The sequence below is a fragment of the Sitophilus oryzae genome, unplaced genomic scaffold (genome assembly GCF_002938485.1).
Source record: "Sitophilus oryzae breed Bouriz unplaced genomic scaffold, Soryzae_2.0 scaffold_1624_pilon_pilon, whole genome shotgun sequence".
NCBI lineage: Eukaryota > Metazoa > Arthropoda > Insecta > Coleoptera > Curculionidae > Sitophilus > Sitophilus oryzae.
The window spans coordinates 310,782-454,960 of NW_022146308.1; the positions used below are offsets into that span (position 1 = coordinate 310,782).

Genomic DNA, 144,179 nt, shown 5'->3' on the forward strand with positions numbered 1-144,179 from the left:
TACCAAGAGACATTTTTTACGTAAAAAATTACGAAAATGTATATTTTTTATTCAACAGTTTTATACAGGTATGGACAAAAAGTTATTACTCTTCAAAACCGTTACAACACATGTATGTGGTGGCGCCCCCTAATAGGAGTCGTATTGACATCAAAATCAAATTTCTCATGTCAAAAAACTTCCGGTACAACAATTTTCATCGAAATATTAACGTTATTTCAGAAATTATTTGGAAAAAATCGAAATAAAAGTAAAATTTCTACACCCTATATCTCCAAAACCCAACCCCGTATTTCCGAAACTGAGCATTTTAGGACATACATTTATACGAACTATTTTACTTATTTTTATCTGCAGAATATATGTTGCCAGAAACTCTCAGAAAAACAGTTCGGACCACCCTGTATAATTTTTACTCAATAGTTTTATGAAGGTACAAACGACGTGTTATTACTCTTCAAACCGCAGTTAAAAAATATGTAGGTAGCGCTCCTTACATAGGAGTCATATTAACATCGAAATCAAATTTCTCATTTAAAAAAAACAGACCCCAATTTTCATCCAAATATCCCAAGCAACACAGATAGTTCCAAATCTTTTCGGTTTAAGACTGGCTACCAAAACATAGTTCCTGGGTGCACCCTGTTACCAAATTTGTCACTATATCCGGTAATACCACTGCAAAGTATTTTTGGATAGTATCTGTTACCACCCTGTTACTAGTCATTTGGAATTTAAACACCCAAAATTAAAGTAGCAAATGGATTGTTGCGACTAGTAACTGGGACTACGCAAATCCTTTCATTGTTACCACTAAGTGGCAAAATCTACATAGTGACAATAAATACGGAACGGCTACCAGCCTGTGCTACTGAAATGGGTGTATGAAGTACTTGTTACTATATAGTCCCATGCTTAGTCGCAGAATAGTCGCAGTATCCTATATTTTATTTTGGGTCTTAAAGTTACGAGGCATTTGGGTACCAAAATATTGTTGGTCCCAAAATAGTAGCTGCGACTATGGTTTATTACTATAAAGTAACGGGTACTATACTCCTATTGGCGTCTTGCTACTATAAAGTTGTGGAAACTAAAAAATATTTCTTTATAGTAGCAGATCGCGTATTTACCCATCCTGTCCGTTACCACAAAAATAAAGATCAGTAAGATTATTTGTTCACTGCGCTGCTAGTGGAACTTCCTAGACAAGTTCACCAGTATAAAGGGTTTATTGGATTAAATTTAGAGAAGTATGACTGGGCTTTGATATGACAATAAATTATTTTAAATCTATTTTTGGAAATTCATATACATATTATTATGTATAATTGTCGTATTTTCTATATATTTGTAAAGTTCTTGTAGCTGCATTTTTCTAGGAATGTCGAGTTGGTGACTACTGATGAATTTAAAGATAAAACAGAGCTCAGAGAAAAAAGTAACATCAGTCAGGAACTAAGGCAATGGGCCTTAAAACACCAAATTAGCCACATTGCTTTAACAGATTTACTTGGTATACCAAAAAATGAAGGCTTAACATCATTGCCAGGAAAGAGCAGGACTTTATTGAGTACACCGAGATATTGTGCCATTGTTAGTAGCACGACGTTTATCCAAAGAGACCAACCTAGCATCGGTGTCTCTAATTTTTAATGTTGACGGCTTGCCTCCATTTAAGAGTTCTCCATTAGAATTTTGGCCAATGCTCCAAAAAATGCATGAATATCCTTGCGATCAACCCATGGTGGCAGCTATTTATTGTGACGAGTCAAAACCTCCATTACAAGATTTTTTACATGATTTTGTAACAGAATTAAATGAAATTTTGGAGACTGGAATTGATGTAAATCAGATTAGGGTGAAAGTAAAAATTCGATTTTCTCATTCATCATTTTTTTTATTCAATTGTTTTTGGTCACTTCATGTTTCACCGGAAAAGACAACTTTTGATTTTAAATGGCACCCTCAATATTTTTTGCTTAATTCAATAGAAAATGACACTCTGAATAGAATGACATATCATAATATGACATTTTCTCATATGGTTTATTTGAAATTGTAACATCGGTTCATAACGGCAATTTGTCTCGAAATACCAAGTGTGTGGTACCAAATTATTCCGAAATTTTTTTTTTCAAATATGCCAATAAGTCATCCTCGTTCCATTTGAAAAAATTGAGATATGATTAAAAATACAATTTAGGCGTCTTTTAACCAGTCAGGACAAGACACATCATAGTGTTCTTAAATTGTTTTGAGATGAGAGGTAGGCGGAACTTTATAGAAACATATGGAACTATATTGTCACAAAATGCCTGATTGTCCGACTTTTTGGGTGTTCAAAGTAACTTTCTAGTCCCAGTAGTTACCATAGTGAACAAAATTTAAATACATTTAAGAATAATAAAGTTCCAAAGTAGTAACCGATACTACAAAGTAATTTTTGCGTAGTAACAACTTAATCACTGGAAGTAGCTTAGATCTTTTAAAGTAAAAAACGGGTAGTCCCTGCTACTTCATAGGGAAGAGCCTAACTTTATCGTAGCGAAGTGTGCGTCAGCCATTTTTTACTGTCAGACATTTTTTAATTAAATTTATTTTTTAATATATTTTCATTTTTTCTTTATTTTCCCAAGTTTTATAGTGCTTTAAGCATTTATTTTTCCAATTAGAACTCGAACATACTTTCGTGCATTACGAAATACTATTTTAATATTTTTTGATATTATTTTTTGTCCTTAAATATCTACAAAATTGAATTAATTCGAAGGCGCGTTAAAATATTTCCATCTAACTCGGTAATCTTTGTCAGTAAAGTGACGTGCGTCAGTGACGTGCGTTATATTAGTCCCTGAAAGTGTCCGAAATACGCGATTAAAAACCATTATTTTCATCATAAACATAATACGCCATTATTAACTTAACTTTAACATGGCCATGCACCGCGGCTGTCATATCATATTATTATTTTATTTCAAAACGTTTTTCAAAAGTAGAGGTCGCTAGAAGAATGTTTTACTACTATATAGTAGCAGTTACCAGGCGGCCACCTAGGGGCGACCAGGCCGCTACGTAGCAGGATAGTGGCCGCTACTACCCTTTCACTTTATAGTTACGAAATATAGTGGCAGCGTTAGTCCCTGGGACCACCCGGTATACTACCCAGTTACCCTAAATTCTTCCCCATTTTAGTAACAGTTACGTGGCGGCTACGTGGCGGCAACGTAGCCGTCGATCTTCGCAGTCGTCGCAGTCTACTTGATGGTCGCTTTTGTAGTCCCAGGAACGTACCTGCTACTATCTGTGTTGCTTGGGATTGTCATTACTTCAGAAATTATTTGGAAAAAATCTAAATAAAAATGACACTGTATCTTCAAAACCAAGCATTTCAGGACATACATTTATACGAATTTTTTTTAATTATTTTAATCGGTAGAGCATGCTGCCATAGCTTCCCGAATACAATTTGGACTACCCTGTATATTACGATTTCGACTAAAACAATTTTGTTCTTTCTGTGTGTGTCAAGTCTTAGTGAACGTAAACAAAACATGTATAAAGAGGTGAAATAATAAACTCTAGTATTATTATAGACCGTGTGTTGCCCAGACAACATAACATAAAGATGTTGTAACAAAAGAGTCTGTATTCTAGTACCTAGTTGTTCCTCCCCACACCGTTATAATACCCATCTTCCCTTGGACCAATCCAAACTTCACATCTTCGGCCACAACCAAATGGTCACAAGCCAAAGCGATTTCACCCCCACCACCCAATGCAGGCCCATGAAGAAGAGCAACGCTGATGAGGGGAAGCTTGGTTAACCTCTCCAAGATATTACCCATTAAGTAACTGAGATAGAAAGCATCTTTTGGTGTATTACAGGTCCTGGCAAAGTCCAGATCACAACCCGAACAGAAATTTGTATGAAGACCTTGTAGTATGACTGCTTTGCCTTTTGGCCAGTGTTCTAGTTCGGATATACAGGAGTGGAAGTCTACCAGCATTTTACCTGAAAAAAAGTTTGAGCTATGAAAAGTATGCACAATGAATAATACCGTATGACAGAAAAAAAAAAACGGTGTCAGCGATTGCTACGAAATGAAGATCGCTGTTATTTTATGTGTAAAATTATAGCCTAAGAGCTGACGACATATTTAGAGAACATATTTCAGGCAAGCTAGAATAACTAAAAATGTATAGTTTATTAACTGGTGAACCCAGAATCCTAAGTCTGGCTGGGGGTTGGGGGTATTTCGCTACTGCGCAACCCATAACATTTGCAAAAAAATAAATCCAAAAAACATTCTTTAGGCAACTTGAAATTTGTTTATTCTGAAATTTTAGCATCTGTGTATCACTTATAGTTTCATAAAAAAGTAGCAGTAATGTGAAAGTCGCATCTTTGTACTTCTGCTCATAAACGAGAAATCATGTAAAACACGCGAAAATGGATCATCCTGTATAAAGTTCCACAAAATTTAATTAAATATATATTAAGTTGTGTTTTTATGTTCTCTGTGCTTTTATTTTTATTTCTTTATTGTTGATTATAATTGAACCCTATGCTGGAACAACGTTCTAACCGACAGTTTATGCTAAAGCACTATTTCCGTGGAACAACGTTGTATGCGCCATAAATAACCTGCTAACGCGATATTTGCGGCGCAGGTAAATTTTTGGCCGCCTTTCTAGCGTCATTTTGATTAGTCGAATTGGTAATTTCGTGGAACAGCGCCGTCATTTCGATTTAATTTCGCGAGCGCTTGCCTTGTTTACACGTGTTAATGCAACATTTGTTGTTTTAAGCAAAAATGGATGTTACTTTGACAGACGCCATTAAGACACAGCTAAATAGAGGCAAAAAACGTAAGATGCATATTGACAAATGGAAGCAGACTGTCAGGAAACGTAGTAGAGATAGTGGGGACCCTTATGTTTCGTCTAGGAATATCCCTAAAAAAGCTTTAAAACGACCAGATGAGGTAAGTTATTACAAAATATACACTATTATAGATTTTGCTACTCAGTTTTATTTATAGAGACGTATATGCAAGTGTTTGCAGTCCCCTAATGGATGCTCTGCCGAATTATTGTTGGGTAAACACCAAACGTTATTTAGAAAGTTCAGAGAACTTAGTTATGATAAACAATCACAATACCTCGCGGCAGCTATTTCCATCGAAGAGCCGAAGAGAAGGAGGGTTGAATAGGCAATATCCCGCCGCCAAACGACTGTAAAATACACCATAAATAACACAAAGGTGTGCAAATCAACACTCTGCTACATATTCTCAGTTACACAGAGACGAATTCAATACCTTGTGGATAAAATAAAATCCGGCATCGATGTAAGAGACAAACGCGGGAAGCATATGAATCGCCTAAAAAAGCTTAAGGCAACTGAAAAGGATAACATATGCCATCATATTGGATCATTTCCACAGCAGGAAAATCATTACAGTAGGAATGCATCCTCAAAGAATTGCCTTTCTCCCGATCTCAGCATCTCAAAAACGCATAGACTATTTTTGGAAAAATACCCACATAGTCAAACCTCATTAAGGACGTATCATGACGTATTTAAAAGTAATTTTAATTTGCGGTTTGGACTCCAGATCAGACACCTGCTCATACTGCGATAAATTGTTTATGAAGCTTTGCTCCACTGAGATTATGTAGTTCTGTGCACCGATTTACAGCAAGTACTTTTTTGTCCAAACTTAACTCATTCGTCCACATTTTATCAGAGGCAATTTTCTACCTATAACTATTGTGTTAATAACGTGGGAAATAATATATCTACAATGATGTTATGGCATGAAGGAATAGCACATCTAGGCTCCACTGATTATGTCACCCAAAATTTCCAACGACTTGGTCTAGGAGAGGAAAGAAAACTTGTTTGGTCGGACAGATGTGTGGGACAAAATAATAATTAGAAAATGGTCACTTTGCTTCGACTATTAGTGAAAGAAAAATACTTTACTACAGTGGAGCAGAAGTTTTTGGTTAGTGGGCACAGCTTCTTGCCGTGTGACAGAAATTTTACTCTCATGGAACGAGTAAAAAAACTTTCTAAAGTTTATGTGCCTTTTCAATGGAAAGAGGTAATCGCCAAAGCAAAAGTACACAATCCCTTCAAAGTTATCTATATGCATCAATCGTTTTTAAAGATTTTACTGAAGCAGAAAATTCATTATGGAAGGACCCTAAATGCAAAATTACACAGGGATTGTGGATATAAATAACATTGGATGACCCAAACAGTGTCCGGATAAGAAAATGCCACAATATAGTTCAACTATGGACAACATATTCGCTAAGATCACCCAGGAATTAGACGATCGATTTAACCCTAGACGACCTAAGGGAGGCGTATACAGAACCTCTTCCAATCAAAAAGTAAAAGCATGAAAACTTGTTACATATGTGTGATTATATTCCACTAATATATATTCATTTCTATCAAAATTTGAGTCACGCTTAAAACTATAATATGTAATGTATTTAATTTTTCGTTCATTTGTTTAATAAAAATACCTTTTTGATATTGACTGATACTGTTTTTAAGAAAGAAAGAAAGAAATTGCTTTATTGTCATAAAAAAAATTTTACAATTTTGTTGACAAAGCTTAAAAAAAAGAATATAAAAAACATACAAAACTTCACTTAACAATAAAAAAACATATAAAACTAACAGCAAACATACAAAACTAAAACAATACTTTATACAATTATAGAAATTGTACATTGTCAAAAATTTATTTAATTAAATATAAATAAAATATAAACATTTAACTTGATAAAGCAAACGAGCATATTTCGTTTTTTTCGATTTCCCACAAAAACACAATTTGGCGTTTACAACGTTGTTCCAGCATAGGGTTCAATTAGTTATTCTGAAAATAAATCGTTTTAAGTGGTTTTATTGTCATCTGTACCTACAGTAAATTGATAATATGATACTTAATAAGAAAATAGCCCAATATACAAGAAAATTAATACCAACATTTGAAAAAGGTACTTAAATTGAATTATTATATTAGTCTTAACTTGAGGGTAATGATATTGATTTAAGTCATTTTACTGATTTAACTTGAAGATCATAAAAACTTAAGTAGAAAATATACACTCAAGTCATAAAAACGACTTAAATAACGTTATATTGATTTGAGTCTTTACAAAAATGACTCGACTTGAAATAAAATGATTTAATTCAAAGACTTAATACTTAAATCATTTGAATTTTATGTTGAATTTGACTTAAGATTTACATCATTTTGATTTTAAAAATGACTTAAGTCTTTTCAAAACTGACTTGTTGCAGCTCTGCTTGTAAGTAGTTATATCGAGAAATTATGGTTACGCTCGTTGAATTATGGTTACGCTCGTTGACACTTTATATCAGTTTAATAATATATTTTCGTACTTTTATGCTTAGGCGTAAAAGTGCTTTACTTTTATGCCTAGGCACTAAAATGAATTTTTGCATTGTCAGTCACGCAGCAAAAATTAATCTTTGAAAGAAAAGTCTATTTGTAAACAGTCTGGGATAAAAATGTTATCGTTTACAACACTTTATTCTGGCAATCAACCGACAAAACATTATAAATATATGAGAGCATATACTGGATGTTCCAATATCTATGTCACACAGTATATATTGATCTCTTTTGAACCCACATACATGGTTCAGTAATCCTAAGTCATTTAAGACTGCTTTGGTCAAACTGACAGGTACTTTAACGTATAGTACTTACCACTTATGGCATTTCGTTTTTCTGGATTACTGATATTTATTACTGCTATTCCTTCCTGCCAAAACTCCTTTGATATGAATATTTCTCCACTTCCATATTGTCCCATATAGGAAAGCATATCGTTCATATCTTCAGAAAGACATAGTAACTCACTGGATGTATTTGAGGTCATTATTATTCATAAATCTTGAAAAGAAGTCATTTATAATTCTAAAAATTCGGTTTCTCAATGTTGAAATAATACCGGGTGTTTTTCAAAAGTTACTTACTTATTTTTCAAATAAAAAAATGAGATTTGGTATGTTTGTATATAATATATACAATTCGTAAATAACTACTTTTTCCAAATATTCGTATTATCCACCTTCATTTCATTTGAAAGAATTGAGTTATGATTAGAAATACCATTTTGTTTATATTTTAACCAGCCAGGACAGGCCCGTTCCTGGGGTATCTGGCGCCTACTTGCAGCATTCTTTGGTGCGCCCCTTTTTTTTAAATCAATTATATATTTTAATCTTAATCTCAAAAATTTAAAGAATTCATATTCTGCGACAAACGAGCAATATGTAATTGGAAATGTAAAAAAACTATTCTAATTAAAGTATAAAAACATTTATTAAATAAAGAAAACAAACAAAACCACACAAATATTTAGTAACAAAAATAGTACCCTAAAGAAAAAAACTGACCCATTTTATATGCAATACATAAAAACAATAAACTAAAAATCAGAAATAATATACATGTACTGATTTCTTTCGAAAATCGACAACTATGAAACTGTGAACCCTTCCCGGACACAAATGGTACATTGTGAGACAGGAAATTGTAGAGAGAAACAAGCCCTATAACATAGGATAGAACATTTTAATGAACAGTGCTTTCCATAAAATCAATAAAATGAAAAATATACGAAATAATATACATGTATTGATTTATTTCGAAAATCGACAACTATGAAACTATAATCCCGTCCCCGACACAAACGGTTCATTGCGAGACAGGAAATTGTAGAGCGAAACAAGCCCTATAACATAGGATAGAACATTTTAATGAACAGTGCTTTCCATAAAATCAATAAAATGAAAAATATACGAAATAATATACATGCACTGATTTCTGTCGTGCTATGAAACTATGATCTCTTCCCCGACACAAACGGTATATTGTGAGACAGGAAATTGTAGAGAGAAACAAGCCCCATAACATAGGATACAACATTTTAATGAACAGTGCTTTCCATAAAATCAACAAAATGAAAAATATACGAAATAATATACATGTACTGATTTCTTTCGAAAATCGAGAACTATGAAACTATGATCCCTTCCCCGACACAAACGGTATATTGTCAGACAGGAAATTGTAGAGCGAAACAAGCCCTATAACATAGCATAAAACATTTCAATGAACAGTGCTTTCCAAAAAATCAATAAAACTAAAAATATACGAAATAATATACATGCACTGATTTCTGTAAAATCGACAACTATGAAACTGTGATCCCTTCCCCGAAACAAACGGTATATTGTGAGACAGGAAATGTAGAGAGAAACAAGCCCTATAACATAGGATACAACATTTTAATGAACAGTGCTTTCCATAAAATGAATAAAGTGAAAAATAAATAGATGTAGTCAATGTGTTGCCGGCAGATTGCCATAGACTTGTTTATTCGGTGCGGCCAACGCAAAAAAGACGCTAAGCAAACTTTATCCTATATGATGTATGTTTAAGTATTTCTTTATTAACAAGAAAGCGTATCGGTTTTTTGCTACAAACTACCTACTGATTGACACTTCGATTTTGCGCCCCGAAAATGTTGCGCCTACGTGCGTGGACGCACTGCACGCTCGCCAGGAACGGCCCTGAGCCAGGAAAAGACACGAAAACCGTTATATGTTCAAATCTATGTTTCTAAGGCTCCTTTAATAAAAATTAGTGGTTTTAATAAAATAACACTCTAAATTGAAATTTAAAATACTAAAGTTTCATTCAGAACCTGACAATTAGTGGAATAAATTGGTGGTTTCAATTAGCGTAGAAGTTTGTTCCTTTACTTTCAATGTAAGCATTCAGAACGTCAAAATTAGTGGTAATTACATTTTCAAGTAGTAAAAAAAGTTATCAAACTTTTAACTTTTCCACTAATTATACTTCAAAATTTGCGAGAAATGTTATTTTGGCCTTTGAGGATATTCCGTCAAGGAAACTTGTGGTTAGAAATCAAAAGTTGATTGTTTTATAAGCTAAATATTAGGCTTTCCCTATAGATATAACTGACTAACGCAAGCTATTGCTAGGATTAATTTTAATTGTGTTTTTTAAATATTGTGAATGATCGTAAACTAAAAAGTATAAAGTGTAATTGAAACCACTAATTTATTCCACTAATTGCGAGGCTCTGAATGAAGCTTAATTTTTTTAATTAAAAATATCAAAAGTTGACATACAGTATGTCATTTAATTCGGAATGCATTTTATGTCAAATAAAGTAAAAAAGTTATAGTAATTTCCGGTCGGTGATACAGGAAGTGATCGAAAATAATTGAATACCTACACCAATCAATCCCAATTTATGCCATATTAGCTTTGTTCGGGTTCTTGTTATTGCCGATTCTGAACCGTCCTAGAACTCTGCAGCGCATGCGCAAATCAAATAATGTCTTCATATTTCCTTCTGCGCATACGCATCACAGTTCTACGACGGTTCAGAATCGGTAATATGAGAAAACGGAAGTAAGCTATTACTAACATAGCAAATCTCGTTTTTTATCCGAAAAAAAAATAAAATGTAGAGATGTAAGCCACTATTGAAAAACACCCAGTATCTTTTAAAAAAAAGTATCTGAATTGACTGTTATACACTAGACAACTAATATTTTCAAAACGGTAGCGGTTTTAGCGGTATAAACGGGTATAAATGACAAAGGATTATAATAAAGTATTGAAACAGATTAGTATCCAAATCTAAACAGTAGATTAATGATAAGTTTCTAATTTTTGCGCCCTTATTCCATTTACCTCTGTATATCCGTTGTTTTCGTAAACACTTTTTTTGAGTACTATCCCAAATAAAATACCATTATGTACTGCCGGTACTCAATTACAAAATAACCTTGAAATGAAACAACGGGTATTCCCTATTTATCGATGGTTTATTACAGAAACTCAATATTTTTATTGAAAAATCTATTATAAACATTTTCCGTTACTTACTTAATCAACTGTGGCACAGATTGTTTTCTTTTTTATTCACTTATAAATTAAACCGCTAATATAACACCACATTCTTAAAATTTAACCAACATTTTCTGACATGATTGTTTTAATAATTATTCGGTGATCTTTAACCCCGATAATATGAATATTGATATTGACAAATAATGATTGAAACGAAATTTTATTTAAATTGTTCTGATTCTTTGTTAATCTTTTTAATTAAGTTGTCAATTATCTTTTATATAATTATACTACACGATCGAAAAAAAACGGCGGCGAAGACGGCTGGGGAATGACAATCGATGAATTTTGCCGAGGTCAAGGCCTAGACGTCATTTACTTGGCTTGTACTTTTCTTTATATATTTCTTTATATCTTTATATTTTTTTCGAACATGCGGTATACTGTTAAATTAGTAAGATTTACATTTTATATTTATATTTCGCTCAACTGAACTTGCATTCACAGCAAATCCCATGTAAATTTTAAAAATGGTAATAAAAATGGTCACTTGGTATTTCTGAACTTGGTATTGAACCGCATGCTACAATTTCAAATAAACCATATGCAAAAATATCAAAAATTGACATATGATATGTCATTCTATTCAGAGTGTAATTTTCTATCGAATAATGTAAAAATATACCGGGGGTGTCATTTAAAAATCAAAAGTTGTAGTCATTTCCGGTGAAACAGGAAGTGACGAAAAACAATTGAATACGTCAATCAATCCTAACAGCGCTTTCAGATGGAGCGGAACGTCCGCGACGGACCGCAGGGGGTAAGTACATGAGGCAATGCAATGTGGTGTACAACCTAGGGGCATTGTCGGGCAGTGCGGGGCAATGTCAGGCATTGCGGGGCATTGGGCATTGTCGGGTATTGCGAGGCATTGTGGGGCATTGCGGGGGCATTATGAGGCATTGTTGGGAAATACAAGGTATTGTGAGGCATTGTTGGGCAATATGAGGCATTGAAAGGGCAATGTGGTGCAATATTTAAGCTAAATATATTGCGCGCGCATCCTCCCGCCATCACTTTGATTACGTCACAAACACTCAAACGGCTTGAGTGGTCAGCACAACGGGTCAACGCTCTAGCTCCAGCCAGCTTGTTTATTGTTTCGGAGTATGTAGTTGTTGAGTTATTGTCGCAGTATGTATATGGGAGTTCATTTTAAGCGATACCACTATTGCTATCTCCAAAATGGAAAGAGCTATAGGTCGGAGTCGGTTAAATTAGGGAAAAGTTGCCTACTGTGAACGCACTACAGGATTAACGTTTACACTTTAACGTGTTTTTTGGCCTCGAAAAAGGCAACTTCTATATAATTTAACCGATTCATTTCGGAGACTGCAATAAGTGCAATAGTGGTATCGTTTAAAAGGGATACCCTGTAGAGTAACTAATTAGGAATTTTGTTTATTAAAAAAATACTTAAATGTATATCCGAGAAAATGTAAAAAATATAAAAAAATATCTTATGTCTTTTAGGTATAAAGCAAGTTTGGGCAAGTTTTTGCCAGGTCTTTAGTTTAAGAAAGGTTTAACTTTGTTGTAGTTTTAAAAAACTTTACTTTGTGTTAAAAATATTATGTTCTTTTAGTTTTAATCTATTTTGATCCAAGAAAATGCTTAATTTATTTTAGTTTATAGAATAAATTAGGCCAGAAATTAGTTTTATTTGTAAGAAATAATAAAAAAATCTTTTGTTTTTTAAGTTTTTGCCAGATTTTTGTTTTTAAGTTTTTGCCAGATTTTGTTTTAGTTTTAAAAAACTTTACTTTGTGTTAGTTTAATGGAAATTTTAAAAACATATAACATATAAGTATTAAAGTTTTTGTTTCTTTTTATTATTTATCTACTTAGGTAGGTATATCTGAAGTTATTATGTCTATACTCTAGTACGTATTACGTAACGGTGATGTCTGAATTATTGTGATACAGCCTAAGCCAATTATTATTCTTCTGGGAATAACTTGTTATCATAATGTATACCTACCTAAAAATATAAACTGTTCGTCTGTTATTAATCCTAAGTTGTTTCTGCGAAAGGGAGTTTATTTCTGTTATGTGTAGTTTTTTAATAAAAAATATAAATATTATGGTTTTTGTGCCTTTAGGTAATTTATTATGAAAATAAAATACATAAGAACTATCTAGGGGCTATATAAAAAATTGTTTACCCTTTTTAATGTTATTTGTCTCTTTTCAACATATGCAATGAAAAGAGGTAGTTATATATTGCATTAAGGGGCATTGCCAGGCACTGTTGGGCAATACGGGGCATTGTTGGACAATACGAGACATTATTGGGCAATACGGGGCATTGTTGAGAAATATGGGGCATTGTCGGGCATGATTGAGTAGGAAAGGGGCATTGCGGGGCAATATTCGAGTAATCGAGCATTCATTGCCTTTTGTTGTACAGAAATTCGTCATGCACTTACCCCCTGGTCCCTCGTGTTTTTTCAAGATAGCCGTCGGACAAACTCCGTCTAACGGAGCACACGCGACCATGTGAAATTGTTCATATAAACCAAAGGTGCTTGCTCGAAGGCGCGGACGGTCCGCTCCATCTGAAAGCGCTGTAATTTATGTTATATACTACCATACCAAATCTGGTTATTTTATCTGAAAAAATAAAAAAGTTATAGGGGTGAGCCACTTTTGAGACGCCCATTGTGTTTATTTTTAAAGAGGCTGGTCATTTCATTGCATTTCACGACTTTTTATTTGTATTTCGGTTAGGTTATAACTTATCGAAAAAGTGAAAATTGAGCCCCATAGAGTTTTTCACTTAGAATTCAGTGGCGTAACTAGATTTTCGGACACGCGTTGTGCTAACTGTGTTAGCAAAATGCGCGTTCAGTGCAAAAGTAAAGTATTTTGGTGTATTGTGGTGAATTAGTGTTATATTTTGCTGTTGTAACACCAAAGGTTTCAACCCTCAATTGTAAGCTGTCATTCTTTAAATATGTCCCAAAGTTATACTTTTTTTTAAATGGGGTAACTTGCACATATGTTTTTATTTTATTTGCCCTGTTGTGAGATTTCTAAAAATATAAAGATAAACTCTACTGAACTCAGTTTTTACCTTTTCGATAAGTTATAAGACATCCGAGATACAAAGGGGATCGAAAATTGCAAAATTTTCAAATTCCCCTTTATTTGAAGAAATAAGAAGGCTGGAACAAATCTGTGCGTAGCAAATTCAGTTTCATAAAGAAGTTGCAGTGTGATGTGAAAACCACATCTTTGTATCTGTACTCATAAACAAGTAACCCTGTAAAACACACGCGCGAAAATGGAACACTCTCTACAGAATTTTCATAAAAATAATACAAAATAATAGCAACAGATCTAGGCTTGATAAAATTTATTAATTTATAACATAATATTTCTCATAAAACTCTTACTCTATTACGTATCTAGCAAAAATACGTGGAATGATGTATAGCCTGACCTTGAAAAAGTAATCAGGGAAGTTTTTGCAAGAACTATTTTGATTGAAAACCTAGCGAAAAGTTTGCAAAACATGGATATACAACTAATTTTTACTTATATAACGTCAATATCAAAGTCACGGTCTAGATTGTGATGGTTTTTTCTTAATGTATGCCGATGTGTGATTATTATTTTCTGCTTTTCCTTGTTATTCTGCGTGCTCAAAGGACCATAACGAGACTATGGTATTTAAACATTTTGAGGTAGATCCATTGCATCAGTGTTTTATTGGTTCTGTGACAAAGATTTACCTTAAAAATGAGGGTAAGATTTGGGAAAAATAGGAATTTTTATTTTATTGATATTATTTATAATAATATAACATATAGCTAGTATAACATACCAAGTTAGTTAGTAACGTTCAACAAAATTGAGGGGGTAAAATTTTGGCTAGCTATATAAGAAACAGGGGTCTGGTAAACATTAAGTACCTCAGACTTTCGCAATTTTTATTTTTTCAGTCGAAAGCTCTATTGCTATAGAACAGTTTAAAAGAAAAAAATCCTTGGATGAATCACTTTTGAACCAAAAAAAATCATTTAAAAGTGTCTAAAATGCTAACCAATCTATCACAGTAAATTATTAAAATATAAAACCCACAGCTTAACACCGTCCACAAAGAAAAGCTGACCAAAGCAACCCAAATCCTAACCAATCTAATATTTTTGCAAAATCACAGTTAATTATTAAAATATAAAAACCACAGCTTAACACCCTCCACAAAGAAAAGCTAACCAAAGCAACTCAAATGCTCAAAAAAAACTGTATGATCCAACAATTTTTTTGTCTTAATATGCTCTATTTACAGTAATCTTTCTAAGAAAACAAAGAAAAGTGTGAAATTCCGAGGTACCTAAAGTTTACTAGAACCAGAAACAGTATTGAGCAAAACGAAGACCAAAACCAAGATATCCTTGATCTTGCTCTTGGTCTTGCAGGATCCAATCTTGGTTTTGGTCTTGACAATAGACTCTTGCAAATCTTGCACTTTTTTAATAGGTTTTTAGTAGAAGCACTTCTTATATAGAAAATCTTTAAATAATTTTTTTTCGAAAAATTCCGACCGCAGCGCTGTATACGGCAGGAATCAGAAATTTTTGCGATGTATTTCACGCCGTTCGTGTTACAGTACATGTTGATCACAATAAAATAATATTGAAGTCGTGGCTTTGTCATGATATTTAAGTATTTTTAAGTATTTTAGTTTTTGCTAGTGTAGTTATTGAGACTATATAACACTCAGGTACGAGGTTTGTGTGATGTAACGCTGTTTCAGGTAAAAAATAAGTAAAAAAGAATTCGAACTAGGCGTCGCGCGTCGTGTTGTGTTGTGTTGTGACAAATTCAAATGATAATAAAATTGCTGAAAAAATGTTAACACGTAAAGGAGAGCTTAATTAGGGCATTGTTGGGTGCAATAACATTCAATAACTCAAGTTTGCCGGATATTCAACTCTTCCGAAACAACATTTTATAGCTTCATAGTTTCTCACACCGATTTGGTCCAAAGCAAAAAAGGATTCAGTCAGGTCCACGAAACAAGTGAATAAACAAAGTGCTCATTACATAATCAAAAAATTAAGAAGACATATACTAGAGAGCATAAAATATAATTTACAATATTAATGGTATACTTTTTCTAATCAACTAGTGATGAAATGTTTTATGAACATCTTCTAAAATAGTAACAGCTGGTTTGTGACTATACTAAAGTGAGAAAAAAAAACAAAGATGAGTTATTGAGAGAACAGACTGCATACAATACTGATGCTAGATATATTACATCACTGTATTTTTCTAATAATTGATAAACCGTTCAATTAAAATTTTGCGAAGGAAATAAATAGTTAATAATCATAGTAAACATAAATAAACTTTTAAATTACCAAAAGAGATATTATTCGTTATGTCACCAAGTATAACGTGACCGATTCATTTAATGGAGTTGACGGTATTATGTTTTCGTTGATACTGAGTAATTTTTACGATGAAGAGGAGAAAGTGTGGCCTACAATCTTCCGCATTCGATGGGTACTGTCGGCGAAAGAGTCGACAGTACCACACCAAGAAGAGATATCGCAATTTTTAGCAGTGATAGATAGTATTATTTTTCAAAAATGTCAACAAAATGGGTAAGAATATTGTATTTTTCTATGGTATCATTGTCAGAAATACTGATGTGCATGTAATAATATTATTTAAACATTTTAGAAAAAATTGTTTGCTGTAAAACTACTTGGAATGTTTCTTAGAGTAATATTTAAACCGCTTGTATAGAATAATAGCAGTTTGTTGTGTTGTGATTTAATAGGAGCTCCCAAATTTTCTTCTTCTTCCGTCTATGAATATACCTAAAAAGGTATACTACTACTAACTTTATTAATGTTACCCAACTCGTAACGATATTTGAGAGATTTGAACTATTGAATTGACCTTGTCTTGAATGGAGTCCTTCCATTCAGTCCAAATTTCAACATGTAGTGGCGGTTTCGATTAAGATCTCAGGAAAGTATATTAGCGTATACTATATTAACGTATAGACTGACGAAATTATCTTTTATAAAATCTGAACGTGTGAAAAGATCGCTATCGATTTGGTCTTTTGAGATCTGAACAGTGGCATGCAGATCAAATCGTTGCGTGTAGGGCTCCTTTAAGTATATTATTTTCAATTTCTTGTATACTTTTGAGTCTAGTTTAATAAATTGTTTACTCTTAAGTATATTCTTTCTTTTTCAATTAGAATTGAATTATTTTTTTTAACAATAGCTAAAGTCTATTTAATTTATATGTCACAATATATTCATATTCCGCATCAATATTTTCATTACCTACAAAAAATATCTCAAAAAATTGATAAATTTATCAAAAAATCACCAAATTATGCTAATTAACTTTGACACGGAATTGATCAATATTTAGTTGTTAAAACTCTACCGGGTGAGTCTTAATACCTTTAATATAAGTTACTGCTTTAATACCTATCTACAACAAAGTAAAATAAAAGTAATGGATTAGTAAATAGATGTAATATTCAATAATATATGACAGATAGCGCACACTATAGCAGATAAGTATGGCACTATTAATAATAAACGCTTACTATTTAAAGGGCGAAAGTTAGATCTTGTCTGATATTTTTAAAAAAACACAATTTCCTCATTAAATATCGATTTTAGGTATAGAAAGTGCTTAATAAAACTAAAAGATTAAACAAAACCTTGTTCGATTATGATACAAAATACAGGGTATTCCATTTAAAATAGTAGAGAAAAATAAATTTAGTTTTGACTCGTCCTGTATTCTGCAAACAAGATTGCAAATTTTGGTAAACCAAATTTTAAAGAAGACACTATTATACAGTACTTCCTGTTAATTTTTTTTTAAATTTTTCAAATTCAGAATTGTAAAAGGGCTTTTAAAACCATTTGGTATAGTATAAGACATTATGGTATTTTTGGAACGGAGATTTAGTGGCAAATCCATTGAGTTAAAAATATATAGTATTCCATTTAAAAATATACAACTTTGGTTTGAAAATATGTTTAAATAAATCTGTTTGCTGACAAAAATATTTTCAAAATGTGCGCTACCATTGCCTCCATACTATGCAAAAAAATTGGAATGAAATTCACAAACCAAAAACCTAAAATAGAGCTTTTTCGGAAGCCTGAATCACTCTGTAATATTCCTATATTTAATGGAGAATTCCAGTTTTTTTTTCAAAATACTATTAAGATTGTCTATTCCACACAGAACTTACTAGATATTTTCATTTTTATGATTTAATGTCAGTAGATCTATTTCATAGAGTCTAGATAGATGGCTATATATGATATGCATAATGTTAATTTATCAAAAAATAGAATATGTAGAGTAAAAATATGGTAAAATATTCAACGGCAAAAGGTGTGGACGTTTGTAACGTATTTTAATATTTTCAGAATTAGAACTCGATGAGTAAACGTATCTACGACAAAAATTTGCTAGAAGGAATCAAATATTACTCAAAATGTTTCCTTTCTTGTTCACTACATGAAATAACTCTCTTTTTAAAAGATCTTTTCACCTTAAAACGTATATGTAAAATTACACTGCGAAAAGTAGCCATAGACAAGTGTGAATTGCTACTTTGATCTCATTGTCAAAATATCACAAGTAGTGATTTTTCTCCCATGACTAACATTAATAATTATATTCTTTTTCCAGAATCAGCAGGTTGCTACCAATGTGAAGTATGAGATGCGCCACGTGAGCAGGGAGAAGAGAGCTCAGATTTTAGGATCCGGTGAAAGGCGTTTTAGGGGTTGTACAGTTTGGTTCACTGGACTTTCCGGGGCTGGAAAAACTACAATTTCTTTTGCTCTGGAAGAATTTCTGGTCTCCAATGGCATTCCTGCTTACAGCCTGGACGGAGACAATATGAGAACAGGTAAGAATGATCAACAACATCAATTGTATAAAAGCACATGCCTTGATTAGTTTTTTTTTATTTATTTCTGTCCTTTGCCTCTATTCTTCACCCATAAAGTTTTATCCTTCTCAAGTCTTCTTTAACATCTCTTTTCCACTTTTGGTTCTCAGTCTATTTCTCCTTCTTTTCCTCCACATCTTATCACCATTTTAGGAACTCTTGTTTCAGCCATTCTTTCAATTATTTCCGTTATATTTGGTGCACGATATAGTTGCTTTATTGATTTGTTTATTCTTCTGGTCTACAAGTTGTCTGTCTTCTTTCCTCCAAAAATCCTACTCACTATTTTCCTTTCCCAAACCTCTAACCTCAAATTTTCCATTGCATTGAACGTCTACGTTTCACATGCACGTAGTACAATTGGTTTGGTACATTCTGACTTTTTCTTGTTTGAATGAATTGTTTGGTATCTACATTCTGACTTTTAAACTTCTAGAGATGTTCTTGCTCTTAATAACTCTGTAGTGCGTCTACACATCTACTTCCTGCATTAAGCTTGACATAATTTCTTGAGTTTTTTACAAATACGGTTGTTGGATATGTGAATGTATCTACTTCCTCAAGCTTGTATCTTTTTCTTTTCTCAAAATTTATTTAAGACATTTTCCCGTGTGAAAATTCCTATCTGAGCGCTCCATAAACTTAGTTTTCATCTCATTAAACCCTAAGCTTACTTTTTAAGCTCGATTTTGGAGTCTTTTGGTTGTCCAATGTATGATAAAACAAGATATTTATAATGTTTTAAACCTCAATATTAAGGAAATGTTCTATGCTAAAATCGCTGCGACCTCTAAAGGCCATTCTATTTGTCCCCTTTCTATATTTGCACTTACTTTCCTATCCCTGCACCCTGCTTGTGCAGATACTTGATAGGATGGGATCATAGTTCTTCTGGTTCTAGCCTTCCAGAGCCTCGTAGTGAAATATTTTGTGCTGTGCAGTTTCAGTATATTTATTTATAATATATATAAGTTTGGTTTAAAAATAAAAATAAACTTTTTTAGGTTTAAATAAAAATCTTGGATTTTCTAAAGAAGACAGAGAAGAGAATATTAGACGTATTTCTGAAGTTTCAAAGCTTTTTGCCGATGCAGGTCACATTTGTCTTTGCAGCTTTGTTTCTCCATTTAAAGAGGACAGAGATCGCTCTAGAAAGGCTCACGAAGAATCGAACTTACCATTTTTTGAAGTATTTGTGGATACGCCTATAGAAGTGTGCGAAGAACGTGATGTTAAAGGTAGATATATAATATTAGTAGATACCTATATACACTGTAGTTTGTACCGGGTGTACTACTAAGAATAGCTCTCGGCTGTATCTCGGAAAATATTAGCCGTAGGGCCTACGGAAAAAATATTTGTAACTAAAGAGGCTATGAGAAATTGCTGAAAATTATTTTCAAGTTTGTAAAACGACCGCTAGAGGGCGCAACTGCTATAGAAAATAAGAAAATACAATTTTTACAGAATTTTGCCTAGATAATGGGTACTATAAATAATAGCATAAAAATAAAAAAAATCCTAAATTTACTGGAGATTATGAATCTCCAGTAAATTTAGAATTTTTTTCATTAGAACTATTTTCCCCTATCTGCTAAAATAAAGTGGTGGGGAAGGTTAGATCTATATTTATTTAAATGTTAATAACTCCGGACTGGATGATCAGAATCCAACAAGCGAGGGCTCGTTTAAAAGAGCGTTTCTTACTCTATATTATACCATAATAATAATAATAATAATAATAAGGTCTTGAACGTAGACGCTAGCTTTCTTACAATTTAACAAACTTAGCGCGTTTTTTTCAAAAAAATTAAATACATAGTAGTAGTACATAGTATATGTAATTTTACCTGATAGTAAAGAGTAGTAGAAGCTTAAAAAGTCAGCAAAAACCGCATCTTGATATCTTCTTTCAAACCGAAGATATTAGCAAAATTATAATAAATACCTAAATATAAGCCCTTAATTACCTTAATTTTACAACACGGTATCAATAGCCCTTTTGATTATGTCCATTTTAATAAAAAAATAAGATAGTTAGATAGAAAATGGTTCTAATGAAAAAAATCCAAAATTTACTGAATATTATGAAGCTATTATCTATAGTACCCATTATCTAGGCAAAATTCTGTAAAAATTCTATTTTCTTATTTTCCATAGCAGTTGTGCCCTCTAGCGGCCGTTTTACAAACTTGAAAATAATTTCCAACAATTTCTCATAACCCCTTTAGTTATAAATATTTTTTCCCGTAGGCCCTACGGCTAATACTTTCCGAGATACAGCCGAGAGCTATTCTTAGTGGGACACCCTGTACAAAAAGACTAAATACAAAAATGGGATAAACCATCCTTTTTTTAAAAGAAGTAAAGCTATCAATTTTTGTCCTAAAAATTACAGGTCTCTATAAAAAAGCTAGAGAAGGCACGATTAAGGGATTTACTGGAGTTGATCAAGAGTACCAGAAACCAGAGCATCCTGAGTTGGTTCTTAAAACAGCATGGTATACTTTTTCTAATCAACTAGGGATTAAATGTTTTATGAAACATCTTTCTAAAATAGTAACAGCTGGTTTGTGACCATTAAAGGAGAAAAAAAGGCATAGAGTTATTGAGAGAACAGACTGCATACAATACTGATGCTAGATATATTACATCACTGTATTTTTCTAATAATTGATAAACCGTTCAGTTAAAATTTTGCGAAGGGAATAAATAGTTAATAATCATAGTAAACATAAATAAACTTTTAAATTACCAAAAGAGATATTATTCGTTATGTCACCAAGTACAACGTGACCGATTCATTTAATGGAGGTGACGGTATTATGTTTTCGTTGATACTGAGTAATTTTTACGATGAAGAGGAGAAAGTGTGGCCTACAATCTTCCGCATTCGATGGGTACTGTCGGCGAAAGAGTCGACAGTACCACACCAAGAAGAGATATCGCAATTTTTAGCAGTGATATATAGTATTATTTTGCAAAAATGTCAACGAAATGGGTAAGAATATTGGATTTTTCTATGGTATCATTGTCAGAAATATTGATGTGCATGTAATAATATTATTTAAACATTTTAGAAAAAATAGTTTGCTGTAAAACTACTTGGAATGTTTCTTATTGCTATAGTTTTAGAGTAATATTTAAACCGCTTGTATAGAATAATAGCAGTTTGTTGTGTTGTGATTTAATAGGAGCTCCCAAATTTTCTTCTTCTACGTCTGTGAATATACCTAAAAAGGTATACTACTACTAACTTTATTCATGTTACCCAACTCGAAACGATATTTGAGAGATTTGAACTATTGAATTGACCTTGTCTTGAATGGAGTCCTTCCATTCAGTACAAATTTCAACATGTAGTGGCGGTTTCAATTAAGATCTCAGGAAAGTATATTAGCGTATACTATATTAACGTATAGTCTGACGAAATTATCTTTTATAAAATCTGAACGTGTGAAAAGATCGCTATCGATTTGGTCTTTTGAGATCTGAACAGTGGCATGCAGATCAAATCGTTGCGTGTAGGGCTCCTTTAAGTATATTATTTTCAATTTCTTGTATACTTCTGAGTCTAGTTTAATAAATTGTTTACTCTTAAGTATATTCTTTCTTATTCGATTAGAATTGAATTATTTTTTTTAACAATAGCTAAAGTCTATTTAATTTATATGTCACAATATATTCAATCAATATTTTCATTACCTACAAAAAATATCTCAAAAAAAATTGATAAATTTAACAAAAAATTACCAAATTATGCTAATTAACTTTGACACGGAAGTAGATGTATTAGATTTTTTTTTTGTTTTGTTTACTGCTTTAATACCTATCTACAACAAAGTAAAATAAAAGTAACGGATTAGTAAATAGATGTAATATTCAATAATATATGACAGATAGCCCACACTATAGCAGATAAGGGGTCAAGTTTCGTTTAGCCGAAATCTGTTAAAAAAGAAAAAACAATTTTTTTGTCATTTAGGTACCTCAGGCAGTATATTACTGAAAAAATTTTGCCGCGGAAACGCGTCACCATTTTTTGAATGCGGTTTAAAAGTAACGAAATGACATACATGAAAATTACGTTATTTCATTTTAGACGTCTTTGTAAATACTAATACGAAAATGAAATTCCGCGGAAATGCGCTGTTGCCATTTTTTTGAATATGGTTCACAAGTAACGAAATGAGATATATAAAAAACTAATATTATTTTATATTGTAGACTTATTTTTAAGCACCGATACAAAAATGAAAATCCGCGGAAATGCCTTGTTTCACCACTATGCAGTGATCTTCTTCCCGACCTTTGACACAGATCAATGAATATTATCTATTCTTATCAACTTAATATCGCTATGGTCAACAAATGCGAAAATTTAAAAACAATTGTCAATAAAGCATAAAAACGACAACTAAACCAAACCAACTAAAACCAAACCGAAAGTATGCAAAATAGTTGAGAATACTATGGAAAACTTAATATTGAAGATTTTCCATTACACCGCCCTTATGATAGATTTCCGCGGAAATAGTTATATAGAAAAGTTATAGCAAATTATTAATCAAACAAAAATATGTAGTTTTTATCTTCCTATCACATTTCGGCACTTCTAAACCCGGAAAAATCAATGAAAATTATTGTGATAAAAATATATTTTCGAAAAAATTAGATCACATTGTTATATTAAATGTTTTTACGTCATTCTATAATGAAAAACTATTAAAAACACCGTAAAGTTTTAAATTTTAGTTAATAATAGAAAAATTAAAAATTCGAGTTTACTCAAAAGCAAAGAATTTCCGCGGCAAAAATCAAATTATGTAGTGCTAGTTTTCTTGTATAGAATCATCCTATAAACCGATATTCTATATAACTGATTTCGGCTAAACGAAACTTGAGCCCAGATAAGTATGGCACTATTAATAATAAACACTTACTATTTAAAGGGCGAAAGTCAGATATTGTCTTATATTTTTAAGAAAACACAATTTCCTCATTAAATATCGATTTTAGGTATAGAAACTGCTTAATAAAACTAAAAGATTAAACAAAACCTTGTTCGATTATGATACAAAATACAGGGTATTCCATTTAAAATAGTAGAGAAAAATAAATTTAGTTTTGACTCGTCCTGTATTCTGCAAACAAGATTGCAAATTTTGGTAAACCAACTTTTAAAGAAGACACTATTATACAGTACTTCCTGTTAAATTTTTTTAAATTCTTCAAATTCAGAATTGTAAAAGGGCTTTTAAAACCATTTGGTATAGTATAAGACATTATGGTATTTTTGGAACGGAGATTTAGTGGCAAATCCATTGAGTTAAAAATTTATAGTATTCCATTTAAAAATATACAACTTTGGTTTGAAAATATGTTTAAATAAATCTGTTTGCTGACAAAAATATTTTCAAAATGTGCGCTACCATTGCCTCCATACTATGCAAAAAAATTGGAATGAAATTCACAAACCAAAAACCTAAAATAGAGCTTTTTCGGAAGCCTGAATCACTCTGTAATATTCCTATATTTAATGGAGAATTCCAGTTTTTTTTTCAAAATACTATTAAGATTGTCTATTTCACACAGAACTTACTAGATATTTTCATTTTTATGATTTACTGTCAGTAGATCTATTTCATAGAATCTAGATAGATGGCTATATATGATATGCATAATGTTAATTTATCAAAAAATAGAATATGTAGAGTAAAAATATGGTAAAATATTCAACGGCAAAAGGTGTGGACGTTTGAAACGTATTTTAATATTTTTAGAATTAGAACTCGATGAGTAAAGGTATCTACGACAAAAATTTGCTAGAAGGAATCAAACATTACTCAAAATGTTTCCTTTCTTGTTCACTACATGAAATAACTCTCTTTTTAAAAGATCTTTTCACCTTAAAACGTATATGTAAAATTATACTGCGAAAAGTAGCCATAGACAACTGTGAATTGCTACTTTGATCTCATTGTCAAAATATCACAAGTAGTGATTTTTCTCCCATGACTAACATTAATAATTATATTCTTTTTCCAGAATCAGCAGGTTGCTACCAATGTGAAGTATGAGATGCGCCACGTGAGCAGGGAGAAGAGAGCTCAGATTTTAGGATCCGGTGAAAGGCGTTTTAGGGGTTGTACAGTTTGGTTCACTGGACTTTCCGGGGCTGGAAAAACTACAATTTCTTTTGCTCTGGAAGAATTTCTGGTCTCCAATGGCATTCCTGCTTACAGCCTGGACGGAGACAATATGAGAACAGGTAAGAATGATCAACAACATCAATTGTATAAAAGCACATGCCTTGATTAGTTTATTTTTTTTTATTTATTTCTGTCCTTTGCCTCTATTCTTCACCCATAAAGTTTTATCCTTCTTAAGTCTTCTTTAACATCTCTTTTCCACTTGGTTCTCAGTCTATTTGTCCTTCTTTTCCGCCTATTTCACATCTTATCACCATTTTAGGAACTCTTGTTTCAGCCATTCTTTCAATTATTTCCGTTATATTTGGTGCACGATATAGTTGCTTTATTGATTTGTTTATTCTTCTGGTCTACAAGTTGTCTGTCTTCTTTCCTCCAAAAATCTTACTCACTATTTTCCTTTCTCAAACCTCTAACCTCAAATTTTTTATTGCATTGAACGTCTACGTTTCACATGCACGTAGTACAATTGGTTTGGTACATTCTGACTTTTGTTGTTTGAATGCTTTTAAACGAGCTTTTAAACTTCTACAGATGTTCTTGCTCTTAATAACTCTGTAGTGCGTTTACACATCTACTTCCTGCCATTAAGCTTGGCATAATTTCTTGAGTTACATTTGATTTTTTTACAAATACGGTTCTTGGATATGTGAATGTATCTACTTCTTCAAGCTTTTATCTTTTTCCTTTCTCAAAATTTATTTAAGACATTTTCCCGTGTCAAAAACCCTATCTGAGCGCTCCATAAACTTAGTTTTCATCTCATTGAACCCTAAGCTTACTTTTTAAGCTCGATTTTGGAGTCTTTTGGTTGTCCAATGTATGATAAAACAAGATATTTATAATGTTTTACACCTTAATATTAAGGAAATGTTCTATGCTAAAATCGCTGTGACCTCTAAAGGCCATTCTATTTGTCCCCTTTCTATATTTGCACTTACTTTCCTATCGCTGCACCCTGCTTGTGCAGATACTTGAGACGATGGGATCATAGTTCTTCTGGTTCTAGCCTTGCGTTCCAAAATAGACAGTGTCGCTAGCGATCCAGAGCCTCGTAGTGAAATATTTTGTGCTGTGCAGTTTCAGTATATTTATTTATAATATATATAAGTTTTGTTTAAAAATAAAAAATAAACTTTTTTAGGTTTAAATAAAAATCTTGGATTTTCTAAAGAAGACAGAGAAGAGAATATTAGACGTATTTCTGAAGTTTCAAAGCTTTTTGCCGATGCAGGTCACATTTGCCTTTGCAGCTTTGTTTCTCCATTTAAAGAGGACAGAGATCGCTCTAGAAAGGCTCACGAAGAATCGAACTTACCATTTTTTGAAGTATTTGTGGATACGCCTATAGAAGTTTGTGAAGAACGTGATGTTAAAGGTAGATATATAATATTAGTAGATACCTATATACACTGTAGTTTGTACCGGGGGTCTGTAACTAAAGAGGTTATGAGAAATTGCTGAAAATTATTTTCAAGTTTGTAAAACGGCCGCTAGAGAACTGCTATAGAAAATAAGAAAATAGAATTTTTACAGAATTTTGCCTAAATAATGGGTACTATAAATAATACCTTCATAATCTTCAGTAAATTTAGGATTTTTTTCATTAGAACTATTTTCCCCTATCTGCTAAAGTAAAGTGGTGGGGGAAGGTTAGATCTATCTTTATTTAAATGTTAATAATCCCGGACTGGATGATCAGAATCCAACAAACGAGGGATCGTTTAAAAGAGCGTTACTTACTCTATATCTATTATCTATAACGCTGCTAAGGCTATCAAAATGTTGATCTAATAACAATTTTTGCTATTTTGTTGACGATATATATTACGTCAAAGCAACTTTTTTCCAAAGCCTATCATGACTTCACTGAATCATCGTTTCTTGTTCACTGTTATTAATATCTTAATTATTAGACATTAATACATCTGGTATTATGGTATTCTGGTATTTCGTAAACTAACTGTTTCTATCTTATTTCTTTTATTAAAATGGACATAATCAAAAGGGCTACTGATACTGTGTTGTAAAATTAAGGTAATTAAGGGCTTATATTTAGGTATTTATTATAATTTTGCTAATATCTTCGGTTTGAAAAAAAACATCAAGATGCGGTTTTCGCTGACTTTTTAAGCTTCTACTACTCTTTACTATCAGGTAAAATTACATATACTATCGTATTTAATTTTTTTGAAAAACGCGCTAAGTTTGTTAAATTGTAAGAAAGCACACCCTAGCGTCTACGTTCAAATTTTGGAAATAATTTGCAATTCTTTTTGGAAATAACATCGCGGGGGTGCTACGTGTTGTATTTATAAAGGTCTTTAAGTAGTTTTCAGGTGAAAATTAAAGTATGTGCAAGTAGCCTATTGTGTCCAATGAACTTATTTTGATTCCAAAAATACGTAGTAGTTCTATGTCCATTTAATATTGGAACACCCTATATAGCACGGAACATTCATTTTAAATTTTGATTTATTTTTTTTTAATTTTTTTTATTGAACTTACAAATGACTTCGGATAATCCGGCCTCTTGACTGCCCAGCATGTAAGGCTTAAACAGTAGTTCGGGAGCCCTGAATATTTCTATTCCAATGTGAAGCTGATGCGTTTCTCCTGGATTTGAGGACTCGCCTAATTCCGAGGGTTCGTGAGCTCTCAAAACTTCATCAAATTCCACGAGTTTTTCGTTTTCAGCCTCACTATCGGAATCACCACCTGAAATTACAGACAAATAAATAAATGCTTATTGACGGTCAATTTTTACAAAAATAAAACATAAAAATAATGAACAACTCTATAAACAACAGTATCGCAAAAAAATTGTCTTTTTATTTTTCTTATTTCTTTCTTTTTGTATTTTTAGTTCATTTTCAAACTAAAAATATATATTCAAATTTTTTTTATTATTATTATTATGGTATAATGTAGAGTAAGAAACGCTCTTTTAAACGAGCCCTCGTTTGTTGGATTCTGATCATCCAGTCCGGTGTTTTTCTTTATTTAAATTAACATTTAAATAAAGATAGATCTAACCTTCCCCCACCACTTTACTTTAGCAGATAGGGGAAAATGGTTCTAATGAAAAAAATCCAAAATTTATTGAAGATTATGAAGCTATTATTTATAGTACCCATTATCTTGGCAAAATTCTATAAAAATTCTATTTTCTTATTTTCTATAGCAGTTGCGCCCTCTAGCGACCGTTTTACAAACTTGAAAATAATTTCCAACAATTTCTCATAGCCCCTTTAGTTATAATTTTTTTTCCCGTAGGCTCTACGGCTAATACTTTCCGAGATACAGCCGAGAGCTATTCTTAATGGGACCCTGTACAAAAAGACTAAATACAAATATGGGATAAACCATCCTTTTTTTAAAACAAGTAAAGCTATCAATTTTTATCCTAAAAATTACAGGTCTCTATAAAAAAGCTAGAGAAGGCACGATTAAGGGATTTACTGGAGTTGATCAAGAGTACCAGAAACCGGAGCATCCTGAATTGGTTCTTAAAACAGCCAAGACACCTATAGAAGACTCAGTACAATTAGTAGTAGAAATGTTAATAGAAAATGTAAGTATTTCCAAATAAAAACGGGAACTTTTTACTGATTCCTTACCTTTTTAAGGGTATCATTCCAAAAAATGTAAACGTGAACGGTTTAAGTCCAACAAAGGAAGCTTTTGGTGCAGTAAAAGAACTGTTTGTACCTGAAAATGAACTTAAGGATATTGTAAATGATTCCCATAACATGCCTAGGATTGATATGAATAAAGTAGATGTGCAATGGCTGCAGGTGCTTAGTGAAGGATGGGCTACGCCTTTGAAAGGATTTATGAGAGAAGATGAATACCTTCAGGTTAGTGTATTAGCATAATAATAGTTTATTTAATAATATAATGCAAATGAATAGTTACTTATTTATAACACACCTAGTATTTCGTGATATATTAATTATTGTTAAAAATAGTTTATTTCTTAATGAATTAACGCTAACCATAAATAATAAAGTCATAATTTTCTTGGGATATTAAGATGCCATAATTTCCCCTACCTTTTTTAGGTAACAACCAAAAAATACAAGATGTTTTGAGTAATGTAACTACTCTATTTACTTATTTGCGTCATTATTGTGTTTACCACTTTTGGTAACTGGATTCACTTTTAGGTGAAAGTAATGCGTGTCGTGCTTCTCCAGCTTTTTTTTAACATTTCCTCCATTTTAATGGAAACATGTGCCAAATTCGTGCGAAAGGCGTTATTTTTACGAAAAACTGAACTCGATTGACAACAACCGGCAATTTATAAACAAGTTATTTAATACAATAGTAACCTGACAACAAATAATAGTTATTTATGATATATAAAGTGGTATTTTTGTGAGAAGGGAAGCTTGGGACTAGTGATGGGAAAACCGATTAATTTCAATAATCGAGTACTCGAGTATCAAGCGATTGCAATAACCGAGTGATCACTCGAGCGATATATCACTCGTATTTAAAAATACGGTTTTCATCCGTCGCATGTTGTAAGTACTCGTTAACGCCAAGCGCCAAGCAGTAAGTTGCGTGCGCAGGGCACATATTGTTTCGGTAATGAACGGCAAGTAGTAAGCAGCGAGCAGTTCGCTTGATCGCTTGATCGCTTGATTTAGTTTATTTCGAAGCATTGTCGATGTAGGTCGTAAAATTTTGTCCCTCAGATACGCAACGGATAAATATATCGGGTGCGTCTCAAAAGTGGCTCACCTCCTATAACTTTTTTATTTTTTCAGATGAAACAACGAGATTTGGTATGTTAGTATATGACATAAATTAGGATTGATTGACATATTCAATTGTTTTGGGTCACTTCCGGTTTCACCGGAAATGACTACAACTTATGATTTTTAAGTGGCACCCTCGGTATTTTTTTACTTTATTCGGTAGAAAATGACACTTTGAATAGAATGACACATCACATGTCAACTTTTGACATTTTCGCATACGGTTTATTTGAAATTGTAACATGCGGTTCATAACGACAATTTGACTCGAAGTACCACGTGTGTGGTATCAAATTATTCGTAAAAAAATCTTTTTCGAAATATGCTAATGAGCCACCCTCGTTCCAATTGAAAAGATATGATCAAAAATATGATTTGGGCATCTTTTAACCGGCCAGGACAAGACACTAAAACATCAGACGATCAAATCTATTTTTCCAAAGCCTCCTTGATTAAAAATTAGTGTTTTTTTTATAGGGGTGAGCCACTTTTAGACGCACCCGGTATATACGGCGTCGTATAAATTTGCTACCTGCAATGTATGTAGAAAATTCGCTCGGCTTTTTATCGAGTATGTCACCTTAAAATCGGATTTCAATTTATTTCATTCTAGGATCGCTTGCGTTCGTCGCTTGGTTCACTTCACTTGCATCGCTCGTTCATAATCGAACGATGTCGGTTATTTCAATAATCGAGTACTTGAGCGAATTTTCGCTCGAGTTATCCCATCACTACTTGGGACGTCCCATGCCTTCGAACAAAATAAAATCACTTTTAGCACACATATCATACACTATTTTTTCTACAAACAAGTTTATGCTCGTATATATTAAGGTATTATTACTTTTTACGTTAATGAATAATTCATAACATGTCATTCTGAAATCAAATTAATTATGAAGTTTATGGTTGCTAAGATAATATTATCGCTTCAGTGTTAAAAGTAAATCACGTGACTTTCTTTTAGCACCAGTGCTAAAAGTGAATGACGAGGTAAATGACTTTTACCATCAGTGACATAATGTCACATTTTAGGCACTGACAGCATGCGTTAAAAATTACATTTTTACTGACGTTTGTAGAAAAAGTTTTTTTAAGAATAATTTTGATATTTTAAACTAAGTGCTGTTAATTTATTTTAACAAAAAATACAAACGGTTAGATTATACCCATTTGGATATTTTCTAATTCATTCATCTTCATCTTGGAGTAAAATTGTTCTTCAGATATACATTTTTTACATAATAGAACTTCAAACATATAGTTCATATCAAATAGACTTTTAGTCACGTGATTAATCTTGACCGGCACAGCGTTGTCCATTTTCACATATTTTCTGTTAATCAAAATATTTTAGGAAACAAAAATAAATTAATTATAAATATATAAACAATTATTATTTACATCAACAAGACTCACCTTCTTAACAGCACTTAAGGGGCATAAAGGGCCATTACTACCGCTTTCCCGTTCAAAATATTCTAATAAAGTTACGATGAGTTTTTTACGGCTATTAAGCTATCTTGTACACTTCGCACTAAAAGAGGTTTTAAAAAGAATAATATTCGACTGCAAGGTCTGCTAGTAAACATTTTTAAGCTTAAAGTATCACAACCCTATTTATTCAAACCAAAAACTCGTAATACAAAACTAAAGTGTGAAAACAAATGACAATGTCAGGAAATAAATAAATAAATGTATCAACTTGAGGAGCAGAACTACCACCTAAATCCCGGAGCCAAATATGTCCATAATTCGATTACGTAACGAAAAGTTTAATGATAACGAAAAGTTTAATTGATATCAAATATATATATATTTTTAGGTTCTTCATTTTAATACCCTATCTGTAAATAAAGCCAGAATAAACCAAAGTGTTCCCATAGTACTACCCATAAGCAGCTCTGTAAAAGAAAAGCTGGAAGGCAAGAAGGATGTTGCATTGTTTTACAACGATGAACTGTACGCCATTTTAAGAGATCCAGAAATATTTTACCACAGAAAGGAAGAAAGGGTGGCTAGACAGTTTGGTACTACACATAAAGGGCATCCACACGTTAAGGTAAATTGAAATTTCAATAACCAAAAATACAACAATCTATAAGTATCGTGTTTTTAAATTTCATGAAATGCTAATAAATAATTTGTTATCCCTAACCATGCAAAAATGAGAGTCTTTTTCACTCATATGAATCATTTAAAGTGTTAAGTTTTTCCTCTGAACCCTAATTAAGTTTTTCCCCTGGACCCTTCAATTGTAGACATTGATCGGAAAAAACTTGAATTTTCGGATTCAGAAACTCCTTTGATCTTATTTGTTATAGCCTTTGTTGATGGATTTAACATATTATCCATTCGGTGCACATAGATCATTCCATGATTTCATGGTATATGATTTCTGGGACAAAAATATTACCTACATTGGCCAGAATTGGAGAATTTTTGCACACATGCAATGTTTCAAGATATTGTACTTAAACCAAAGACACCCGGACCCACCCCACGCCCACAACCGGTCCCACACCCACAACGCATTCCCGACTTCCCCCCGTATTCCCTATGCCACTCCGTGACGAACATCTCTCACACAATAAGAAACCTACCCTGCTACCAAACCCCGCTCCAAACCATGCTACCTAAAACACCCGAACAAAAGACACCTAAACCAAAGACACCTAAAAAAAACCCTTATTAAGTTTTTCCCCTGGACCCTTCAATTGTAGACATTGATAGGAAAAAACTTGAATTTTCGGATTCAGAATCTCCTTTGATCTTATTTGTTAAGCCTTTGTTGATGGATTTAACATATTATCCATTCGGTGCACATATATCATTCCATGATTTCATGGTATATGCTTTCTGGAACAAAAATATTACCTACATTGGCCAGAATTGGAGAATTTTTGCACACATGCAATGTTTCAAGATATTGTACTTTAGTAGATATTGTTGGTTCCTCGACCTCCAAAGGAAGTATTTCTTAAATTTTAATGACGTGATTGCTAGCACGCACACCTACACACTACGGTTAAAGATTAAGAAAAAGCGGCATGTAATTTTGAGATTCCTTCACCAAGATATCTAAGTAAAACAACCGTGTGGGGTATTAAAATACCCCGAGCGAGTACTGGACAGTTATATAACAAATAACTATTATTTATTATTTAGAGATTTATATTTTTAAAAGACTGAAGTGTATTCTTTGATATGATTTTAGCTGATATACGAATCTGGTGATTGGCTAATAGGAGGTGATCTAGCTGTAGTAAAAAGAGTCAAGTGGAACGATGGCTTGGACAAGTATCGAATGACTCCTAAAGAATTGCGAAAAAAATTCGAAACTATGGGTGCCGATGTAGTTTTCGCGTTCCAACTTCGAAATCCAATCCACAATGGACACGCTTTGTTAATGACAGACACTAAAAGGTAATAATTTAATAATAGACCCGACAGATAAAAATAGAATACTTGAATAAAACACTAATTCACCAGAATACTCCAAAACACTTTACTTTTGCACTGGACGCGCGTTTTGCTAACCATGTTAACAGATGTTTGAAAGAATTACTAAAAAGTAAGGTATTTTGGTGAAGTAGTGTCTTATTTTGCTGTTGTAACACCAAAGGCTCGACCCGTCAACTCTAATAGAACATTTGAATAAAATAGATTAAGAAAGGAGTAGGTATAATGCATGTATTCATACTAGGGAGGGTATAAATAAGGAGAATCATTTCTTATGAGACTTTGTTGGAAAAAGCGGTCATCTCAAAGGGGAAATAAGGGTTTACTAAATGACCACAATGGCGCTAATCAGCAATGAGAGATCGAACTCAACATATCGATTATAAATAAAGTGAAGTTAGTCAAAAGCTAGTTGCAACACGCCTTCATAAATCGGATGTTTATTTATCTTTTATCTTTAATTATTTCCTGTGCTTTTTTCAACAATTTTTGGCGCTTCTTTCAAATGTAGAAATTTTACTAGGGTAGCGCCATCTTAATTGTTCCCTCTTTAATGAACTTTTTCAATACAGGAAGGTAATTTTCCTTATCCCTTCGCTCTACAACCTACATTGATTGATATGCTCCTTCTTTCCTTATACTTTTTATGTAATATCTTTCTTTTACTTTCATGCAATCTACATATATAAAACGCTAATGTTTATCTGTGTTGCCTCTACAGAAGTAACGATTTGCTCTAGAAAGTTGCTTTTTTTACTAAAAGATAGCTAATTGGTTCTTCTAAAAAAAGTCAAAAAGACGAAAAAGTCGTCGCCCAATTTTTTGTTTTTCGTGGCGGATGCGCCAGGCTTCAACTAGTTATTAATAAAAATGTATAAATAATTTTTGTTTTAGACAATTGATTGAAAAAGGTTATAAGAAACCAGTGTTGCTTTTAAATCCTCTTGGTGGATGGACCAAAGATGATGACGTTCCACTTGACATACGCATGCAGCAACACCAAGCAGTGCTCGAAGATAACGTGTTGGATAAGGATTCCACAGTTCTGGCTATATTTCCCAGTCCAATGTGTTATGCTGGACCAACAGAGGTTAGTAAAATACCTATACCATTAAAATACAAAAAAATGGTATGTAATTTTATTGCTAAAAGAATTTGGACCTGATTAGAATTATGTATAACAGTGTTGAAGTGTTAAGCTTCATTTAGAACCTCGAAATTAGTGGTTTCAATTATTTCTTAACTTATTTTTAGTTATTAATTTACTTAAAAGCTTACGATCGTTCACAATGTCTAAAAATTACAGTTAGTACAATATCCTAGTAAAGCTTCATTCAGAGCCTCGCAATTAGTGGAATAAATTAGTGGTTTCAATTAGGGTAGAAGTTTGATGCTCTAATTTTAATGTAAGCATTCAGAACGTGAAAATTAGTGGTAGGAATTGTCAATTAGTGGAAAAAGTTAAGAAACTTTACACTAATTATACTTCAAAATTTGCGAGGAATGCCATACTTCAAACTTTGCGAGGAATGTCATTTTGGCCTTTGATTATCATCTGTCAAGAGAAAAATGTGGTTAGAAATCAAAAATGTATTGTTTTATAAGCTAAATATTAGGTTTTCTCTATGGATACCACTGATTACCGCAAGCTGTTGCTAGGATATTCTATTAATTTTAATTGTGTTTTTTAAATATTGTGAATGATCCTAAAATATAATGTAAAAATGCAAAAAAAATGTAATTGAAACCACTAATTTATTCCACTAATTGCGAGGTTCTGAATGAAGTTTAACTGCTTGCAATAGTCCGTTGTATCCATAGAGAAAGCGTTATTATTACCTTATAAAAGAATAAACTTTTTAATTTACAACCAAAGTTTCTGTTGACGTATAATAAATCCAGACCAAAATGACTACTCGCAAATTTTGGTGTATAATTAATACCAAAAGTAAAAAGTTTGTTAACTTTTTCCACTAAATGAAAATTACTGCCACTTATTTTGAGGTTCTGAATGCTTAAGTTTGATTTAGAACCTCGCAATTAGTGGAGAATAAATTAGTGGTTTCAATTACACTTTATACTTTTTAATTTACGATCATTCAATCAAACAATGTTTAAAAAACACAATTAAAATTAATAGAATATCCTAGCAACAGCTTGCGTTAGTCAGCTGTATTCAAAGAGAAATTCTAATATTTAGCTTATAAAACAATCAACTTTTGATTTCTAACCACATTTTCTCTTGACTGAAGATAATCAAAGGCCAAAATGGCATTTCTCGCAAATTTTGAAGTATAATTAGTGGAAAAGTTAAAAGTTTGTTAACTTTTTCTACTAATTGAAAATGTCTAACACTAATTTTGACGTTCTGAATGCTTACATTGAAATTAATAGAACAAACTTCTACGCTAATTGAAACTACTTATTTATCCACTAATTGCGAGGTTCTGACTGAAATTGAAATTAGAAGAACAAATTTCTACGATAATTGAAACCACTAATTTGTTCCAAAATTTTCAATGAAGCTTTACACTGTTATAATAAACTATAGAAAATATACTCTATTGACATTCATTCTTTTTTCGTAGGTGCAGTGGCACGCCAAAGCTAGGATGGTAGCCGGCGCCAACTTTTACATAGTAGGCCGTGATCCGGCCGGAGTACCACATCCAGAGGGAACCAAATCCACCCCTGACGGAAACATGTACGACTCGACCCACGGAGGACGTGTCCTAAAGATGGCTCCGGGATTATCCAGTCTGGAAATCATACCGTTCAGAGTTGCTGCATACGACACGAAAGAAAAGGCTATGGCCTTCTTCCAGCCACACAGGAAGGAGGAGTTTGATTTTATTTCGGGAACTAGAATGAGAAGTAAGTGATGTATTTGAATTAATACACATAGGTTCTAAAGTTTGGCATCACCTTGTTTTATGAAATAATTTTTCTGAGAAATCAATTTTTCGGGGCTTGTTTTTCAATGTTTATCATTGTGAATCATCCTAGTTATGGGCATCCCATGAACGGAAGCCGCCAACGAAGCCACCCCATATTCTAGAATAGTTTTATGCTTATGTAAACAATAAATTATATATAAAAGCTTGCAATTCTTATATAGAATCAATCTTGTTCACGATCATGTGTTAACTGTTAGTAACGTGTTAGCTACCTTCTCAATAAAGTTTTATTTTTAAAACACGCTCTTCGTTCGGAGAAATATAACTTCCTGCAAGAATATCCGATATAGCCTTCTCAGTGTAATTATTCTTATGGCCAAGCCAGTCAAATTTTACGATTGAGAGTGTGACAATGATTCGTCATAAGTCAGATTGACCGTGTGGTTCTCCGAAGGACGTCGTAGGTTCTTAAAGATACGTAGGTGATAGAGTTGATGTTTGACAAAGTGGTCTGTCTCAAAAATTTAATTGCTATCTCCAGAATAATTCCTTGAGTAATAGACCTGGAGCAGTCAAAGACGTATTACCAATCAACTGTATAATCGCTATATCCATCTAACAGGGTTACCAGATGAAAACTTCGGGCAAGCCTTAATAAAATATTATTCTAAAACTTTAGCAATAAGAAACATTCCAAGTAGTTTTACAGCAAACTATTTTTCATATATATTTAAATTTTATTGTGTGTATAAAATTTGACTGTGGTAAAAAAGAATTCGACTGCAATTGAATTCGATTGCAGTATTGCACTTATTGATCGACGACACACGATATATTTTGTATATCACTCAATTTTGAAAATTGATTCATTTGACTGGTGGATTTTCCACTAGAGTTTAATCATTACATTTAATATCTTTTTTTTTTAACTTTTAGAGTTTGCAAGAACTGGAGAACAGCCACCAGAAGGATTCATGGCACCAAAAGCGTGGCAAATCATTTCAGATTACTATCAGTCTTTGGAATTGAAATCATAATGTATTGAAGCTCCGTTTTCTTGTTGTTATCTACCATTATGTTTTTATATAAAGTAAAAATCATTTATGTTTACAATAAATATTAATATAATTTCCCAAAAAAATACTATAAAAATTCAAATTTTTGTTCTTTGCAAAATTGTAAATTATAATTGTAATGTCACTTTAATTAATTGTAAAATTCAATAATTAATCTATTTTTGTTTATTATGTTGTTGCAATGTTAAGCTAATTTTTAGTGTTTAATTATACAGAGTAAATATTTGATTTAAAATATTAAAAATATATATTATTAAATTTATACTGTATATAATATTTTTTTATAAATAAAAGTATAAAATGTTTTGTTTACATTGTTACTTTCTATGTCAAGTCGCCCAGATAAGATCTCGGCGATACAGGGTGTCCTAATATTTATTTGAATGTTGTAATTTCGGTCAGATATATCACTGACTGTTATCAGGTGTAAACTAATATACTGTTTAGTTAAGAAAACTTAAAGTAATCTAAACTACTAAGCTTTTATACTAGAGCGAGGCATTCACCTGTGAAAAAGTTAGGCACAGAGTTAACCATGAAGTTGTCCACTGAGTTGCCTTTTATAAGTGGTTGCCATATCGTGTGGAGTTCCGCACAAAGGTTGCTAAGGATCTTATTATTGTTTTATGAATGATTGCATAAACAAACTTCTTTAATATTATTTTGAATGATATATTACCCGAGAAAAGAGTAGGAGAATAACCTACAAAAAGAAATGAGATCCCATCAAAAACATAGAATGTAAAACATGCCAAGTCTCGTAACAATTTTTCCACTACAAAAAGTTGTGAGATCGTAAAACCAAGTCAGTTTATTTCATATAGTTTCGCTTTAAGCACCTATCCAATAATTTTGTTACAAATTGTTAGTATCAATACTAGACATCTTAATGTCTCTAATAATTATAATGACTTGGCAATTGCACCTACACCATAACTAAAAAGAAAGAATAATCTACCATTTCGATTACTAAGTAAATCTAAACAGTGCCCTTAAGAATAAAGTTTTTTAATTAGCAGAGAATATCATATTGTCCAATTGCAAAGTCATTATAATTATTACAGAAATAAAGATGTCTAAAATATTGTAAAAAAACTGTTGAATAGGTGCTTAAAAAGAAACTAAATAAAACAAACTGGACTTGGTTTTACATGAGATCTAACAACTTTTTATAGCGGAAGAATTGTATTGCGAGACTTGGCATTCTTCATTTTTTACATTTAATTTCTTACATGATGTTTTTGATGGGACCAGGGGCGCCGACTGCGTGGCTACTCGGGTGCTCAAGCACCCACGAGAGAAAATTAGTGGGTGCGGAGCACCCACGGACATATAAGCATCAAAACTAACCAGTTTAGCAACTCTAAGACACTCGCATCTCATCCAGCCCAATTCCAAATTCCAGACCTCAATTTCAGTACTTAGTTCTAAGGGAGTTTCTTCGTTCATTCTTAGGTAGTTAAATCAATCCTGTTTTTCAATTGTTAAATCAGCAAGCAAATTAACATTGAAATATTTATTACCTTTAAGTAACCGTTGTTTTTCTGCTTTTTTACTTATTGCATAAGCGAATAAAATCCGAGACAGATGTGTATTTCGGGAGGCCATTTTTACTGAGAAAAAATGTGCCGAAGTGATTCCGTAACTCAGTTCATTATAGATAAAACTGTACTATAAAATTGGGTGTGTGTGCGACAGGCTGTAATACAGGTTAAAGTGCGCAGACTGGCCTGCACAGTCTGCCTGTGTTTAATAATAAAAATAAAAATAAATAACTGTGCGTTTGTGGGGGCTCTAAAAATGTTCTTAAATTAGTACAAATATTTTAGGGGTGGTATATTTCGACCCCAGAAACACGTCTATAAGGTTTCTTTCACGATTCTTTTTTAAATTTGGTATTTCTCGAAAAAAAAATGGATTTTTTAAATTTTTAATTAAAAAATATAATATCTTAATATTATGGCAACATCGGTAGTAGATTATGTTTACAAAAAAGAAAACCCAAAAAAAAAAACAGTGGTTCTCAAAATATGGGCATAAAATACATATTTTTTTATTTTTAGTAAGTAAAATAACTCGGCTTATTTTGGGGTTATTTGAAAAACGATAAAAAGAAAACAAGTGTTTCTTTTATCGAGATCTACCAGCCCTGAAAATATTTGTACTTATTTAAGACTCTCTAAGAGATGTATATTAATTATATTTATTCTAAATTGGAAGCGAATTGTAAACTACATTAGGAATGTGTGTTCATATCCACGATAGCTCACTGTCTCATTGCATATAATTTGTTGTAAAAAATGTTTCCTCCTTCAAGAATATCCGATATAGCCTTTTCAGTGTAATTATTCTTATGGATAAGCCAGTTGAATTTTACGATTGAGACTGTGAAAATAATTCGTCATAAGTGAGATTGACTGTGTGGTCCTCCGAAGAACGTCGGGTCGTAGGTTCTTAAAGATAGGTAGCTGATAGAGTTGATGTTTGGCAAAGTGGTCTGTCACAAAAATGTAATTGCTATCTCCAGAATAATTCACTGAATAATAGACCTAGGAGCTGCCGAAGACGTATTACCAATCAACGGTATAATCGCTATATCCATCTATCCAACGAATCCCAAGGATGGCAATTCAAGCTCTCTAAAAAGATATGAGACATTCTTTTAAACGGTGAATACTTGCGACAGATTCAGTGTGTCGTCGACCAATAACTGCAATCTAATTCAATTGCAGTCTAATTCTTTTTTACCACAGTCAAATTTTATACAAAAAATATCACCCAATTTTGAAAATTGATTCATTTGACTGGTGAATTTTCCACTAGAGTATAATCATTACATTTAATATCTTTTTTTTTAACTTTTAGAGTTTGCAAGAACTGGAGAACAGCCACCAGAAGGATTCATGGCACCAAAAGCGTGGCAAATCATTTCAGATTACTATCAGTCCTTGGAATTGAAGTCGTAATGAATTAAAGCTTTATTTCCTTGTTGTTATCTACCATTATGTTTTAATATAACGTAAAAATCATTTATATTTACAATAAATATTAATATAATTTCCCCAAAAAAAATATTATAAAAATTCAAATTTGTATTCTTTGCAAAATTGTAAATTACAATTGTAATGTCACTTTAATTGTAAAATTCAATAATTAATGTATATTTGTTTATTATGTTTTTACGATGTTGAGCTAATTTTTAGTGTTTAATTAATTAAAATAAATATTTGATTTTAAAAAATATATATTATTAAATTCTACTGTATATAATATTTTTTATAAATAAAAGTATAAAATGTTTTGTTTACATTGTTCTATGTTTTACCATCTTTCTATGTGAAGTCGCCCAGATAAGATCTCGGCTATACAGGGTGTCCTAATATTTATTTGTATGTTGTAATTTCGGTCAGATAATATATCACTGACCGTTGAGGTGTAAACTAATCTAAAATCTAAGTCCTAAAACTACTGTAAGAGTCAGTTATTTTTCAAATAACATTTTAAACAATAATTAAATAATAATTCAGTAAAAAACCTAAGAACAAGACAAATTCGTGTATTTACGCTGCCTGGTGACCCTTTAGGGTCGTTTACGGCGGGAGATTCCCAGAGCTTTATAGTATCTCGATGACTCTAACTCCCGAAGGAACTGTCCTCTCTCATTTCCAAAGCAACTGTATCCTGTGTTAGTCGAAGGTGTTCTTGTGTTGAAATAAGAAGTCAAATTTATTTCAATTTTTTAATTTATATTCGTATTCTTTTAAAACTGTATATTGTTTATTGTCTTGAACTATTTTATTTGCAGAGCTTTACGTATTTTAAAAGTATTTAATTAATAAACTCATTTGAATAAAAGCAAAAGATAATCAAAGTAACAATCAGTCTTGAACTGATGGAAGAAGGTGATATGTACCTAATATTTAAAGGCTACTCTTTTACTTACCAGAGATGTAAGTAAAGCATAAGATATACAGCACTGTCGCGCGTACACGTCCCTTCAGTGTCTCGGCCTTTTAGTACGATTTTAGGTCTATAGCTCATTATCTTGTAACAGAGACCTCGCTCGTTGACTTCCCTTGGTCTCATTGCGCGTTCCTGGTAATTAGCGCTGGTGGTAGAAGATTAGTATCTATGATTAGTACGTCGCGCGTTGACCTCGTATGTTGATCATCCCTTCGTACGGTGTGCACACAAAATTACTTCACCCTAGCTATAGTATATCCATTGCCTCTGATTTTGTCTCTGCGTTTATGTATATTTGTATGTGTGTATATTTTTATATGCATATTCATATGTATGTATTATATTATAGTTTATATTTTCTACTTTCTAGGAATTATCTATTCTTGTATGGTTCTTTTGTTTCATTTATCAGATAATGTTTGGACTAACGAACAAACCTATCTCGAAACTAAACTAATTAACATGAATAGTGTCCATTAAATATTATAAGCTTTATTAATGTAAAATTGGTTGCTAAGAGGTATTGTTTTTCTGCTTGTTTACAGACGTAGTGTCATCCAGCCACCTCGACATCTAGGTCTCCCACACTTAATTTAGTTTAGTTGTTTTTCTATTATTTGTAAGTACTTTCCTTTTATATATGTATATTTTGTTCTTTTAGTTTAATTTTTTTATTTCCTAATTTTCACGCCCTTAAACCAAAATTTGATCTACACTACTGAGCTTTTCTACTAAGAGGCATTTACTTGTGAAAAAGTTGGACACAGTTAACCCTGAAGTTGTCCACTCAGTTGCCTATTATAAGTGGTTGCCATATCGTGTAGATTTCCGCACAAATGTTACTAAAGATCTTATTATTGTTTTATGAATGATTGCCTAGACAAACTTCTTTAATATTATTTTGAATGATCGATTACCCGAGAAAAGAATAGGAGAATAACCTACAAAAAGAAATGAGATCCCATCAAAAACATAGAATGTAAAAAATGCCAAGTCTCGTAACAATTTTTCCACTATAAAAAATTGTGAGCTCTAACGTAAAACCAAGTCAGTTTATTTCATATAGTTTCGCTTTAAGCACCTATCCAATAATTTTGTTACAAATTGTTAGTATCAATACTAGACATCTTAATGTCTCTAATAATTATAATGACTTGGCAATTGCACCTACACCATAATTAAAAAGAAAGAATAACCTACCATTTCGATTACTAAGTAAATCTAAACAGTGCCCTTAAGAATAGAGTTTTTTAATTGGCATAGAATATCATATCGTCCAATTGCCAAGTCATTATAATTATTACAGAAATAAAGATGTCTAAAATATTGTAAAGAAACTGTTGAATAGGTGCTTAAAAAAAACTAAATAAAACCAACTGACTTGGTTTTACATGAGATCTAACAACTTTTTATAGCGGAAGAATTGTATTGCGAGACTTGGCATTCTTCATTTTTTACATTTCTTACATGATGTTTTTGATGGGACTGTATTTTTATGATACTTCTTTACTCTTCTCTTCATAAAGAAGAAGATTTTAAAACAAAGTAATCTATTGCTTAATTCAAAACAAAATTTCTCAATATGCTGACATTTACGCAAAATCACTATTTATCTATTCTTTTGCCATTAGTAGTATATTGTATAATTTTATCATAATATTTAGTTCTAATATCACATTACACAAAAAGGCAACCTTAATGACAAGGTTCTAAACAGTGTTAAAAATATTGAATATATTTTTTATAAATCATACAAACCATTCACAAAATTATTTCAAAACATCGTACTATAGTAATGGACCACTTAGAATAAATTATATAAGATAAGTTTTTTGATGGTTACATCTTTCAGTAGTGCGTGAACTTTTACCTGCTGTGCCATCTCTAAAGCACGATGAAAGTCTTTATGGTATGTATTTATGTCTAGATATTTTATAAATAATTTATATATTTTGTTATAATTTGATAGTTATTTCTCTAAAATAAACACGTTTTTGTTCAATGCTATTATGAAGGATTTATTTTAATTTAGAAGTACCTATGTACGATAATTTTAATTATTTAATTTATAATAATTTGTGATATCTATGGTAAATGTCAATGAAACAAGTTAAAGTCATTGAAAATTAAAAGCAAATTTCTATGATAATTTCTGTATTTTGTATGTAATAACCAATAAATACTTATTTTGGGACTTGAGAATACCGGGTGTTTTTCAAAAGTGGCTCAAAAACGAGATTTGGTATGTTAATACATGACTATAAGTCAGGATTGATTGACGTATTCAATTAGTTTCGGGCACTTCCTCTTTCACCTTCCTATTTCAAATTACTACAAATTTTAATTTTTAACAGTACCTTCGATATTTCTTTACTTTATTTGATAGAAAATGATATATCATATGTCAACTTGTGATATTATTGTTTAAAAAACTAGTATTTTAAATTGCAATCTAGAATGACATAACATCTGGTAAATGATAAAACCCCTAATTTTTCATCAAGGAGCCTTCTAAAAATTGATTTGATCGTCTAATGTTTTTCTTATCTTTTCCTGGTCGGTAAAAAGATGCCCAAATCGTATTTTTAATCATAATATAACTTATTTTTTTTTAAATGGCACGAGGGTGGCTTATTAGCATATTTGGAAAAAGCTTTTTTATGAATAATTTGATATCACATACGGGTTTTCAGAGTCAAATTGTCGTTGCCTTTATTGTCGTGGCACTTTAGTTTGAAATTCAAAATTGGCTTTTTAAGCGAGAATGCCAGAAGTTGCCATTTTATTTAGAATTTCCGGTGAAACAGGAAGTGACCAAAAACAATTGAACACCAAATCTCGTTTTTTATAAAAAAAAGGGTAAAGTAGTGAGACAATTTTCGAAAACACCTGGTAGGTATATTAAAAATTTTAATTTTATACTATAACAAGAAATGAAGGATCCTTGCAAATAATTCATTTACATCCAGTATAGTTAATAGAGTTTTATCTTCAAACATTAATTTAACATAAATATTATGCATTATGAAAATAAACGAGGATCAGACTAAATGCATTTTGTCCATTTTTTAAGATTTGCAACTAAAGATAACATTGCAAACTACATATACAGATTACAGTTGCAACCTTTGGTGTTACACAGCAAAATAAAACACTAAATTACCACAATACACCAAAACACTTAGACGCGCGTTGCCCTAACCATGTTAGCATCAACAGCAGATGATTAGAAAACTGATTGATGATTTTAATCAGCAGATAATAAAAATTATTTTAATCATCACACAGAGTTACAATATGGCGCCAGAAACAACGTTTTAAATACATTTTATCCCAACTGAATTAAATGGTGAAAAGTCCTTAGACTTTCTATGTGCTGTAGGTTAATTGCCAGTAGACAAACAAACAGAAGTATGCGTTCTTGTGTGCTGTGAACATACTGCGGTTTGTTTGTCATCGCCAGATGGAGATTTTGATTTTTTTTGTACTACACAAACTCACAACTTCTCTATTTTTTGAATAATACTACTTAAAATAATGAAATTGTTCATGTTTTGTCATGGCAACTATGATTTTATAGGGTAATTGTAATAAAAATATGGGTAAAAATAGAAAAAATTGGAATAAATCGCAAACTATTAAAAACAGGTATATGACATACTTAATAAAAGTTGAAGAGTTTTGTAAAATCTATCAGAAAAAATAATAATATATAGGGTGTCCCATTTAAAAAATGAGATTTTTTAATTTTAAGTAGTTGAAATTCATAAATATATATTGAACACCTTGTATCATTTAATTAAAATATCTTTATATATATATTTTTTTTCATCTCTATAAAACTCTCCTACCAAATTTTGGTACTCGAACTTCAGCAACAATGGCACCACTGACAATTTTTTATCACACTCAAATTTAACATTTGTTTAAACAAATTGAAATATTACAAAAACTATTAATTTTACGTATATAACATTATCTATAAAAAAGTTATGGAATTTTACGCAGAATCTAAAAATAAAATAAAAAATAGTGTGTTGCATTTAAAAAAACATATGTTATATCCGCCACACTTTTTTAGAGCACCTTGTATACTCTATAATAATTTTAAAATGTGTATCTTAACCTTCCCTACAACTTTTATATTTAATTTTTTTCTGTAAACCTCGAAACAAATGAGATAATGGACTTTACTCTATCGTTGACTCACCCTCTACAGCGCTTTCAGATGGACCGTCCGTCGTGTTTTTTCAAGATAGTCGTCGGACGGAGCATACGCGACTATGTGAAATTGAATCATATATACTCATGGCACTTGCTCGAAGGCGAGGACGCTCCATCGCGGACGGTCCGCTCCATCTGAAAGCGCTGGTATGTGTACTATTTTTATAATTTTTTATCAATTTTTCAAGTATGTTAGTTTTTCGGTAAGTTTCTTGCAAAAAACGTTGCAGTTTTTCTCTGTTTGCCAAAATTCAAAAAAATGGATAAAATGCATCTAGAAAGTCTGCTCCTCAAACGTATTTATTGATAATTTACTTTTCAAATGCATTTTTCAGATAACTTTATTTTTCTGTGCACTTTCCTATACAATGTGCCGGCCTTTGGATGAATCTAGAGCCGCAATAACCAGACAGTATTTTGATATCAATCCAGACGGATCATATGTATACGCTTTTCAAACGGAAAATCAAATATTCGCTGAGGAACAAGGGTATTTGAAGGAAGGAAAATATCAAGTTAAAGAAGGTAATATGTATTAACATTTTTTTTTAAATATTTTGTATAAATTTGCTTTTACTTTTATATTTAGTATTTTTATTACATACAATAATCTAAAAATTACTATTATTCAACAATATATTTAAAATCTTTTTTATACAGGGCATCCCCATATTCCGTGAAGATAGAGCTACTACGCACTTTTGGAATAAAAATAAGTTCATTGGATGCAATTTACCTCTATACAAAAGTGCTTCCTTTACCCGTAATTAGAGGGCATCAAACTTTTTAAAAAATAAACACATTTTTTCAGTTAGGTATTTTAAAGACCTTCATTCCGGTTTGAATGAGATTTTAGGTGTCTATGTTTTGCTAAGTCTCTGTTTTGCTTTAACATTTGAGTTTCACAAAAATCAAGAAAAAGTACGTGGTGAAAACCAACTCCACAGACGACTGATGTTTTTTTTCGTAAAATGGTCCTTCTAGCATTTACTATATATTTTGTCTCTTGTAAGAAAACGCCGCAGCACATACTGTTTAAGGGAAAAATATTTTTTCAAAGCTGACAAAAATCGGTTTTCTCACATCGAGCTATGGAGGTGTATAAAATATATTATGCCCTAATAATCTAGTTGTCAAAAATATGGAATTTATGTTTGTATCACAAATGATATTTGACAATAAGCTTCATAAAAAGCTTAACAACATAAATATTACATTTTAAATTAATTAGCGTTCAGGTTTATATATGACTGATGCCCTCTATAAAGATAAATTATGTGCAATTAACTTATTTTGATTATAAAAAACACGTATTTGTTCTATTTTTACGGAATATGGGAATTCCCTGTATATTTTGTAGGTTTGCTGGTCGTTTTTTTCCAAGAGACGAGAAGTGTAGTAAATACTAGTGCGACCATTTTACGAAAAGAAAATCTGTCATCGGTGGAGTGGGAAAATATTTATAATTTATATTTTTATACTAAAACTTATGTAGGGGTGAGGGTAGTTTTCACCCTCCCGTACTTTTTCTTGATATTTATAAAAGTCAAATGTTAAAGCACTTAGCAAAACATAGACACCCAAAATCTCATTCAAATCCGAATAACGAACGGCTCTTAAAATATCTGAAAAAATGTGTTTATCTTTTTAAAGTTTGATGCACTCTAGCAGACAAACGAAGTACTTTTGTATAGAAATAAATTGTGTCTAATGAACCTATTTTGTTTTCAAAAATACGAAGTAGATTTATGTCCACGGAATATTGGGACACCCTGTATGTATAATAGCAGCAAAATAGTTACATAAAGTAAGGTCTGGACTTACTAATTAAATAAGCGAGAAAGTGATGATACTTATTAGATAACTGATAAACAAACAAACAAGTGACATTATATCCCCTTCGATATTTTAAAAGTACGCTCATGTAATAGCTAGAGGCATAGAAATGAAAGTGATTATATTTTGATTATGTATTAAATTCGATTGTTATATGCAGGTGAATGTGTCAAAATTGATTTATATATTATTGAAGATGCGCTTACACGAGTCAAGTCACTGGAATCCATTTCCTATTAATATAATATGACAGTCTTACACTGTAAAAAAATAAGTGAAATTTCACTCAGATTTCACTTAATACTTTCTCAATTTCTGTCCACACCCGATTGAGTGAAATTTCCACTCTACAGAACTGAGTGAATCTTCAATTCTCAGAGTGAAAACACTGAGTGTTTTCACTCAATCGAGATTAGACGAAAGACTCCTTTCTTACTCATTATGGTTCACCTTGAGTAGGATTTTGATCGATTTTGATAATTTATTCACTTTGAATGAGTGAACTCACTAACTGTTGAGTTCAAGAACTTTTTATTGAGTGACTTTTACTTAAATTTGTGTTACACTTAACTGATTAGTACTCATATCTGAGTATTAATTTCACTCAGTATTGAGAAATATATTTTAAATGATTTTTTTAAAAACTATATGTAAGCTAAATAATTGTTATTTTATAGCAGGTGTGCCTTTCAAAGGTAAGTTTCAGTTTAGGACATGGTCTCGAACATGTCCATTTCCTAAAATTCACTTTTGGGAGGCATCTGTTCACTTGTAATAAAATATCAAGTTAGCTTACATATAGCTTTAAAAAAAACAATTTAGAATATTTCGTTTTTTTTTAACAAACCAAAATTAAATTAATTTAAAAAAAAATATTTGTCATTTTTATTTGACAAAAACAAATAAAACAAAACACACTATAACACTATTATTATAATATCAAAAACATTTTAAAAAGTTTTCAACTCTTTTTGGAAAAAATACAGGAACTTTTTAAGCTAGACGTCTAGAAAAGTTGCATTACATCGCAAAAATCCGCTTTATTAAGAGCATTCGTCAGCTCGGCTACCAACATTCTCGAATATGTATTTCTAATTTCTAAACTAACTTTTAATAACGAAAATCCAGACATTTTTCCTCCTGATATAATTAAAAAAACTTTACTCTGCCAAATGTTCCAGTTCCCAGTTCCAGATTGAGGAAAAGTACATAAACTCACCGGCAAAAAAAACCGGCCACTAAAAACTAGACGCAATTTCAAAGTTGGATTTCTCGCGAACCACTCATTAGATTTTGATGATTTTTCTTTTAAATTGTAAATTAATTCCTTTTTAACGGATGCTACGTCAGAATTTTTTATTCCGAATTTATTTTGAGCATATACAGGGCACAACAATAAGACGAAGTTTTTTGCCCGAACTTTGTAACACCCTGTAGGGTGTAGCTGCGGTAGTAGCTATTGCTAAATTAAATCACAATGTAGCCTCAACCTTTGTGAACATTTTATTTTTTTAATCACCACATTATCTCTTTTTGTATTGGAGATATGCTGTTTTAAAACGAACGTCTCGGAAAAATTCAGAATTCATCTCGGAAAAGGCAGAGAGTTTTATGTGTAAATAATCAAGGCGGCATAGGCGAAAACGGTTTTATGAGTATTTGCAATATGAGAAAAACGGTTGTCAAATTAAAAAATGCCATTATCTGTAACGGATGTTGCTCGTATTGTGGCTTTAATTGGGGATGGCCGAATTCCACGTTATGTCTCCAATACCATGGGTACATTTCGAACAACAGTCCAGGATGTCTGGAATCGGTTTAAAGATTAAATTGGTTTGCATCCACTCTTAATTTTTTTCGTAATCTCTAAAATTTCCTAATTGTAGACTGTAGCTTAAGTAGACATTAAATTATTAGCGGCATAATAGAAGTTATTGTTCGATCTACGGCTAATCCATCTTCCGTTATGTTTAGTTTTTTACGCAGTAAGCTTTCTGTCAATTATATTGCCAACATTTTAGCAGTTTGAAGTACGGCCTTACGCACTGTCGCTATTTTGAATCAACTAGGAGAAGTTTTTTAATATGAAACACTAGGAATATGCTTTCAAGTCAGTTGAATTCCTTTGACATAATCATTTCACTTGACTTGTAAAAACACGTTCTTAGAACTATTAGAACTATTTACTACTTATTACTATTTGAAAAGATATGACAAATACAAATTTTATATTGCCATTGTTACATTTTTTATTCAATAATAAATAATTAATTTTAGGCCAATATCAGTATACAGCACCCGATGGACAAATAATCAGACTGGTGTATACTGCTGATGAGAATGGATTTCATCCACAAGGAGCACATCTTCCAGTAGGATAGCATACTAAACAATCTCTCCAATGAAATTAAAATGTGATATTAGATATGTATATTGTTCACCTCATTTCCATCAAAAAGACATTAAAAATAAAACTACAAAACACATATTTATGCAAAGCATAGGCAATCTATTCATATTAATTTAAGCCATACTTTAATTCAATATAATAATTTTATCATTATACGCTATTTATAATGTTTTTTATTTATTATTTCTCACTATATACTTGTTGAAGTAATGCAAAATATGAGTATGAAGATCGTAAAATCTAAAAGAAACATGAATTATTTTTAATACCAAAAATAATATTATCAAAGTATTAAGTTAAACACCACTGTCACTAAAAAAATGCACTCAAATAAAATACCACCCTTATATTTGTCTCTGTAGATTATAAACTGGTATTTAAAAAAATCAATGTGTGGATTTTTTTAGATCTAGGTATTTACTTTTAAGGAAAGTAGTTTATAAAGAAAATGAAGTTTCAAATTATCCAGAAAACTATTATGACTTTATTCCGTTTAAAACTAGGTGGTTAACCAGCTAAGAAATGGTTCCTTAAAAATATCGTTAAAATTCGGAACAACTTAATAATAAAGTAGAACTGTCAAATATTGTGTTTTTTAATTACAATATTCTTATAGAATTTTTATTTTATGCTTGATTTATCTTTTCAATGGAGGTTGTTGAAAAATACTTCACAAATGAGCTTTTATGACTATTTGACAAATGAGCAAATGTCATTTTTGCTCTAGTTAATTTGGGGAAAATAATGACAGATATATTTCAGAAATCGTGTTCCGTAATAACGAAAATATAGGCAAAACATAAAAAAGGGTACCGAAAACCATTAACGAAATTTAACCTATATACCATAGACAAACAAATAAAAAGAGACTGACAAATCTCATGGTAAAGAGTGGGATCGCGTTCCCGTAGCGCAACTCAGAATAACAATTTTGAAACCAATTAGCAGGACCATGATGGGACGTACGTCTTTATTGTTATCTTTCTTTATTGTGTGCTTGATATGAAAAAGAAAGAGATAGGTATAAAACGTATCGTAAGACATTGCCGCACATTCTGGGTGGAGGAAAATTTAAATTAGCCATTATTATGATATAATGATATATAATATGATAAATTTTTATAATATAATAACAAAAAATAACAGTGTTTATTCAACCCACTTCCGAATTTTAAATGCAGAAGAACTGACTGATGCAGGAAACGATCGGCCAATTTTTAGGGCATTAAAAATCTCATTTTCGAAAAAACTGCCTAATTTAATAACAAAACTGCCTAATAACATAACAAGACTTTACGAGAATCATGATCCTGAACCATTTTCAAGTCCAGTTTTAATCCTAAAACAAAAGTAAAATAGGTATATTAAGTTTCTGGTTGCTATAAACCAGCTATAAACTACCTACCCAAAAAATTAAAAAAAAATTAATTGTATTAATTTGTTATGTTAAGAGAGGTTCGAAATATTTTTGACACTACTACTTCTACTTTTTTCTTAATTAGATGATAAATATAACTACTTACTGGGTCCGGTGAACTATCCTGACACACGATTTTTACAAGTTTCTTTTTTTTTATCAAAAAGTAAGCATTTTTAGTAGCAGTTTTAAATAAAAATAAATGGAGATTATGCACAGAATTTTAAAATATTTTAATTTAATTTTAGTACTTTTTGATACGTATTTGACGTTATGGAGAATTTTAACACTTGATTTAACATGGCAGCGACAAAAGGAAAAGCAATGTTGCCAGTTCCACTGAATTTTCTTTTTCTGTTTTTTATTTTTATTTTGAAAAAAATAGCTATTTTTAATAATAAAAATGTGTTGGTAATGTGTGAATGGGAAAACTAAAAAAACAACAACAACAGAGTGAAACAAGAGAGTCTTAAGGGTGTTTTGGTTGCTTTTGTTTCACTCTTGTTTAAACCAAAATATCAATCAAACAGATAAAAAGGAAAAAAAACAGCAAAACCAACCCAAACCAACCCGACCAAGCCCTAACCAACCCATACAAAACCAACCAATACCAAACCAACTCAACCCGAGCCAAACACAAACCAAAGAAATGAAAACACGCTTACATCGTGTTTTCTTTGTTTTGGTGCCTTACAGCTTACAGCGTGTTTTCATTGCTAGAGCTATAACTATAGCAATTGTCTCGCCGGCGCGGCGGTAATTTAGCCAATGTGCCAAAAAATAGATAATACTGGCTCCTGCAGCAAATAAAATAACAAATAGTATAACCTAAAATTATAAGTAACAAAATATAAATACCTATATGGAACAAAGGAATTTGTTCCCTATCCATATTCATAAGTCAATAAAATGGAAAGTTTAGAAAAAAAGGTAAATCACCAAAAGAAAAATTAACAAACATGACGAATTGTCATGATGTTGTCATCTTGGTTGTCATGATGACGAAAACGAAAGACGATTGTTCTAATTTCTATTTAGAAATTACGTTTTAATATGGCTGCTTCTTTCTCTCTTTTTATATTAGAATGAGATAGTGGTCCCAATAGACGCAATGCTCAGATCAACATAAATAGAACGAAATTTTGCGTTCTGAGTTGCGCTACGGGAACGTTGTCCCTCCCTTTGCCATTTAATTTGCCAGTCTCTTTTTATTTGTTTGTCTATGCTATATACCCACTGAAGTTAAAGTTGTCATTGTCATTGGAAACATTTTAGCTGCAGTTAAAGTAACAGGTCGTTTAGCTCTTTCCATAAAGACAATCATCATTTTTCTAGTATCAATATCTGTTTCATACCATTGAGACATATAGCAAGCTCTACCCACATTTTCACTCTACAATATACTTAATGTTAATGAAAAAATTAAATATTTAATGTCAATGAATTATTACCAAAGCACGCATGTTATGTCCAACCCAACAGTAAAGAGCAACTTGTGTTATCATATTTACCAAATAAATTAAACAAATTCCAAATTCACCACTTCCAAAAGGGACCTAAAATATAAATTATGCAGTCTGGTAAATTACCATTTAGAGAATATTTTTATCTAAAATCTGATAACATTCCTGTATTTATAAGATTAATATAATACCATCAAAATATATAACGATATAATGTGGTATCACAGGTAGTATATAAGATAATATCCCTAGTAACTCTCGTCTAGATAAATAGCATTTCAACTTGGCTTGGAAATGACGATCGATGATATTTTTTACATTAAACTTTTATAATAATAATAATGAGAATGGTCTTTATTCCTGGCCAACTATTACGCAATTTTTCTTCGACTATACACATACTGAAGCTAATCCAAATGCACTAAAACAAATCACTGTGGCACTAGCAGTTAGTTGGGCAAACGATATGTAACGGTAAAACTTTTCAATTTCCTCTATAAACCTAATATTAATACATTAATTATTATACAAAATCGATGGACAATAACATACAAAAGGAAACAACATATCATCTAAAACATAAAACGTAAAGCATGCTAAGTCTCGTAACGGCAGTTCTTCTACTACCAAAAGTTGTGAGATCTCATGCAAAACTACGTCAATTATTTTAATTTGTAGTATTTTGATAAAACACGCAGATGTTTAAATTTAATGAGAGTAATTTTATCTATAGATATGTTTCGGTTTGTTATGTCTTTTTCAAGAGTTACTTAAAACCAACCGTCTAACAGTGTAAAAAAAAGATTTGCTATGAGCGGGGTTGGGTTTAAGGAGTTTACAACAGGGGCACTAAAAGATGTGTTTAACAATTCTTGTTGATCGTTTAAACCCACCCCATAGCAAATAATTTTCTTTACACTGTAGTTTAAGACGGTTAGGTTTATGATGCTCTTGAAAGAGACCTAACAAACTGCAACATATATGTAGAAGTAAAATTAGTCTCATTAAACATCTAAAAACGTGTTCTATTGAAAAGCTAATATTTTAACGATGTTTTCAAAGAATCAACCACAGATCCAGTAGTGCCGATAATTATTTCTCTTCTACTTGTTTTAGTAAAAAGGGCCCTACCCGTAACGATATCTGAGAGATTTGAACTGTACAGTCCTTCGATTCAATCCAAATCTCAACGTGTAGTGACAATTTCGATAAAGATCTCATCGAAAAGATAAGATCTGCGATCTTTGAACATGCTGAATTAACTTAACTGCACATACCACATATTTGGCAGGAACTGTACTAGATTATAGACTGACGAAATTATCTTTCATAAAATCTGAACATGTAGTGTCAAAGGATTGCTATCGATTTGGTTTTAACATATGAACGGTGCGATTTGGCATGCAGATCCAATCGTTACGTGTAGGGCCCCTTTTAGTGTCTCCATAGACAGGTTGTTGAATCGGTGTTTCCATAAGCACCTAATTATAAATTGACACTAATTATAGAAAGATAAGAGAAGCATAGAACATTTCCAGGCACATACATCTATTTCAAACATATTTTTTCTCGAATTTTAATCTACACTATTTAAAAATCATCTTTACTCAATATGAAAATAAATTGCATTCTTCTTAAGGCCAACTGAAAGTAAGTGCCCTTAAAAAACACAGAAGAGTACGGGCCAAGTAATAACTAGTAAGTCTAGGGCTTGAACTCGCCAAAATTATCATTGTCATTCACCAGCCGTCTTTGCCTCCTTTTTTTCGATCGTATGGTTATGGAATAGATATCAATTTATAACAAAGTTGTTGAACAGCTGCTTCCATAAACACTAACTGAAATAGCTAACTTGGTTTTATATGAAATCTTACAACTTCTGGTGGTAAAAAGAAGTAGAAGATCCGTGTTCTGAGATTTGGCATTTTTTTACATTTTATGTTTTTGGTGGGATTCTATTTTACTGATCAGATAAATAATGTCATTTGGTGCCATCCATAAATATTGTTTCAAACTTTCCTTAAAATGGACCGATAACTTAAAAGTACTAAATATTTATAAATAGATGGTTCTCTATCTTCAAAAACGTCGATCAAAACAAATTGGTACATTGATAGTTTACAGAAGTAGTACCAATTTCAATAACAGATATATTAATTTTTTTTTTGTTTCGTTTCTTTGACCTGTATACTATATATTTTTTGTTTTTACTCTTGGCTTTAGGTCGTTGGGGTTGCAAAGTACGATCGAGTCCCTGTAAGAATCTACGTTCAAGAGGCTTGAAAAAGACATATACTGTCGAAACGTCGTCATAAAATAAAAAAATAATGAACAAAATCTAGAAACATCTTTGCAACCCCAACGACCTAAAGCCAAGAGTAAAAACAAAAAATATATTAATTTTTATAATTCGCTTAGTTTCTTAGGTTTGTTTACGGATCTTCTTGGTTTAGTTGAGTAGCTACTAAGCTAGACTGCGCCAAGCAAGATCTGAAACTGTAATTATATTGTTTTTATTTGTAAACATTACTTTGAATTTGAATACAGTTAATAATAAAAATTAATACATTTTATTATTATTATAAAGTAGAACATCAATGATAAACATGATGTATCGTTTGCACATCCCTAATAAAATTCAATCATAAATTACCTTAATATCTTGTTGTGAAAAACAAGACAATTCCTGAATTCTTCAGTATAATTCTTCTTCATCTTACTGCCGATAATTTCAAATTTATTCATCAAAACTTGCAACAAACAAGAAGCCAAAGTAACGAGTCTCACATTAATTACATCAACCAGAGTATTCAAGTGAGCTGATACCAAAATAGCTATGACTTCCCCAATAAAAGTCGATATATACTTGAAATCAGAATCGATGTTGTATGGCAAATAGGCAGTTATAGGCAGGGCATACACGATTTGCTTATTCAGTAATGGAGGAACTGAGTAAAAAACTGATCCAAGCAAGCAACTCCCACGATATACCTTCCTTAGAAATGTCATTAGCTTCAAATTTTCGCTTATCTGCTTAATATCAGATGATTCTAGTTTATAAGAGTTAAATTCATGAAGCATTTGTTCTATATCTCTTAGTATATCAAAATTCAGCAAGAAAAAGATAAATTTAACTATAAATGCTGATTCTTCGATAAGTAACATTACTGCATCTATAACGTGTCTGATATCTTTTGTAGTGAATACAACTATAAGTAAGGAGAGTTCTGTTAACAGTGTTACCAAGAAGAAGAAGATTTTTCGAACATAGTAAAATGTTATGTAGCTTGTGTTCATTTTGGTGTATAATCCACTAATGTGTAGAAGTTTTCTTTCAAATTCAAGTGTTTTTCTCCAGTTAAAATTCTGAAACAGTTCAAATTAGCTAATTGCTCGTTTATAGCATTAGAATTTGTTTTTTTTTTCAGTATGGCAGTTACATGCTGTCATATATGTTTTTTGATTGTACAAAATTATTTTTAAAGATAAATAATTACCTGCATCATGTAAGAATTTGAATTTGCTGCACTAAACGAAATATAATATAATGATTTTAAACTAATTGTCTGTAGAGCAATTATAAAATAGACAGAACTAGATAAATATCTTTTGTGAATATTGAGGGCAAATTACCAAATTAACAATTCTCTATGAAGTGACACGTGCAGTTGTGTGCTTTATATTCTTTGTTGGCATTCCATTATTTGATACATTTGAATGTCATAATTGGGATAATTGGTAATATGACGTAGTTTTAATACACATTTCAATAGTCACTTAAATTTACATATACATATGCTCCTTTTTTAGTAATTTGATATATTCATAATGATATATATTGTTTTATTAGGAATAAAATTGAGACTTTTTGTGGCGAGGCTGTACGTTTTACTTTACAGACGAGGCACAAAAAGTCATTTTTACTCCGAATAGAACATGCTCTTTCTTAAAAAATGTCTATTCCTATGTGGCGGATCCATCTCTCCAAAAAAAATTCTATATGGGTATTTCGCCACTGCACTGCAAGAAAATACTACTTGTCAGAAGTTATGTTTACAGTAATACCAAATTTTCCTAACAAAGAAAAAATGCTTAACGTTTCGGAAAGTTTATCTCTTTCCGTTGTCGGAAGCAAAAAAAAATACGAAGAATAAAGAAAAAAACTATTTAAAATATTTAAATTTAACTATTCGAGAACACTTTACTTTTTTAAAACAGACACGTCTACAAGAAACCGTCGTTATTTTGATAGCCTCTAAAGGCGGCTACAGACGTTCATGCATACTTGACAAGTGTACTTGTGCAAACGTACCTGTACAAGTTCGCATTGACTCCACACAATGCAAGCGCACTTGAATAGTTTTAGTCTAGTTTTAGTAGGTAAAAATGGACGAAGAAGACGCGCTAGCTCTTGCGATGTTCGTTATTCTGCTTAAACAAAAAGAAAACCCGTCGATTTTGATGGAAAAACTGCCTTCTAAAAAGGAATATTTATTCACATACTAATATTTTAAACGAATTGAAGTTTTACCCTGCTAAATATTTGTTCTTAAACTGTTTATTTTTTTACAATCAAATCGCGGTTTGCAGTTTTATCAATTTCTTGCAATTTTTTAATTAAACTTTTACATGCAGCCTCTCTTTTGTATTTATTATGATAGTCTTTTGATTTTACTTGCCATAAACAAAGAGATTCTCTATATATACTAATGAACTCCACCAATACCTCCCGCATACTTTTTCATGTTCACTAGCCATTTTTATCTTCTGGTAACAAACAAATAAGAACCAAGCAAAAAACTACTAGAATCAACTTCAGGCTTGCGCAAGTTTGATACATACGTTCGTGCATACTTGCGCAAATCACTGGGGCATGAAGAAAATTCGTACAAGTCTATGCCACTTGAACAAGTCGAAATACTTGTACAAGTTTGTTCCTACACACGTTCAAAATTCTTATACAAGTACACTTGCACAAGTACACCCGCATGAACGTCTGTAGCCCCCTTAAGAGAAACAAAAAAGGATTTTTTAATTCAATCTAATAAAAATAAATGTATTGCTCATGCATCTGTAGATGTTAGTAATGTATGGTAATTGCTTCTTTGATTTTAAAGAACATAATATAAATAAACATACGTAAAATTTAAAAATAATCATACAGAAAGTTTGGGGTTTTTTGATTTTACCTTATTAAGTAATTGTTATCAGGTAGTAATTGTTAATTTTGAAGTTTAACTTGATATAATGTCTTGATAATGTCATTTTAACAGAACGTCAACGGTTTCTTGCAGACGCATCTGTTTTATTACAGTTAAGGGTTGGAACCTTTGGTGTTACACAGCAAAATAAAACACTAAGTCACCACAATACACCAAAACACTTTTCTTTTACACTGGATGCGCGTTTCGCTAACCATGTTAGCATCATCAGCAGATGATTATAAACTCAATCAGTTTCACAGTTTATAATCATCTGCTGATGATGCTAACATGGTTAGCGAAACGCGCGTCCAGTGTAAAAGTAAAAGTGTTTTGATGTATTGTGGTGATTTAGTGTTTTATTTTGCTGTATCTGTTTTAAAAAAGTAAAATGTTCTCGAATAGTGGAATTTAAATATTTTAAATAGTTTTTTTCTTTATTCTTTCTATTTTTTTTGCTTCCGACGACGGAAAGAGATAAACTTTCCGAAACGTTAAGCATTTTTTCTTTGTTAGACAAATTTGTATAACTGTAAACGTAACTTCTGACAAGTAGTATTTTCTTGCAGTGCAGTGGCGAAATACTCATATAGGATTTTTTTGGAGAGATGCTATTTCTTTTCAAATGCCACAAATAATTTTTTGAACAATTTCAAACGTTGTAAATAATATGTACATTCCTACAATGTAATATCATTAATAATTATGGCTTATATTGTCAACCACTTCGCAAAAATTAATACTTTTGTGAGGTCTACAAAAAATAATTTATTGAAATATAAAAATTCTAGCATAATACGAATTTGCGTCCAATGTAATTTAACTTTAATAAAATAAAACTCTATTAGACATTTAGTAGGTAGGTATTTGTGTTGAATAAAACTCTTAAGTATTACAAGCTGTATACTGTTATTTTATAAAATGGGTAAACTACATGGTTATTTAGAAGAATTTAAAGAAGGTGCCCTAAACTGTTATGAAAAATGTGAATTATTCAATTTCTGCATTAATTAAACCTATAAATATTATTATTTATTACATATTTGCTACATTTCTTATTGTGTATGTAGTAGGTTTAGTGGTCACTATATACTCTCTGAAGTACGGCAAAATACGAATATGATGATCGCAAAATCTAAAAATAAAAACATAAGGTGTTATTTACTCTTTGGCTGATATACACAGGATGAATCTTAAATAACTGCAAATGTTTTCAGGACTGGTAGATCTGGAGTGTAAAATATGTGCTCTTTGAAATTTAAGAAAAAAATTATTTTTTTCATAAATTGATAATTGAGAACCAACATTTTTTTCTGTTTTTTTTTGTTCCTCTAAAGGTAATCAACTACCTCTATTACTATAATAACAAGATATATATATATATTATATTTTTTAACTAAATACTAAAAAAAATGACAAAATATTTTTAGAAAAATACAAAATTTCAATATTTTTTTTTACGTAATAAACCTCATAGCCGCGTTTATGTGATCGAAATATTACAACCCTAAAACAGTTTGGTTAAAGATTTACCCTATATAACAAGTAAAATACATCTTACAGATGTCAATGTTGTCAATGTCATGGGAAACATTTTAGCTGCCGTCAAGGTCAATGGTCTTTTGGTCCTTTCCATGAACAAAATCATCATTTTCTTCGTTTTTGTGTCGGTCTTGTACCATTTTGACATATAACAAGCAGTACTTAAATCCTCGCTCTTTCAACATAAAAAATAGATATTATTTTTTTTTGAACTGTTTTTTTTGTACATTACCAGTGCTCTCATGTTATGTCCTGCCCAGCAGTAGAGGGCAACCTGTGTGATCATGTTGATCAAATAAATCAAGAATAAATCAAATTCTCCACTACCCACTGGGACCTGAAATACAATTTTTAATTAGATACTCAGATTTTTATATTTTATTTATTTATAATGTTTTTAGAATATAATTCTATAAGTTTTTAAAAAATATTACTCACTATTGCTAAACCAAATGCACTAAAACAAATTACTGTTGCACTAGCTGATAGTTGTGCAAACGTTATGTAGCAGTAAAGTTTTTCAATTTTTTCCACAAATCTGAAATGACACATGATCAAATTAATATTATAATTATTGCCCTTGGTCACGTAAATTGTCCATTATACAGTATATCCCCGGATTTTCTTTACAAGAGGAAAAACTTTTTTTACATTTTGAGAAAATGCATTCTTCATAAAAATTTTTGCTTGTTCTAAAATGGTTAATCCCATTAATACTTTTCCAAATTTTCATACCGTTTTAGAGAAAATTAAGAAAAACTTGAAAATATATGGTTAATCATATAATAAGTCTCAAATTACAGGCAATTATATGCATACGAAAGCATCAGAATTAATAAATGTAAAGATAGTATGAACAGAGTCAACGGTCCAATTCCTTCAAGTTCTTTGTTCCTACTACTCTAGTGGCGGAAATTAACTGTTACGCTCAGTGGGCTCTGAGTCGGTTGGCTAGATTTTGCCACGCCCACTCGGTACCTACTGGGCGAGTATATAAACGCTCAACTTGTAGATTGTACTTTAGTTTATAATCATCTGCTGGTGATGCTAATGTGGTTAGTGAAACGCGCGTCCAGTGTAACAGTAAAAGTGTTTTTGTGTATTGTGGTGATTTAGTGTAATTTTATTTTGCTGTGTAACACCAAAGGTTCCAACCCTCAACTGTAATAAATTAAGTCCTAAAAATTAAAGCTTGATACTAAAAGTGGTAACATCTTTGTTATTTTAAATTGAACACCAGGTATATTATTAGGGGAAAGTGTCCTAAAATGACATACCGCCCATTATTTTGGAACTACTGGTGCCATCTAGCATATAGTTGCGGTTTTATGTAGCAAAACGCAATCAAACTTCACGTTGGCGCTCAGTTTGGTTTTCGGTTATCCCAAGAAGCAGTTAACTTCAAAAAATTGTTTTTACTAGCATACAAACTTTTAACCTGCTGTGCTGCAAGTGTGTTTTCATTACCAAATAGTGTTTGTTTTAAGGTGACATTACAATAAAATGTAACTATAAGTCTGTACTATAGATGTACATACGTAGAATTGTCGTTCTAGATGAGATAAAAAAATCACGTAAAAACAGAGACCACGTGTTATTGTGGGTAAAATGACATAGGTATGCATGAATGTAGAATGACACACTATGCCATTTTACAACCACACTGCGTAAATAAATTTGAATTTAAAAGGTATCATTTTTTATTTTTATTTAGTGACACTATGGTGGGTAAACGGGAAAGGACATCAAGCAGATAGTCCTGGGACGAAAAATCAATGCGAAATGCTATTAATGCTGTTAAATCTGGTCAAATGGGATGGTTGAGAGCAGCCAAACTCTTTAATGTCCCTCAGGCCACGTTAAGGCGAAGAGCAAATGATGTTAACAAACGAGCCAAAGGTTGTGTAAAAGTTTTGGGGCGATTTTCAACCACATTTAGTGAGGCTGAAGAAAGAGACTTTGTTGAGCATATATTGTTACTAGAGTCTAGATTATTTGAGATTACTACTACAGATATAAAAAAACTTGCGTTTGAATTTGCTACTAAAAATCACATTCCAAATAGATTTACGAAAGAAGCAGCGCTGGCCGAGAGTGGTTCAGAGGATTTCGTAGTCGACATCCTGAAATATACCTACGGCAGCCTGAAGCTGTGTCTGCTGCTAGAGCTATGGCATTTAATAGGCCACAAATACAAAAAATTTTTAATATCCTTGAAATGACACTGGAAAAGGAGAAAATTGATGTCGACCGCATTTATAATATGGTCGAAAGTAGTCTATCCAGAGTGCAGAGGCCTCCAAAAATTTTTGCGAAAACGGGAAAGAAACAAGTTGGGTCGATAACTAGCGCTGAGAGAGGTCAACATATAACATGTGTCTGCTGCATGAATGGTATAGAAAATTTTGTGCCGCCAGCTCTGATTTTCCTCAGGAAAAATACAAAGGAGGGGCTTCTAGATGCTTTACCTCCAGGGTCCTTTGGATTATTTCACGAAACTGGATGGATGACAGCTGATACCTTTGTTTTGTGGCTGAAGCATTTCCAGAACTTTGTTAAGGCTTCTCTCGAATCAAAAGTTTTGTTACCTTTGGATGGGCACTCGAGCCATAAATCACTAAACGCATTGACATTTGCCAAAAACAATGGAATAATTATGTTGTGCTTTCCTGCGCATTGCACACATCATATGCAGCCGCTCGATGTCTGTTTTTATGGTCCTCTGAAGACATTTTATTAATTTTATTAATTACACAGAATCAAATCGGCGAACTGTTCACTTCTGCTTATGGAAAAGCAGCAACGATAAGAAACGCTACAAGCGGATTTTTGAAAACGGGCATTCGTCTATTCAACACAAATATCTTCGCAGACGATTTCTTCGAGGCAGCTGAGACCACAGATAGGTTGCTGGAGCCAAGCAACATAGAAGAAAAAACATTTAATCGGCCAGAAACATCAGTCAGTAATCAAATAGAAAACAGTGGTGTTCTGAAAGAAACGATGCAACAAGATCAAGATGAAATTAGCAATGAAAAAATCGACGCTAGAGAAGACGAGGAAAATAATCCACCTTTAAAAAAAATAATTACCCTGCAGGAAATTTCTCCAGTGCCTAAAGCAAGTGGCACTAGAAAAAGGATGACTAGGAAAACAATAACCGAAGTTTTAACAATTACTCCTAATTTGGAAGAACTGAAGAAGAAAGAAGAAAAGAAAATACGGGGAAATGTTCGTCAATGCAAAAGGAACATTTTAAGTCAGTCATGTTCCATTACACAAACAGAAACTGATGAAGAAGATCCGTTTGCAACCGAGGACAGTGAGAATGATGTAGCTTGTTTTTACTGCAAAGATTTGTTTAGAAATTCGCGGTCCAGGGAGGCCTGGATTAGTTGTATGAAATGCAAGAATTGGGCACATTGTGAATGTGCCGGAGTGTCCCCGAAACAAAAGAAGTTCATTTGTGAAGTTTGCCAAGATTAACTTTTTATTTAGTTACTTTCTTTTTCCTTATTTTTGTGTTATGTTGTTATTATCATTTGTTATAAGCATATGTCATTTTAAACCTCATGCATGTGTCATTTTACATACATACTTGTTGTAAAATGACATAGTGTAACGTTTTCTTAATTTTATTTTTCACAAGATTTTTATAGAGATGGAATATTTTCGTTCAGTTTATCAATAAAGATTATTCAAAGGAATATGTAACTTTTTTCCCAGTTCGATATTTCGAATGGCTTCTGCAAAAACAGGTCTGAAATAAAAAGTATGTCATTTTAGGACACCTTCCCCTATATTTTTTCGAAACTACTTCCATATCTCATTTTTTTATTATACTACCCTATACCAATATCGAATAGTTTTCGAGATAAATAATAAAACATGCACAAAATTTATAAAAACTAGATCTAGAATTTGTTTTTTTTTAAAGTTGGATTTTTCTACGTTTGGTGTTCTACAACACTGTCGAAAACTTGGAAAATGCTAGCAGGCAAGCTTTTAGATATTTGCAAACCTATCCCGTTATAATAAATCTCGTCATAAAAAAAACAGAAAAACATATTCAGAGATTCAGTGGTAACAGCTTAAAAGCAAATATTTTAGTCCCAAATAATTTTTTTTTATTATCTATCACGGCTTACTAATAAAAAAATTATGTCTTCTAAATATTGCAGTAAATAATGAAAATAAATATAACAGAGTTACATATTTTTGAAAAGCTCATAGCAAGTCAGATCATATGATTCGTATGTTTATATACAGGTGTTTTTTTGTAGAAAATTAGACTACGCCACTGTATTTGATGTAAAAACTTCTACAAGAAACAGTTTTCACCTTCCCGATACCTTACACAATAACAAAAATACAAGGAGTGTCCCTAATTGCAAAATCGCAAAAGGACCCTGTAGCTCAGAAACGAAGAAGGTTATAAAAATTTTGTTTACTGCAACTTCCGTTTGATAAAAAAAGTGGGATAGATTTGTGCAAACTGCATCCTCCTCTCTGTACTAGTAACGGAGATACACCGTATGATTTCAACTAAAATGGGATACCCTGTACATTGTTTGCTTGATTTATTAGTAAGCCTACCTCAAAATCTTATTATGCAAAATAAGACATTCTCTGTACTTCACAGAATCATCTTCATCCAAATTAATACCAATATCCTTCAATTTATTCATCAGAACTTGCAATAAACAAGATCCCAAAGTAACCAGCTTAATATTGATCATATCGATCATAGTGTTTAAATGAGCTGACACTAGAACTGACCCTACTTGGTATATAAAAGTCGGAACATAGGTAAAATTATTAGTTATATCGTATGGCAAGTATGTGGAATATGGCAAAGCATATTTCACATCTTTTCTTAGTAACGGAGGCACAGCATAAAACGCAGAACATACAAAGCAACTTGTGCGGTATGTTTTCCTTAGGTATGTTATCTCTTTAAGATTCTCTTTTATGTTTTCTAAGTCTGAAAATTTTAAATTATAAGAATTGAAGTCTTCCAGCATATTCTCTATGGCATTTAATTCATTGATATTCCACATGAACAAGATGAGCTTGAAGACAAAGGCCGTTTCCTCTATGAAGAACATAACTCCATCTATCTTCTTGGTCAGGTCGTTTGGCATGCAGATGTCTATCAAGAGGCTTAGTTCTGTTATGGTGGTCATGGATATAAAAAAGAATTGTCGAACGTAGTAGAAAAATGTGTATTTGGTGTTTAGTTTTGTGTATAATCCGCTCAAATACAGCAACTTCTTTTCGGGGTAGATAGTACTTTTCCAATTGAAGTTCTATAAAGAAGTTATACATTATTATTAAAATGCAAAAATTATTGAAATACATTTTTTCATTTAATTACCTATATTATTGCTTATTGAATATTTCGACTTAAAGAAGTTCGAGTTAGAGATAGTTTACTATACCGGTGCGTCTCAAAAGTGGCTCACCCCTATAACTTTTTTATTTTTTTCATATAAAAAAACGAAATTTGGTATGTCAGTATATAACATAAATTAGGATTACAACCTAATCGACGTATTCAATATTGTTTTCGGTCAGTTCCGGTTTCACCGGAAATGACTACAGCTTTTGGTTTTTAAAAGGCTCCCTCGGTATTTTTTTGACTTTATTCTATAGACAATGGTCGCGTTCATCAGGACGTAGCGCTACCGTAGCGATCACTAATTTTCTGCTGAACGCGCCGATTAGTTGTGAGCGCTCTGGGATCAGTCGCCATTTTTTCCATCAGATTTAAAATACGCTACGCTACCGATGCATGATGGATTAACCGTCACATACGCCAAATGTCACAAAATGTTTTGGAAAACGAAAACAAAGCATTTTGTTTATTGTTCTTGGTTGACTAATCCCCTCGATTTGTGCCAAAAATGGGTGAAAACAATTTAATATGCATTACTTATGATTTTGATCTAAAAAGCACGTTCAGCAGGACAACCAATCGATGGTATATTGCTCACTGATCAACTTGTCCTGATGAACGCGACCAATAACACTCCGAATAGAATAACATATCGTATGTCAACTTCTGACATTTTTGCATATGGTTTCTTTGAAATTGTAACATGCGGTTAATAACGACAATTTGACCAAATGTGTGTAGTACCAAATTATACGTAAAAATGGTTTTTCCAAATTTGCTAATGAGTCCATTTCCTCGTTCCATTTCAAAAAAATTAAGATATGATTAAAAATACGATTTGATTTTAACCGGCCAGGACAAGACACTAAAAACATTAGACGATCAAATATATTTTTGCAAGGCTCGTTGATTAAAAATTAGTGCTTTTAATACAGCCATAACACTCTAGATTGAAATTTAAAATACGACGTTTTTTTAAAGCAAATATATCAAAAGTTGACATAAGATATGTCATTCTATCCAAAGTATCATTTTCTATCGAATAAAGCAAAAAATACCGAGGGTGTCATTTAAAAATCAAAAGTTGTAGTCATTTCCGGTGAAACAGGATGTACCTGAATACAATTTAAAACGTCAAACAATCCTAATTTATGTCATATTGTAACATACCAAATGTTGTTTTTTTTATCTCAAAAAATAAAAAAGTTATAGGGGTGTGCCGCTTTTGAGACGCATCCGGTATATTTAATTATTTATAATTGTCTATAGATAATATTGATAATAAAAATGATTATACAGGGTGAGTCTTAAAAACGTGCAAATATTTTTAGGGATGGTATATTTCCACCTTGTTAAGAACTCTGCCAATATTGAAATTTCTTCTTATGTTGAGGATGAAACTGCTTCTTTTAATGTTGATATTCTTCTACTGATTGCTGCCTTTTTTTATAACACTTTTTCTTAAATACTTTGTACTTTATTTTTAGGAAACTTTTACAATTAGTTTTACAAGTAAATATAGAAATTGCCGAATGTAACTGTCAAGAATGCGTCGAAAATAAAAGAGACTGTCAAAAATAGAGTATGTTTGTTAAGGCTACATCTGTCTGGGAAGAGTGATTGAGAGTGAACTTGAGTAAGTGAATGAATGAGTGCCGAATGAGTATGTGTGTCCGGAGGGTCCTCCTTTAGTTCCTTAAATACAGTCTCCGACTTCCCAATAGCCAGAGGCGTACACTATACTTTTTAATATTTTTAGAGTAAAGTTAAAGTCATTAAGGTTTCGATTCTTCAAGAAAAAGATAACTAAAGTCTAGACGTTACAATGTTTGTCTAAGAGTTTGGTTCGACGGTTAATTGCTTTTAAGGGTAATGAATATTTTTAGAAGCCCTTGATAGTGGGAAAAACTTGATGCATATCGTCTTTTGATGATGCACAACCAAATTTTAACAGTGGCGTAACTTAAAACAGATAAAAACTTTCGTAAAACTAATATTATAATCTAATTAATTTAGGTAGGGATACAACAACCCCAGAAACGCGATTTTTTTTTAAATTCGGAATTTTTTGAATTTTTTTTAGTTAAAAAACATAATTTCGTGATAATACGGTGATATGACACCATAGGTAGTAGATTAAATTTACAAGAAAGAAAAGCTAGTAAAGATTCAGTGGTTCTCAAAATTTTAGTGCTTCCCTAATTTTTTTGGAATTTTTCAAAGTAAAATATCTCGGTTATTTTGCATTTATTTGAAAAGCAGTAAAGAGAAAATATGTTTCTTTTATCGAGATCTATACCGGCCCTGAAAATATTTACACGTATTTAAGACTAACCCTGTATATGTAATAATATTACAAATATAAATATTTACCTGCATCTTGAAAAAAACTATAAATGTTATTACGCTTAGTGTAGTAGTATTTCTGGAGGGCAAATTTTACTACAAAGATAGTATGCTAATTAATAGGTACAGGCATATTTGAAGGAATTAGAAGAAACTTCAATAAGAACTAATTGCTTTTAATTATCTTTTTGAGTTTAATGAAAAATAGATTGGTTCATTACAACAGCGTCTCTAATTTTCATAGTGGAATAATTATATTTAGTTTAATAATTTTATAAGTCGCAATAGATATTTGGCATTATTTAATGACAACTGTAAAAAATTACATATATTATTCATTATTATAACAAATTTTTTATAATTAATAATGTTTGTTTTTCTTAAAAAGGTTTTTTATGCTACTGACAATGTTAGAAAAAGTCAAGCTCAGTGTGAAAAAATATCATGTGGTGTAGAGAATCATAAAAATTAATAAAAACATCAAAACTATTTTTAGGCATACTACTCGTATACTACTACTGCCATTACTCCGTGACGATTATTTGACAGGCATCAGAAGTTGATTACGGAAGGCGTTTTCTTTCATGAGCTTTTCTGTGTCTGAAAAGCCCGATATGTGATGTTATCTCTCTTCCCCACTCCTGACATTCAAAAATCTCGTTACTTTGCTGCCTCTTTACTTTTTAGTTGTCGTTGTTACCTGAGTTTACGATTCTTCTCCATTACGTTCTATTGTGTGCTGCTTCCTCCTACTAATTCTGCATGCTTGTCTCCTTTAAGTTTTCATGGAAAATATCCTTGTACCTTTTAAGTTGTCCACCCGTTTTTCTATTACCGTCTACAAGCTCACCGTAAAGAAGAGATTTCGGTAGACTGTTTTCTTCTATCCTGCATACGTGGCCAGCCCATCTTAAGCGGGATTTGGTAATCACGACTTCAGCACTCTCCTAGCTAGCTTTTTCAAGAACCGATACGTTTGAGACATGGTAATACCATTTGATTCTTAAGAGTAGTCTAAGGTGTCTGTACGGCATCTAGGTTTCGCTTCCATATAACATGGTAGCGACTATTATTGCTCGGTACACTGTAAGTTTCGTTTTTGTACTCAAGTCATGATTGTAAAACCCAGTCTTAATTTCCAGAACGCTCTTGAGGCGCTGCTAATTCTGTGTCATATTTCAGAATCGATATTGGCCTTTTCCGAACTCAAACTGCCGAGGTAATTGAATTCCGCTACATATTCCAATAGCTCTTCTACGGTTTTTATATCATTGTTATGCTTTTCCGGAAGAGTAAACATGATTTTAGTTTTATCAATGTTCAGCTTAAGGCCCAAAGCCTCGTATGCCCAGATATATGAGTTCAGCTACTCTTGTAATTTCTGTAATATTTTTGGAATAAAAGCGCAGTCATCAGCGTATTGAAGATCTGTCACATAAGCTAGACTAAAATCTAGTGCATACACTGAATGTTTTATCTGCAGATTTATCAATTGTAGTAAATGTGTTGAGTAAAGTTGACAAAAAACATGGAATTTTACTACAAAATTGTGTTAATGGTTTAAATTGCACTTGTAAACAGGAAAAGTAAGTCAGCCAATCTGGAGGTTAAGGTAAAACAAGTCAAAAATGTGCCTGTCAGTACTGAAAAAAGATTACGATCTTTGTCAATACCTCGACGTATTTTTAGAAAAAAATGCTAACAAAGATGACTTGTTTCAGTCAGGATTAAATTATCTCTTAAAAGCTTTATCACTGCCCAGGCTTTATTAAACATATTAACCATCTGAGATACACTCTATACAATCTATACAATAGGATTTCATCAAGACAAGCCCTTACAGACCTTTAATAAATAGGGTAACAGACTCTTTACAATATGGATGGAAGAAAGATCAAAAAGGCAAATGACACCTATTCAATCAATAGAAATGTGGCGCTTCCTGACCTATTGAAATTAATGTTTTGCATTTGCAAAGAGAGTCAATGCTCTAAAAATTGCTCTTGTTGAAAACTAGGTCTTAAATGTTCTTCAAAGTGTGGTCAGTGCTACAGAATCAGTTGCACAAACGTTTGTATTTTAGTTGAGGACGAAAATGACACTCAGGATGACGTTATAGCAGATTTTATTTAATAACTTTAATTTAATAATAATTTTTTTAACAGTAATTTTATTTAATAAATAATATTTAAACGTTATTTTTAATTGTTTTAATGCTTAAATTTATACTTGGTTTATTTATATTAACAGTATACTATTAACGCAAAAATTATAGCTGATTGGTTTAAAAAAACTGGAAAATTTATAAAACGTATAGTAAAAAATATTCTATCTCTATTATTATTTATTTTAGAAAAAAAAAACGATTGAAGGTAACATATTCTAAATTTAATTCTCTACAAAAAAAAAATCTTTAGTTTTTTCGAAAAAAGCCGAGATTTTTCCAAACGGAAATATTTGAAAAAAACGAAAAAATCCGAGATGGCGGCGGTTTTTTTCAATCTTCCCCCACTGGGACCGAATGGGACTTTTGAGGGTTTAAATAGGAGATCATTATCTACACATTCCCTTCGGTTGGTTACTAATTTTTTTCACCTTTACATATAATACTCGGCTATATTTACTGGCCTAAAGCTAATTATCAGAATAGTACCTATAGTTTGGTAATAATCATGAAATATTTCTAAACAATTTTGTAAAAATTACATTATTTTGTGAAATGTAAAACTATTAGATTTTTATTAAGCCGCTCATTTAAGACGATGTTATACAGGGTGAGTCTTAAATAAGTGCAAATATTTTCAGGGGTGGTATATTTCGACCCTAGAACACGTCTATGAGGTTTTTTTGCAAAAAAAGATGTAAAAAATCGTGCATTTTCTTTTAAATTTTTCTGTATATTTTTTGAAAACTTTTGAGAACTGCCTGTTCACCGCCAATTTTCCCACGGTGTAATTTCTTAATCTCTGATATTACCATAGTTACGGCTTTACTCCATGGTTACGGCATTAAAAGGGATGCAAATACAGAAAAAATCCGGTGACTCTCAATTTTTTTTCAAAAAGAATAATTTTTTTTTAATTTTCAAACTTAAATAACTCGGTTATTTTGGACTTATCTGGAAAATGGTAAAGAGAAAATATGTTTCTTTTATCAAGATCTACCAGCCCTGAAAATATTTGCATTTATGTAAGTCTCAACCTGTATATCCATATTATTATTTTTTGTTAATTTCACCAGTTTTTTCAGTAAAAGCAAAACAACCAACTAAATAATTCCGTGAGTTCTTTAGGCGGTTTTCAGTCTCTAATTCAAGCGTTTGATGCGTTTTGACTAAACAGCTGAGACTGACAAGTAAAACGGAATGTGTAGACGGGGCTTCAGACAGCATCGAGTGTTACATCATTGATTAGGCGTTAGAAGTACATAAAAAGGTATTTATATTAATAATAAACCGAGTGAAAGTATGTCGATTATCCGACATTGTGCCAAAATTTGCATCATATGCAGACATATGTTAAACACCCAGTTGAAACACCGTTAGAATGAAAGGATTACAGATTGAGTCTTCATTGACCCTGAAATTAGAAGACGTCCAATAACTAGTTAACCTTTTAATTAAAAAAAATCAATAAATTTATAATTTTTATTATATAAAATTAGAATTTTTCTTTATTTTTTTAGTTCTTGTAACTTAAAATGTATCACCTAATTAATAAATATAAGTGCTCGTTAGTAGTACATATTCGGAAATTTTTTTATACCGGGTGTTTTTTAACAGTGGCTCACCCATATAACTTTATTTATTTTTTCAGATAAAAAAGCAAGATTTGATATGTTAATCTTTGTGCCAATTCCTTGTTCTAAAATGGGTAATCCCGTTTATACTTTTCCAAATTTTGGGTCAACTTTCGTTTAGCTGAAATCAGTTATTAGAAAAAAAAATAATTTTTTGCCTTTAAAAAGCTACTGTAAAAAATACATTTTGCGATTTATTTTTAATATTTTTCTGAACATATAAACACAAAAATTTTCCTGCGGAAATAAGCTGTTTTGATTTTCTAAGGAAATTTATTAGACTTTAGAATAGCTGAAATCAGTTATATAAAAAATAAATATATTTTTGCCTTTTAGAAGCATTCACGAATTGAGGAAAATAAAAATTTTCCTGCGGAAATAAACTGTATCCATTTTCTGAGGAAATTTAATAGACTTTAGAATAGCTGAAATCAGTTATATAAAAAATAAATATATTTTTGCCTTTCAGAATCATTCACGAATTGAGGAAAATAAAAAATTTCCTGCGGAACTAAACTGTATCCATTTTCTGAGGAAATTTTATATACTTTAGAATAGCTGAAATCAGTTATATAAAAAATAAATATATTTTTGCATTTTAGAAGCATTCACGAATTGAGGAAAATAAAAATTTTCCTGCGGAACTAAACTGTATCCATTTTCTGAGGAAATTTTATATACTTTAGAATACCTGAAATCAGTTATATAAAAAATAAATATATTTTTGCCTTTTAGAAGCGTTTACAAACTCAGGAAAATAAAAAATTTCCTGCGGAAATGCTTGATTTTCATTTTCCATTTTTGTAAGCATAAATACATAAAAAATATGTTTTTATCACTTTTGAACCAAAAAAAAAATCATTTAACAGTGTCTAAAATGCTAACCAATCTAATAATAAATCTAATAATGTTTTTACAAAATCACAGTTAATTATTAAAATATAAAAACCACAGCTTAACACCCTCCACAAAGAAATGCTAACCAAAGCAACCCAAATCCTAACCAATCTAATAATATTTTTGCAAAATCACAGTTAATTATTAAAATATAACAGAAAACTGCATGATCCAATGATTTTTTGTTTTAGATCAGCCCTATTTACGTAAAGCTTTAGTAAAAAACATGAATAAGTGCAACATTCTGAGGTACTTATAGTTTACAAGAACCTATATTATTTATTCTGCAAGAATTGTTATTCCTCCAAAAGATGTTTTACCCCACCCAGCACCCCTATTCGCTGCCGGGTCACGTCCGGTAAGCTTCTAAACTGAAAAATGTATGAAAAACAAAGTGCACAAAATGACATTGACATATTTCCGCAGGAATTTTTTTGTATTTCTTTGCTCGTAAAGGCTCATATAAAACAAATATAAGCTCATTTTTCATGTAACTGATTTCGGCTTTTCTAAAGTCAAAGCATTTTTTTTATGTAAAATAAAAATAAATAATTTCCGCAGACACTTTTTTCTGATTCTAAACAGAAAAATGTCTAAAACACACCCCGAAGACTAGTTTTGATGTAACAGATTTCGGCTATATGAAAGTCCGAAAAATGAAATGAATATATTTGTACTCCTGACGCCTTCTAGAATGCATATATAAAGTCATTTTTTATATAACAGATTTCAGCTAAACGAAAGTTGAGCCCAAATTTTTATACCGTTTTAGAGAAAATTAAGAAAAACGTGAAAATATGGTTGAATTTTTGGTCCTAAAAATCAAATCGCGTTTTTATCGTAATAAAATTGAAGTAAAAAAACATCAAAGAATATGATGCTAATGGAAATGAATAATAACCATCTATCAAAGAATGAAATCTAAATGATGATAGCCACGCCTTTTTATTTTTCGATTATTCATTTTAGAAAAAGCAAACATTTTTATGACGAATGCACTTTTCTCAAAATGTCAATAATAATACAGTTTTTCATCTTGTAAAGAAAATCCGGGGACATTCTGTGGATTGAAAATTAAAATGCTATTTTTTTAACTGAAAATGTCAAAAGTTGACATATATCTCATTCTATTCAGAATGTCAAGTTCAAAGAAATAAAATAACAAAAAATACCTAGGATACCATTTAAAAGCTGTACTCAGTTCCGGTAAAACAGAGAGTAATTGAAAATAAATGAATACGTCTATCAATAACGACCTATGTCATAAACTAACATACCACATTTTGGTTTCTTTATCTGAAAAAATAAAAAAGACTTAGGGATGAGCCACTTTTGAAAAACACCCGGTATAATATTAAGTATATCAAAATTATTTATAGCGGTTTAACTGTATCAAGTACATCGAACTTTTCAATCTTCCAAATTACAAAGTTCTTAAAAAAACGTATTGTACAGTTATCGAAAGCTGTTAGTACTTGATCTTGATACCACATTTATTTCAGTTCGTTTTCGGCCAGTGTCAAGGTAAGTTGAATTAGATTTTATGTATTTTAACACCTTAAATAATAGTCCTAGAGCCTAGAGAAAAGATAATAATTCTTCTACGAATTTTTTGTCTTAAGTATAATTTTCTTTAAGCAAATTCAAAAATTAAATTATTTTTTCTGTAGCTCTAAGTATTAAAAATATTTTTATTAGAAAATTGACCAATTTAATATATATTTTTTGTAAGATTTATAAGAGACAAGCTGGGATCCGGCTAACTTCGTACCGCTGAACAACTCATAACAAAACATCGCAAAACACAAAATGCTTATACATAAACACAAATAAAGAGTTTTGACACACTAGTCGAGCAAGAGGCATATCTTAATCGCTGTCATCAGCATCACACTCAATAACATCTTCTTGCCAGTCTACTTCCTCAAAATCTTCAATAGTATCGGAAATAACAATTGATCTATTGCCGTTTCCTATTTTCTTCAGCAAGTTTTCATTGTGGGATACATAGAGTAGCTTAGCGGCTCTATCATTAGTAAGCCTGTTTCTCTTTTTTGAATGAATATGACTATAAATGCTAAAACTGCGTTCCGTGGCAGCCGAAGATGCTGGCATCATCAACATTCGTGAAACTACTTGTGATAATAAAGATGAAGAACACAGTCCTTTCCACCAGGAGACTGGGTTATCAAAACTACTTTTCCATATTTCCAAATATCTTGCCACTTCTACAACGGTATCTGCTATTTCATCTATTATTTCTTGCTCCTTTATATTGAGTTTTTTTTTTTATATATTAAGTATGCATTATATGGCAGAAAGAATTTGGGTTTCATCAAGTTTAGAACCTTGTGATTTTGGATTTAGTAATTCTGCAGCATAATGAATGGGTTTAATAGCAAATTTTTCTCTTTTGTTCCAACAATTCGGATTTTTCTTTGTCGTCAAGTGAGGACAATGCAAGATTATTCTCAATTACCCTTCTAATATCACAAAATGCTTTTACAGCAAAATGAATAGTTCTATAATCTCCTTCTACAATTTTCAAACATTTGCCAATAGGTTCAAAAATGTTAACTACGTTGGAAATTTGGGCCCAAAATACTTCATCATCTAATATCCACTGCTTAACATTTTTATCAATCATTTGTGTTGCTTCTTGACTAACTGCAACTCCTTGTAAACTGAACCTAGTATTGTACACACTTTCTAAATTGGTCAAAATTGAAGACCAGCGAATTTTTACTACTCTACGACTTACGAGCTCGGGACTTCCCCGTAGCGGATTCACCAACTTACGAGTTGCAACCTCGCATTTCGAGGTTGCAACTCGTAAGTTGGTGAATCCTCAAACTCGATATATTCACCATATTATATGTTTGTAAATACTGTTCTATAGTAAGTTTAATGTTTATAGGGTTACAAAATATGAAAGATATATTAATAAACATCGGGTTTGAATCGTTAATGACAAGATTTAAGTATTTTTAAAAATATTTCCAATATTCCCAATATTTCCAATATTTCCGAGACACGTTTGGAAATTTCCAATATTTCCATTTAAAACACTAATTGAGACCAATCAATATGAGGGATTTTGTCATTTTTGGTATCTATATATATTTTTTCTTTGTTTATGTATTTTTTTACATATTTCAATATCTTTCTAGATTAGAATATACTATTTCGCACTATTTTTTCCATTAATTTCTATTTTAAAATTCTAACTTTTAATTTTTAGAATATCACTGATTTACAGTGGACATCAATTATTACAAATCAGCTATAAACGTATTTGACTTGAGCTGTCAATTGCAGAAGATGACGTAGTTCCAGACCTAAATTATTTAAAAATTAATTTTCTGTATATGTTTTTTTTCCGTGAATTTTTCCAATATTTTAATAACAAATCATGTGTGCGTCTGAGCAGTGGCATACCCCTATAACTTTTCTATTTTTTTTAGATAAAAAATCGAGATTTGTTATGTTAGTACATAACTTAGGATTGATCGAGAGACGTATTCAATTGTTTTTGGTCACTTCCTGTGTCACCGGAAATGACTACAACTTTTGATTTTTAAATGGCACCCTCGTTATTTTGTTACTTTATTCGATAGAAAATGACACTTTGAATAGATTGACATATCATATGTCAACTTTTGACATATGATAAAAGATGCCCAAATCGTATTTTTAATCATATCTCCATTTTTTCAAATGGATGGGGGGTGGTTCGTTAGCATATTTGGAAAAATATTTTTTTTTGGAATAATTTGTTACCAAACACTTGGTATTTCGAGTCAAATTGTCGTTATGAATCGTATGTTGCAATTTCAAATAAACCATATTCGAAAATGTCAAAAGTTGACATATTATATATCATTCTATTCAGAGTGCCATTTTCTATCGAATAAAGTAACAAAATACCGGGTGCCATTTAAACATCGAAAGTTGTAGTCATTTCCGGTGACAAAGAAAGTGACCAAAAATAATTGAATACGTCAATCAATCCTAATTTGTGACCAATATACCAAAGCCAGATTTTTTATCTGAAAAAATAGAAAAGTTATAGTGATGAGCCACATTTGAGACGCACCCGGTAGATATTTAGATTAGTATTATATTTGTTGAACTGATAAAAAAAACTAACTCAGTAAAACTCATTTTTAGATTTGAACTTTATCTGTCTCAATTGAAGACCCTGCTTCAGACAGGATGATCTTTACTCCTAATCGTACAAAACAGGCAATGTCATTAGTGCTGAAAAAATTGGAGAACAAAGGTAAAGAAGTTAGAAAAACTCTGGTAAAGAGGATTTGGAAGCAGAAGATATTCAAAGAAATTTATTTTACACCACTCATGACGATACCTCCGTTTAGGTATCATTCACCACCAATAAATATAGGTGAGTTAAATAGTGCATATTAGGTATCTAATGAGTAGAATGAGTAAGAGGGGGGCAATCACCACGACCTTAAAGATCTATTCTGTCCCCTTTCTTGAGTTATAGCTCATCATACAGTATATCACACCATTATCTTTTTAATTTAAAATTGATGTAGATTAATTGGACTAATAGTAATAATAACTAACAGTAATAATATTAAATATTAAATTAGGTAAAATCGAGGGTAAAATATATAATTGTGATTAATAAAATAGCAAATCACTAACATTGTAAAAAACTATTTTTTCAGATTACAATAGCACACCTTCCGATAACCCCAGTTGATACCAATATTTCTTTACCAAGACCAGTTTTCCATTGAAGAAACTAATGAAATGGATTGCTGTTCATCGCAATCCCAAGAATACACAAGCAAACTTATTATTTTTGTAACTTATTAAAAAATACATAATAAATAATCTGATAAAATATATCCATAGTTACCAAAGAATTAGTACTAGAAATAGTTTACATTAAAAAATTAATAATTTATGAAATATTATTTTTTTATATTTTGATAAATATTCTAAAATACTACCAAAGAAGACAAAAAAGGTAGGATACATACTTTCTTAAAATTATTATCAAATTTTAGAAACAATAGACTCGATTTTTATCCTTTATCGTTTAGCACATCTAAAAATAGCAACCTGTGTTTCCAAATTTCTTAATAAATGCATATCAATGCATACTCTTTGTCTCGCCTTAGTCAATATCTTGTTACATCAACACTGTCTTTACTTTTCCAATGTTATTCGGTAAAAAGTATAGGTGGTAACAAATCTTTCACTTCACGAACAAATACACTCTATGCAAGGTTAGAGTTACCAGATAAAAACTTGTCTACCCCGGGGGGCAAGCCTTCCCAAAAATACGCAAAAAATCCGGATGTCATAATGTTTTAGCCATATAAGAGCAAAAATAGTATATTGTTTTATTAGGAGCAAAAATGAGTTTCTGTGGCGAGGCAAAAAAAATATTTGTACTCACTTAAGGCTCACCCTGTATATCTTTCTCTCTGCCTATTAGATAATTACATGTATTTAAAAATACAATTCATTTTTGGATTACTTTTATAGAATACTTTTATAGATTAAGTTATAGAATACGTCTTGTATTCACCTTGATCGAGATCACGTTTTGTTATAAAAAAAAACGAAAAAGAACAAATATGCACCAGAGGCGATAATTTTATTAATAAGCTACTCGACATTTGCAACACTTTTTGGCATTTAAATTACAATTTATATATGTAGTGGATTTTAATGTTAAATTATCAACAATTTAATTTACATAATAGTCTTAAAAATTAGTATTTAACAAATTAGCAAATGAATTAAACATTTATAATTTTTTTAGAATTAGCATAAATTATTGCTATACTGATGCCACAGCTTATACACAATCAGCTGGTCATCTTTGCTGGATTTTTAGTATTCGCGTTTTAACTCCTGCGCCTGTATATTTTTCAATATTAAAGTCTATGTGAAAAAATTAATCAGGCATGAAATCAAAATTCTACCTACAATAAAAATATTGAAATCTCAAAAAAATATTTTAAAAACTTTTGGCACTTCTTGTATTTTACCAAGTCATTCTGTACTTAACCCAGGAGCACCGGCTTTTATATAACCTCCTGGGTACTCATGAAGATATGGGTAAATATTACAAATTTCCAGATTGTTATATTTGTTACATTTATTACCACTTTTTTACATATGTAACATCCAGCCATATCCATACATAAATACATACATACACACATACATACATATACAGGGTGGGCCACTGAAAACTTACAATGGCTATAATTTTTAAACCAAAAAAGAGATCAAAAAAATAAAAAATACCGTTTCTATAATATCGAGGGGGAATACATATGACGTATTTTTTGAACCACCCCGATCTACCCCTTAGGCGGCAACCCTACTCACTTGAAAATCTTAAATGGCAACACCCCACTTGTGGCGCCTTTTTGGAAAGCCCATGAAAAATGCTAAATGATTCAAGGCAAGTTGATTTAGATTTTATTTATTTTAACACCTTAAATAATAGTCCTAGAGCCAAAACAAAGATAATAATTCTCCTACGAATTTTTTGTCTTAACTATAATTTTCTTTAAGCAAATTCAAAAATTAAATTATTTTTTCTGTAGCTCTAAGTATTAAAAATATTTATATTAGAGAATTGACCAATTTAATATATATTTTTTGTAAGATTTATAAGAGACAAGCTGGGATCCGGCTAACTTCGTACCGCTTAATATGGAAGTGAGATGAAGTGAAAGTTTTTTGTCAATATTGTGGTAGGAATGATCATCTAAATGATGATCATAAAGATTTTAGGGTGAAATTGAAAAACTACCTCCTTACACCAAAAATTAGGTGGACATTAATGAAAAAAGTAATTTTTGCAGCATAAGTTACAAATTAGGACCGAGCTAAAGCGATTTTTTAAACTACTCCGACCACCCCTAGGTGCCACCCCCTCACTTCTAATCTCATCAATGCCATTTTGAAACCATTGTCATTTTGAAGCTAAAAATAAAAAATGTAGATAATAAAAAGGCAACGAAAAGATGTTTTACTAATCGTTCAGCCTAATTTTGAGATAACGCAAATTCTTCCTTATCATCTATTTTTTTACTTTCAACAAACAGGAATCTTAAAACGGAATATCTTTGCGTTTTTGCACTGTCTTCTATCGATTTTCAATCGTTTGCAAATTTAGTGGTATTTTAAACCTTTATTTGATTCGCTTATTTGAAAGAAAAATGGTTTATACTGTGGAAGAAAGAATTCAAATAGTTTTTTTTATGGTGCTGAAGGTATGTGCTATTTGAGCCGTGCTTTCAATAAGACAAATCGGACAAAAACGTAAGTCACGTTTATGTTAGAGATTTGATTCTAAAGTTCCAATAAACTGGATCGGTTAAAAATAAAAAAAGGACAGGGTCCAGGGTGCTGAATGAAGAACTGCAGATGGAAGTTATTGGTCAGGTATCGGCCAATCCAGAAGCATCAACACGCCAGTTGGCATCAATCACAGGTATACCTCGAACAACTGTCAGAAGAGTATTGAGAATGCACAAATTCCATCCCTACAAAATTAAGATTCTGCAGGAACTTGGTGACGACGATCCAGATAGAAGGATTCAGTTCTGTGAACTAATGACGGAGGAAATTCGAATTGAACCTTCACTCACTAAAAATATTTGTTTTAGTGATGAGTGCTCATTTTTTTTAAACGGAAATATGAATAAGCAGAACTGCAGATACTGGAGCGAAGAGAATCCGCATATTGTTGTTGAAGAAGACACCCAACATCGTCAAAAGCTCAATGTTTGGTGCGGAATACTAGACGATAAAATTATAGGTCCATTTTTCATCGACGAAAATTTGACTGTGATGGTTATGTGGAAATGCTGAACATTTTGCGGTTGAAAATCAAAGAGATTTGGAAGGAAAGTTAATTATTAATGAAGACCTCATACACTTTCAGCAAGATGGAGCCAACCAGGTTCGTTGCAAGAATTGCGGCAGAGGATATCTGAAGCATGTCGAAATATTCCAAGAGACTTTCCAAAAAGTGAGAGAAGGATTTGAAAATCGTTTGTATTTTTGTATGGAACAAAACGGCTGTCATTTTGAGCAATTGTTAAAATAAATTATCATTTTAAATTTCTTTCAAATTGTTACACCTACATTTCTTATCTCTGCTTTCCTGTAATTACGTTGAAGTCTGTATGACCATCGTTTAGTAATTTCAATTAGCTTTCCAAAGAAGTGTCACAGCTGGGGTATCGCTATCTTGAGATTAGAAGTGAGAGGGTGGCACCTAGGGGTGGGTCGGGGTGGTTTGAAAAATATTTCATTTGCCCCATTTAGATGGGTCCCAATTTGTAACTTATGCTGAAAAAATCGCTTTTTTTATTATTGTCCACCTAATTTTTCGTGTAAGGAGTAGTTTTTCAATTTCACCCTAAAAACTTTATGATCATCGTTTAGCATTTTTCACGGGCTTTCCAAAAAGACGCCACAAGTGGGGTGTTGCCATTTAAGATTTTCAAGTGAGTAGGGGTGCCGCCTAAGGGGTAGGTCAGGGTGGTTCAAAAAATACGTCATATGTATTCCCCCTCGATATTATAGAAACAGTATTTTTTATTTTTTTTATATCTTTTTTGATTTAAAAATTATAGCCATTGTAAGTTTTCAGTAGCCCATCCTGTATAAAAGCTCATGCAAAGGTTTTTTTTGTTACATCCATCTTGCCGAAACCGCTTCACCAAGCTTGATGATTCTTTTTTTAAATGAAAGGTACATATGTCTAGATTTGTTATGAAGTATTTTTATATTGTTTAATGGCTATTTCTTTGTGTAAATGACTAAATACTAAAATATACCTGAACAACACCTACACACAATACCTCCAGAAATAAATTATTTGTCATTGTCAGTGGTGTGTCAGTTATTTTAGGGGGTCAAATCATACCGCCAGCTTTAGATACATAAATATTAGCACAAAGGTTCGTTTAAATGACATTAGTGATTAGTGAATTAGCTACGCAAAGCGATTTTAGGAAATTCATCCTCTTGGAGTGTAAAATTATGTCGAACAATTTGTTGTATGAAAATTCCTTACTATCTGGTCTAGAAGAAAGAATTTCAAAAGATTTTTTAAATTCTTCAACCGAATGGGTAAATTTAGTAAAAATTTATATAAACCTTCGTGATCTCTGGATTATGCCCATAAAAATTTGCACAAGGAATCATTTAAAAGACATGAGCTAATTATTTGGACATAGCGAATTTATGAAATTCATGCCCTTAGGGAGTAGAATAAGGAATAAATGTTTGCTGTATATCTAGAAGTATAACATTTTATACAAGGGTTTGTTTAGTGACATCAATAATATGAACGAAATATTTCTTCTTCAAATCATCCTTCTAGGAAAAACAAATAAGGCATAAAGAGTATATTATTAGTGCTCTTATTCTATGTTGCAATATTATCAAGAAATTATGGTTTTTAGCTAAAAACTAAAAAAAAAGTTTTTCGTAATCATGTTTCTGACAAACATAAATAGTGAAATAATTATGTACCCTCTAGGATAGAACCCCACCTATGGTCCCATATAAACTGCATTACTATAATAAATAGCTCTGACATATAAAGTTTTCAATTGAATATTTGAAGTTTTCAATTGTCGCTTTTCTTGATATACTCCCCTGATTTTTTTTATTTTTCAAGAGCACTAATACACTCTTCTCACTTAAAGAATCATCAAGATTGGTGAAGCGGTTTCGGCAGGATGGATGTAACAAAAAAAACCTTTGAGCTTTTATATATGTATGGATGGATTCTTTAATTTCAGCGCTATAACCCGCTAAAATTGACAACAATTAATTACCAAAATACAGTTGTACCATTGCACCGATATGCCAAAACTACTTGTACCGTTAGAAACGTGTTAAACTGTACCTCCCAAAAATTCTAACTTGACCATGAAAGACTCATTTTTCGTCCGACCTTTAAACGATGGGATGAGGCAACAGATTCACTTTTCGGTGTATAAAAAAAGAATTTGCAAATGCAGACCTCATATCGATCTGTGATTCGGTACAAGAAACTTATTATCAGAAGATGAAATCATTTGTAAGTAGATTTTGCAATAGCATTCATTCTTTTCTGCATTTTTTTATATCCGTTATGATTTTTTTCCGAAATTAAATATTTTTTTTAATAGTGTCAAAAAATAGCTATTTTTTATACAAGACCATAAAATGGTATTTAATCATCGACAGAAAAGATTTTAGAAAAAATTTCGGGAGACGTTAATCCAATAATTTTGTCGTCGTGTATAAAACAATATTTTTTTCCATAGCGAGTTACGTTTTAAAAGAAATTCAGAAATTATTATTTCAAGGAATTTATTACGAGTAGAAAAGATATTGTGCTGTGTTGGCGTTGGTTTCTATGTAATTTGACAAATAAATAAAGCTGTCTCTTTAGTTGTCAGTTTTGAGTCAATATTTTTTAATTCTCTTTCGTGTCGATTGCTGATTGAATTATATAATAGCTCAAAACGAAATAAGTACATTGCCAACCAATGACTAAAGAATATAAGGATATGTAACGCCCCCATACGGGCTGCAGCAGAATTTGTGACCTTTTTTTTTGTTTTGGTGGCAAACAATGAGTCATCATTTGGTCACCAGCGACAATTTTAGCGGTTTTTAATAGTTTGTGAGTAGTAAACTTTGTATAAACTTTATTATAATGGTGATTAGTTGTTCAGCTTTCAAGTGTAAAAGAGCGGCGATAAGAAAGAGCCAGGAGTTACGTTTCATAGGTAAATAAACAGTCCACTCCAACCTTTTAGCGTTTTCTTATTGAATTCGATAATTATTCTTCAATTTCAATTAATATCTATATGTACTTGATATGTACTATACGTCGATACTAGTTTTGTACCTTTTGTTAACATTTTAATACGTTTTTTTCGTAATTAATTAGGCGTAGTCAAAACAATTATCAAAAAATATAAATATTGCTTCAAACAGCTAGGTTAACAAAAATATGTGCCACGGCACTGTTTGATGGCATTGTCACAATTTGATCTTGGATTCTTTAGTCATTGTTGCCAACAGATATTCAGGCTGAGGCGACAAACGCCATATCCAAACTACTTCCATTTAAATCCCGAATAACTTTTCAAAAATGGAAGCAATTAAAAAACTTGAATAATTCGGTTATTTTGAACTTATTTGAAAAACGGTAAAGAGGAAATATGTTTCTTTTATCGAGATCTACCAGCCCTGACAATATTTGCACTTATTTAAGACTCACCAGGTATATTTATCAGTAGTTTTTTTCTCTATTTTTAATAATTCTTTTTAACAAAATCTGATGTGGTCCCTATATTTACAGTTAAAATAAACATTAAAGAAGGTCTGGTACAAAAGAGTCAAATATGCTGGTATATGGAACACACAGAATCCAAAATAAAAAAATTAGTTAAAGAAGAGTAATTTCTAACTTAAAAAATTAATTTAAATTAAATTGGTTTGCATCCACCCTTATTTTTTTGTAATCTCTTGGATATCCTAACTATAGCTTAGATATTACCCTTATATATGTATTAAGAATATATAAACAAGGGTATTACATTATGTATTAATGCACCACTAACCACTATATATGGAGTTAATCCATTTTCTGATCCATATTCTTCTTTTACGTCCGAGTTTTACGTAATAAGCTTTCTGTAAATTCTATTGTCGAAATTTTGGCAATTTGAAATACTGCCTTACGCACTGTCGTCATTTTGAATCAACTAGCGAAAGCTTTTTCGTATGAAATGTGTGAACTCGGAATATGTTTTCAAATCAGTTAAATTCCTGTGACTTAATTTACAAAAATCATTTCATAGATAAATATATCGTTTAAAAAATAATACTAAAAGTCTGAAACAAGTGAAACAATGCTTCTTGTCGAATGTAAAATTTTATATTCTTTTAAAGGCATGTCTTAGTTTGATCTGATATGTAAGTAGTTTAAATGGAGTACATAGGAGACACAACCTTACTTTTAGCGATTTTGTCAAAAGTTAAAAAAATCAGTACGATTTCCTATATTTACCACTCAAAATAAAAGTGATGATATAAAACTGATTTTTACAAGAAATTTCTTGTAAAATCACTACTTTTAGAATGTTTATAGCATTGTGGAAAAATAAAAATATTTAGAGTAGCTCTGATTTTCCCAATTATTTTTATTTCTATTTTTATTTTGTTTTCAGTTCTCAAAAAATCTCAAAAAATCTTCAAAAATTTATAAAATAGATCTGAAAAAAGTACGACAATTAATTGTTATGTGTAAAATTTTATGTTCTTTAAAAATAAGTTAATAAGAATCAATATTTATTATTTTCAGGTTGTAGCCTTTGCTTTGGTAGCTGTCGTCTACTCAGCTACCACACCCATTCCCATCATCAGTCAAAACCAAGACAGCAGTCCAGACGGTTCTTTTTCGAACTCCTTCGAATCAGGAAACGGGATTCAAGCCCAAGCTTCCGGAATACTGAAGAATCCCGGAGTTAAAGACGCCGAAGCTTCCGAGATTCAAGGTTCCTTCTCCTATACCGCCGAAGATGGTACTCCCATCCAAGTAAACTACATTGCTAATGAACTTGGGTAGGTTATTTCTTCTATTTTTGTTCTTTGTCCAATAATAAGTGACTGTCCTGTGCGGGAGACGCTGCCACACTGTAAGACCTATTGTGTGTATCCTCTTTCTACACTCACAGGCACGAAAAACGGGCATCTTAAAATTTTGATGAATTTTAAAGTTAAATATATTTTGTGATGCCGATTTTGATGATTTTTTAAGCAACATGTAGCTAAATTATTTGAGTTTTTCGATCTCTTTCTAAAAAATTAAAGTTCTGTCAATTGTACGAGAGAAACAAAATATTGATATTTTGGTGAAGGTTTGATTGTAAATACTATCCTGTAGAATATATTAAGACTGCAAGGAATTCACAAATCATTTACGTCAAGTACGTAATTTTTCGATAGTTTGTTTATTGGTTGATCTCAATAGCTTTATTTTTCTTGGAGATATTTGCTTTTGAAGAAAACACTAACATTTTTTTCGTAATTTCTACATTAAAACCTTTGCTTTTACCTTTACTTGTACCTTTGCTTTTAGGCTTAGCCAACAGACCTAGTATGTTGTGGTCCCGTGAAAGCAGGCCTTCTTGACATAATATTATTTGCTTCGTTTAATCATCTTCTTACAGTCCGTTTACTTACATGTACGTTCTTAAGTGCAATTCATTACAAATGTGAAAAGCTGACAAACGGCGGTTTTTTAGTGATAAACTTACAATAAGTCGATCGTATGGATTTGAAGTTTTTATACGAAGATATCTGGGTGTCTAGCATATGAACTTGTCTCAAGGAAGCGACTGCACTGTACTTCGTGCACCCCTAAATCTGTTAACGAGGTAATTTTGATCTCTATCATCTTCTATTAAAGCAGCTATAGCGGATACAACTTCTGGACTTAAAACCATCTTTGCTAAGGCCTGACATCATCCAACAGACTGCCTAACATCCAACAGACAATAAAAATATGATTTTTCAATAACAGTGACTTTACATAAACTATAAACACTATTTCATAGGTATGTTAACTTGGACCAAAAGCAAAGGCATGATTTTAATGTAAAAATTACTAAAAAATGTTCGTGTCTTCTTCAGAATATCTCCAAAATAAAAAAAAAAAACTAATGAGATAAACCAAAAATAAATAGTTGAAAAAAGATGGACCTAGATGAAAAAATGATTTTCAAATTCCTTGGTTTATTAACATATTCCGCAAGGTGTTCCAAACTTTCACCAACTGCACGGGATTCAAGCCCAAACTAAAAACAAGCCCACTAAAAACAACATTTTGTGTTCCCTCGTATAACTGTGAGATGGGAACTCTCATTTTTAATTGGAAAGGTATTTATTATATTTTTATTATTTTTCCAGATTCCAAGCTCAAGGAAACCATCTTCCCGTTCCACCAGTAGACACCAACACCCCACCCACTCCACCACCAATTCCAGCAGCTATCCAGAGGGCACTTGACTGGATCGCAGCTCATCCTATTCCAGAGTTGCAAAACTAAGTACAAAATTTGTTAGGAAACCAAAAAGATATTTTTGTAATACAAAAAAAAAATAATATAATTTAAAATATATATTTCTTTTTGTTTTAATTATCCAGTAATTTGAAGAAGGCGTCCATTCTTCTCAAAGAGACCCCATTTATAAATTAAAAACAGAAGAAAAAACTCAAAGTCTCGGTCTCATCTTTTATATTAAACTAAACTCTGACACGTGTTTTGCTCATACGAGCATCATCAGATAAAAATACAATAATTTTACAATTAAAAATAAGTTACACTATACACGTTCACATTCTACGTTTTAAAATAACACTGAAAGCACATAATCCTATTTGTAAAATTCAAATCTTATTTCTAAAATACGAACGCACCCAAGGCAGAAAAAACTTGATTGCCACTTATTTATTGAAAAAGTTTATTATCAAAGATATTAATCATATACAGGGTCCGGCAATAGTGCGTCGGGCATCTGTAGCTCCTAGAATAAAAAACTTGAGAATTTTGTTTAAGTGCAAACCTAAAGTATGTACCAGGATGTATTTCAGGAAAATATTTTAACTTCTATAGGGTGGCTCAAAAAAGTGTGAGTGGACCTGGATGATTTTTTTTAAATGGAACACCCTGTATATTATTGCATTTTTGGCTTCCTTTCAGATCACGTTACATAACCCTAAGATATGAATAAATATATTTAGATAGTTTCAAAGATATTAAAAAATAAATCAAAAATATATATTTTTCAGCCCTTCTTAAAAAAAATTATTAAAAATACAAGAACTTTTCTGAAATCAAAACTACATTAGGTATTTGCATTAGATGGTCTGTTCTTACTTTGCTATAAATATGAAAATCTTAAATTATACAGGATGTTCAAAATTCTACGCCAAACTTACTAAAATATAAAATAATTTTTCTTCGTTTTTTTAAATGGAACACCCTGTATATTATTTTTTCAATAGACGGAGAATTAAAAAATGAAAATTTTTTTGTATTTCAAAATTTTGAACGGTTTCGCAGATATTTGCGGTTTTATATTTCATATGGCATTTCCACAGTAAATTTTTATCAAAGCCAACCAATGATTTTTCTCTCATATTTTACCATTGAAAGCGCCATATGAAATAATAACTGCGTGTATTTGCGAAATCGTTAAGAATTTTGAAATACTCTAAATACAAAAAATGTTCATTTTTTTACTCTCCATCTAATAGAAAAATAATATACAGGGTGTTCCATTTAAAAAAACAAAGATAAAATATTTTATATTTTAGAAAGTTTGGCCTAGAATATTGAACATCCTGTATGATTTACGATTATCATATTTATAGCAAAGTGAGAACAGACCATCTAATGTAAATATCTAATATAGTTTTGATTTCAGGACAGTTTTTATATTTTTAATAATTTTTTTAAGAAGGGCTGAAAAATATATATTTTTGATTTATTTTTTAATATCTCTGAAACTATCGAAACATATCTTGGGGTTATGTAAAGTGATCTGAAAGGAAGCCAAAAATGCAATAATATACAGGGTGTTCCATTTAAAAAAAATCATCCAGGTCCACTCACACTTTTTTGAGCCACCCTATAGAAGTTAAAATATTTTCCCGAAATACATCCTGGTACATACTTTAGGTCTGCACTTAAACAAAATTCTCAAGTTTTTTATTCTAGGAGCTACAGATGCCCGACGCACTATTGCCGGACCCTGTATACACTTATTTATTGAAAAAGTTTATTATCAAAGATATTAATAATATATACAGGGTAATGCAATAGTGCGTCGGGCATATGTAGCTCCTAGAATAAAAAGCTTGGAAATTTTGTTTAAGTGTAAACCTAAAGTATGTACGAGGATGTATTTCAGGAAAATATTTTAACTTCTATAGGGTGGCTCAAAAAAGTGTGCGTAGATCGGGATAATTTCTTTTAAATGGGACACCTTGTTTATTATTGTATTTTTGGCTTCCGTTCAGGCCACTTTACATAATCCTATGATATGAGTAAATATTTTTCGATAGTTTCAGAGATATTAATAAATAAATAAAAAATCTATATTTTCAGCCTTTCTTAAAAAAAATATTAAAAATACTAGAACTGTCCTGAAACCAAAACTATATTAGGTATTTCCATTAGATAGTCTAAACTTACTTTGCTATAAATATCGCAGTCTTAAATCATACAGGATGTTCAAAATTCTACGCCGAACTTTCTAAAATATAAAATATTTTTTCTTTGTTTTTTTTAATGGAACGCCCTGTATATTATTTTTTAGTAGATGGAGAATTAAAAAATGAACATTTCTTGTATTTAAAGTACTTCGAAATTTTTAATGGTTTCGCAGATACATGCAGTATTTCTTCATATGGCTCTTTGAATGGTAAAATACGAGAGAAAAATTATTGGGTGGCTTTGATAAAAATTTACTGTAGAAAATGCCACATGAAATATAAAACCGCAAATATCTGCGAAAGAAAAAATTCTCCATCTGCTGAAAAAATAATATACAGGGTGTTCCATTTAAAATAACGAAGAAAAATTATTTTAAATTTTAGAAAGTTATGTGTAGAATTTTTAACGTCCTGTATGATTTACGATTACCATATTTATAGTAAAATAAGTAAAGACCATCTAAACTAAATACCTAATGTAGTTTTGATTACAGTTGATTACATTGCAGTTCTTGTATTTTTAATATTGTTTTTTTAAGAAAAGCTGAAAAATATATATTTTTTTATTTATTTATTAATATTTCTGAAACTATCTAAATATGTTTACTCATATCCTAGGATTATGTAAAGTGGTCTGAAGGGAAGCCAAAAATGCAATAATATACAGGGTGTTCCATTTAAAAAAAATCATCCTAATCCACTCACACTTTTTGGGCCACCCTATAGAAGTTAAAATATTTTCCTGAAATACATCTTAGTACATACTTTAGGTTTGCACTTAAACAAAATTTCCATGTTTTTTATTCAAGGAGCTATAGATGCCCGGCCCACTATTGCCGGTCCCTGTATATTTTGTTTTGTTTACATATTTAAGTTTCATCTTACGTGCTTTATGTGAAAAATCTCTGCTGTGATACTATTCTTTTATAAAAGAAAAGAAAAACGTATATTTTTCAAGGATCTGATGTATTTTAATTAATTATAAAATTAATTAAAAAAAATAAAAATTATAAAAAAATTAATTTAGAAGAGCATGTTACATTACAAAATGATAACCTATTTGTAAAATGTAACCTATTTGAATAAATTAGTGAAGACACACCTTATTATTTTCTAAATATCATGGCCACCTGTTTTTAGCCAATAATTTATATATCAACTGTTCTTTTATTGTTGTTACTCTCTAGCTCTAGGGGTTTAGCAAATACAAGCTCTGTATGGCTATATTTCATAAATGGCATCTAATTTGAAATTTAAAAATTACGATTCATAATGAATTGAAATTGTTTGTAATACATTGGTATCGACATAAGATTTTTTTTGCTTTTCTTTTTCTGTCTGAGAATCTACAAGTTTTGACTTTGATATTTATGAAATCCGCATATTTTTCAATATAAAAAATTTCTATTTTTCAATACTACAGTGTTAAAAGTAGATAAGGGATACTTGCATATAAGGAGCGACCAACAATGAATGAATTATTAGTTATTTTATTGTTTTTTCATTATCTTCTTGAAAGTTTACAAGTTTTGGCTTTGTAATTTATAAAATCGACATATTTTTCAATACTCTAGTGTTCAACATAGAAAAGGAATACTTATACAGGGTGTCCCAATATTCCGTAGATATAGAACACAATTTACCTCTATACAAAAGTGCTTCGTTTGTCCGCTAGAGGACATCAAACTTTAAAAAATTAAACGCATTTTTTCAGATATTTTAAGAACCGTTATTCCGATTTGAATGAGATTTTGGGTGCAGGCATATTTTGGTTATCCCCTTAGTTATATTTTTGCTAACTGCTCTAACATTTGACTTACACAAAATTCAAGAAAAAGTACGGGAAGGGTGAAAACTGTCCCCACCCCTATATAAATTTTAGTATATATTTTCTTTTCGTAAAATGGTCCCTCTAGTATTTACTACATTTTTTGTCTCTTGTAAAAAATCGCCACTGTGCATACTTTTTGAAGAAAAAAAATATTTTTTCAAAACTAACTTTCAAAAAATGTTTTTTGTCACATTAAGTTATGGAGGCGCATCAAACTTATTATGCCTTAATAATGCAGTTGGCGAAAATATGAAATTTTATTAGTATTTTTCTTTGTTTTGTATTTTCAAATATCTCTAAAATGGTCCAGTTATTTTACTTTAAATAAAATTAAATTACTTTTTTGGTTAAATTTTCAGATACCACTAGATTTTTTTGACTTTTCGTTCATCTAAGTCGAAAAAAAATCAAATATTTTTTCGAGAAATTCAAAATTTTCAATATTTTTTTTGGGTGGGGGGAGGCTTATAAACATGTTCCCGGAACTCTCAAGTCGTAAAATTAAAAAAAAACGATTATAAAATGAAAAAGCTTGATTTTCATGCATCCGTTGTCCGACGATACGTTGATACGATATTAATTTTATTGGTGGAATTTAAAGACTTTGATTGGTTAGAAAATAACGCAGTTTTTAAATTTATTGCATTTTCATGCCTCCGTTTATCGGATATAAGTTGGTTATTTTATATTTTCGTTTCCAGAACGATTTTGCTATTTTACTTACTTATATTTTTATTATTGTTAGATTAAATTTGTCAAAAAAGTGTCTAAACGTCCGTTATCGTATGAACGGGTCCGTTGACGGGCTGAAGTAAAATATTTACGGATGAAAAGTGGCGCGAAAACGCTATGACCAATCAGAGCACCGTCGGACCAACGTATAACGGATGCATGAAAATCAAGCTTAAATGCACAAAAACAAAGAAGTTAAATTAAAAAATATTAATTTTATTAAACAATTTATTTTTGTACATGGCACAAAACCCAGTAGAAACATATTATATACAAAGAATTATAACACAGGCCTTTATTGTAAGCACAAAGTCCATCGAACTAGAACTTCCTGGAGGATGGTTCTTCCTGTTCTGGATGAGCCGCGTTCCATTCCAGGGCACGCAAAATGGCTACCGGGATGGGTGGAGGTGTGGGTGCGATGGGCAGATGAGATCCTTGAGCTTGGAACCCATTTTCGTCTGCTATGTACTGTATCAGTATTGGAGATCCTAAAAGAAAATATGCAATCTCCAAATATCAATGACTAAAAGAATACAAGGACACGTAACGCCCATATACGGGCTGCAGCAGAATTTGTGTTGTTAGACCCCATTTTTAGAGGAACGGATGTGTTATCAGCGACAATTTTAGCGATTTTTAATAGTTTTGTGTAGTGAACTTTGTATAAACTTTATTATAATGGTGAATTGTTCAGCTTTCAAGTGTAAATGCCGCAACGATAAGAAGAGATGAGTACGTAGGATGTTACGTTTCATAGGTAAATAAACAGTCCACTCTACCTTATTAGTGTTTTTTTATTAAATTTAATAATTATTATTCTTCTAACATTTTATGTACTTGATATGTGCTATACGTCGATACTAGTTTGGTACCTTTTGTTAACATTTTAATACGTTTTTTGTAAATAATTAGTATGTTACCACCTAAATAAGCAGCGTACACCACAGGCGCAGTCAAAAAAATTATCAAAAATATTATTTTCTCTTCAAGCAGCTAAGTTAAGAAAAATGTGTGGAGGAAGTTGTTGAGAGGTATAGTAACAATTTGGTCTCGGGTGTTATTGGTATTGTTTAGTCATTGTTATAAATAAAATAAACTCGGGTTAGTTGCATCTAGGGTTTCAATACGTCCGGATTTACAGAAATATGTTTAAATTTTTCTGGTGTCTTGGGTTAGCCGGTAAAAAGAAAGAATGACGGGAAATCTGACGGGAATAACAACTTATCTTTGTGAAATATTTTAATCGCCGAATATCCAGAAACATTTCGAGACAAGCGACAAAGGCCCCCATGATATAGAAGAATAGAGGAAAAATATATTTTGGGCTGGATGAATACCATGATAGTAATCCATGCCTACTTATGCAGTAGTAGCTTGGTATACAAAACTAAAGCAACGTAAATGCAAAACCTGTGCAAAATACAGAGACTGGCATGCATCTGTGTAACAGGAGTCATGAGAATATGAAAACCTGCCCAAAAGTAGCAAGGAGAAACACAAAAGCACGTCAGCGCTGAGGGCGCCGAGACGACAACCATTCGTGCATAAACTTTGGTACGATTACTATAGGACTATCCCTACCGATAATCAGGTCACACCCACGACCGAGATGGAACCTTGGAAAGGCCAACTGGGAAAAATTTTCTGAACAACTGGACTATACCCTACATTGGATTCCTCCAGTTAGCAAAAACTACGAACGGTTTGTGGGAGCGGTTATTAGCTCAGCGAAGGTGGCCATTCCTAGGAGATATCGTAAGGAATATATACCTGGATGGAACGAAACTTGTAATGATTTATACGCAGAATTTCTTGAAAGCGGAGATCGCGAAATAGCTGACGATCTATTACACAACATCAATATATATAGACGCCAAAAATGGACAGAAACTGTTGAAAATCTTGACTTCAAAAAATCAAGTCGACAGGCATGGTCTCTGCTGCGTAAGCTCGGACGCGCCAAGCCTTTTGAACGCGGAGATGATAGAGTATCACCTAACAGTGTTGCTGCTCCTATAGTCGTTACGTCCAGAGCCCCTCGAGATCGAACACATATAACTAAAGTTAAAAGAGAACTCAAGGCCCTGAGGGAAGCCTGCGCTGCAGACTCCGAGTATTCGAGAGATATTAAAATTGGCGAAATCACAACGGCTCTAAAAGAAATTAAATTGAGAAAAGCACCAGGATTTGATGGGATCCACCCAGAGTTCCTCAAACATTGTGGACCCTATACGAAGCAATTGCTGGCAAAATTTTTCACGAACATCTTTCGCACAGGACATATTCCTCACTCACTTAAGCGTACAAAAATCATTGCAATACTAAAACCAGGGAAAACAAGTGATGGGCCAGAGAACTGCCGTCCCATCGCCCTGCTAAGTATGGTTTATAAACTGTTCGAGAGAGTGCTACTCAACAGAATCAGTCAAAGAATTTTAGACAGCATTACCATTGAATAAGCAGGCTTTCGCCCGCATCGTAGCTGCACAGATCAAGTCTTATCACTGACAACATTTATAGAGGCCGGATTTCAAAAGAAACATGTAGTCGCTGCCGCATTTATAGACCTGACAGCAGCATATGACACCGTCTGGAGACAGGGCCTAATATATAAACTCACTCGCGTCATTCCTTGTGTAAGAATATCCAACCTCATTAACAATATGCTGTCAAATAGAACATTCCAGGTTATAATGGGGAATAACAGAAGCAAAACTATGAAACTGAATGACGGTCTTCCTCAGGGGTCGGTTCTTGCCCCCATACTTTTCAGTCTATACATCGCGGACATGCCTGCAACTGAATCACGAAAATTTGGTTATGCAGACGACTAGACATTGGCAACGGCGCACAAGAGGATGGAGGATGCTGAAGTTGTACTTACCAGAGACATAGCAACCATTAGCGAGTATTTTAAAACATGGAGACTCCAACCAAGTATCGTAAACACTGAAGTATCTGCCTTTCATCTTAATAATAAGATGGCAAAGAGAGAATTGCGAGTGTACATGGGCAACAAACTACTCACTCACAATAAACATCCAAAATATCTCGGACTTACTCTGGATAGGACGCTTACATTTAAAGAACACTTGACAAGAATGACGGCAAAGTTATTACACGTAACAACATACTTCAAAAATTATGTGGCACAACTTGGGGCTCATGAGCATCCACCCTGAGATCCTTGAGATTTTGGAGTATCCTCTAGCAGAATACTGTGCTCCAGTGTGGCTTAATAGCAAACACACCCGTATGGTTGATACTCAATTAAACCAAACTATGCGCACTATATCAGGGACAATTCGACCAACACCTACAATATGGCTGCCCACTCTTAACAACATAGCTCCTCCCAATTTGCGCCGAGAACATGCCTTGGTCAGAGAGTTTACTAAAATAATGAATAACCCTCAGCTGCAGGTCCATGATGACGTACCACACAACCAGGGAAATCGACTACGATCAAGACACCCTCCTTTGAAGACTGCACATGAGCTGCACCAAAATAATTTTGATATAAATGAGCAATGGAGAGAGAAATGGGAAAATGAGGCAGCTCCAATGTACCATGGTCTACCGTACGTTATTAATGAACCTGCAGTATTCGACCTTCCCCGTCGAACATGGACAACTCTTAACCGCATCAGAACTAACTGCGGAAGATGTGCCGACTCTCTAAATAGGTGGGGAAAAGTCCCTTCAGCCGCATGCGACTGTGGAGCTGACAGGCAGACTGTCAAACATATAGTGCAAGACTGCCCAATAAGAGCATAGGTATATGGGCAACTCAGAAGATTTCCTTATGGCTATTCAGGAGGCAATTGATTATATACGAAGACTGGATATCTGTTTATGAGACAAATTAGCCTATTTTTTTGTTGTGTATGTTCTTTTTTCTTTGTTTATGCAGTTTTTTTTATCTACATATTTTTTTTGTTGTTTATGCAGTTTTTTTATATACATTTTTTTTGTTGTTTATACCATTCTGTGTCCTATAACTTAAGATACTGTGATGTAAGCCATACGCTAAATAAAAAAAATAAAATTTGGTACGATTGATATGGAGATGGAGAACTAACCTCAGTAAAACCGTTTTAGATACTGGATTTTGTAAAAAAGGCCTGAAACTGTATGATGATTTATAACTCAAGAAAGGGGGACACAATAGATCTATAAGATCGCGGTATACAATCTCCACCGACATCTACATCTACCATATATAATTAAAAAAAAGTATAAATTTACCATCGGGTGCAGTGTACTGAAATGAACCTTGTACTTCCTCCGCTTCAGCGTCTTTGTTTCCGGCATTTTTCAAATGTCCAGTCTCCTGGACTGCTATACCGTTACCAGTTTCGTACGAGGATTTGTAGGTACCGTCAAAGTTGACTTCGACATCTTGACTGACGATTGGTATGGGTTCCCTTCCGGTTAGTTGAGCTGCCTGAGCAACACCCACTATGCTCGCTATCGTTATCTAAATAAAATGTTTTAACATAATTATAATATGTATAAGAAGACGTCGAACGCGTAAATTACTACGTTTCTATGAAACACCGTTATTGAAGCTTAAATATGCAGCATCTTTGGATTTGTTAACACAAAAAAAAATCATATTTCTACAGGGTCCGGCAATAGTACGTCGGGCATCTGTAGCTCTTAGAATAAAAAACTTTGAAATTTGGTTTAAGTGCAAACCTAAAGTATGAACTAGGATGTATTTTAGGAAAATATTTTAACTTCTATAGAGTGGCTCGAAAAAGTGTGAGTGGATCGGGATGATTTTTTTTTAAATGGAACACCCTGAATATTATTGCATTTTTGGCTTCCTTTCAGATCACTTTTATAATCTTAAGATATGAGTAAATATGTTTTGATAGTTTCAGAGATATTACTAAATAAATAAAAAATATTTTTTTTTCAGTCTTTCTAAAAAAGTTATTAAAAATAGAAGAACTGTCCTGAAATCAAAACTATATTAGGTATTTACTTTAGATGTTCTGGGCTTAAACTTGTTAAAAATAGGGTTATTGTAAATCATACAAGATGTTCAAAATTCTACGCCAAACTTTCTAAAATATAAAATAATATTTCTTGTTTTTTTTTTAATTGAATACCTATGTGAATGAACACCATGAACATGTTATTTTTTCAATAGATGGAGAATTAAAAAATGAACATTTTTTGTATTTAGAGTATTTCAAAATTTTTAACGGTTTTGCATATATTCGTGGGTATTTTACCGTTGAAAGAGCCACTATGAAATAATACTGCCGTAGGGGTATCTGTGATATCATTAAAAATTTTGAAATACTTTAAATACAAGAAATGTTTATTTTATCAAAGCAAACCTTTGATGGAGGGAACTCACAATCTTTAAGTTGTTTATTTAATTTTTTTTATGCTTAAAAAGCAAGGGGGGCGACATGTTTCGGGAATTTAAAAGGTATTAATTAAAAGGTATTACCCTTCTTGAAGAGTTATATAATTTAAGGTTAAAATGAATGAGTTGTTTTAAATGTTAACGGCTCTAATTGGTTTTATTGATTCTGAGTGGTTGTACTTCCTAAGTGACTTTTGCCTTTGGGCCTGAAGATGGGAATATTTTCAATTCCCGAAACATGGCGCCCCCCTTGCTTTTTTAAGCATTAAAAAAATTTAAAATAAACAACTTAAAGATTGTGAGTTATTGTCCTTTAACCTTCCTTCAAAGGTTTGCTTTGATAATATGTACTCACACTGGGTTAGAGAACGTTTAGTGATGTCTATTTTTTTAACTCTCCATCTAATAAGAAAATAATATTCAGGGCTTTCCATTAAAAAAAAACAAAGAAATTATTTTATATTTCAGAAAGTTTGCCGCAGAATTTTAAACACCCTGTATTATTTACGATAACCATATTTATAGCAAAGTAAGTACAGACCATCTAAAGTAAATACCTAATATAGTTTTGATTTCAGGACAGTTCTTGTATTTTTAATAATTTTTTTAAGAAGGTTGAAAAAATATATTTTTTATTTATTTATTAATATCTCTGAAACTATTGAAATATCTTTACCCATATCATAGGATTATGTAAAATGATCTGAAAGGAAGCCAAAAATACAATAATATACAGGATATCCAATTTAAAAAAAAAACTCCCAATCCACTCACCCTTTTTTGAGCCACCCTATAGAAGTTAAAATATTTTCCTGAAATACATCCTTGTACATACTTTAGGTTTGCCCTTAAACAAAAACTCCAGGTTTTTTTATTTTAGGAGCTACTAACGCAATATTGCCGGAAACTGAATAAAAAAATAATATAATTCTGAAACCACGAATACTATTATTGACTGAAATGCATTTTATTCAAATCTATCTATTTTATATTTAAAAAAAATATATAATTTTTATTATGTAACATATTTAATACTTCCTTAACGTACGTACATTCATTTATGATATTTTTGCTACAGACGCAACATACGCAATAAATTTGAATAAAAAAAAACTTTTACTCACCAGCCAAATCATGTTCCGTTAATGACAACACAAAGACAGTACAATACAAAGCCATCCTGATGCCCTCTCGCATATTTATACGCTGCAAGGAAAAGTAAATACCATTCACGAGAAGATGAACTTAAACGATGAATAAAAAAAGGTCTCTTTAGCATAATATTCGCCTAGAAGATAAAACTTCGATTAAATGGCGATTCTCTCATAATTTTTCCATCGAAAAATGTCGGGTAAGGAGTAAAATGTCTGCTCTTGAGTTCAGATAACGATCGGTACAAAGTTTTTATAGCAAAGGAATAATTAAAATGGCTTTTCCGTCTATAAGTAATTATCTTGTTGTAGGTTGTAATGAAGTTATTACAAAATTAAAGATATCTACTCAACAGCACGAAAAACGAGCACCTTAAAATTTTAATGTATTTTGAAGTTTTATACAAGGTGTCCCAAAAATAAGTGCAAGTATTTTAAGGGGTGGTAGATCTCGATAAGAGAAACATATTTTCTCTTTATCGTTTTTCAAATAAGTCCAAAATAACGGAGTTGTTTTACTTTGAACATTTCCAAAAAAAATATTGTTTGCTAAAATTTTGAGACGCACCAAATTTTTTCTGGATTTTCTTCCTTGTAAATTTAACCTACTACCTATGTTGCCATATTATGAAGAAATTATTTTTTTTAAATAAAAACTAAAAAAATCCCAAAAAAAATTTCGAAAAATTTCGAATTTTGCAAAAAAAATTTCGCGGAAAAAACTTCATAGGCGGGTTTCTGGGGTCGAACTATACTACCAGTTAAAATACTTGCACTTATTTCTCGGAAACCCTGTATATTGTATTCTAGTCAGACCTGCAACAAGTCACTTTTAAAAAGACAAGTCATTTCTAAAATCAAAATGATTTAAATCTTAAGTCAAATTCAACATAAAGTTCAAATGATTTAAGTCTAGAGTCCATTTTACTAGTCGAAAAAGTAGCAAAATAAGCGTTCGGCATTTAACGTTTTACGTAAAACTGGCTAAGTATTTTTACACAAATGAAGAAGGAAATTAAAGATAAAGGATTATACTATATCTATATTATTATAGCACACTCTTAGATAACTTCTTCATTTTCAAGATTCTGATGGTCAAACATCAAGAAAATATACCTTATGTTTGGACTAAATTTTCTCGAAAATAAAGAGATAATTTAAAATTCCGTTACAATAAGGAAATAGACTGAAGTTTTGTGATTACAGTGATATATAATTTATATGGTTTGTTTTTTGTAACAAATTGCTCCCTATTTTATGGCAAGCTTTCAGATGGAGCGGACCGTCCGCGCGGATGTTTTTTTCAAGATAGCTCATCCGGACGGAGCAAACGCGACCCATGTGAAATTGTTCATATAAACTCATGGTACTTGCTCGAAGTCGCGGACGCTCCGCTCCATCTGAAAGCGCTGTAAAATCGTCGATGTTGACTGTTCGCTATTTCGTGCTCAATAGATATTAAAGGTAATCGACTTAATCGTTCTTGTGTCATACCTGATCTCAGGTAATTCTCAATTATTTTGAGTTTAGAAAAACTTCCCTATCCGGTTGCCACTGAAACCGGCAGCGTTAATAAGATTCTTATGGAGATGTAAATATTTGGAAAGTTTCCAATCAGATCGTGAATTTTTAAATATTTTAGTGTTTGTTTTGGACAACTGAAGTTTTCGGCATTATCTGGTGGTATTTGAGCAATTAGAGCTAAATCTCGTCCCGAAGCTCTAGGCCATTAATATCATGTTTGTTTCCGTCCGTTAAATGGAAATAAAGATCCATACAATGCTTTGTTATTTCCTCTCGGTTGATATTCCTGAGAACTGTGAAGTCGTATAAAAACGAAAAATAGTCCGAGTGAGCTTTTAACAGGTCAAACCTTTCCTGGAGAGCCTCATGGATTGTATCCAGGACAACAAAGAAAAATTCGATTTTAAACTTTTCCTGTGGATCTAAAATTGGCTCATCCACTGATTCATACAAAAACTGTCTAGTTTTTTTTCTGGGACGAGCTCTATTGTCATTAGTAAAAACTGCTTCAATTTCCAGATCTTCTGCCAGCTCTGCAGCATCCACTAATATTTGTCTGAAATGGTCGTCAGTCCGATGATGTCGAGTTTCTCATTCTGAAGCAGTTTACTAGTTGCATTATTTATACTGTTGGAAATTTCGTACCGAAAATGACAATTTTTCCAAAATGTAGTAGTGCCGTACCGAATTTGGTCAAAATGTAACAAAATTTAATAGAATAGAATTAGAATTTGGTCAATTGCACCGCAACGGCCGCCCTCAAATTTGGCCGACTGGAGCAACTGCTCCTCTGCTCCACCCCTCAGGACGGCCCTGTTGTGGTTGTAACGTCGTCGATAGCTGCGACAGCTTAACCACTGTTTTGTCGTTGGAAAGTGGTCCGTGTGAGCGTAGCCTAAACTAGTATCATATTATTAATTTATTGTAGGTACAGATGCGGAATAGAACCACTTAAAACAAAACAATTTATTTTCAGAATAACCAATATAACAAACAATAAAAAAATTAACATAAAAGCATAAATAACATAAAAACACCACTTATATTAAATTAAGTTTTGTGGTTCTTTCTACAGGATGACCCATTTTCGCGTGTTTTACAGTGTTTATCGTTTATGAGCAGAAGTACAAAGATGTGATTTTCACATTACTATGCTACTTTTTTATGAAACTAAAAATGGTACACATATTTGTCCTAGCCCCCTTAGTTCCTGAAATACAGGGCGAAATTGTTGCATTTTTCGACTCCCTTATATCTCGGCCATTATAACTTATCGAAAAGGTGAAAATCGAGCTCCATAAAAATTTCCAAGTAAAATTCAGTGGCGCAAATAAAACCAAGATTCAAAATTACTCTAAATAAATAAATAAATAAATAAATGCCTTTATTGTCAAAAAATTTTACAATTTGTAGACAAAAGTAAAGTAAACAAACAAAGTAAACAAACAAACAAAAGAGAATACAAAACATTATACAAATTACATTGTCAGTCTTATTGTTTAAAATAAACATTTATAAATGTTTACAATGTCAAAGAATAAAAAAATATAAATAAGATTCAAAAATTTTTAGTAAATTTATAGTAAATATCAATGAACTCTAAATAAATTCATATCGATGTCATTGGTAAATATAGTAATAGCAAACATTAGACCAGTGTTTACAAGATCAAATTCGATTATCAAAATATAAGTCATTTACGGCGTAGAAAGCCTTGTCTAGTAAATAAGATTTCAACGCTTTGCGAAATGAAAAAAATGATGTTATGAATTTGATTTCAAATGGCAGGTCATTGTGCATATTTTTCGAGTTGTATGATATTGAACTTTTAACTAACTCTGAGCGTGGGATAGGTAGATAAAGATCTTGCTCCGCGTTCATGAGTGGATAAGTGTGAGATGGTCTTTCTTGAGAATCTGATACATGCTTACGGCAAACGTATTCAAATATAAATAAGGAAGGAAGAGTTAATATTTTTAATTTTTGAAAAAAGTCCTGGCAATGAGTTCTGCTGTTTAGTCCCAGTGAATATCGAACTCTTCTGGAGCTTAAAAATGCGGTCAAATTGAGTCGCACAACACGTACCCCAGAATGGAAGAGCATATCTGAGGAGCGACTCAAAAAGTGCATAATAAACAGTTCTAACCACTGACAAGTTAAGCTCCTTAGAAACAGATTTTAATGCAAAACAGGCAGAACTTTTTTCGAGAAAGCGTCGATATGCATGTCCCATTTCAGAGAATTGTCTACAACAAACCCTAAGAATTTTACAGATTTTACGACGTCAATGGTGGTGTTGTTAAGTACAAAAGGCTGCAGCGAGTTTTTAAACGACAAAGCTTTAGTTTTAGAAATGTTGAGACTCATGCAGGAGGTTCGAATCGCACCAAGATTTAATGGTGATTAAGTCATTTGATATAATCCTACGAAGTGCCGTGACATTCTTGTTGCTTCAAGTGAAGCTAGTGTCGTCCGTAAAAAGACATTATTTTACCACTGATGTTTATGTTAGCAATATCGTTAATAAAATGAAGAAACAAAACAGGGCCTAGTACTGAGCATTGTCTATTTGGTACCTTCAAATTTTTGTGAACAAAATGTGACATCGAATTTGACAATGCCACAACCACATTTTTGCTGGTAATTTAATTGTAGCTTCTCTGGGCCGTATTATAAATTTTACTAATTTGAAGGTAGATTTTTGCAAATAACTTTTTAAATTACTATTATTATAAATGAAACGAAATTCTAGCCAAAAGTAGAACTTTAACGCCTCTTCAAAAAAATCTAATATATCTTTTGCATAAAATTATCTGGTGAGATAATTTAAACTTGTTGATCGTTATCACAGTAGCATTTTAATCCTTTTATGGTATCGTCCCATAGTACTGTTATCGTAAATATTATAGTTATACTTTAACCATTTATGTCGTAACTACCTATAAAACCTTTAAATTAATAAGAATAACGTCCAATCCGGCCATCTCGACATTTATCAACAATTAACAATAGACAGATGTACCATATAAGCGCGTTATTTATAATTTTTATTGGAAAATTATTAAACATTGTAGGATCGGTCAACTGAATGCCGACCATTATAAAAGAACCAAGCAAGAATATAATCATATAAATTCTCGCTATAATAATTGTCTTGGCTTATGTAAATGCCAGAATCGTAGATCACGATTTTGAAGAAGAATCTAGATTTAATGGAGAAGAAGTTCATCGTTTGTAATAAATATTTCTGGAATAATCGTAATAAAAAATAGCGAGATGCGATTTATAATGGGTTTGACCTAAATCCTCATTGGAATATCTGCATTGTTTTATAAAGTTTATTAAGAATTACATAAAATAGACGGATGTGAGTATATTATTTACTGGAAATTCCGGATTTTTATGAAATATTTTAAACGATAGGTCATAAAATAAATTATTTCTTACTGAATTAATATAAGCTTATATACAGTTCATACCAAATAAACTATTAGTCACGTGTTTAAGCTTGAGCGGCACAGCGTTGCCCACTTTTACATATTTTCTTTTAATCAAAGTATTTTAGAAAACAAAAATAAATTAATTATAAATACAGGGTGAGTTTCCTACGATGTTCTTTATGGGTATCTCGGAAACTATACTGGAGATAGAGAGTCAGTTAAATAAGGAAAGAATTGCAGTTTTATTATAATATGCGCTTTTTTATATGCGCTTTTCAGATTTTCGAAAATGTTCATGGCTTACTAGATATTTCGAAAAAAACAAATTTTGGCTATTTTAAAAATTGTCCCTAATTCCTTCATAATCTATTTTAGACAAAAAGTTTTCAGATAAAAGTTGTAGATAATCACATCCCTAATAAGATTGTGTTCCCCGATTTTTTTAAAGCCTGTCATTTTTGACATATGACACAAACATATGTTTTTTTAAATGGAAACCATAGTTGGCCATGACTTCATAAAAAGCGCCGTTTTTTAAGCTTTTCAACGATATAAGCTATAATATGTTTCTTTCACAAAATTACTGAGTTATAACCAATTCTTATCTTTCTTGACTAATTTCACTTAGTTAGACATGGAAACAAGTTCAATCGTCGTTGCTCTCAGAAATGTGAAATTGTCACATCCAATCTTTGTAAATTAACATAAACCAAAAATGTAAATAAGAGTTTTTTAAATGAAGAACAGCGTGTAGAATTATTGGTTCAACTTTTCTTGGCCATACAGTTGCGAGGATATGTTGACCGGTGAACGTTACGTTTTTTAGAAAACGGTTTTCAAGACATGTTAGAAAAGATAAATTTAGATACTCGCGCATTAATACAGTGGTTCCAACATGACTTTCATTATGACGCACCAACCCCCCCCCACAATGAAAGAAATGTTATTTAAAAAATTATTTATATCATAATTATGTAGACTCAGGGAGGTGGACCAATTGCATGGGTCTCCTCGGTCACCTGACCTATTCATTCTAGATTTTTTTATGCGGTATGGTTAACAACAAGGTTTACAAAAAAACTTATGAATTAAGAGAGGCACTCGAAGAGGCGGAACAGGAGAAGTTTAATTAAGTCGACCGGTTGTTCTGTGACAATAGCTAGAAATTCAGTTTTAAGAAGATGCATTTATGTACTCAAAATAATTGCGGATTTTTGAACATTTTCTAAAAATAACTTAAAGTGTACGTAGTGATATTATTTTTTTGACTTTTAGTTTGTGTAATCTAAATTGTAAAGAGCCGTTTAATAACATATTTTGTCTTTTTATAAGTTATAAATCGCAACAAAATTTGAACACCATTGAAAACCGTTCTGTAAAAAACGTAAGTAACTTTCACCGGTCAACGTATCCTGTATGGCCAAGAAAAGTTGAACCAATAATCCTACACGCTTTTCTTCATTTGAAAAATTTTTATTTACAATTTTTGTTTATTTTAATTTACAAAGATTGGATGTGACACAATTTCACATTTCTGAGAGCAACGACGATTGAACTTGTTTCTATGGCTAACTAAGTGAAATTAGTCAAGAAAAATAAGAATTGGCTATAACTTATATATATATATATATATATATATATATATATATATATATATATATATATATATATATATATATATATATATATATATATATATATATATATATATATATATATAAACATATTATAGCTTATATCGCTAAAAAGCTTAAAAAATGGCGCTTTTTAGGAAGTCATGGCCAACTATGGTTTCCATTTAAAAAAACTTATATTTGTATCATATGTCAAAAATGACAGGCTTTAGAAAAAAACGGAGGAAACAATCTCATTAAGGATCTGATTATCTACAACTTTTATCTGAAAACTTTTATCTGAAAACTTTTTGTCTAAAATAGCTTATAATGGAATTAGGAACAATTTTTAAAATAACCGAAATTTGTTTTTTTCGAAATATCTAGTAAGCCATGAACTTTTTCAAAAATCTGAAAGGCGCATATTTATGACCCCACAAAACTGGAATTCTTTCCCCATTTAACCGACTCTCTATCTCCAGTAGTTTCCGAGATGCCCATAGAGAACATCGTAGGAAACTCACCCTGTATATAAAGTTATTTACATCTTTTTTTTATCTCAGGTTTCTGGAAATATGTCAAGCATAGTGCGGCCGATAAGCAAGCGACTATGCCTTTTTTAGTTATTGTCCTAGAACAGACCGGACAATGTTGGTTGCGTCCAATATTACAGACTTCTGCATATTACGGTAAGTAGCCCTCTCATGCATATCTGCAAACTCCTCAGGTGTTGTGATTTTATGACTTACTTTTAAACATATACTTTCTTGTCCATATGGCAACACAGTGCGTCGAATTAACTGAAATCCGGGCTTGGTCCGGGTAATTAGATGTAGTTGGCGATATCTGCGGCGGTTCTCAATATGTTGCGATTATTTTTTTACATTTTCCAATTTAAGTAACTCGGTTATTTTCAATTTATTTTAAAAATGGTAAAAAGAATATATGTTTATTTTGACCAGATCTACCACCCCTTAAAATATTTGCACTCATTTCTGGGACACCCTGTATATTCGAAAAAATCGAAAACAAAAACGTATTTTTCCAGCGAGACAAGGTACCGCCTCAGAATGCTGAAGTTATCAGCACATTTTTGCAACCAATTTCGAGAATAATTGAATAGCTAACCAAGATCGAATAAATGTATGTCCTAAAATGCTTACTTTCAGAGATACAGGGTGTAGAAGTTTAATTTTTATTTCGATTTTTTCTAAATAATTTGTGTTTTACCTGTTTTGAAGCGTAATAACTTTTTGTCCGTACCTGTATACCGAGCGAAAAAATATATATCTCTGTAACTTTTAACGTAAAAAATATATCTTTGTAAAAATCGCTACGAGCAACCGTTCTTAAGATATTTAGAATGGAAATAGACAATACATGTCATTATTAATGAAAAATAAACACGTTATGAGTAGATAGTTATTTCACTGAAATAATAAATTTAGGAAATTTTTATTTTTTTAAATTAATCATAAGTTTTTCTGCACAAAATGATGATAAATCAGTTTTTGTTGAACTTTTCGCACAAAAACATTTCAAATTTATGATTTCAGTCTATTAACAGTTTAGTCAACATGTTTAATTTATGTCAATGATGACAGGTAATGATAATTTCAATTCCAAATATCTCGAAAACCATTACTCGTAGCGATTTTTACCAAGAGACCTTTTTCACGTAAAAAACGTCGTAAATGTATATTTTTTTACTCAGTAGTTTTATACAGGTACGAACGAAAAGTTATTACTCTTCAAATCAGTTAAAAAATATGTAGGTGGCGCCCTCTACAAGTAGGAGTCATATTGACATCAAAATCAAATTTCTCATATCAAGAAACTCCCAGGCACCAATTTTCATCCAAATATTGACTTTACTTCATAAATTATTTGGAAAAAATCGAAATAAATAAATATGAAACTTCTATACCCTGTATTTCCGAAACTAATCATTTTAGGACATACGACACTTATACGAAATTTTTTACTTATTTTTTTTCTGCAGAATATGCTGCCGAAGTTTCCGAGTGTTTTTGTATATGGCCGTCGGACGAAATCATCCGGACAGAGAATACGCGGCCCATGTGAAATTGTTTATATAAACTCATGGGGTCTTGTGAATAAAAGTTAAGCAAATGCTTTTACTTAAATTTCTTGAAATAGACTTATACGATTTGTAAACAACCAACAAAGATAGTTCTATAGAAGAAGCAATTGCTTCTCTTTATTCATCAGGCCCATGCTACTTGCTCGAAGTCGCGGACGGTCCGCGCGGACGGCCCGCTCCATCTGAAAGCGCTGTTATTCCATTTAAAAGGTCTAAATTCTGATTAATTATATTTTGAGCCTAAATATCAAATTTGTTCGGTAAAAGCAGAAATGACGATCTGTTGCAACGGTTTTATTGCGATCTTGTATAACTTGAGTATTAAATATGTTTAAAAACTATAAACATACTTATGTCTCTTTAACCAATAAAGAATTTAAAATTAAGTTTTTAAATATACATTATTCATTATAACATTATCCAATAATTTCAAATAGAATTATTATGACTTATTAGAGTCGGACGTAAAACACACTATACTTACGTGGGCTTCTACCAACTAAATTTTTTAACAGATAAAAATGTGCGTCTTACAGCTATAAAAGTATCGACAGGGTGCATTCTATTGATCATCTTGCAAAATTCTTCAATAAAATATGCGCATGAATGTACGCTGCGTTGTGGGTAGGTACGGATGAATGAAAATTGCTTACAAAATCGTAAAAAGGAAGATGTCAGGTGATAGTTGGTATAAATGGCTTCTGAATTGTACGATGTCACATCAGTGTTTCAACTACAAGCGACAATAATGCACTCGTTGGTAAGTCCGTTTTTTTATTATATACAATCAATATACAAAAATTATTACAAATAACCAGACAAAAACATAAACAGAAATTTTGACAATCTGAATTTCCTGGCAATATTTTTATACTAAAACTAAAAACCTTTAATAGTAAATCTTTAAAATATTTAATTTGGTTCGACATCTCCTGCTACAATATTTTTCTGTCCCAACCTCTGAAGGAATTTTTTATATTCTTTTTGGTAAATGGGTTCATTTTCTGTGGAAGTAATACTTGTCGTGTTTCTTCAGCTTTTTTTAGTATTTTCTCCATTTTAATGGTAACATACTCGAACGTGTACCAAATTCGTGCAAAAGGCGTTTTTTGACAACAAACCGAAATCCATTGACAACAACCGTCAATTTATAAACAGGTCATTTAATACAATAGTAACCTGGCAACAAACAAAATTCGTACCAGCAGCGTGAATACAAAGTATATCAGAGGATTAATAAATGTAACATTTGTGTCGTTTGAAAATTGGACTAAATATACTAAATTAAGTAAGAAATAAAATGATTTATGTGTCACGGGAATTATAAAGTGTTATAACCTCTGGCAATAGTTGTCCCTCGGGACAGAAACTTTGCGCTAGGTAACACCCTTATAATTTGGTTGATACATAAATAACTATTTTGTTGTACCCTTAAGTGGCACTATTAATATTTTAATGTCACTTATTAACTACACATTTTTCTTTATTTTTAATTTAATAAAATTGTTTTACACTTTGAGTTTATAAATGTTTTGCGACAGTGTAATTTTACTGCATTTCGATTTGAATTACATTTAGATGTCCTTTATTAGTTAAGATTGTTTTTATTTGAATTCTACTAATGAAAAAGATTTATTATTTGAGATTTTTATGTCTAGTTTCTAACTTTCTAGTTTCATATACTCTCTTACTTAACTAGAACCGCCTTTAATTGTGGCTCTTACCGGGTGCGTCTCAAAAGTGGCTAAATCCTATAACTTTTTTATTTTTTCAGATAAAAAAACGAGATTTGGTATTTTAGTATATGACATAAATTAGGATTGATTGACGTATTCAATTGTTTTTGGTCACTTCCTGTTTAACTGGAAATGACTACAACTTTTGATTTTTAAATGGCACCCTCGGTATTTTTTTACTTTATTTGATAGAATATGGCATTCTGAATAGAATGACATATCATATTATGTCAACTTTTGACATTCTCGCTAAATAAAAAATTGTATTTTAAAATTCAGTCTAGAGTGCCATGGCTATGTTAGAAACACTAATTCTTCATCAAGTAGCCTTGGACAAATAGATTTGTTCGTCTAATGTTTTTAGTGTTTTGTCCTGGCTAGTTAGAAAATGCCAAAATCGTATTTTTAATCATATCTCAATTTTTCAAAAGGAACGAGGGTGGCTCATTAGCATATTTGGAAAAAGCATTTTTTTACGAATAATTTGAACTCGGTATTTCGAGTCAAATTTTCGTTACGAACCGCAAGTTATAATTTCAAATAAACCATATGCGAAAATGTCAAAATTTGACATATGATATGTCATTCTATTCAGAGTGACACTTTCTATCGAATAAAGTAAAAAAATACCGGGGGTGTCGTTTAAAAATCAAAAGTTGTTGTCATTTCCGGTGAAACCGGAAGTGACCCAAAACAATTGAATACGTCAATCAATCCTAATTTACGTCATATACTAACATACCAAATCTCGTTTTTTTTAAATAAATAAAAAAGTTATTATTTATTAGTTAAATAAAAAAAATAAAAAAGTTATAGGGGTGAGCCACTATTGAGACTCACCCGGTATAGTTGTAACTATGAAATAAACTAAGGTTTAAAAAAACGTTTCATTTTTACAGCACTTGGTCCTACTCTTTAAAACTTTTTTGTGAACATATTTAATACAAGATGGTTGTACCATATGATCGAAAAAAAACGGCGTCCAGTTAGCCTGGAAATGAACATTAATGACATTTTCCATATAATTTTACAAGTGAAGTGAGAGGGCTGACTGTTTTTTCTCGATCATATTGTATTTTAAAGCGGTGCCTAAAATATTAGGATATAATAAAATTGATTTTTCAAAAATAAGTTTTCAAACCAAAAATTTTTAATTTGTACCAATCAAATAACTTTGTACAACCAATGTATTATTATTAAATTTATATGAATAAAAATCATTCACCTTTGTCACCAACTAATTTGTCTGTGCCTTGATTTAATTTTACATTCATGTATAAAGAAAAGTTAATTTTTGTCATTTATTGTAAAATTTAAATAAACTATTTTTGTTTATTTTTATTTTCTAGATTATTTATTTGTTAACAATAACATGTGCAGTATGGGCTGGACCTCAACGTGGTTTTGGTCCACCGCAAGGAAGTGGTCAAGAAATTAGAATTCTAAGTCAAACCAATGAAGTAGGAATAGATGGATCTTATCAATGGAGGTACGAACTTAATTTAACTATAAAATACTATAAAAAAATTAAAAAAAAACAATATTAAATAATATGTTATTAAATATTATTATATTGAAGGAAACAATATTTTTTATAGTTTCGAAGCAGAAAATGGTATTGCCGCTCAGGAATCTGGCCAATTGAAAAACGCCAATTCTCAAGATCCAATCGAAGAAGCTCAGGGATCCTTTAAATATACGGCACCGGATGGTACTCCAATTCAAATCCAATATATAGCCAATGAGGGTGGATTTCAACCACAAGGTATAAATTAGTATCTACAAAAAACTAAAGTGATCTTGAATAGTTGTATTTAGGTATTTTAAAAAGTTTCTTCGTTGTTCTTTGTGTTTTATTTTGCTTCTGACGACGGGAGGAGATATATCTCCCGAAACCTTAAGCATTTTTTTGTCCTTTGTACAGGGTGGGTCAAATTCGACGCTTTTAAATGGAAACACCTGTTTCTATAGGAGATAGACGAAAACTATTATTGGTGTCTGGAGCTCAATTTTCATCAAAAACATGATGGTGAAAACCGCACATCAATATCTGTTAGCGTTTCGGAGTTACGGGGTGTTTTTCAAAAATGTGCATTTTTAACGAATCGCTGTAACTTTTTTGCTATGGAAAATTTTGTATTTCTATGAAAAATTTCCAAAGCACCTTTTTACGTAGAATTTAATGGTTTAACTATAATTTTTTTTTAAATTAATAATTTAAGAGCTATCAACAGAAAAATTGATTTTTTATTTGGGACACCGTCTATATTTTTAATTAACTGAAAAGAATTTAAAATTACCTTTCCAAAAATATAGCACACTTGATATTTTGTTATAATCCTCTTCGAAATACAGAATTTTTAAAAGTTCGCCACTTTTAACTAGTAGGCTTTGGACCCCTTATTGATGATTTGCCCTTAATGGAACTCGAAAACCTATTTTTCCAGCAAGACGACGCATGCACCGCCTCTAACGCTGAAGTTATCTGCAAATTTTTGCAGCCAATTTCAAGAATAATTGAATAGCTAACCAAGATCCCAGCCGTTGGCTTTCGAGGCCGTCTGACTTAGTGCCCATGGATCTAATCCTATGGATATATTGCGGAAGAATAAAGGTTCCTAATTCTTCCGTATAATCTAGACAATAATTAAAAATACTTAGCAGTTAAGAGAGGGTTCACCCCCACTGAGTTAATGAATTCCGCGAGAAATGTTCAAAAACTACCCCGTCTGTCCATAACAGAAGATGGTCGATATGTCGAACACCTGTAGCAAAATCTCATGTCTTGGTTTGCTATTTATTTTTATTGTTATTAGATATAGTTTAACTGTGCTGATGTTGGTTAAATATATTTTAAATTGTTTGGTTTGGTTTGAAAAATTCTGCACCTCTCATAGCAAATATTATTTTCGTTTTAATTGATGCTCACAGCTAGATTTTTTTGCATTACAGCCGGTACCGTTCAAAGCCTACTTGTTTAAAGCGGGCTTATTTTTATATACTCTATATCTCGAGGAGGAATCGAGCAAAATATCAAGTGTGTTATATTTTGGAAAGGTAATTTTAAATTATTTTCAATAAATTAAAAATATACAGGGTGTCCCATATAAAAAATCAAATTTTCTGTTGATAATTCTTAAATTATTAATTTTAAAAAAATTATACTTAAACCATTAAATTCTACGTAAAATGGTGCTTTGGAAATGTTTTCATAAAAATACAAAATTTTTCATAGCAAAAAAGTTACAGCGATTTGTTAAAAATGCATATTTTCTAAAAACACCCCGTAACTCCGAAACGATAACAGATATAGATATGCGGTTTTCACCATCATGTTTTTGACAAAAATTGAGCTCCAGACACCGATATTAGTTTTTGTCTATCTCCTATAGAAAAGGGTGTTTCCATTTAAAAGCGTCGAATTTGACCCACCCTGTACAAATTTATTTTATTAGTAAAATACGACTGGCAAATTGATCTTCGTTGGATCAATGCAGTGGTATATACAAGTATTTTCAAGAGATTTTAACCTATAGTTGTATCTAAATTTATTATACCGGGTGGTGCATCATCGTTGGAAATATAGTAAATTCAATGTAAATTTTGAACTGTCCAAATATTGGTTCCTCTATTGATTTTACAGCAAAGTGAATACACATGCCAAATTTAAACAATTTTAGACAAGCCGATTTTAACTAATTTAAGAAGAACTGAATCATCTTTAAATTAAAACTGAACAGGTAACAATCCAAAACCAGACAAATGTCAATATAACTTAAATTGTCAACCTATCATTTTACCATTGTCAAATAATAATTTCTTGTACTGTATACTACCTAATAACACCTGCGGTTATTGTTCTCAAAATACATTTTGTAATTTAAAACTTTTTCGAATATCTAAGGCAAAAGTCATAATTTAGAGAAAATAGAGTTTGGCATTCACAAATTCATAGGTTGTCAAGTTAAGGTATGTTGGTATTTGCCTGGTTTTGCATTGTTAAATCTTCAGTTATAATTTAAAAATACATACAGTTTTTCTTAAATTAGTTAAAATCGACTTGTCCAAAAGTGTCCAAATTTAGACCTTTAAAAGCTATTTACGACTTCGACATAAAATCAACAGGGCAGCCAATATTTCCAGAGATTTCCTATGTTTTCAACGTCAATGCAAAACCTGGTAGATGGATTTAACTTAATTGCTGTTAATCTTGTTTAGGTAATCACTTGCCTGTTCCTCCACCTATACCTCCAGAAATTTTGAAATCTCTGGAATGGAATGCGGCTCATCCTGAAGAAGATGGCGGCGAAACCAGACCAGGTGCAGGATTTAGAGGGTGATTTAGATGGGACTAGCAGGCTTATTTTATACTATATATTATTGTATTTATGTATTGTTATTATGAAACCTACAGAGGTTGTGATATTTATGAGTTTCTATAAGGTAGAAATAAATGCATTTTGATAAAAGTTGTCTTTTTATTGTTGTCAGGCAGTATAGTAGCATTATAAATATATGGCTAAATAAAGTTAAATTAATACATATAATAGTACCTGTACGGTCTCCTTGCTATTTCATAGACAAAAACAATAAACATTATATAAAAAACTAATATATTCCCGAGTTGATACATAATAACATCTCCTATCTCGATAACCCATCATTATAGACCGAAAGCTGGCTACATAAAAAACCTTATCATCGTTACATGGCTAATTTTTTGTGTGAATTATCCTTTTGTGTAGCCATTGTGAAATAGTCATGTCTGCCAGCGCGATCCCGGGGCTTAAACAGGCGGCGGCCAATCGAAAGGGTGAAATTTTGACACTAAAAATAGTATAAGGTACGCGAGTTATAATTGCCAAATAGCTTTTATTTATTATTAGGAAACGTGTAAAATTGCGGACAGACATTTTTCTCGTGGCTGAAATGCCGGCAGACAACGCGAAAGAGGCATAGAATTTTGACAAAAGAAAATCATCGCATACATGCATGTCGGTTGGTGGAATGTCATGTTTATTGTTAATTAATTTAAAAAGCCGTATGCTAAAGGGCAGACAAAAAAATCGTTATTGAAATAATAAAAAAATATATTTATAATATAATCTATATTATATGACTTATCTATACTTGAATGGATGAGACGGCCAGCGTTCCCTGAATAAAGCGCTAGAGTAATATCGCGCTTTTGATAACTGTCTGCACCTGATTGAGCCACGATCTTTTTGTCTGCCCTTTTGCATACGGCTTTTAAAATAAATAAATATGACATTTCACCAATCGGCATGCAAATATGCCATAATTTTTTTCATTCTTCAAATTTCATTTTTTAATAATTTTTAAAATTTCATGCCTCTTTCACGTTGTCTGTCGGCATTTTAGCGACTAGAAAAATGTCTGCCAACAATTTTCCAGGTTTCTTAATAATGAATAAAAGCTATTTTCGCAATTATAACTCATGTATCTTATAATATTTTTAGTGTCAAAATTTCACCCTTTCGATTGGCCGCCCCCGCTTTAAGCCCCGGGATTGCGCTGGCAGAAATGACTATTTCATAATGGCTACACAAAAGGATACTTCACACAAAAAATTAGCCATGTAACGATGATAAGGTTTTTTGTGTAGCCAGCTCTTAGACTATTACCTCTTGGTATATTTTTTCTAGGCAGAGAGAAGTCATAGAAACAACTGGGAACTTAGACAAGGAAAGAGAGGGGACAGGAACACGGCAGCTAAAAGTGAGGCAAGTTGTCACCACGGGAAATTCTTCAATGGCGTAGCATCAGAAATTAGCTTGTACCTAGACGGTACAAAATATTTATTAAAACGTAAACTAATATATCGTTAATTTTTGAGTAATGCATATACGATTTTGTATTTTATAGTCTCACCTTTATAATATTAGAATATCTCAGTCGATAATGCAAAATTTATTTAACAGTCACAGTGGACTGATTATCAAGACAATTATTTATTTATTAACGTGTGTATAATGTGTAATTAAATAAAAAATAATGTAATAACATATGTTTTAAACGTGTATATACATATATACTGTATGATGAATGAATATTAAAAATTACATTATTCATTGAATCCGTAAGCAAGTGTGAAGGGAATTGACTAGATTCATTATTTTACCGTATAATCGAAAAAAAACGACGTCCAATTGGCTTGTAAATTACGATCGATAATATTCCCTATATAATTCTACATATAAAATGACATAAAAACTATACAAAACGACATCGAATAAAGACGGCGTCAGCGATGGCTATGAAATGAAGATCACTGTCATTTTATATGTAAAATTATATGGGGAATGTCGTCGATCGTCATTTACAAGCCAACTGGACGTCGTTTTTTTACGACCATGCGGTATAATAATGAATCTAGCCATTCCCCTTCACACTTGCGTACGGATTCAATGAATAATGTAATTTTTAATATTTGTTACCTTCAATCATAAGAATATCCTAATTTTCCACAAAAAAATAAACAATTCTAGAAGCTTTGTGTTATTTTATTTATTTTTAAATTTTTATTAATTACTCACTGAGACTATTATTATACACCTAAATTAGCAAATTTTTTGAAAGAATATTTACATAAACATAATGTAGTAACAAGTAGCCCACCACAAGTTTGACCCCAGCAAATTTTGGCAGGTAAATTTAAGTTTTATATAACAACTATACCTATAGAATTTTTATCACTAGAATTTTTAATTTTTTTTATAGTTTACAATTATTTTACATATTTGATAACAATACTTTATACATTTTTTCCATGTAAAATATATAAAAAAATGTTTATTGCAAAAATTGTATTACTCTGATTATAATTCCCTACGCCACTGGAGAAATCCATGCTGAGTAGCATTATTTATAGTTTCAAACATTAATTATAATAAAGGATATTGAAAATACTACTTGGAATTATTAAAAATAGTTTGGTTTGGATTTGGTACAAAACATATTAAAAGCATTTTACATATTTTTACTGCTATAATGAAAAAATGTACATTTTATGACCACATAACAAAAGTTGTGTATCGATTTTTACCTGTGAAATGTAATTCCAGCCACTTTTTTCTCGCTTCGGCCTTTGCAGCCATACGCTGAATATCTCACCATACTAAACAATACAGTTTATAAATTTAAAACAAAACAGTTGTCACAAAAAACATAAAAATTCGCTCGGTGTCACCTCGAAATCTTGTCACCAAAGTATGGCCGCCGATCGAATTTTGGCTTCACTAACCGATCACGGGAGAATATGCGTGTTAGCCGTCCCCTCTCTTTCCTTGTCTAAGACTGGGAATGTGTTTTTATTCCCTTTTTAGGTTATGTTGTATTTAAAAAAAAATCCGAAAATTAAAAAATCGGTTTTTATTTTTTTCTCACCCTGTATCTACTTTTTTTGCCAAACTGTGTACACTAAAAAAATTAACTAATCAATCTGCATCGATCCACGCTCAAAAATATTTCAAATCGGAATAAGTAAGAAATATTTTTTTGCAAATTTTTCTCTTTTCAACTTTTTTAATATCTACCGAACCTTTCAATTCTAAGAAACCATTTATGCACCGTCGGATAGACGACTGATGGCGCCCTCTCATGACTCGTGGAAAACGATTTAAAGTTGAAATTTTACCAAAATAGAAAAAAACAGTGAGGTATCTACGAATAGAGAATTTTAATTTTCTTCAGTTCCTTTTTTGTATGTTTTTTTTATTGTTATTTTTTATTTGTAAATTACATTTGTTGTAAATGATATTCATGCAAAATAAAGTGTTATTATTAGTATTATTATTATTATTATAGATAGATCGGGGAAGTTAGCAACTCATTGAAAGCAGGAATTATAAAATACGATCCTGCTTGGGCTGCTACAATCCTGCTTTATCCTGGTTCAAATCCCAACCCAGCCACACCTACCAATTTTGAGCTTTAGTTACTTTTATTTTGGTTGCTGACTTTCCAGTTGGCAACACATGAGAAGCAGGATTGCCAAAACTGGATGAAATTTAGAGCAGGAAGCAACAGAGGTACAGCAGCGCAAGCAGGGACCAGTTTTGGCGATCCTGCTTTTCATGTGTTGCCAACTGGGAAGTCAGCAACTAAAATAAAAGTAACTATAGCTTAAAATTGGTAGGTGTGGCTGGGTTAGGATTTGTAGCAGGATAAAGAAGGATTGTAGCAGCCCAAACAGGATCGTATTTTATAATTCCTGCTTTTAATGAGTTGCCAACTTCCCTGATCTCGAATACAGCTAGTGGAGCCCTATAATCCCTTCATTTAAACTGTGTTTCGAAAATTTCCAAAAATTTCCCCGGCCAAAATCGAGGTTTTTTCACTTATTCCGATCTGAAAGATATTTGGGCGTGGATCGGATCGATCGGTGCAAATAGATTAGTTAATTTTTTAAGTACCTACATACAGGGTGATTTTTTTTTAATTTTCGGCAATGTTTTAAAATACAACATAACATAAAAAGGGGATCAAATTTACATAAAAGTCTTCTAACCGTACCAGGTGAGAAAAGTGGAAAATATTAATAAATAAAAAAAACAATTTTTTTCAAAGGGGTGTATATCCAGAAAATCAGCTACAGAAATCCTTTAAATGAAATATCTGAGAAACTGTGCATTTTCGAAATACAGTTTATATGGGGCGAATATAAAGTTCCACTAGCTCTATCGTTAGAGGCCTCACTGGTCGTTTAATTAATTATAGTATAATTTAATGTAGCGACCAAATGCCAAATTTTTCGAAGTGACTGCCACGCTTAATTTCACTGGTAACACCTTAACACTTCTAAAACACACGGATTTTGGTAGCTCGACCGGACTACTGGACTATTTAATTGTTAGGTGAGTTTTTTAAGATAGTTTAATATTATATTTGTTTATACAATACCTGATGGTTTCAGAAATATTTATACCGGGTGGGTCTTAAATAAGTGCATATATTTTCAGGGCTGGTAGATCTCGCTAAAAGAAACGTATTTTCTCTTTACCGTTTTTCAAATAAGTCCAAAATAATCGAGTGATTTACTTTGAAAATTTCCAAAAAATGTTTTTTTTTGCTTAAATTTTGAGAGCCACTGGAGCTTTTCTGGGTTGTCTTTCTTGTAAATTTAATCTACTACTTTGAATAAGAGGACTAAGGAAGGAGCATAATGCTATCCATGTATTCATGCATGGTGGGCGGAAAAAGCACTCTAGGGTGGGGATCCTTGACAGTTCTGTTTGACGATTCATTTGACACATTTGAATTTGGTTTGAAATTTTGTGGATTTGTCAGTCTTTAAGGAGCTTATTTTATGTAATTTATTATTTATTCTACTACTGATAGTTGTATAAAGGTAGTAAATCTAGATGGAAATTGTGGCAGAACTTAAATTAACAGTAACACTATCGCGATTTATCGAAAAAGACTCTAAAATAGTTGGTTGTGTAGAGTGTGGTAGATCTCGGCAAAAATCGAGTGAAATAATGTAACAACTTTTCGCTAGTAAGTGACTATATAATATACATAGGTACGTGTAGTAAACCGATCATTTATGAAATTCACTTAAATTAACTAATTATATATTTTTTCTTGCATTTTTGCTTTTATTTACTACTTGTCAAATATTAGATGTCAAAGAATTTAGATACGTCAATTTGACTTACCTGCTTCAGTAGCGTATCGGATGTTTGTGTTAATAAATACTTATTATAACTTATCTATTTTTATTAGAATTATATATTTTTATAACAATTTTAATAACTACCAACATTTATTCGCAACGTAAAATAAAATAACAAATTATTGAGTCTACCCCACGTCTACCCTACATCATAGTTTTACATTTTTTAAATAAAATTAGAACGGCACTGATAAACCGGAATTTAAGTCGGCCATATTTGAGGCCTATCGCGGTGTACCTAAGATTTTTGATATGCTCCTTCCTTAGTCTTCTTATTCAAAGAATCTACTACCTATGTTGCCATAGTATCAAAAAATTATGTTTTTAACTAAAAACAAAAAAAAATATTTTTTTTGCGCACTCAAAACTGCGTAAATTTGCACCCCCAAGACTCAACCTGTATAGCTTAAGTACCAAACCGACAACAAATGAGAATTTTTTACATGATATTACGCTTATGTCTTCTTTTTAGGTTATTTAAATGAAATCCAGGTGCCCGGTGGCGTAGAGGTACAGGCTCTCGTCTACCAATCTCAGGGTATGGGTTCGATTCCCACACCCGGCATTTCATCAGCCGACTATTTTTATTAAAATAAAAATAGTTTGGGTACCTAGGTCGACTCAGCCTTAAATGAGTCCTTGGGATTCACAATCCTGAGATAATAATAGGCGGTTGAAGCGTAGTGCTAGCCACATTACCTTCCTTGTATACCGAACTGCTCTAGTATAGCAAGCTGTACCTTGCTACTCCTAAGGGCTCAAACACACTGACGACCAGGTCGCACCGGCCAGGCCGCACCTTCCTCTAAAACCATTAAATCAAATGAGATAGCGCACACTAACGTCCTGGCCGTCCGTTGGTCGTTGCGACCAGGAAGACTGCACGGAAATATTATTATTTTCTGCCGCTTGTTGCCGGTTTTCTTCCAAATTAATAATTTTCAGATGAAATCCCTCAAATTCAAGGCACAATATTTTATTTTCTATAATATCTTATAGAAACTATCTTATAGAACACTATATCTAGTGTTTTAGTGTAGTTTTTTCACACGTGCAGAAAATCCAAAGAAATAGTATACAGACTGGATCAAAGGTAAACTTAAATCTAATCCCTTTTTTTATCAAGGGTCGATTCTAGTAAAAACTCAAAACATTTTTATATGATATACCTACTCTACTTATGGTTGGTATGATACCTGTAATAACAGGTAAACTCATAGGTATAATAATACCTTTGAGTTTCGATGTTAAAAAATAAAAAAAATAATATTTAAAGTTTTTCTACCACCACTTGTTTTTTTTTTTATTAAATTAGTTTTTTTTTAGTTGTATTGTAGTCATGTACAAGGAGGACAACTGTATTTTAAATATTATATTTAATTTAACGTTTTTCAAACAGGGTTCATTAGACTATATTTCTACTAGGTACACTATTTTGAAAAAAAAATTAAGAAAGTAAATTAAACATTCATAAAAATAGAAGTAATTACTGTTGTAAATTCTTCGTTATATTGTAAACATTGAAATAACTGGAAGCTAAACTTTCTACCTGCTTATATTTAGAGCCAGTGTCTGACGATCTTTTTTTACGATGGCCCTAATATGTTTACTTCTAAAGTCGATAAGGGCGCCATATCAGTAGAAAAAAGAAACAGAATATCTCCGTTTTTGTCGGTCGCGCGTACACAATGCTTTTTGTTTGTTGTGAATAGCAACTTCGCTTTTTAGTTAACTCGGATATTTTAACATTTCTGAAACAATATTTTCTAATTTGTAAAACGTAAAAAATCGCAATGCATCCGGCCAGCCGACGGCCAGGTCGTTGCGACCTGGTCGTCAGTGAGTTTGAGCCCTAAGGCGTTAAACGCTATATACGGGACCTATTATTATTATTATTAAATGAAATACATCAGACAAATAGCACTAACTAATTAAATATGTAAACGAAAAAATAGATTTGAAGATGTGCATAAATTTTGTACAAATTGGCTTGCGCAAACCAGATTGCTCAAATTATTTGAGAGTCTAAACGACTCTTAAAAGAAAAAATTGTCCTTAATGAGTAATCACTTCCTAAAAAGTCGACCGTGCGCTTTTGCATGGCAAAATAAAGTTTGTATTCCTGGAATTGCACCTGTACGGTCTCTACCTATTTACTGTACTTTATTTATGTACTTATTAGCTCATAGACAATAACAAAAAAAATATATAAAAAAAAACTAATATATGCCCGCGTTGATACATAATAACATCTCCTATCTCGATAACCCATCATTACCACTTGATATATTTGGCCTAGACAGAGAGAAGACATAGTTAACATCTCCTAAACCCGTAATTTCCTCCAAGATGCAGGCGCATCTTCACCATCCATCGTTATTCTCTGACATTTGGCGTAAAAAGCGCAGAAAATATTCTAATTTTATCGTTTGAAAATTAACCTTCACGATGGAAATTGATTTGGCGAATAACGTGTGACGAAACGTGGAGATGAGTCGTTTATTGGTCGCGGGTGTATAAAAGCTTGGTTGTTCGTGGGTGGAGTTGTTAAAGCTTTGGTGATATCAATTCGGTATATGTCGGATGTGCAAAGGTTAAGAGCATATAAAAATGTATAAAGTATTTTTGGTAAGTTTACAAGTACGTAACCATTTTGGAAAAATTGTACAGTAATGTCCCCGGAGTCTATCTTTACAAGAGGAAAACTTTTATTATTATTAACATTTTGAGAAAAATACATTCTTTAAAAAAATTTTGCTTGTTTCAAATTGGTTAATGCCGTTTATATACTTTTCCAAATTTCCATACTTTTTTTAGAAAAAATTAAAAAACAAAAATTAACAAAACAAACTAACATTTTTCCTAACAACCAAATTTCACTAACTATGTTTTGAATTGGAGAATCGATTGCAAATGTCATTAACTACGATTTCTGGCTATTTATGTTTTATTTTAATACCGAATAGTTACTAACTATAACATCTTTATGCAATGCAATTCATCTTTAGACGCATTTTTCTCGGAAGTAATAAAAAGTAAGTTAGTGAGTTTAGGCAGCAATGGGACGAAATATAGTTCCATTTTTCCTAAATATTCCTCCTAATAATCAAAACGCATAGATGAAAACACAATCTAACTCTGTTTTCATTGTTATTAATAGAATTTTAATTGAAGTCACATTTTTTGCTGTTTTAAAATGTTAAAGAAGCACAATAGTTACATTGTATAAAATTGTATGCATATTAATAATATTAAAAATGTACAGGGTGGTCGAAATTGGTCTGTTTTAACAGAGAAAACCTATTTCCTGACTAGATAGAGCAAAACCGACATAGATGTCATGGGCTCGATTTCTGAGACATGTTTAATGGCGTAAACCGCCTGTTGATATTTTCACTGCCAACTGAGATACAGGGTCTTTTTACATTTTGTACCATTTTGAAAATTGCCCATAACTTTTGTATTTCGCGGAATAATAAAATTCTGTAAAAACGTTCTTAAGGCATTTTTTTAAGCACAATCCAGTGGCGTAGTCAGTTTTTCTCTAGTGTTGCTCTTTTTGTCAGAAATAATAAAGAATATAATTTTTTAAATGGTCATAATCATAGTTGGCTATGAACTTAAAAAAATGCTGGCCTAACCTAACCTTTCCAACGATATAAAGTTATGTGTATTTATTTTTAAGAATAAGAGAAATATTAGGGTTTTTATCTTTATATCGAAGCGGGTCTTGATTTTGTGCTGACCTAGTTGCCTAATTATTTTTTATCACAATTTAATATTCTATAGTATTATTTATCTGCATAATTAAAGACTTTTGAAAAGGTAAATCACAACATTCTATATTAAGTATTACCAATTACAATTAAAACGCCATGGTTACAACTGAACTATTAAATGGAGAATTTAGAGAGAATTGGATTGGAAAAAGGGGCCCCATATCTCACCCTGCTAGGTCCTATGATTTAACTTCTTTCGACTTTTTTATGGAGGAAATTAAGAGTCAAGAATTACAGAAGGCTACTAGGCAAGCTTTTGGACTTATTACACCAGTTCGCCTAATAAATCGCTGTAACTCTGTGCGTAAAAGATGTTTATTGTGTATTTACCAAGCAGGTGCTCAGTTTGAACATTTTTTTTTAGAAAACTATATTCGTCACTCAAAAAATACGTTTTTTTAGTTTTGTTTTTTGTTTATTGTATCGATTTTAATTGTGATTACTAATACTAATATAGAATGTTAATTTATCTTTTCAAAAGTCTTTAATTATTCAGATAAATAATAATATGCAATATAAAATTGTAAAAAAATAATTAGGCAAATAGGTCAACACAAAATCAAGGCCCGCTTCCGATATATAGATAAAAAATCTATACTAATATACAATAAAATCCTTAAGTGACTGACATACTGATTAATCACGATCCTGCTCAAACCACTCAATGTAAGAAGCTCAATTTTGGCATACAGGTTGATTCTAGGGTGTAGAGTTTCGATAAGAAGGGATTTTTCGAAATTCCAATTCCAAGAGGGTGAAACCACCCATCAAATATTACAATATTTTTTATTTAAAAAACGGTCAAGTTTCCGAAAAAACGCTTAAACACGTATATTTTATTTTGTTTTTTACATATTTTAAGATTTTTTAAAAATGTATACAGGGTGTTTCGAAAAATCTGGTCATTGATTAATCACGATCCTGCTTAAAGCGCTTGACGTAAAAAGCTGATTTTTGGAAAACAGATTGACTTTAGGGTGTAGAGGTTCGATAAGAAGGGATTTTTCGAAACTTGAATTCTAAGGGGGTGAAACTATCACTCAAATATTAAAATATTTTTTATTTAAAAACCGGTGAGTTTTTCGGAAAAACTCTTAAACACGTATATTTTATTTTGTTGTTTTACATATTTTAAGATTTTTTATATATTTATACAGGGTGTTTCATAAAATATGACCATTGAGTAATCACGATTCTGTTTAAACTGCTTGACGTTTAAAGCTGATTTTTGGCAAACGGATTGACTGTGGGGTGTAGAGGTCCGATAAGGAAAAACGCCCCTCAATATTACAATATTTGTTATTTTAAAAACAGTTAGTCTTTCGGGAAAACGCTTGGACAAGCATAATTTATTTTGTTTTTTTACATATTTTGAAATTTTTTAAAAAATCATACAGGGTGTTCTAAAAGGTTGGATAATTTCTTAACCACGATTCTGCTTAAACTGCTTGCAAATTTCCATTTAAAAAATTATATTTTTTATTATTTCTAACAAAGAGAGCAAGCATAGAAAAAAACTGACCACGCCACTGGATTGTTCTTAAAAAAGTGCCTTAAAAACGTTTTTACAGAATTTTATTATTCCGCGAATTAAAAAAAGTTATGGGCAATTTTCAAAATGGTAAAAAATTCAAAAAGACTCCGTATCTCAGTTGGCAGTGAAAATATCAACAGGCGGTTTACGCCATTAAACGTGTCTCCGAAATCGAGCCCATGACATCTATGTCGGTTTTGCTCTATCTAGTCAGGAAATAGGTTTTCTCTGTTAAAACAGACCATTTCGACCACCCTGTACATTGTGTAAAAAGGACATATTTGTTGCACGACGCATGAGTTTTTGACGATTTCGTCTTCGTCTTGAGCTGCAATCATGCTGAGTACAACAAATAGGTTTGCATACAACATTTTTCTACGATCGAATTGAAATTCTTATTTAAATGTTTATTAAAAAAAATTACAGTAATTCACAGAATAATATTACTACTAATAATGACACCATAAACAAATATTATTTTTTTGAGTTGATTTTAATTTTAATGTGTTAATTGATGGACAAACTTCATTTCCAGTAGTCTTATGAATTTTATTCTCATTTCTGCTCGTGGAGGTTTCGGGTTCTTCTTTTTCACTTAAAATTCATTTCCGGAATGTTGCTGCGAGGTAAACCAAGTACTAGTACTTGGTTTAAACTAGGTAAACCAAGTACTAGTACTTGGTTTACCTTCCAGGATTTGCAAAGTTTTACGAAAATTTACAAATTTTTTCTCTTTAGTTCAACTCGTCATTAATAATGCCAAGGTGTTTTAAGACAAAAACAACTTATTTTTTGCACTTTTTTTTGCACTAATGCAAAAAACTTGACTTTTAATACAGTAGATAGAGTAAAAAATAGCTACTTTTTGCACGATCGTAGAAAAAATTATTTAGTTCAATGTTACGGAAAGGGTGATAATAGTTATCGGAAAATGTGATATTTTAACGACAGCAAAAATATGACGTTAATCAAAATTAACAATTACCATCTATTAAAGAATGAACTCGAATAAATTATATTATTCTAGAAACGCTTTTGATTGTTAGGACGTTTAGGAAAAAATCAACTGTATTTTATTTTTTTTTAATTTTCTCCAGAACGATATGGATAAACGAGATTAACTATTTTAAAACAAGCAAACATTTTTATGAAGAACGTATTTTTCTCAAAATAGACATAAAAGAGTTTTTCCTCTTGTAAAGACGTTCCGTGGACATTCTGTATAGAAAACCAAATAGATATTGGCTTTCTTCGTTTTTTTAAATAGTTAAAATACTAAAAACGTAAATATTAAAATTTTTTTGTAAAAAAATGCTGTTTTAGATTAGACAATATAAAAAAAGTCATTTTAACGCCTAGGCATAAAAGTAAAGCACTTTTAGGTCGCCATAAAAGTACTAAATTATATTTTTTTGAAAGCGTTTCGAAATTGACAGTTTTTGATATTTATTTGAGATTCGAAATTACATTCTTTTAGGCACTAGTATCTAAAAGTGACACTTGTTTAGGCACTAGTGCCTAAAAGTAAAAAATGAAACGTTCAAAGTTGTTGTAGGGTGGTCTCGTATAAGTTTTTCGACTTTTCGGGTACTAACGTGGATAGCGCAGTAGTTTCAGTAGCTTGTTATGTCTATCCAAACACTCATCATTATCACTCATTTTTTCACAAAACTTTGTAGGAAATACGGCGACGTTTGGACTTGACAGAACTTTGTCATTAAACAATGCACAAACAATGCCTTAGTAACCGATTACCAGAACATTTTAGAAAATGTTTAAACATAAATAATAATAATAGCGTAAATAAAAGTGTTTTAAGCACTCGACGTATTGTCCAACTCGGCTTTCGCCTCGTTTTCAACAATTTTGCGTCCCATGCTTAAAACACATTCATTTCGCAACTTCTTACATAAATAGCTATATTAAACTGACATAAAGTGTCAAATTCGACGAGCCGTAACCATAGTTTATCGATATATAATTACATACAAGGTATGACTTTTAAATCTTATTTTTATATTGTTTGAAACGCTTGAAATTGTTCAAAAATTATTTGTGACGTTTGAAAAAAAATAGCTTGTTCTATTCGAAGTAAAAATTACTTTTTGTGCCTCGGCTGTATATCGTAGTCAAACGTACATCCTCGTCATTTTTACTCCTAACAAAGCAATATACTATTTCTAATAGCTTTTTCTTTTTTATAAATAGCTGCTTCTAGCAGTTTTCAGCATCTCAGTATATGGACAAAGGAGGCCACCTTCAATTCAACCAGGTCAGATCATTAAGATTATCAAACAAGAATCAGATCTGAGTCCTGATGGATCATATCACTGGAGGTAATTGCCGAAGCGTAAGATTTACATCGGTTTTTAGTCCTAAATACACTCACAAGTTTTATACAGGGTGTCCCAGAAATAAGTGCAAGTATTTTAAGGGGTGGTAGATCTCAATAAAAGAAACATATTTTCTCTTTATCGTTTTTTAAATTGTCAAGAGTTATTTTACTTTGAAAATTTACAAAAAAAATATTTTTTGCTAAAATTTTAAGAACCACTGGATCTTTTCTGGATTTTCTTTCTTGTAAATTTAATCTAACACCTATGTTGCCATATTATCAAAAAATTATGTTTTTTAACTAAAAACTAAAAAAATTTCCAAAAAAAATGTCAAAAAATTTTGAATTTGTAATTTTTTTTGCGAAAAAACCTCATAAGCGTGTTTCTGGGGTTGAACTATACTACCAGTTAAAATACTTGCACTTATTTCTGGGACACCCTGTATACTGTGTTCTAGTGGACCGATTTTGATGTTTTTTCTAAGAAATTTGTAAATAAATTATTTTACTTTTTAGTATCTTTTTCTAAAGTAAAAACGAAAGTTGCCATCTGTCAATTATACGAGGGAAAACATAATGTTGATATTTTGGTCAAAGTTTAAAACACCCTGTGGAGTACGTTTTAAAAAAATAATTTTATCGCGAATGCATAAGTGTAAACGGCTGTGCGCACACGCTCACTCTGAAAATGTCTGTGCGCGAGCAGCCGCGAACGTGAGCCGTCTGGTGTCGGTTTTTGGTCCGTGCTCAAAGGGATTTTATGTGTGCGTGAACGCTCAGTTTGCACCGGCCATTTGTTTTGTCTGCGTTCGTGCGTGCGTCTGTGATTTTTTTCGTTTTCTTTATTAAAATTATGGAGTGGATCAATGAATCTTCGTTATTATTAATTGAATAATATGAAAAGTTGCCTATATTATGGGATGTTAAACATTCTTTATATTATTAAAAAATAAAAAAAAACGCATGGCAAGACCTTGTAAATAAAATTAATATTGAATATGTCGATATTAATGAAATTGCTATTCTAAAATTTCTATCTTTTGTTCGTAATTTTTGGTGTTATTAACTTTTGTAAATATTCAAAATCGAGCCTGGTCATTTTTGTAAAGTTTTTGAACTGATCATAGCCCTCCAGATACTAAGTTGTTGCAGTAAATTATATCGATTTCTAAAAATTTGGGTTTGCCACCAGCGGCGATGTTTTCGATTTTTCTCCTTTTTAATAATTAAGCTGTGTATAACAATGACTGCAGCCTCGACTATTTCTTGGTCGTCCATTATTTTCGCCAATACAACTCTGCTGTGCGCGCAGAAATGGATCACTTCATTCGTCGAAACATAAGTTTTTAATTTGAACGGAGACGAAAGGCGAACGAATGCCATGCGCGCACGCTCAGCTCGTGCGTGCTAAAGTCTAAACGCACCATTAAAGCTCTATATTTTTGAAGATATTCGCTTTTGAAAAAGACACTAACATTTTTTTCGTATTCTTTACATTAAAACCATACCTTTGCTTTTGGTCCTAGTCAACAGACCTATAAAATAGTACTCTAGCAACAAGGTTATTGAAATATAAGTTTGTCTCGTAACTCGATCCGCCATTATCGAAAACGTCATCTACTACGTCATAGGAATGAGACCACTCATAGATAAAAAGATAAAAACTGCCCACAGTCCGACAGTGCATTTCCGAATCGATATTCATTGTGTACTTTATTGTTTATAGTGTATGGCGTCAATAGTTTTCAGTTGTTTGATGTATGTTTTCTTTAGTGTATTGTCCATTTATCTCTCTTTGTCGGTTGCATTTTATTTGTTATTCTTTTATCTATGATTTTATACGTTCTGTAGCATCCCTGTGACGTAGTTGCAGCTCCGCTCCTATTGGTCCAAAAGTTACGAGACAACCTTATCTTTTAATAACCTTGCTCTAGCAGAGATGGTTTTAAGTTCAAAAGTTGATCCCTACCATATTCAATTGAAGCAGCAATAGCCGATACTTCAGAACTTAAAACTAATCTCACATAGAGTAAGCGTCAATAATAGACAATAATAATATCAGTTTTCAATGACAGTGCTTCAATCACAGTTTTCAATGACAGTTTTCAATGACAGTTTTCAATGCTTTCGGTGCTAACGTTGCTGTAAATTGTTACTGTCTTAATCAAAAGGGAATATCTCCAATAAAAATAAAGCTATTGGAATGAACCAAAAAACAAACTATCAAGAAAAGATGTACCTAGATGACGAAATAATGTTTAAGTTGCTTTAATAATATATACCTTTTGTACCAATTTATTTGTGAAATGATAATTCTTACAATTATATTTAGCTATGAAACTGAAAACGGTATAGCTGCTCAAGAGCAAGGACAATTAAAAAACCCGGAAGCCATGGAGGCGCAAGGATCTTTCCAGTACACAGCTGATGATGGTACTCCAATACAAGTTCAGTACGTTGCGAATGAACTGGGTTTCCAACCTCAAGGTACTATTTTAAATACTATATTTTCTTTTGAATTACATCACCATTCTTCCTTTACTAACTACCCCAGTCAAATTATTTAAAAAAGGCCCATCGGTGGAAAAAAATCCCACAGTCTTGAAAATGGTTTTAAACGATTCCTCTAGACCTGGGCTGATATGTGTCAAAAATGCCCGAAGATAGACGATGAGCTCGAGGAGTGGGGAGAAGTTAAATGTCTTTTTTGCTTATATCTCGGAAACTATGACATCTACCGAAAAAATACCGCTGACAAAATTCTCTATAAAAATGATTCTATACATTTTTGTTCCCGGACCTATGCCTTTATATAAATTTGGATACAAAATCAAATGGCATATTTCAAATCCGCACAAACACATTTCACTTCATTGCACGTTTTTCGTTCAAATAGCGTTGAAGAAGTACGATATCATGATTTTTTAAGTATTAAGTATAACTTTTAGTATATACTGTGATTTTATAAATTTTAGACGTGATGCGTTCACATAAATCACTCCTTGACTGCGCAAGTTATTTGTTAATATGGATAATGTTTTCCGTTCATTTATTTTGCTTTACTTATATGTTTGTGTAGTTAAAAGAATAAAAACTGACATTATGTACACAATATATTAAAGAAATAATACTACATTTATAAAATAATAGTGAATTATTATGTTTCTGAATTAATTGTTGTGTCGGAAATAAGAAATACTTTCATAAAATTCTTCAATTCAAAAGTCTTATAAAGAATATTAAAGACACAACGGAAGACAAAAAGTCACGATGCAATGAAGACTTGAAAGAGAACATAAAGACCCCTTAATACTACCATTATTAATATGAAAGGTTAAATTTAGACTTTAATTGGATTTTAAATGCGAAAATACAATATGAGAAATAATGTTAATTTTGTCAACCCTGTAACTCTTTTCTTTTCACACCAATTTTTTAGAGAATTTTCTGAGCTTCAATTTTCTGTATTTCTGTGGGTATTTTTTTGTAGGTGTCATATTTTCTGAGATATAAGTTAAAAAGTCATAAAAATGACATTTAACCCCTCCCCTCTCCTCGAGCTTATCGTCTATCTTCGGGGACTTTTGACACATATCAGCCAAAGTCAAGAGAAATCGTTTAAAACCATTTTCAAAACTGTGGAATTTTTTTCCACTGATTTCTCTAATTAAACTATTATAGCAACGAAACAAAAAAAAACTATTTTAAACGTCTAATTAACTATTCAGAGAACACTTTAGTTTTTTTTCAAGAAATAAACTTCGACACAAAGTTATAAACATTATTAAAATAATGTAATATTTTTTATTGACTTCTCTTGCAAATAACCATAAACTCGACAGTATTACGAGCGGTATTAACGTAATTTTTATAACTAATATGGTAAAATATGACTGAAAATTAATTAGCCAAGGAATATTACGAATGCACGATCACGTAAAAAGTTAATAGAAGCACGAACACAACAATTACCGACCGCAAACTTCAATCAAATCGCGAGTTTAGTGGCAGATGCCACACAGCGACTAGGCAAATGCTACATGGCAGGTTAAATTGTGCCTCCCGGCATGATTCCACTATGATTTGCGATGCACTGTATACACAGATCATCTTATTTAAATTGCAATAAACCTTGCACTTTAGGAATTAATGGCATTTTCATCTCTCATTCACTGGAAAATATTTGGAAATTTGTTTACCTTACCTATGTACAGGGTGTCCCATTTAAGTTCAAGTCATACGGTATCTCCGTTATTATAGATAGAAAGAAGTGAGTGATATAATGATAGAAGGGTGCGGTTTGCACAAACCCTTCTCATTTTTTTTGTCAAACGAAAGATGCTGTAAACAAAATTTTCACAGCCCGCTTTGTTCCTGAGCTACCGTTTTTTTTTTGAAAATTTTTCAATTGGAGACACCCCCGTATCTCTGTTACTGTGAAAGTTATCGGGAAGGTGAAAACTGTTTGTTGTAGAACTTTTCACGTAGAATACAGTGGCGTAGTCTGTTATTCTACAAAAAGAATATTTTTGAAGATCCGAACTAAAGTTATGTTTCCTTTTGACAGTAAATATCCTATATATTTATCAATTATATCATTAAGCCTTAAAATAAACACGCCAAAAACCAAGATAATGGTCGTTAGTTGGAGAAAAAATGTTTCTTTTGACCAGATCTACCACCCCTTAAAATACTTGCACTTATTTCTGGAACACCCCGTATGGATCACTATTTTAGAAAATAACATTTTTATTTCTTGTTACCTATCACGGCCTACTAATAAGAAATTGATGTCGATTAAATATTTCAGTAAATAGTGAAAATAAATATAAAGTGATATATATTTTTGAGCAGCTCATAGCAAAACGGATCATATGTTTTATAAATATACAGAGTGTTCCGTTAGAAAAAATATAACTAATTCATATTTTCAAAATTGTTTGTTGGGATGTCCCAAAATGCAAAATTTTTGAAAAGACGCTTTAGTTCAGAAAGATGGCTATGAAAATTTTGTTTACAGCATCATTAGGACATACTAAAAATTCAACCATATTTTCATGTTTTTTTTTTAATTTCCGAAAAAAGTGTAAACGCTATTAACAATAAATAAGAACAAGTAAAAAGTTAAAATAAAACAATATATAATACGATAAAAAAAAAACGGCGTCAAAGACGGCTGATGAATGACAATCGATGACAATTTTGGAGAAGTCTTTGGTGTGTTTTCTCGAACATAGGGTATCTTGTTTGTTAATGTTTGTATATAGAGAATTTTAATATCGTACAATAAAAAAACGACGTCCAGTTGGTTTGGAAACGAACATCGATTACATTCCTCATATAATTTTATATATAAAATGACAGAGATCTTCATTGCTTAGCCATCGCTGACGCCGTTTTTTTATCATGTTCCCGCCAGATTTATACCTCTTTGAGGTGAAACTATATTTCACTCGATATTTCATTAAAGTCTCAAAATAAAGCAATATTTGATGCTTTGCTCTTCTTATTTAGTTGGAAAATACTTTAATCTTTTTAATGGCACACTTGTATCTCAACTATTGTAGTTAAGGCGTTTTTCTTTGACATGACAGTATACTTGAAGGTTGCCAAACATAGTTTAGTTGTGTTTTTATTTTTTTTTGTGGTGTCTTAAGTAAAATACTATACCGGGTGCGTCTCAAAAGTGGCTCACCACTATAACTTTTATATTTCTTCAGTTAAAAAACGAGATTTGGTATGTTACTATATGACATAAATTAGTCATGATGCTTTGGAACAGGATCTGTTATTTTCGAAACCGGTTAGTTTTGGAACTGGCTTGGAACAGGTTCAGGTGCTATCCTGTACCACTTCCAGTTCCAACTGTTCCAGCTGCTTCAAAACACTGCGGCACAAATTAGCATAGGAAAATAAATATTATGATTGATTGACGTATTCAGTTGTTTTCTGTCACTTTATGTTTCGCCGGAAATGACTACAACTTTTGATTTTTAAATAACACCATCGGTATTTTTTTACTTTATTCGATAAAAAATAACACTCTGAATATAATGGCATATTATATGTCAACTTTTGATATTTTCGCATATGGTTTATTTGAAATTATAACATGCGGTTCGTAACGAAAATTTAACTCAAAATACCAAGTGTGTGATATCAAATTATTGGTAAAAAATGCCTTTTCCAAATATGCTAATGAGCCACCCTCATTCCATTTGAAAAAATTGAGATATGATTAAAAATACGATTGGAGCATTTTCTAACTGACCAGGACAAGACACTAAAAACATTAGACGATCCAATCAATTTTTCCAAGGCTCATTGATTAAGAATTAGTGTTTTTAACATAGCCATGGTACTCTATATTGAAATTTAAAATACGATTTTTAATTAAGCAAAAATGTCAAAAGTGGACATATGATATGTCATTCTATTCAGAATGTCATTTTCTATCGAATAGAGTAAGAAAATACCGAGGGTGCCATTTAAAAACCAAAAGTTGTAGTCATTTCCGGTGAAACAGGAAGTGACTAAAGACAATTGAATACGTCACTTAATCCTATTTTATGTCGTATACTAAAATACCAAATTGTAAAATCGCTTATTTCTGGGGCTTACTCAACCGGGTCTCACAATGCAAATTCACCTCAAATATCCATTTAGTTGGTCATTGGCAAGCACTTTCTCATTGTACATAAAAATAACAAAACAAACATTTACTGATCTGGATAAAATTGATAGTTAAATAGTATGACTCACCCGGGGGTACTCCGCCCCCTAGCCACTGATATATTCTATTCAATATATCCCATTCCATATTTTCCATCTAATTCAAATATCATTCGGATCTATTGGTTAATAATCTTCAACAACTAGCTAGTGTCACCTGAAATAGTATAGGGGCTTCCCCCCGGACGCAACTCTGCCGCTAAACAGATTTGCATCCCAATCGAATAAGCTCTAATTGGGATACCTCACTAGTCTCTCTACCCCAACGCCGCATCGTGTCAATCGAGAAGACAAGGGAGACCTCACACTCTCAAGACCAACCTCGAAGGAAAGACGTCACCAGAGGTTTTCTTCCAGTCAAACGACCCGTTGCCTTACAGTACTTGCAACGTTTATAGTCAAAAGACTCTCAACCCCCAAATATCAGCTCTATGACAAAACACAACACAACAGCCGGCTGGCCAGTCTACTACTGAACTGCCGTAGGCAAGCTAAGCCTCCTCTTACATCATAATTTTTCCAGATCGTAAATGTTTACATTACTTGCCAATGAATCATACTATTTTCTCTAATCGACTTTAAAATAGAGTGTTTTAGCATTACTAGATAAATAAATAGAGAGTTTCCAAATTATAAAACCATTATTATAACCAACTTATTTTCCAAGTTTTACAAAATCTCGTTTTTTTATCTGAAAAAATAAAAAATTATAGGGGTGAGCCACTTTTGAGACGCACCCGGTATAAAAAGTGAACTGAAGACAAGAGATGTATAATTAAGAAAACCAATTGCCAACAAAAATTATTTTCAGGTGCTCATTTTCCAACACCTCCTCCAATTCCACCCGCCATATTGAGGGCTCTGGAGTACAACGCTGCTCATCCAGAACAAGATGATTCGGACAAGCCTCAACGTTTGGGATGAAACGACACGTAACTCAACCCACATCTGCTGTGATTGTATATAAATGATGCCATGGTTAATGCTTGGTTTAATAATATATTTGTACAAGATGAAATGTGCTCAATAAAAGCAAATTTGAAAAAGTTGTTTTATTTTTTTTTAATTTCTTGATATTATTTTATGAAACAGTATAAAGGAAAATATTGTTTATGTTTAAAGAATGAAATCAAAAATCACAAATCAATGTATTCTTATCTGTTTTCTTTACTTCTTGATTAATGTTTTAAGAGTCTATTAATGATTAATGTTTTAAGAATCTCAAGGGCCGGGTAAAGCGGGTGTGTGGCCAAGAAAATATATATATCTGCAGATAAAAATAGTTAAAAAAGTTCTTATAAATGTATGTCCTAAAATGCTTCCTTTCAGAGATACAGGGTGTAGAAGTTTCATTTTTATTTCTATTTTTTCCAAATAATTTCTGAAGTAACGTCAATACTTGGATGAAAATTGGTGCCTGGGAGTTTTTTGACATGAGAAATTTGATTTTGGTGTCAATATAACTCCTACTAGTAGAGGGCGCCACCTACATGTGTTTTAACTGTTTGAAGCATAATAACTTTTTGTCTGTACCTGTATAAAACTACTGAGTGAAAAAATATACATCTCTGTGACTTTTTACGTAAAAAATATCTTTTTGTAAAAATCGCTACGAGCAACCGTTCTTAAGATATTTAGAATGGAAATAGACAATACATGTCATTATTGACGAAAAATAAACACGTTGAGAAGGTTATTTCACTAAAATAATAAATTTGGGAAATTTTTATTTTTTTAAATCAATCATAATTTTTTCTGCGAAAAATGATGATAAAACAGTTTCTATTGAACTTTTAGCACAAAAACATTTCAAATTTATGATTTCAGTCTAATAACTATTTAGTCAACATGTTTAATTTATGTGAATGATGACAGGTATTGATAATTTCGATTCCAAATATCTCGAAAACCATTACTCGTAGCGATTTTTACCAAGAGACCTTTTTCACGTAAAAAACGTCGCAAGTGTATATTTTTTCACTCAGTAGTTTTATACAGGTACGGACGAAAAGTTATTACTCTTCAAACAAGTTAAAAAATATGTAGGTGGCGCCCTCTACTAGTAGGAGTCATATTGATATCAAAATCAAATTTCTCATGTCAAAAAACTCCCAGACACCAATTTTCATTCAAATATTGAGCTTACTTCAGAAATTATTTGGAAAAATCGAAATAAAAATGAAACTTCTACACCCTGTATCTCCGAAACTAAGCATTTTAGAACATACATTTATAGGAACTTTTTAAATTATTTTTATCTGCAGAATATGCTGTTGAAGTTTCCGGGATACAGTTCGGACCACCCTGTATTATATTTCAGAAATCTGCCTAAGGCTTAGCCCGATCCTGCCGTGTTAAACCACACCTAAAATTCCAAACACACGTGCTTTGATTAAGGCTTGATTAAGGTTTGAAGAGCTTCAGCATTTGCCATAAAATAGCGAGCAATTTGTTACAAAACCATATAAATTATATATCATCTATACAAAAAACTTCAATCTATTTTCGTATTATATCATATTATCCAAACCAAACCAAACCAAACGGAATTTTAAATTATGTCTTTATTTTCGAGAAATTTTAGTCCAAACATAGGAAATATTTTGTTGATGTTTGACGATCCAAATCTTAAAAATAGAGAAGTTGTCTAAATATTTGCTACAATACGGATATAGTATAATCGTTGATCTTCAATTTCCTTCTTCATTTGTGTAAAAATATCTAGCCAATTTTACATAAAACGTTAAATGCCGAACGCTTATTATTAAGTCCGTTTCACTAGTCCGAAAAAGTAACAAAATAAGCGTTCAACATATAACATTTTATGTGAAACTGGTTAGGTATTTGTACACAAATGAAGAAGGAAATTAAAGATAAAGGTTTATACTACATCCGTATTGTAGCACATTTTTACACAACTTTATTTTTAAGATTTTGATGGTCAAACATCAATAAAATATTCCTTATGTTTGGACTAAATTTTCTCGAAAATATAATTGATATATAATTTATGTGGTTTTGTAACAAATTGCTCGCTATTTTATGGCAAATACTGAAGCTCTGCAAACCTTAATCAAGCCTTAATTAAAGCACGTGTGTTTGGAATTTTGTGTGTGGCTGTAAAATCTACAGGATAGCCAATATTTAGACAGTTCAAAATGTGCATGGGATTTCCTGTTTCCAACGACAATACACCACCCGGTAGTATGTCCTCGTGATCACTGATCACTAAAACTAAAGATTCTTCCTTTGTCCACAGGGAAGTTACAGAGGGTTCAAAAGTACCGTGAGTTGCTTCGAGAAAAGAGTGTATGGTACTGCTACCCTACTAAACTTCTACTAACTCTACCCTACTTCTAAAATCAGGCTCTTAAACTAAGATAAAGAAACAAGATTTTTTTTCGGACTACCGTAGTAATCAATTCCTTTATTAAATATATTTGTATAAAACTTTATATAAAATATATAAAAGCCAGAGATCTCAGCACGTACTTCGCATATTCCATATTCATCCGTTCAAAATCATCATCAATATATTTCTCATTTCCCATATCTAGCTCCTTGCAAACTGTCATCCTGTTCAGGATGGGCTGCGTTGTACTCCAGCGACCTGAGAATGGCCAGTGGTATGGGTGGTGGGGTTGGTAGATGGGCTCCGGAAGGTTGGAACCCGTTCTCGTTGGCTATGTACGTCAGTTGGATGGGGGTATTGTCTGGAGCGGTGTACCTGAACGAACCAGCGGCTTCCATGGCTTCTGCCTGAGGGTTTCCGAAGTTTTTCACGTGACCTTGTTCGTCTGCGGCTATTCCATTTTCAGTTTCGTAACTATAATATTAAGTATAAAAATATTTTATTATAATAGTTTCTACGTCCCACTAGTCAACTCGCATACCTAACAATGTTGCCTTTTACTGTCGCCTTATATTCTTTTATGAACGGCGGAAAGTAACGCCTAGCTATAGCCAATTTCGCAAGAGCAGCTGTGGATCCCTTGGTGAGGCCGTTGCATCGAAAGGTCCCAGGTTCGTGTCCCACAAATATAGAACTTTTTTTATTTTTTTTACAGCTGTTTTTGTTTTTTAAAAATAGCTGCAAATAAGTAACAGCAACTAAAACACGCCATAGGCGTGTTTTGTTTGCCTTGGTTTGTCTCTCGGGCAAGTTTTTTTTGTTTAGATTGCACACAAAATATCCGACCGATTATCGTTTATGCGCGTGCAGAACTGCGAAATTAAGGGACAACAAAGAGCAACATTGTTGAGTATGCGAGTTGACTAGTGGGACGTAGAAGCTAGTTATTAATATACAAGGTACTACTATTATCGTTATACGGTTACCAGTTTGTTAAGTGCTTGCCGACTAATTTTTTCCTACTATTATTATATACTACATATTTTTCGAATCAAAATAAGTCTGGAGCTCAATTTTCATCAAAAACATGATGGTGAAAACCGCACATCGATATATGTTACCGTTTCAGAGTTACGGGGTGTTTTTCAAAAATATGTATTTTTAACAAATAGCTGTAACTTTTTTGCTATGGAAAATTTTGTATTTCTATCAAAACATTTCCTAGGCACCTTTTTACGTAGAATTTAATGGTTTAAGTGTAATTTTTTTAAACTTAATAATTTAAGATTTATCAACAGAAAAATTGATTTTTTATTTAGGACACCCTGTATATTTTTAATTAACTGAAAAGAACTTAAAATTACCTTTCCAAAAATATAGCACACTTGATATTTTGTTATAATCCCCTTCGAAACATAGAATTTTTAAAAGTTTGCTACATTTAACTAGTAGGCTTTGGACCCTTTATTGATGATATGCCCCTAATGGAAGTCGAAAACATATTTTTCCAGTAAGACGAGGCACCACCGCCTCAGAACGCTGAAGTTATCAGGAAATTTTTGCAGCCAATTTCAAGAATAATTGAATAGATAATCAGGATTCCAGCCGTTGGCCGTCGAGGCCGCCGGACTTAGTGCCTCTGGATCTAATCCGATGGATATGTCTGCGGAAGAATGAAGGCCCTTATTAAATTGCCCGTATGATCTAGACAGGAATTAGAAGTACTTAGGAGTTATGAAGGGGTATCTTTCACCCCCACTGATAAATTTCGCGAGAAATGTTCAAAAACGGCCCCGTCTCTCCGTAACAGAGGACGGTTGATATGTCGAATACCTGTAGCAAAATCTCATGTCTTGGTTTGCTATTTATTTTTATTATTATTAGATATAGATTAAAATGTGTTGATTTTCGTTAAATATAGTTTAATTTGTTATAAAATTCTGCATCTCTCATTGCAAATATTATTTTCGTTTTAATTGATGCTCGCAGCTAGAATTTTTTTTGCATTACAGCCGGCGCCGTTCAATATCTCGAAGGGGAATCGAGCAAAATATCAAGTGTGCTATATTTTAGGATAGGTAATTTTAAATTATTTTCAATAAATTAAAAATATACAGGGTGTCCCATATAAAAAATAAAATTTTCTGTTGATAACTCTTAAATTATTAATTTAAAAAAAAATATATACTTAAACCATTAAATTCTACGTAAAAAGGTGCTTGGGAAAAGTGTTCATAAAAATACAAAAATTTTCCTAGCAAAAAGTTAAGTTACAGCGATTTGTTAAAAATTCATATAGAACATATAAACTTACAGGTTATTTTAACCTAAGGTTGCTAACCGTCCTCTATTCCAGAGGACAGTCCTCTTTTTGATATCACTGTCCTCTTTTCCTTTACATATTGAAAAAGTCCTCTTTTTTACATACCAAACTTAACATCTAAAAATATTCGTCTATCGCCACAATGCTTTAAAAAATTGTTATAATCTGTGTCTTTCGCTACTCATCCTACTGGTTTGTACAGAAAAGTAAATGAAGAAATATTTATGTACAAGAAATATTTGTTGAAGCAATAAACATGTTTAACGGTTTAAAATGTTTATTTTGGATTATGTTTAAAAAAAGGTTTGTTGGAAATGGTTTGTTTTATTTCAACAAATTTTGAATTATAAATATTTTTTAGAAAGTAAGAAAGAACATTAATCACATACCGTTTACATAATTTTTTGGTAAATTTTCTGCCTGTGTCACTTTTTTACCCAGTCGTCCTCTATTTTTTATTTTGAAAATTGGCAACCCTACATTGTGTTTTTCATCCCTACATACATTATTCAAAAATGCAATAGTTACATTCTCGCATTGTATTAAAAAGCATTTTATGGTTTTTATTTAAATGTTACCAGTCAGATTTGCATTTTATGTCCAAAGAAAAAGCAGCATCAGTTTATATCTAAGTAATTTAAATAAAAGATTACCTAAATGATGTCTTGTGCACCAATAGAATATCTTAAATTCATATAAAAGACATAATTGCAATTCGTTAGTTGATTGCAACACGTTAAAAATTGAGGGCGCATCTCGTAAGTTAACAGACGTATCTTATGAACGTATTGCTAACGAGCATGTGAATTGACACAGACACAGATTCAACCGTAGAAGATAAAGATAAAATTTGTTGTGTGCGGCATCTCATTAACTAAGAGAACATACGATTAGCTCTTGGTCTTATTCACGTGCATGTAAAATAGCTAATGATATTGTTAAACATGATTCTTCATTGACTAACGAATTAAATGAAATTTATCAATAATAATTATTATTTTTCGGAAACATACAAGAAATTGCTTCATTTCCTGAAATATATTTGTTAATAAACTCTGGAACTTATATTTATCATATTTATTTTTTCATGTTTTTATTTTGAGAGTTAGAAAAAATATATCTATATTTCATATCAATTAGACTTTTAGTTACGTAATGGAGGGCGCGATTTTTAAATTCATAGTTCCCAACCCTGGACATATTCGGCGCCGGCGCCACGCTGACTAACTCGAATTTAAATTTCGCGCTGGGGATTCAGGTAGTAGGAGATAGACAAAAACTAATATCGGTGTCTGGAGCTCAATTTTTGTCAATAACGGGTATTTTTCAAAAATGTGCATTTTTAACAAATCGCTGTAACTTTTTTTTCCTATGGAAAATTTTGTATTTTTATGAAAACATTTCCAAAGCACCTTTTTACGTAGAATTTAATGGTTTAAGTATATATTTTTTTTAAATTAATAATTTAAGAATTATCAACAGAAGATTTGATTTTTTATATGGGTCAGCCTGTATATTTTTACTTTATTGAAAAGAATTTAAAATTACCTTTCCAAAAATATAACACAGTTGATATTTTGCTCGATTCCTCTTCGAGATATATAGAGTATATAAAAATTCGCCCGCTTTAAATAAGTAGGCTTTGAACGGCACCGGCTGTAATGCAAAAAAATTCTAGCTGTGAGCATCAATTAAAACGAAAATAATATTTGCTATGAGAGATGCAGAATTTTATAACAATTTAAAATATATTTAACCAACATCAACACATTTAAACTATATCTAATAACAATAAAAATAAGTAGCAAACCAAGACATGAGTTTTTGCTACAGGTGTTCGACATATCAACCGTCTTCTGTTATGGGCAGACGGGGCAGTTTTTGAACATTACTCGCGGTATTCATTAACTCAGTGGGGGTGAAAGATACCCTCTCATAACTGCTAAATATTTTTAATTCTTGTCTAGATTATACGCAAGAATAAGGGATCTTTATTCTTCCGCAAATATATCCATAGGATTAGATCTATGGGTACTAAGTCAGGCGGTCTCGTCGGCCAACGGCTGAGATCTTGGTTAGCTATCCAATTATTCTTGATATTGGCTACAAAACTTTGCTGATAACTTCAGCGTACAGAGGTGATGCGTCGTCTTGCTGGAAAAATATGTTTTTGTGTTCCATTAAAGGCATATCATCAATAAGGGCCATCCAAAGCCTACTAGTTAAAAGTGGCGAGCTTTTAAAAATTCTGTATTTCGAAATATAACAAAATATCAAGTGTGCTATATTTTTGAAAAGGTAATTTTAAATTATTTTCAGTTAAATAAAAATATTTAGGGTGTCCCAAATAAAAAATCAATTTTCTGTTGATAACTCTTAAATTATTAATTTTAAAACAATTATACTTAAACCATTAAATTCTACGTAAAAAGGTGCTTTGGAAATGTCTTCATAGAAATACAAATTTTTCCATAGCAAAAAAGTTACAGCGATTTGTTAAAAATGCACATTTTTGAAAAATACCCCGTAACTCCGAAACGGTAACAGATATTGATGTGCTGATTTCACTATCATGTTTTTGATGAAAATTCAGCTCCAGACACCGATATTAGTTTTCGTCTATCTCCTATAGAAAAGGGTGTTTCCATTTAAAAGCGTCGAATTTGACCCACCCTGTACAAGTTAGCTTAATAGCGGTAAAAAACTCATCGCAACTTTATTCGAATATTTTGAACGGGAAAGCAGTAGTAAAGGCCCTTTATGTCCCTTAAATGCTGTTAAGAAGGTGAGTTTTGTTGATGTAAATAATAACTCTTTATATATTTGTATTTAATTTATTTTTGTTTCCTAAGATATTTTGATTAAAAGAAAATATATAAAAGTAGCCAAGGCTGAGCCGGTCAAGCTTAATCACGTGACTAAAAGTTTATTTGGTATTAACTGTATAAACACATTTTCAAAGAAACTTTTTTAGATTCATCTTTTAGTCGCATGAAGAGTCACTTACAGCGCGGCGTTTCGTTTTTCTGACACCATTATCAATTTGTTAAATACGAATCTGAATTTTTTATTTCCTCTAAAATAGTGAACTAGTAAAAGAAGCAAATATTACAGTTTCTTCGGCATATTTCCGGAAACCAAAGATAAGTTCAGTAATTAGTAAAAGGATTATCATTGGGCTCATCAAAAAGCAGCGTTACCCCAATTTGAGCCACGTTGTTCATTTGAGAAAATTCAAAAAAAAAATGGTATTTAAGAGAATTATAAAAGACCTATTTTTTAAAAGTTTTAACATCCTGTAAACTATGCATTTTCTCACCCATGTTTATAGAAACTTTTCTTCATACTTTTTGATGAGGAATCAATTAGTACTTAGTTAATACTTTGGCTATTTAATTACATTACATTACAAAAATAAATAAAGACTGCTATTACACTTTAATAAAACTAAGTTTATCTCATCAAGGAGACCGAAGTCGACAAAATATCAAGAGGAAACTTTTAATCGACATTAAACGGTCTACACAATTTGTTGCTAACAATAGAAAAAAAAGTCGTAAAAAGTGGCGTACCTATACATTTTTTTGAAAAATATTCCAGTGATAACCCATATGCACGTATATGGTTAATATTTCCAAAAAAATCCTGTATGGGTATTTCGCCACTGCACTGCAAGAAAATCTACAAAATAAAATAATTATTTTTTGTAAACACTTCTGCGTTAAATCTAAACGGACGCTGCTTGTCAGAAGTTATGTTTACGGTAATACAAATTTGCCTAACAAAGCAAAAAAAATGCTTAACGTTTCGGAAAGTTATCTCTTTCCGTCGTCGTATAAATGTGTAATCATTTTTTTAACAGAACGTCAACGGTTTCTTGTAGACGTATCTGTTTTAAAAAAGTAAAGTGTTCTCGAATAGTTGATTTTAAATGTTTTAAATAGTTTTTTTCTTTATTCTTTGTATTTTTTTGCTTCCGACGACGGAAAGAGATAACTTTCCGACACGTTAAGCATATTTTTTTGCTTTGTTAGGCAAATTGGTATTACCGTAAACATAACTTCTGACAAGCAGCGTCCGTTTAGGTTTAACGCAGAAGTGTTTACAAAAAATAATTATTTTATTTTGTAGATTTTCTTGCAGTGCAGTGGCGAAATACCCATACAAATTTTTTTTTTTGAAAAGATGAATCCGCCACATAGGTATAGACATTTTTTATGGTTAATATGTATACCGACAATTTTGTAGCATTAAAATATGTTGTACTTACAGTAACTTTTACCCTCAAAATTTTATTCGAATCGCTAAAAGCACTGGGAAGAAAATCATAATAAATTAAAAAACACTGAAGACTGTATCTTTAATAAATGAATTTATTTAGAGGTCATTGATATTTTACTATAAACTAGCTTATCTTTTGTTTGTTTGTTTGTGTACCTTGTTTTTTTACTTTGTTTGTTAGTTTACCTTTGTCTACAAATTGACAAATTTTTTTGACAATAAAGGCATTTATTTATTTATGTATCTACGAGAAACAGAATCGGACGTTGGTATAAAAAATAAATCTTATTTACCACGATATATAGCAAATGTTTTTTGAAACACCCTGTATTGGTTACTAGCCAGTTATAAATTCTAAATTACTCACCTCCATTGATATGATCCATCTGGATTAGGGCCTACTTGCTCCTGTCTTAAAATTCTGATGAAATGTTGAGGTGATACAGGTATTGGTCTATACTGGGCAAAAGCCGACGCCACAATTGCAAAGATTACGATCTATTAAAAATAATTTTCAAATTTTAGAAACAATTAAGAATTTAATAAATGAGAAATAAAATAATAACTTTTAAATTACTGATTATTATATGATTACATATATGACTATACAGGGTCGATGATATGTATGGGACCTGTCGATTATTAGGTAAAATATACGAGGTACCGCAAAAAGTTAAATCCAAAAGTTATAGGGTTTTTAAATGTCTATTAACTAGTAGTAAATCTTAGTATACAGGGTCGGTCATAAACTCGTGGCACGTCAAAGTTTAATTTTTGTAAGTAGAACCCCCTGTATATTATTGCATATTCCAATTCTTCCTTCAATTCTAAGCAAAAATCGAAATACACAGTGTCGTTCAAACGAACCGTTTCCAAGTTATTGGCTTGATGGTCAAACATTAAAAAAAAATATTCCTTATGTTTGGACTAAATTTTCTCGAAAATAAAGACATAATTTAAAATTCCATTACAATAGGGAAATAGATTGAAGTTTTGTGATTACATTGATATATAATTTATATACTTTTGTAACAAATTGCTCGCTATTTTATGACAAATGCTGAAGCTCTGCAAACCTTAATCAAGCCTTAATCAAAGCACGTGTGTTTGGAATTTTGGATGTGGCTTAACACGACAGGATCGGGCTAAGCCTTAGGTAGATTTCTGAAATATAATATATATTTCTTTCAGCCACACACCCGCTTTACCCGACCCCTGAGAGCGACCCGAACAGTACAGCGTAATAGACTCTTAACACCCTGTAGCTACAAAATAAAGTAGAATCGGACCAATGTTGATATGAAAAATAAATCTTATTTTTACGTGAGGAATCTCGCCATGTTTTTTGAAACATCCTGTATAATATCTCTTGTGAATGTTTTTTTTCTGATTTAAAAATTATGTTAAGTCACTCAAAAAAAGTTTGGTATAATTTATTTAAAATATTACAATGAAAGGTAGGAGTAATTAGGAAATAACTTCAAAAAAAAAGTTTAAATTGGTTTTTCTCAAAACTTAGTTTTGTGAAAATTATAGTTTGCTTCTGGGGTACAAATTTGTAGTTTTTGCCTAACAGTCAAAATAGCCTCTAGTACAAAAATAAAAACAAAACCCGAAAATTTCAGTTTTTTTCGGGATTACCACTGAACTCACTATAACACGCATCTTAAGCCACCCTGTATCTCTTAACGTGTCCAATCGGTGAAAATATGAACAATTTAAAGAAATCAAAATAAATTAATATCTAAAGAAACTCCAATAAATCCAAGTAAAGATATTTAATCAATTCACTTTCTCGTCAAAAAGCACACAATCACATCACAAATAGATCACACATTTCTAACTCAAATACGAGTTTAGATCTTGTATCATCAACAAGAAGACACTCACCACGATATTCATTTTGGTACGATTAGATCAGAACAACTAGACCTCCCAAACCGGGTAGTCTACTTTATATAGTTCACAATAATTCTGAAATTTATTACCACAATAAATTCAAGCCTTCATCATTTGCATCTTTCCATTTTGGACGTTAATGCCAGCATTTCGAACAATTTTAATTTGCTCTCATCATCAGAAAAGGTCAAAAATGTTGTTAGAGACGATACTTGTTCATATTATAGGCGTGGACGGTCATGTTTATTCATTACACCGACCAATTGCGTTATAGAGATGCGGAATTAATATGCAACAATGCGCGCTGAACAATTTTCATAAATGTGATTCATAAATAAAATGGAGGAAGATGTTTAATAAATTGTTTATGGGTTGTGAGATGGTAATCGCGAGCGGTAATGAAGACGGTACCGTGATTTATTCTGGCCCACGTATTTGTACTTGTAAGGAGTGTGCAATTTGTCAGGGTCCTACAGATATTTAGTAGTCATTATTAAACGGAAGTCGCTTCGTTGGTAGGTATTTTGTCGAAGAAAGATATGAAAATGAAA

General features: G+C 31.7%; 10 protein-coding genes and 1 long non-coding RNA gene across 12 annotated transcripts in view; 6 read left to right on the forward strand and 5 right to left on the reverse strand.

Moving 5' to 3' along the window:
• LOC115880460 (ethylmalonyl-CoA decarboxylase-like) overlaps window positions 1–11,120 on the reverse strand; it is a 15,052-nt gene extending 3,932 nt beyond the window's left edge. The window contains exons 1-3 of the mRNA XM_030897666.1: window positions 10,986–11,120; window positions 7,764–7,949; window positions 3,658–4,012 (exon numbers count right to left, since the gene is read on the reverse strand). Coding sequence (XP_030753526.1) covers window positions 3,658–4,012; window positions 7,764–7,935 — 527 coding nt within the window. The 5' untranslated portion in view covers window positions 7,936–7,949; window positions 10,986–11,120. The remainder of the gene's footprint in view (window positions 1–3,657; window positions 4,013–7,763; window positions 7,950–10,985) is intronic.
• Window positions 11,121–16,514: 5,394 nt separating this feature from the next.
• Window positions 16,515–37,589, forward strand: LOC115880461 (bifunctional 3'-phosphoadenosine 5'-phosphosulfate synthase-like). Its single transcript, XM_030897667.1, has 11 exons — window positions 16,515–16,627; window positions 18,705–18,927; window positions 19,974–20,207; window positions 21,368–21,453; window positions 28,687–28,755; window positions 28,811–29,041; window positions 31,773–32,009; window positions 33,165–33,373; window positions 34,304–34,499; window positions 35,998–36,283; window positions 37,243–37,589. The coding sequence occupies exons 1-11, from the start codon at window positions 16,613–16,615 to the stop codon at window positions 37,341–37,343; spliced, it is 1,887 nt and encodes a 628-aa protein (XP_030753527.1). The 5' UTR covers window positions 16,515–16,612; the 3' UTR covers window positions 37,344–37,589.
• A 5,619-nt stretch (window positions 37,590–43,208) lies between these two features.
• Window positions 43,209–49,882, forward strand: LOC115880453 (endocuticle structural glycoprotein SgAbd-2-like). 2 transcript variants are annotated; one of them, XM_030897660.1, is made up of 3 exons: window positions 43,209–43,254; window positions 45,905–46,094; window positions 49,683–49,882. In XM_030897660.1, the coding sequence occupies exons 1-3, from the start codon at window positions 43,240–43,242 to the stop codon at window positions 49,784–49,786; spliced, it is 309 nt and encodes a 102-aa protein (XP_030753520.1). In that variant the 5' UTR covers window positions 43,209–43,239; the 3' UTR covers window positions 49,787–49,882. The 2 variants fall into 2 exon arrangements, with proteins under 2 accessions (XP_030753520.1, XP_030753519.1); XM_030897659.1 differs by lacking the exon at window positions 43,209–43,254 and adding an exon at window positions 45,627–45,716.
• Window positions 49,883–49,995: 113 nt separating this feature from the next.
• LOC115880478 (odorant receptor 94a-like) lies at window positions 49,996–55,992 on the reverse strand. Its single transcript, XM_030897684.1, has 5 exons — window positions 55,349–55,992; window positions 53,098–53,197; window positions 52,684–52,788; window positions 52,470–52,625; window positions 49,996–50,055 (listed from the first exon to the last, which is right to left on the reverse strand). Exons 1-5 carry the CDS (start codon window positions 55,990–55,992, stop codon window positions 49,996–49,998), a joined length of 1,065 nt encoding a protein of 354 aa, XP_030753544.1.
• A 2,961-nt stretch (window positions 55,993–58,953) lies between these two features.
• LOC115880479 (odorant receptor 43a-like) lies at window positions 58,954–64,624 on the reverse strand. Its single transcript, XM_030897685.1, has 5 exons — window positions 64,035–64,624; window positions 59,877–59,976; window positions 59,671–59,775; window positions 59,458–59,613; window positions 58,954–59,031 (listed from the first exon to the last, which is right to left on the reverse strand). Exons 1-5 carry the CDS (start codon window positions 64,622–64,624, stop codon window positions 58,972–58,974), a joined length of 1,011 nt encoding a protein of 336 aa, XP_030753545.1. The 3' UTR covers window positions 58,954–58,971.
• Window positions 64,625–73,302: 8,678 nt separating this feature from the next.
• Window positions 73,303–76,702, forward strand: LOC115880454. The gene is made up of 3 exons (XR_004049881.1): window positions 73,303–73,401; window positions 76,048–76,282; window positions 76,575–76,702. It is a non-coding gene; the product is annotated as an uncharacterized LOC115880454 (long non-coding RNA).
• A 4,108-nt stretch (window positions 76,703–80,810) lies between these two features.
• On the forward strand, window positions 80,811–86,024 carry LOC115880452 (endocuticle structural glycoprotein SgAbd-8-like). The gene is made up of 4 exons (XM_030897658.1): window positions 80,811–80,849; window positions 81,699–81,979; window positions 84,260–84,519; window positions 85,867–86,024. Exons 2-4 carry the CDS (start codon window positions 81,968–81,970, stop codon window positions 86,003–86,005), a joined length of 411 nt encoding a protein of 136 aa, XP_030753518.1. The 5' UTR covers window positions 80,811–80,849; window positions 81,699–81,967; the 3' UTR covers window positions 86,006–86,024.
• Window positions 86,025–90,953: 4,929 nt separating this feature from the next.
• Window positions 90,954–97,322, reverse strand: LOC115880451 (endocuticle structural glycoprotein SgAbd-2-like). Its single transcript, XM_030897656.1, has 3 exons — window positions 97,253–97,322; window positions 94,991–95,222; window positions 90,954–91,230 (listed from the first exon to the last, which is right to left on the reverse strand). Exons 1-3 carry the CDS (start codon window positions 97,262–97,264, stop codon window positions 91,061–91,063), a joined length of 414 nt encoding a protein of 137 aa, XP_030753516.1. The 5' UTR covers window positions 97,265–97,322; the 3' UTR covers window positions 90,954–91,060.
• A 9,222-nt stretch (window positions 97,323–106,544) lies between these two features.
• LOC115880448 (endocuticle structural glycoprotein SgAbd-2-like) lies at window positions 106,545–112,147 on the forward strand. The gene is made up of 4 exons (XM_030897653.1): window positions 106,545–106,720; window positions 109,046–109,185; window positions 109,295–109,461; window positions 111,915–112,147. The coding sequence occupies exons 1-4, from the start codon at window positions 106,655–106,657 to the stop codon at window positions 112,034–112,036; spliced, it is 495 nt and encodes a 164-aa protein (XP_030753513.1). The 5' UTR covers window positions 106,545–106,654; the 3' UTR covers window positions 112,037–112,147.
• Window positions 112,148–119,882: 7,735 nt separating this feature from the next.
• Window positions 119,883–132,813, forward strand: LOC115880450 (endocuticle structural glycoprotein SgAbd-8-like). Its single transcript, XM_030897655.1, has 4 exons — window positions 119,883–120,021; window positions 124,915–125,042; window positions 127,374–127,528; window positions 132,585–132,813. Exons 1-4 carry the CDS (start codon window positions 120,004–120,006, stop codon window positions 132,695–132,697), a joined length of 414 nt encoding a protein of 137 aa, XP_030753515.1. The 5' UTR covers window positions 119,883–120,003; the 3' UTR covers window positions 132,698–132,813.
• A 2,365-nt stretch (window positions 132,814–135,178) lies between these two features.
• On the reverse strand, window positions 135,179–143,774 carry LOC115880449 (endocuticle structural glycoprotein SgAbd-8-like). Its single transcript, XM_030897654.1, has 3 exons — window positions 143,620–143,774; window positions 142,097–142,227; window positions 135,179–135,599 (listed from the first exon to the last, which is right to left on the reverse strand). Exons 1-3 carry the CDS (start codon window positions 143,629–143,631, stop codon window positions 135,314–135,316), a joined length of 429 nt encoding a protein of 142 aa, XP_030753514.1. The 5' UTR covers window positions 143,632–143,774; the 3' UTR covers window positions 135,179–135,313.
• Window positions 143,775–144,179: the final 405 nt, after the last annotated feature.

Coding starts and splice junctions, on each gene's coding strand:
- LOC115880461 (XM_030897667.1), top strand. Junction 28,756..28,810: donor TAGAAATGTTAATAGAAAAT/GTAAGTATTTCC, acceptor TACCTTTTTAAG/GGTATCATTCCAAAAAATGT. Junction 33,374..34,303: donor TTAATGACAGACACTAAAAG/GTAATAATTTAA, acceptor TTTTTGTTTTAG/ACAATTGATTGAAAAAGGTT.
- LOC115880453 (XM_030897659.1), top strand. CDS start 45,654: ATGGCACTTGCTCGAAGGCGAGGACGCTCCATCGCGGACGGTCCGCTC. Junction 45,717..45,904: donor CGCTCCATCTGAAAGCGCTG/GTATGTGTACTA, acceptor TGCATTTTTCAG/ATAACTTTATTTTTCTGTGC. Junction 46,095..49,682: donor AAAATATCAAGTTAAAGAAG/GTAATATGTATT, acceptor AATTAATTTTAG/GCCAATATCAGTATACAGCA.
- LOC115880478 (XM_030897684.1), bottom strand. CDS start 55,992: ATGAACACAAGCTACATAACATTTTACTATGTTCGAAAAATCTTCTTC. Junction 52,789..53,097: donor GTGCATTTGGATTAGCTTCA/GTATGTGTATAG, acceptor TTTATATTTTAG/GTCCCTTTTGGAAGTGGTGA. Junction 52,626..52,683: donor GACATAACATGCGTGCTTTG/GTAATAATTCAT, acceptor AGTATATTGTAG/AGTGAAAATGTGGGTAGAGC.
- LOC115880479 (XM_030897685.1), bottom strand. CDS start 64,624: ATGACCACCATAACAGAACTAAGCCTCTTGATAGACATCTGCATGCCA. Junction 59,977..64,034: donor TTGCATAATAAGATTTTGAG/GTAGGCTTACTA, acceptor GTGTCATTTCAG/ATTTGTGGAAAAAATTGAAA. Junction 59,032..59,457: donor CATTGACAACATTGACATCT/GTAAGATGTATT, acceptor TTTTATTTTTAG/ATTTTGCGATCATCATATTC.
- LOC115880452 (XM_030897658.1), top strand. Junction 84,520..85,866: donor TACATTGCTAATGAACTTGG/GTAGGTTATTTC, acceptor TTATTTTTCCAG/ATTCCAAGCTCAAGGAAACC.
- LOC115880451 (XM_030897656.1), bottom strand. Junction 91,231..94,990: donor TCAGTACACTGCACCCGATG/GTAAATTTATAC, acceptor ATTTTCTTTTAG/GATCTCCAATACTGATACAG.
- LOC115880448 (XM_030897653.1), top strand. CDS start 106,655: ATGGCTTCTGAATTGTACGATGTCACATCAGTGTTTCAACTACAAGCG. Junction 106,721..109,045: donor CGACAATAATGCACTCGTTG/GTAAGTCCGTTT, acceptor TTTATTTTCTAG/ATTATTTATTTGTTAACAAT. Junction 109,186..109,294: donor GATGGATCTTATCAATGGAG/GTACGAACTTAA, acceptor TATTTTTTATAG/TTTCGAAGCAGAAAATGGTA.
- LOC115880450 (XM_030897655.1), top strand. Junction 125,043..127,373: donor GATGGATCATATCACTGGAG/GTAATTGCCGAA, acceptor AATTATATTTAG/CTATGAAACTGAAAACGGTA. Junction 127,529..132,584: donor ACTGGGTTTCCAACCTCAAG/GTACTATTTTAA, acceptor AATTATTTTCAG/GTGCTCATTTTCCAACACCT.
- LOC115880449 (XM_030897654.1), bottom strand. Junction 135,600..142,096: donor GATGGATCATATCAATGGAG/GTGAGTAATTTA, acceptor TTAATATTATAG/TTACGAAACTGAAAATGGAA.